This window comes from Pelecanus crispus, chromosome 3 (genome assembly GCF_030463565.1).
Source record: "Pelecanus crispus isolate bPelCri1 chromosome 3, bPelCri1.pri, whole genome shotgun sequence".
NCBI classification, from domain to species: Eukaryota; Metazoa; Chordata; class Aves; order Pelecaniformes; family Pelecanidae; genus Pelecanus; species Pelecanus crispus.
In genome coordinates, this window is record NC_134645.1 from 12815205 (window position 1) to 12954085 (window position 138881).

Consider the following 138881-nt stretch of genomic DNA (forward strand, 5'->3'; position numbering starts at 1 on the left):
GTGCTTACTCGCTGCTTCCACTCAGACAGGCTCTCTGCATGGCATCGACAGTATAGCGTAAGAACTCGTGGGCGTCTTCCTGCATGCCAAGCTGGAAATGTTCTCCTATTCCTACAAAAGAAGAAGTTAGTAGATCTCTCCTACAAGAAGGCAAGAAAACCTGTAGGGGCACCTGAAATGACTTACGTGTGAGGACACTGATGACACCGCTAGGCCGGATGGCACAGACTGAGGAACGCAGGACCTCGTTAACGTGCGCTTCCATTACGCACATCATGCAGAAGCCTTGCTGACGACCTGAAGCGGGAGGAGGGAGGGAAGCAAGCTCCTCGGGTTAGCAAAATATCCACAGCGATGGGAAACGTAATGGAGATCTTGAAGTTCTAAGAACAGTCTCCACTCCTCCTCTCCCAAGGTGCCAATGTCCCAACAAGCCCCGGACATTATTTTAGTGCCTAGAAAACTTTCTTCAGAGGGATGCTAAACTGACAAAAGTTTTCTGTGCAATAAGCAAAGAGAGCTTAACTTGTCGGAATAGGGACTGAGACCTGGGGCTAGAAAGAGGTGCCTTTCTGAAGATCAACACACCTAGACACGAGGGGCGGCTTCTAGGCTTGAGTGTTCAAAGAACACCACCTCGGGGGGTTGACAAAGAAGGGCTGCTTTTCTGGTAGATCAAATTCCAGATTCTGGGAATCCTTGCAAAGTGTCCCACAGATTTACAAGGAGTTGTTCATAAAAGTTCTCACATGACTGGCTGTGCTCACGAGAGAGCAGGTAGTTGGCCAGAGGGGGTGTGTACGTCAGGCACTGCAGGACGGAGTTGAGGAAGCACGTATTGCCCAGGTTGTAGAGTCCCGCTCCAGCTCTCTGTCTGTGCTGCCAGTCCAGGCAAATCTTCTCCGGAGGAAAGAGGACCCTTTGTGGCGGAGCCATTCCCTCGGCGACGACTGCAGGGCAATGACATTTGCAAAGAGATGACACGACATTGTTGCACAAAAGCATGTCTTGGGCAAGCACCTAGCACAGAAGGTAACCCTACTGATGTCAGGATCTTTCTACGGGCAATGTCGTCTTTCAGAGTCTCGTACATAGTGGCAGAGGAGTGACAAAACGCGTTTTCATGTGTCTAATGGAAAACAGCTGGGTAAGTCTGGCTGCTATCAGGAAACGCCCCAGAATTCACGCTAGGCTGTCAGCACATCAACATTCAGGGATGGAGCACCAGCCACGTCCGTTGCCTTTGGGGAGTCACAAAGTCCAAGCCTGCTGATGAAGCCGTTACTCACAGGAGTCGTTCCCCATTGCGGCCATCGCTCCTCTCAGGAACACAGGGGAAAGCTTCGGATGACAAAGGATCTCAGGACACGCTCCAGAAAGAGATCAGCGCCAATGCCGTCCCCTGATTGCAAAGAAATAATCGCAGCTCAACAAAATGATTAAAAAACCCAAACCCAAACCCAAACGCAGCCCGCAGAACAGCAGCCGCCATCGAAAGAGTTTCAGTGGTACGTGGAACTGCTGCGGAGCCTGCAGGCCGACGGCCCTGCTGTCCCTGTCACAGGACTCCAATTGACAGCAATTACCAAGGCCCTTTTGAAAGACTGCATTGCGTGTCACCTTCTCTGAAGAGCACCTGCGGCTTACCTGTGGCTAGCGTTAGCAGCAGAGCCCTCTGGCTCTCCAGCCCACACTTGCCCACCTTGTATGCAGGACCGACCGGCTTCCGGCCGCTACTTTAGCGGCTGCCTTTGCCATGCTCCGTTTCTGCCTGCCTTCCTACCGCATCAGTCAGGGTGGGAAAACTGCTTGTCATTCTTGGCTGAGCCCAGTGCCTCAGACTACACTGCCACCCCCCTACTTACCTATCCTAGGGTATGGTAGAGAAATAAGTATCAGCACAAAGGAACTCTACCCGTAGCGCATATCCGGCCAGCCTGTAAAGGTGTAATAGCTCAGCCTAGAGCTCGGAAGGTATAGACCAGCCGATACTTTTGTCCCGTATCTCTACGACCTGTCCTGAAAGCCAAAGTGTAATTACCTTTGCAAGAGGAGGGAAGCTGAGAAGAAGTGGGCGATTTATCCAGACGATAAATGGCTGGAAAAGAGTAGTCGCGCAAGTAGCAATGGAATGAGCCAAGTTATCCCGAAGGCCAGCTCGGCCCAACTAGCTTTCCCTGGCCCGCTTTTCAGGATGGCAAGCCCTGGCCAGGTGAGCTCATAATCACCGGGCGGGTGTCGCATCACTGCCCCTTTGTGACACGGGGCCGCACGGGGACGTGCCCCCTCGAGGCCGTGGAGCCACGCATCCAACACATCCCGGGCGCCTGCCGCAGCCAGCAGCCGCTGGGCTTCCCCACGCGCTGCCAGCGAAGGGCTGTTTGCCTGCCGGCAGAGCTCCTGCCTCTTCCTGGGGCCGCGCCAGCCAGATGAATCAAAATCTGCTCAGGGCTGCAAGCGTGCCTGTTCACAGCTTTGGCTGGCACGTTCGGGCGGCTGAGGGCTTCTTTTCCACTCTTCTCAGGTGCAGGGCTGTGTCCGTGAGACTCGAGTGGAGCAAAGCACCCGGTCTCTTACAGGTTCATTTCCAATGAACTTTATCTGCTCCCCCCAAGACACAGCCACGGGCTGACTCTGAACTAGCACTACCAAAGAAGTTACTTTTGCCCCTGCTCCACTCGGGGAGCCTTTTTTCTTTTTAGATTTCGCTTGAGGCATCTAGTTTCTCTGCTGCCTTGCTCGGGTTCCTGGTTTTCATCATGTCCCTCTCGGGACAGCTCAGTTTCTCCCCTCTCTTGCTTGCGGAGGCTCATTTTGCCCCTTCTCCACACAGGGTGCCTGGATTTACTCCGGCCCTGCTCAGGTGGCTCGTTACACCCCTGCCCAAATCTGGGGTGGCTAGCTTTGCTCATGCCCCGCTTGGGGCATTTAGTTTTGTCCCTGTCCTGCTCAGGGCATCTCATTTTGCCCCTGCCCCAGCCCCGCTCAGAGCAGACATTTTTGTCTGTGCCCAGCTGGGGGTCCCGGTTTGCCCCCGCCTTTCCCTGCTCCACAGTCCCTCTTGCCCTGGCCTCTCTCGTTGCCCTCCAGTCCGGCTTGGGCGTTTCTCCTGACTAGGCTGTGTCCCATCGGGGCAGGGCCCAAGGAGCTTGCACCGTGCTCCCCTCCCAGTCGCAACCCCATACCTGGCTTCTGTCTGTGGTGGCATCAGGGCTGTGGGGCTGGGGGCGATGGGTCGAACAGCCGCCTGGCCCTGGGGGCTCCTTGTCCTTCAGTTCATTCCCCGTTGAAAGGCAGCCCCTCCGCCAGCAGACAACTGCAGGCGGCTCTCTGCGCTTTCCGCAGGCACTGCTGACTGGGTCCTTGCAGGGCTATATGTGCAAAGTCACCTCACAGCCAAGCTCGCTTCAGGGTCAGGCCTCGGGAGCCAGCAGTGCCCGTTGCCTCCCAGGGAAGCAGAGGATCCTGCCAGCTGGATGTTGAGCAGGGTGTGCCTCTGCTGCCCGCTCCTCACTCACGCACACATCGCCTCCCGCTCCAGAGGCTTATTGCCTGGCGGCTCCTGTGGCGGCTCCCGCGTGGACTCGGGACCGGAGCTCGGGACGTGGCGGTGGCACCATGGCTGGTGGCAAAGCAGGAAAGCACAGTGGGAAGGCCAAGGCAAAGGCAGTGTCGCGCTCACAGAGAGCTGGGCTGCACTTCCCTGTGGGCAGGATCCACAGACACTTGAACACTCGCACCGCCAGCCTACGGGCAAGTGGGTGCCACCGCTGCCGTCTACAGCACTGCCATCCTTGAGGACCTCACCGCCCAAGTGCTGGAGCTGGCAGGCAACACGTCAGAGGATCTCAAAGTCAAGCGGATCGCTCCTCGTCACTTGCAGCTGGCAATCCGCAGCAATGAAGAGTTGGATTCCCTGATCAAAGCCACCATCGCCGGTGGAGGTGCCATCCCCCACATCCACAAGTCCCCCATTGGAATGAAGGGACAATAAAAAACAGCATGGAGAGGGGAAAAAAAAAGCAGCCCCCTCCCTGCCATCATCGTACTCTACCTAGCACAGAAGAAATCTTGGGGATATGTGGAATTTTTTTTTTTTTAAGGAATAGTTCAAAGGAAGAGCACACACAATTGACTGTAGAGAGGAGGAAACATCGGTAGGGGCTTTAGATTCAAAGTTTGGCACAAAGTTGTACCTCGTCGGGCGGCACCCCTTGGTGTGGTGGTTGAGGGGCTCAGCTGCTCCCCTGGGTTTTATACAAAAATGGAACCGACCTCCTCCCAGCGCTGCCATGCTACCTGCACTCTGGAAAGGGCAGGGGAGATACCCTATGAATATCTGGGGGCAGCAGGGCAGTGCAGGATGGGGAGGAAGAGCCCAAGCAGTAGTTGAAGCTCCACCATGTTTCAAGGGAGATGGACAGAAGGATGGCGATTAATTGATTGATTGCTGGCTGGCAGGCACGCGCATCTTGAGCTCTGAAGGTGTTTTGAAAGAGCTGCTCCACACCTAGGCTATATGGCGCCACATCAGTCTGCGTGGCCTGTTCCACCACCACGTTGCTCATTCTCCCACCCCCCCGCTCCTCCTCCTCCTCCTCCTCCTCCTGGGAAGTAGTTACTTTTTCATCCAGAACATTTTCAAGCGTCTCTCGATTCACTGCAGAACTGGAGGGAGCTGGATCGCTCACCTCAGAGCTTGTGGCGGTCAAACTCTCTTCAAATGCATCAGTCTCGTTAGCCGTGCCCTCGTTAAGAAGCAGCCCACTACCTGCCACCTCCTCCAGAGCTTGGTCCTCCGTGATGAGGCTGCCTGGCACCGTGGCACACAACGCTAACGCCTTCCCCTCCGAGTCATACGTGTACTCCGGGCACTGCTCATCTCTCACAGAGCTGTTCTGAGCCATCTCCACGCTCTGCAGCAGAGACTCCAGTTTCTTGTTTTCAACGCTTATGTCTAGGAAGTATTTCTGATTTTTTTTTTTGTCGTTCTCAGACAAGCTGTTCAATAGCCTGCTTCAGTTCTTCAATTTCCCTCCTTGCTTCCAAGAAGGCCAGCTCCACCTCCACACCATTACACTCTTCTACAATCCACTCTTCCTTCACGTGTCCCAGATGAGCTTTCAGCCCTTCTACTTCTGTTTCCCTGCAGCAAAATAAAAATATTGCGACACTGTTTCGTTACAGAGTCAACGTGAGGCTCCACCGCACTGGGATGGCTATGCTGCAGAGATGCTCCAAGAAGGAAGCACATTCCTCCGTGCACCATTTCCTGCCGCCTCCGGGACAGCTGGCGGAGACGTAAGCCGGCTGCCAAGACACGCCGGCTGACTGCTGACTGGAGTCACCGACCTCGCCACACAGCCAGCAGCCTCCGGGGCTGTGCTGTGATCCTGGACATTTTGAGGTGCAAGCGGGGGCCTCTAGGTTAGGGCCAGCCAGTACAGCGCTTAACGTCTCACCGACTGCCCGGCCCTGGAGGAGACGAGAAGCAGCTGCCTGCACGCATCCCCCGTGCTTGCCAGCAGCTCCTCACATACAGCCAGAGCCAACGCTGGCCTCAGACAGCAGGATGGCTCGGGGCTGCAGGCCCCTGGCTTGCTTTGCACCCACCCAGCCCAGCACGGAGCCAGAGGCTGCTGCCTTGACTTGCAAGCACGTGGGGAGAGGGGGCCCCTGCAAGACATCCAGCCCTCGCAGATGCAGAGGTCGGGCTATCCCGAGCTGGACCAAGGGCTCCCTGGGACTCTGCCTTGGGGCTCCTTACAAACACCCCTCTGGGCCTGCTTGGGTGGCGTCTGCTGGAGAGCCAGCTCTCAGAGAGCGGCTTTAGCAAGAGAGACGACACCTGCTGCTGTGTAATGCATGTTGTCGCTTCTTTGCTTAGCGTACCTACAAAGGGCTACTGTGAACAATTCAACACCTAAGCGACAAAAACACAAGCAGGCACCCTGGTTTGTGTAAGAGCTTTTCTTTCATTAGGGGAGAAGGATGACACTTGCAGTCATATTTCAGTGAGTGAGGTACAACAGGGGACTAAGGTCTTGCAGGTAGAAACTGGCTTATGTACAAAAGGTCTCAATGCTCAATCACACTGGGAAAATATTACCCTTTAAATATATTCTATTGGGAAAGTTCAAAACAGGGGAAAGAGGCAGCCATATTCATAACTAAACTGCACGGTACGTATTCACTGAGCACGCCGTGAAACCTGAAGTACCTGAGAACAACCTGATCCGCCTGATCGTCTTTCAAATTTCTTAATGAAACCTTGATGCGGTCAAGAAATGAGTCAAAATGTTCTGGATTCCCACCCCTAAATGCTCCTGAATACATCTTTCCAACTCTGATTTCTCAAGTGAAATAGACCTTTCTTTACCTTTCCTTACCTCTCCTCTCAGATTCCTTCAGCTTTGTTTCCAAATGCTGTACTGGAACTTCCTTCTGCTGCAGAGCAGTCAAATACGGCTTGGCATTTTCTGGCTTAGTGCTGCGATTCACCACAAGAAACGTATCTCCCCGATCGCCTGAAAAGGAAAAAAAAAAAAAACCAACAAAACAAACCCTCACTTAACATCACTCCTGCAGTTCTTCAGTCCTGGCAAAAAGAAAAACATCCCACAGACTGATACAAAGCTTGACGCCTTTGGGGCTCCTCAGTGTCTGCACAAGTGACTCCCTCTGGCAAATCAAAGTACTTGAGGAAACACCTCATTTGTGGCTATCGCACAAAATTTACTATTTATGGTACTTGTCTTCAGTGCCATTACATCAAATGAGACATTTCACTTCAAACCCCGAGCCACCCCCTCACCCAAAACACGTGGTGTGCCCACGAGCAGGCAGCCGGGCCGCTGGCAAGGGCGCCCAGCTGCAGGACGGCCAGGTGAGGTAGCGTACGGACCGAGTTCAGCTCCACACGTGAGTTAGGAAGCTGAGCACCCTGAAACCTAGATTCATCCTAGCTAGCTTTAGGTGTGCACCTGACATGCTTGGCTGTTGAGTTGCCCGAGAGAGACAGAGAGGGAGGCAGGGAAACAGCAGCAGCGTGGTGGCAATTTCTTCTCCGCAACATGTGTTGTGTGCGCTGGCAGGCATCTCTTTTCTTCCCTGTACAGGAAACTGCACAGGGAGGTGCCTAAGGCTGGGCAGGCTGAATTTTCACCCCAGTGTATAATAGTTGCTATACTACCCCACCCAGCTCTCTCCAAAGCAAAAGCACCCTTACACGAAAGAACCAGTGAATGCACAGGAGAACTGATGGCATGAAACCACAGGAAGGAGCCTGCCTCGGAGGGAAAAGCAGCTACAAAGGGCGTTGACTAAAAGCAACCTTGACTTTTACAGTGCTGAAACAACATGGATGAATGAATACCATATGAAACAATAGGGATGGAGCACCCCGTTGACTGTCGAGCCACCAACATGAGGAGTCACACTGACGCCGAGGAGCAAGATGACCTGCTTGGCAACCCAGACAGCTGATGCCACGTTACAGTGCAGAGGAGGTCAGTCAGTGCCACTGAACACCGGGATGCTGAAATACACACTCGCCTCATCACTGGGCCGCTGTTGCTTCCTTTGCAGGAGCCCGAGTTGCTGCTGCTGGCTGAAGAAGCCCCATAATGCTGGCGGATGTCAGCAGGAACTCCGCTGGGTTTTGCACAGTCTTGACTAGGGGTCCTTTTCACGGGAAGCCCGTGGGCTGGCTCTGCGCTTGCAGGATAAGGATCCATTATTCCGACCACAAGGGCCTCGGCTGGAGGGAACCAACATGGTTAAAGCACATTGGATTAGCCTCATCACGCAACACATTGTGTGCCTTATTTTACACACAAAGCTGTCTAAACACTAAACCAGATAGGTAGCTGTGAGTGGCCGGGAAGACAGACAGTCCTGAAGTCATCAGCCACTGCACGTTCTTCAGGGATCTTCAGGGATCTCCTTTTATTTTGTTTTTTGTTTGTTTCTCCTTTGTAAGGAAGGAGATAAGTACCTAAGTGCAGAAGATTTGTGCCCGAGACCCTGAACCGCAGGTGGCCTGTGCCGCCAGCCCGGAGCTCAGCAGATCATTACTTAGGACAGATGGGATTCAGGCTTTTGCCTTCTACTTGCCCATGCCTCCTTTCTAACTTGCTGACTCCTTTCTTGGATCCTGCGTTTGCGCTGTGACCTCTGGGTGCTTGCTGCAGCCTGAGAGCCTTGTGAACAAAAGGAGATACCTGTCTTGAGAGGCCACAGCCCAACCACTAATTGCCTACGTCTCTACTAAGCCACATCGACAATAACTGTTCAGAAGGGCGTGGATCATAACATTTCTGACACAGAACTAAAAGGTCCCTTTTCTAGGCCACTTTAATTTAACGGGAACTTGTGGATTGGGGTTCAAAATTAGGAATGCTAATCAGTTTTACCTAACTTGTTAAGCCTCTTTTGCTCAAAATATTTACGTTCGGATTATATTCCAATATTATCTCTCGGAAGTTGTAGAGCACTTCTTTCTCTTCAGTGCCATTTAGTTAGCTTATGTCCTAAAAATACTTCACTCCTGCTGACTAACTAAATTCACGGTGCAACATGAGATACAGAATCGCCCTGTGCGACGCTAGGGCGCCTTGGGCAGCGGTCCTCAGAAAAAGGACAAACAGAGGGTGCCTAAGCTTATCAGGGATGAACGGAAGAGGAAAAGGCATCTAATGAGACCCACTTGACGATCCAAGCGCCATCTTCAAACACAAACTTTCTTCCACAACTGAGTGGCTAAGACTGACTTCCCTTTCTGTTAAAACTACAAAACAAAAAACCAAACGAGGCAATAAAAGAGACGGAGACTGTACTTGGCTTCAATAAGGGCTAACAGCAGAGTGGTCAGAGACCTGATGAGGAACGCAGGAGACTGGGCTAGGATTCATCTCAAGAGCTCAAGAACACCACCTTGCTGCTCGCTCTCTGCCTCTACAGAGGCTAAACTAGCTGCCCAATGGCTCAGGCAACCTCCATTTTCAACAGAATCCGAGTCCAGCAGTTTGTAAGCGTGCCAGATCCTGAGACATCGCCTGTATGGATCCTTCCCCTGGCCTACAGGCCCATGCTGGCCGCTCCCGTGGTTAGGACCGGAGCTCAAGCGCTCTGGAAGGTGCGCACACACAGGCCACTGGAAAGCTTTGCTCAGCACTACCAGACGATGCCTAGTTGAATTCAGCGGCAGAAAGACAAACAGGGGAGAGGCTACGGTTCTGCGCGCAAAGGGAGCGGAGGACAAAACAAAAGAGATCGGGGGCAATTCCAGAAGCAGCGACAGGCCATCTGGCAGACAAGCACCGCTACCTCTAGATCGGGGTCCCGCAGACCAGCCCGCCACCCACACTGCTCCATGAGCGCTATGCCAACGGCTCTTCCGATCTCCTGCAAGGGGGAAGAACAGTCACGGGCAGCACAAAGAACAGAATTGACAAAACTACAGATCACAGCCTTCACGGCACAGTCCTGGGAAAAGAAAGAGTCTCTCTCTATCCCTAGGACAACAACTCATACAAAGACCAGAAGACGTACAGCAGGGCACAGCGAGCGAGCGAGCGAGCGGCACAGCAGACACACCGCGGGACAAAATGACTATCGCTCAACCGGCGCGCGGGAGGCGAAAGTTCAAGCCCCGCCCAAGGTACAACAAAAGTTGTCATCGTTTCAGAATTGTATACCACACGCACAAAATATTTCCGATGGCTGTAAGCTAGATTACCTAAGAGAAAACCTGCGAGCGCACAACTACAACTCACAGTTTTAATGCTTTTATGGCATCTAGAAAGCTCTGTCTACCTTCAGAGTATGAGAGTTCAAAGACACAGCACAAATTTAAGCTAACATTCATGGCGGCAGGCTCACGTGCCCCACCTTCCCAAGGTACTAGCTTTAGCAGGGAAGCAAAAATCTAGTTAAACTACTGTTATCTTCAAGTAAGAGAAATCTACACAAACTGCAGCTACACGGGGTTTGGTGTTTTGGGTTTTTTTTTTTTTTATTTTCCTCACAGTAGAAAGACACTATAGAGGAGAAGAGTGCTGGACGGAAAGGGCCCCTGGAGGTCTCTACGCCACCACTCTCTCCCAAGCACCAAGAGCCACCCCCCAGGACACATCCCAGGCCTGCACCACCCTCCTGGGGAACAAGTTCTCCCCAGTGCCCAACCAGAGCCCACCCAAGCTGCAAGTTCTGGCTTTTGCCCCTTCTTCTACGCTGTCTGCCGCAACTGAGAGGAGGCTGGCTCCACTGTCCTTGCAATGGCCCTTTAAGTAGCTGTAAACTACTGTCAGATCACTCCTCTGACTCCACGTGCCCAGCTACCTCAACCTCTTACCTTTGCCTATCCTCAGTGAAGGGCACTGATTTGAAAACTATTCAGGGTAACAGCGCCCAGAAATTAACAGCAGCCCTTCAAACTTGTTTGAGGGGAATGCAGCTTCAGGCCTTTTTTTTGAGAAAAGACACAAAAAGCTTACATCGGTTTGTTATTCTAAAACATGCAACACACAACTGAAGCGACAAATAAACTACCCATCGCCCTTCACCTTTGCTAAATTCTTTTCAAACAGACATACTTTAGCATACCTGTGAAGGAAGTAGTTTGGCAATCGCTCCACCACAACGACAACAAACTCTCAAACTCAAGCTAAGCTGCTCATTCGCAACAGGCTTCTCTCCACTGCTTTTGGAAGGCTCTCCCAAGGAAGTCTTGCTTTCAGTCCGGCAGTCCGGATCACTCTTTCCCTCTGGTACCGCACACCTCTCTCCAGCTGCCGCTTGGCATTCCTCAGGCGCAGTCTCTCGCACTTGTTCTGTTTTCCGCCTTTTAGTTGCAATATTTGTCTCTCCTTCTCATCTTCTCTTGAGAGGCAATGGGTTTTCTTGAGAGACATCGGCTTTTTTCTTCCCCTCACACCCAAGAAGGTTTCTCCAAATAGAGGTAACATCCAGCCAGTACTTTGGCTCCTCAGTGACAAAGGCTTTTAATCTCATGCAGCATTCTCCCTGGAAGAAAAAGCAGTTTCAGGCCAAGTAGTTCGGTCTCAGCACTCTGTTCTCCTACGTACGGACTGAGAACAGCTGTTAACAGAGACTGTGCTCAGATTGCATCAATGCGCAAATCCAGGAACCACAGCGCCAGCAGACACCACAGGCACAGCTGAGCTCTCAACACCCACACGCCCCACCAGCAAAGACCCAGGCAGCCCTCTGATTACAAGCTCTGCAGAACCAAGATTAAATCCTGCGAGGGCTGAATTCTGCAGAACAATTCAGCAGCTCTAGACAACCAGACCACCTCCGAGAGCCATTCCCAGGGACGGAGGACCCGCCTACCATGCCATCCTCCCCAGAAAGCAGGACTAAGAGATGTGGGACGCTTTCCAGGATTGAAAGACAGACGCAAACATTAATTCAGCTCACAATAAAAGCCACGAGTTTATTCTTTTAGAAGGGAAATCTCTCCTTGCTAGTCATCAACCTGCCTTCAATCCTGCAAAGTTTCCAACGCACGCCCAAACTTACGCCCATGGGTAGTCCACTTGACTTGGCTACGACAAGAGAGGCACGAGGAATAGACACGCCAGTTCCCTTAAAAACCTTGAAGCTGGTCAAGGTGGGGGGCGGAAGGGGGAAGGTATTTCTAGTTCTCATTTAGAATCATGGTGAAATTTGAGCCTCAAAGCCTGAAGGCTATTTGTGGTCTCCCAAATAAAATCCCACCGGCACACAGATATCAACCCATCTGACTTGAAATTCTTACTCCAGCACTGACAGAGAACGGGACCTCAGTAGCTGAGATTTACAAGAAATCTGTGCACTGAACGTGTGAAGTGACGCAAGATGGACGTCTGGATCCACTTTGCCTAGAAGAAAATGACTCATCGTTAAAATGCACACAACGGATCCAGAACTGGACTGCGGTTCCAGGATGGGGTGGGGCTTGGGTTTGGGTTTTTTTTTTGGAGGGTGGGGGGAAGGGGGTCGTGGGGCTGGCGTTACACATACACATCTATGTACAGTGCCAGCAGAACACAAGCGGGTAAGCTACCTTCAGCACAACAGAAAGAACTGAAAACATATCTGGGTGAAGGCTACTTCAGAACCGATTGCTGTCAATTACAACTATGGCTGACAGTAACTAAATAAATCAAACATTACCTTTATAAAGAGGACTTGAACTGGGGCTTCACGTTTCTGAGCACCCACCCTGTGAGCAAAGCGGAGGGGACGACCCGAGGGAAGGAGTCAGCGCCGTACCTTTCTCTCTAGAAACTGCAAGCGGGGGGTGTTTCTTAAGCAGCACAAACAGTTGCTCTCCAGACTGCACTTTCCTCAGCTCGCCCGGCTCCGCCTCCGTGCTGAAGAGGACCTCTCCCGAGGCGCAGCCCACCTCCGGGGAAAACCAGAAACCAAGCCAAACCGGGAAGGGGTTTTGCCTGAGCACTGGCAGCAGCCCAGCAGCCCCTCGCACCCGCTCGCCCCTTCGCAGGGAGGAGGGCGGCGCAGACCTCCGCTCAGCCCGGGTGGCGAGGGGACACAGCCTGACCCAGCGGCAGGTGTCCCTGCCCACGGCAGGGGCGGCACCAGACGCTCCTTAGAGGTCCCTTCCGACCAAGACTAAGACCAAGACCAGACCCCGGGGGCCCCACGCAGCTGGCGGCACGGCCCACGCCGCGGCCGCCCGGCTCTGGGGCGCGAAGCGAACGAGCCCGCGTCCCCCGCCGATCCGATCCGATCCGATCCGATCCGATCCGGACCGGACCGGACCGCCCCGACTGGGCACCGGCGCCGGTTCCCCCCTCACCTCCGTAGGTCCGAGCTGCGCCCGCACCCCCCGCACGAGGAAGGGATCCAGCCCGCCGTGCACAAGTACCGCCCGCCCCCCGCCGCCATCTTGGCCCGCCCCGCCGCCATCTTGGCCCGCCCCGCCGCCATCTTGGCCCGCCCCGCCGCCCTCAGGTGCTGCCGGCGTCGGGACCGGGGAATTCGTTAAAAGCGCCCACTCTGTGGCGCCGAAGCGGTGTCTGCATCCACACGGGTTGCGAGGAAAGACTGTACCCACCCACACCCCCCCCCCCCACGCCCCGTGAGTGATTCAGCACCCACGGCCCAGGGGGAAGCGCCAGGAGGGCAGCTGGGAGCCAGCACCTTCCCGCCCGCCCCACACACACAGAGGTGACCTTCTCTGCTGCAGGGCCGGTGGCCCCGCAGCCACCCCCGGCTCTGCAGCGCTGGGGCTGCTTAGTCTGAGGAAGGTGAAGGGCAAGGATGGTGACAGTCTGCAGGCAAGGAAGAGGCTGGCAGGAACGTGTTCTCCACCTCCCGTGGGGAAGGTGGAAGTCACGGCCGTGGAGCGCAGCCGTGGAGGTTCAGGTGGAAAAGCCTTCCAGAAAGCCCAAACCCCTCCTCCAGCATGAGCACAAGGAGCATCCTGGTGTGGGGCTGCCCAGAGCCCAGGCTTGCCGCTTGAGAAACAAAGACCGGGACCGGAAGCTGCGCCCGGGATCATAGCTACTCCTTTATCATGCCGATACGTTGTTCCTCCTCAGAGTTAGTATGTTAAACACTTTCCATTTTATATCTATGTAAATAAGAAGGTGGAAACACCTCCTCCCCTCACCCAAATGTCAGAACAGAGCATGGCACCAGGAAGCAAGACAAATGAGGGCCAGCTCGACCCCTAAACGGGATTTGCTGAGCACCAGAGAAGCTGTGATCGGCCGATGAGCGGCTGAAAATACAGCTGGTAGAGTAACACAGGAGGGCTGGCAGGGCAGAGAGGTTTGCTCTGGGGAGAGAGGGCTGTCCGCCTCCCTGCACCGTAACGGCTGACCCCCAAGGGGAACAGAACATGGCGTTGGACAAGATTTCCCGTCTTCGTGATGCAGAAAGACCTGAAAATAACATTAGTAACAATAATGGTAACAAAAAGCACATGCTTTGTAGCTTTGAAATTCAGGTCTCCTCTGCAGGCTGTGGTGGACCATGGAGAAGACTTGCGTCGGCCCAGATTTGGCCAGGAGGTGGCCTGGAGGAATGTCAAGCCTGCTCCTTTCCCATCACTGGAGGTCTCCTGGGTGCAGAGGAGCAGGTGGCACTGGGACCGGCACCCCGAGGCCACAGCGGCCTGCGGCAAGGGCAAGGCTGCCTTTGGAGGCAAAGCACCTTTCAGAGGCTAAGCACCTCTGGAAGTAAAGCACATTTGGAGGCAAAGCAGCCGCAGAGGCCGTGGCATTTGCTGGGTGGGGGGGGGCCCTGCCGGGATCAGGCAGACTGGTCCTGAGTCCTGGCTCGGCAGTGGAGACACTGTGACCAAGACAGTTCTTGTCCTGCATCCTCCCTTGCTTTGCTTCCTGCAGCCTGGCACATCCTTGACGCCCGTTAAGCGACTGCAGGCCCGAGCACGCCTCGGCCCTCAGCTCAGCTCGTGCTTTGAGGTGTTTCTGGAATAAGAAATGATCATAATAGTTGCAAGGGCTTTAAGGAGAAACAGGGGGGCACCCAAGTCAAATTAGGTTGTTAAGAGACTTTGAATAACCCCTTCTGCCAGTTAAACTGGTGTCACTGTTAAGCTCTGCTCACTGAGTGACCGGCTCTCTGTCCCCTGCTGCATGTCCCAAGGTGACAGGATGCAAACCAAGAGAGCAAAATTGCTACACCAACCCCAGTCCTCACAGTAGCCCATCTTCATCCATCGCCCAGCAGGCAGCTCAAAGAAGGGAGCCCGTTGTGCTGAGAGGGTCTGGCCCCACCCAAGACTCTATTGACATGGGCCCAGCTCCTTGGCCCATACGTGGTCAAGTATGCTGCGGGCGGGAAGCCAACGCCTTAGCGCAGCCGGCCTGCGCGTGCCTCCCAGCCAGCAATCAATCAATCAATCGCCATCCATCTGTCCTCCCTTGAAACATGGTGGAGCTTCACCTGCTGCTTGGGCTCTTCCTCCCCATCCTGCACTGCCCTGCTGCCCCCAGATATTCATAGGGTATCTCTCCTGCCCTTTCCAGAGTGCAGGTAGCATGGCAGCGCTGGGAGGAGGTCGGTTCCATATTTGTATAAAACCCAGGGGAGCAGCTGAGCCCCTCGACCACCACACCAAGGGGTGCTGCCCGACGAGGTACAACTTTGTGCCAAACTTTGAATCTAAAGCCCCTACCGATGTTTCCTCCTCTCTACAGTCAATTGTCTATGCTCTTCCTTTGAACTATTCCTTAAAAAAAAAAAAATTCCACATATCCCCAAGATTTCTTCTGTGCTAGGTAGCGTACGATGATGATGGCAGGGAGGGGGCTGCTTTTTTTTTCCCCTCTCCATGCCGTTTTTTATTGTCCCTTCATTCCAATGGGGGACTTGTGGATGTGGGGGATGGCACCTCCACCGGCGATGGTGGCTTTGATCAGGGAATCCAACTCTTCATTGCTGCGGATTGCCAGCTGCAAGTGACGAGGAGCGATCCGCTTGACTTTGAGATCCTCTGACGTGTTGCCTGCCAGCTCCAGCACTTGGGCGGTGAGGTCCTCAAGGATGGCAGCGCTGTAGACGGCAGCGGTGGCACCCACTTGCCCGTAGGCTGGCGGTGCGAGTGTTCAAGTGTCTGTGGATCCTGCCCACAGGGAAGTGCAGCCCAGCTCTCTGTGAGCGCGACACTGCCTTTGCCTTGGCCTTCCCACTGTGCTTTCCTGCTTTGCCACCAGCCATGGTGCCACCGCCACGTCCCGAGCTCCGGTCCCGAGTCCACGCGGGAGCCGCCACAGGAGCCGCCAGGCAATAAGCGTCTGGAGCGAGCACGAGGCTGCTGGCTGTGTGGCGAGGTCGGTGACTCCAGTTAGCAAGCAGCTAAACTGGTGTTTTTTGCAGTACTGCTGCCTACAGAAATTGTCCTCCTGCTCCCAGGCAGCGCGTCCCTCCCCTGTGCTGGTGTCTTTCTGGTGCCAGCACAGCTGCCCAGCGAACGTGACCAGGGAAATCAAGGAGAATCAGAGCTAGCGCTCTTTTGTGTGTGCTGGCTGAATTGGCGTGAAGCTCAATCAGTTTCCCTGGCTGGTCCACTGCGCAAATGTACAAGTGCTTTGCACTGGCTCAAGGGTAGCCGGAGATGTGCATGGGAACAAACGGCCAGAGAAAGGTGGGGTACTTCTTTAGGCAGCACTAACCTACAGCATCTGTGAAACTACAGTGTTAATTGAGTGACACGGAGACTCGTTCCCCCCTCGGGTATGACACGTGTGCTCCAGAAGGCGTGCTAGCGCTTTCCATTTGTTGTCCAGAGAGTCAGTTTGATTTAGAGGTAAACCCCATATTCCGCAGGCAGCTTCCAGCACATGGTTCGTGCCTGTCTCATGCAGTGCTCTTCTCAACCGTACAAGTGCGCTGCAGCATTTCATGGGTCTTGAGCGTATGCGGGGACCGTAAGCACAAATGTACATTGTTGGGAGTGTTGAAACGTGTTACGATGATAAGTATAGGCGTGGGTACACTTTGAATATTAATGTTGTTTTAAAGTCTTAATGTGTCGGAACCTGATAGTGATTCAAGCCCTTTGGAACATTACGTACAATAGTACTGTGCTTTAACTTAGTGTTTATTTAATTGCTTTGTTGTAAATTCCCTTTCCAGTCACAAGTTCAGTAAAGCCTGTTAGGAGCGTTAAACGCGTGTGAGAGTTTTATTGTGGCAAAGCTGTAAAAAATACCCCATCTCAGCTGAGCCACCCGCTCTGCCGCACCCACGCTGCATTTGCAGGTGCAAGTGACCTAATCTTCAACCCGATGCAATCTTCCAGAAGCTTGTAACGTCTCGTTTCTGCACTGCCGGGGGAGCGTCCGTCTTCCTGGCATGTAAGAGAAGTCCGGAAGGGCTTGCTTAACCCGGCCGAGAGTCGTGCAGTCTCGGTGTGCCCACGGAGATGCCACTGTGCCCACCAAACCACGCTTTCCCCGTGTCCAAACCTTGAGATCTGTGCATAGATCAGAGGAGGGCAACACCAGCCAACAGATGAAAGAGTGGGGTTTGTCTGGCTCCACCCGACCTTTCAACACCACCTCTGGCCATTTAAACCTCACTGGCCTCCTCTTTTCCCCTCCAGCAAAGCAAGTGCACTGTTTCCCTGTGCAACCTAGAGCAGAAGAGGTCTAGTGAAGCCAGACGATGCCCTGCACTGCTCTGCAGCTTCTGGGAAGAAGGGAGTTCTTAGCAAGCCACAAGGGAGGAGGATTAATTGGCCAGCGTGCGGGGAGCATTGGCAACGCTCAAGAGGGTGATAGGCACCGATGCTTACAGGGGCGACTCAGAGACCTTTGGCATCCCTGTGATGCCCGGGTTCTGAATTGCTTGTGTTTGCAACAGAGATTCAGGAGGGTTCGTTAAGCGTTACAATTAAGGAAGAGAACTGACAAGCTGACGTAACAGAGTCCCCAGGAGTCCACAAAGACGGCCGTGACAGCATCTTGCTCCTTGGAACACCTTACAGAAAATGCCTTATTCCTACTTGGGAGTCTGTCTGTTCAAGGCCAAGAGAGCAATATTTTATACACAGTGTTACCAACTGTAATACAGTTTTGGATTTCTCTTGAAATACTTGGACACAGACACATCCCTTCTGAAACAAGTCCAATCGGACACTTTTTAGTGGGGCCAGGGAGGAATTTGATGAAAATTAAGCACTTAGAATCATAGAATCGTTTAGGTTGGGAAAGACCTTTAAGATCATCCAGTCCAACCATTAACTTACACTACCAAGTCCACACTAAACCAATCAAGGGTAGACTAGACTAAACCATGTCCCAAAGTGCCACATCTACCCGTTTTTTGAACGCTTCCAGTGATGGTGACTCCACCACCTCTCTGGGCAGCCTGTTCCAATGCTTGACTACCCTCTCCGTGAATAAATTTCTCCTAATATCCAACCTAAACCTCCCCTGGCGCAGCTTGAGCCCATTTCCTCTCGTCCTATCGCTAACTACGTGGGAGAAGAGACCAACACCCACCTCACTACAACCTCCTTTCAGGTAGCTGTAGAGAGCGATAAGGTCTCCCCTCAGCCTCCTCTTCTCTAGGCTAAACAATCCCAGTTCCCTCAGCCGCTCCTCATAAGGCCTGTGCTCCAGACCCTTCACCAGCTTTGTTGCCCTTCTCTGAATGCGCTCCAGCACCTCAGTGTCTTTCCTGTATTGAGGGGCCCAAAACTGGACACAGTGTTCCAGGCGCGGCCTCACCAGCGCCGAGTACAGGGGGACAATCACCTCCCTGCTCCTGCTGGCCACACTATTCCTGATACAAGCCAGGATGCTCTTGGCCTTCTTGGGCACCTGGGCACACTGCTGGCTCATGTTCAGCCGGCTGTCGACCAACACCCCCAGGTCCTTTTCAGCCAGGCAGCTTTCCAGCCACTCTTCCCCGAGCCTGTAGCGTTGCATGGGGTTGTTGTAACCCAAGTGCAGGACCCGGCACTTGGCCTTGTTAAACCTCATACAGCTGGCCTCGGCCCATCGGTCCAGCCTGTCCAGGTCCCTCTGCAGGGCCATCCTACCCTCCAGCAGATCGACACTCCCACCCAACTTGGTGCCACCTGCAAACTTACTGAGGCTGCACTCAATCCCCTCATCCAGATCATCGATAAAGATATTAAACAAGGCTGGCCCCAAAACAGAGCCCTGGGGAACACCGCTCGTGACCGGCCGCCAACTGGACTTAACTCCATTCACCACTACTCTCTGGGCTCGGCCGCCCAGCCAGTTTTTTTACCCAGCCAAGACTACACCCGTCTAAGCCATGAGCTGCCAGCTTCCCAAGGAGAATATTATGGGAGACTGTGTCAAAGGCTTTGCTAAAGTCCAGGTAAATGACATCCACAGCCTTTCCATCATCTACCAGGCGGCTCACCAGATCATAAAAGGAGATCAGCTTGGTCAAGCAGGACCTGCCTTTCATGAACCCATGCTGACTGGGCCTGATCCCCTGGTTGACCGGCACTTGCCTGTTGAGTTCACTCAAGATGAACCTCTCCATAATCTTTCCCGGCACCGAGGTCAGGCGGACAGGCCTGTAGTTCCCCAGGTCCTCCTTCCGGCCCTTCTTGTAGGTGGGTGTCACGTTGGCAAGCCTCCAGTCCTCAGGGACCTCCCCTGTTAACCAGGACTGCTGACAGATGATGGAAAGTGGCTTGGTGAGCTCCTCTGCCAGCTCCCTCAGTACTCTCGGGTGGATCCCACCTGGCCCCATAGACTTGTGAGCGTCCAGGTGGCATAGCAGGTCGTTAACTGCTTCCTCCTGGACTATGAGGGCTCCATTCTGGTCCCCGTCCCTATCTTCTAGCTCAGGGGCCTGAGTACCCTGGGGATGACTGGTCTGGCTGTTAAACACAGAGGCAAAGGCGGCGTTAAGTACCTCAGCCCTTTCCTTGTCCTCGGTGACAATGTTCCCCCCCACATCCAGCAAAGGCTGGAGATCCTCCTTGGCTCTCCTTTTATTGCTGATGTACTTATAAAAGCATTTCTTATGATCTTTTACAACACTGGCCAGATTAACTTCTTGCTGGGCTTTTGCTTTTCTAACTTGAGCTGAAGCCTTTCACTAGTAAAGATGCTAGGCTGCAATCCTCAGAACAGCGTCAACCAAGTAAGGTGACACTTGGAACAACGGAGATTCCGGGAAAACCTCACTGCTATCCCCACGTCACAGGTCTCTCTCTTACTAAGTATGGTGGAGCATGAACCTGACGACTGGCAGACAAAATACCTTTGACCATCCTGGGAATGTCCACTACACAAATTTTGCGCTCCAGAAATAGGGTGCCATATGCACACACCAGATTATTGTTAGTAGCTAATTTGGACGAGACAAGCCCCTGCTTCAGAAAGCATACGTCAAGAAAGACATGTAGACTTTAGGCGGGCAGAGGGCCATTCAGTGTTGTGATGAGGTAGGAGCCTAAGTGCTACCTATTGAGAGCCTGATGGTGTGCATGTGAATACGCTCCACCTCTGTCTTTCCATGTGTACTGCTCATTTTAGACTTTTATATTTCATCCTGCTGCTTTGCCTCCGGTCCCTTGCGTTGCCCGGTTGTTCCAGAATGATGTTGTGACTCTCCCGTTAGCAACGATTTCTGACTGGGCAGTGAGCCCTTACACCTCACTGGTTCAGCTGCCCAAGTCAGAACGGTGCTTGTGCTTGTGCTAGTCAAGGGAGAGAGAGGCGAGATCCTCCAGACAGCGACTGAGAGTAGCGGGGTAACGAGGAAGCCGAAATTGGGTTGTCGTTCTGACTCATCCTCCAGAGGAGCCTCTTGCTCTCCGTTTAAGACAGGAAGAGCCTTAGCAAGTGGAAGCTAGGCGACGTATTCCCTTTGGTGTCTGTCAACAACTTTCAGTAATGCATAAAACACCCCTCCATTACAAAACCAGTCCCACACAGAAGACCAAAGCAACACTTAGGGGGTCAAAAAATGTGGGGGAGACAAGCGGAACAGGACCTGTGTTAGTTCACGCTCTGGCTCTGTCCCCCGTAAAGAAGTGGGAAGGGAGGATGAGAACCTTGCCCCATACAACAGAGTAGTCTGGAGAATAAAACTTCCTGCACACAAGCGCTTGGGTAACAAGGTATTGAATTGCTGTGATAAACCTCTGGTAAAGTTCAGGTGGAGCCGGGGCATGGGGACGGGAGCTAAATTTGTGTATTAAAGACATGGGAGGAGGAGTGAAGCAGCATACACCTTCACACCCAACTTTCCTATTGGCCGAGGGGACCGAACTTGTCCCTTGTGAAGCTCTGACGCAGTAGCGTTGTCTCACAAAGGGAGTTTGTTACCCGGTGTGCGATAAACCAATTGAGTCGAGCAGTCGAGAATCCAATCCACCGAGTCGAGATATCCAGTTTATTTCATTTCTGTGCAGAGATGGGTGCTAGGTGGCAATTCCACAAAGCTAGCACACCCTTACAGTAATAGTTTAACATATGTATACTTATGTTGCTACATATCACTCCTTTCTATTTGCTTATTGTACCATCGTGGGTTCTTAGTCTCTTCTCCTTGACTGAAAGACACAATGTTGCATAAGGGTCTTCACGTGGAGGCAAGAATATTTTGGCACAGAGGTGTGTTTTTTTCCATGCAAATGAGCGTAGTTCATTTAAAGTTCATATACTCTTTCAGTTTGCGTCCAATTCCATGCTCTGCTGCCCAGGTATTTCTTTGTGAGTGATAACTTTCTGCTTTATCTAACATTTTGTCCTTGGGTAAATATCATTCGCTACTAGCTGACCGCGACATTATGTTGCTTGAGACATCAGTTCCCCACTTTGAGACTACGAGGCTTTCTAAGAGCTTCCTAAGTCTCCCTATGTACCCGTGCTAACATAATGGACTGTCCTCTAGTTAATTGTAACAGCATTCTCTTTAAACAATTCACAGCAATACAAATAATGAGCAGTGTTCTTATTACAACAGTTAAGAGTGTGAAATGAGCTCTCTAACCATCCGGTTAATGAGTATCCCAGTCCGTTCAGGATTTTGTTTAACCAGCCTCCTTCTAACCCTGCTCTTAGTTCCCTGCTTGCTTTGGCTACTCCTTTGATATCATCTAGTTGATGGTCCAAATCTTTAGTTACTTTTGGAATGTGGACACCACACCTACCGTTTAAAAGATTCAGGTATCCACCACACTCCATGTTCGTGCAATAATAATAAATCCAGAGGCAAACGGTTCTGCAGTGTCATTTTAGAGGTGGCTTGTAACTGGAGGTTTAAATCTGACAGACCAGTCCGAGTTGCATTCGCTAATGCTTCCATCTGCAAGGTTAAATTCTGAATGGCTAATCTATTCTGAAACCTGAGGAGTCAATACAGGTCCAAATATCCACGCTACCTTGGTTCCAGTACTTGGGTGTTGCCAATTGTCCTCGACTGATCTTTTGATTCTCCCCCAAATTCCGCAGCTTAATGGAGATTTTCTCCATAAGGGACAAAGTTAGCAGTCCTACGGTCCAGTATTTATTCTCATCTGAAAGGGGGAGATGAGTTACCCACTCCCCATCACTGCTTATCCATACCGTATATCCTAAGGCCGGGACTGTCATCTGGGTACGATCTAGGCCGCTCCAAGGGTCATTATTAGTCAGATGCGACCAGGTATCATTTAATGGAGTTACATAATTCCTGCATATGCATCCTAACCTTAGGGCCATAGCAACCGGATACACTCGCTGCACTTGTGGTTCTGAGCTATTACAGTTAAAGATTCTAGTACAATTCCAGTTTGACTTTGTTTTTCCAGAGGCAGTTCTTGACCTATCGAGATTGGGATAAGTTAACTGCACTTGCAAGGGTTCATCAGGAATACCTTCATTTCCTTCCCAAACAAAACACCAATCTGTCGGTTGGTTATATTCCCGGCACTTCCCAAAGCTGGGGTATCTGACAGCCCCACGGCCTATTACTACACTGATCTCCTGACGGTCTATATATTACTTCTTTAGCCCACGGAGTTTCAGCTTTGCTGATATTACAGTTTTCCACCGTACCACCTTTCGGAGTCCATTTGAGGGCATTATTTTCCTTCCTTATTGTACCATGTGGTGGACCCGTTAAGTTCCCTTCTCCACATGTCTTCCCCTGTTTTAGTTAGGTTTGTCGTTAGTACCCCCCCCATGAAATGGGATTCTCTGCGGACTTAGGAGTAGGTAAACACGCAGTCACTGAAGTCCAGTTTTGAAGTTTACCAAAGTCTCGGACCAACTTCAGAATAAGATTTGTGTTACTGCAATTAATGTAGGAGTACATGATGAAAACTTTCACCACACACATTCTGCTTTCCACTTGGCAAAGGATCGAAGGCTCTACGTGAATATATATATATATTTTTTTTTTTTTTTTACAATCAAGTTCAAAATCCCTTTGGGACGCAAAAACAGTTTATGTGTTCTTGAAAATTCTTATCTTAGTTTCTCCTGTCTTCTCAGAGCTCCATTGTTCCGTCGGCGCTTTTTGGCTTTTTTAACCCAGGTACGATGAACCCAGGAGTCAATGCCTCTTTCTTTGATAGCCGTGTGGGTAATTAGCAAAACCAGGTAAAGTCCCTTCTATCGTTCCTTTAAAGGTTCATCCTTCCACGTTTGGATATGGACTTTGTCTCTGAGCATAAGGCAACAAGCTGGAGTGTCTAAGGGTATTGGCGCCCTTTCAGTTAAATACCCGTGAAGGGAAGACAAAGCCTGTTCCAAAGATAACAGGTAACGGGATAACAATTGGTTTCCCGTAATACGCGTTTGATCACCTTTCCCAGTTAAACTATTTATGGGATACTGTTTCCCATACAGAACCTCAAAAGGACTAACTCCTTCGCTAGCTCGGGGAGTGACTCGAATTCTTAGCAATGCTATTGGTAGCACATCTGTCCACGTCGTTTGAGTTTCCTGACAAAGTTTTGAAAACTGTCTTTTCAGAGTCTTATTCATTCATTGGACCTTGCCACTTGATTGTGGTCTCCAAGGAGCATGTAGGTCCCATGTCATTTGTAAAAACTTTGCACCTTCCTGAGCTATTTGAGCTGTAAAGTGTGGCCCATTTTCAGCGGACATTCCTTCAGGTACCCCAAATCTAGGAATTATCTCCTTTAACAATATCCTTACTACTTCTCTAGCCTTATTGGTACAACACGGGAAAGCTTCAGGCCATCCTGAAAGGGTGTCTGGTAACACCAACAGCTAGCTATACTGATTGCTTTTTGGCAGTTCAGAAAAAACAATTTGCCAGTATTCCCCAGGCATGTGGCCCTTCCTGACCTCTCCAGGAGGAGATCTTTTCTGTAGTTTGGGGTTATTCTTACAACAACATAGTTATCGGGCACTGCTTCACAACAAAGTTTGCAAAAGTTTGCATCTTCGGTCCTACAGCGTATCTTTTGATACTTGTGACCAGAGCATCCGCTCCCATATGGGATTCACTATGGGTCTTCTTCAGTATTTCTCCTACCACTGGGGTAGTAACCAATACTTGCCCATCTTTGGTTATCCACCATCCTTCCTTGACTTGGTACACTCTAAATACTTGGCAAGCTGATCCTCCTCCTTAGAATAGTTTGGAGGTTCCCACTGAACTTTTCTTGATGGGACCAATGCTTCAATTAGCGATGCCCTTTCCGCAACTCTTTTGGCTATTTCCTCTGCTTTTCCATTTCCTTTAATGATTCCCATTTGTCCTTTCTGATGAGCTTTGCCACACATGATTGCAACTTCTCTCGGTCCCAGAACAACTTGCAACAATTCTAAAATTTCCGGTCCATATTCAATAGGGGTTCCTTGAGAAGATAGCAACCCACGTTGTTTCCAAATAGCCCCATGCGTGTGGACCACTCCAAATGCGTATTTGGAGTCTGTATTTACTTACTTACTGTAAGTAGGTACTTACTGAAAGTAAGTACTGTACTTACAGTACTTATTTGCCTACTGTATTTATTTACTCTTCTATCTTTAGAGGTTTGGTTAAATCCAGCAAACCCAAAGCAGGAGCCCTCATCAATTCAGTTTTGATGGAGTCAAATCCTTTTCGGCACTCTGGTGTCCATTCTAAAATTTCTCCGGGTCCCTTCATAGATTCACATACCAGCCTGGCAATCAGACTAAAATTTGGTAACCGGAGTCTGCACCATCCAGCCATCCCCCAAAATCCTCGCAGCTCTTTCTTAGATTTGGGGGGGGCTACTAAAACACGACTGGAACCCGTACTGACCCCTGGGTGACAGCGCTAGTTACTGGTCTCTGACTAGACTGGCTGCCACTGAGCAGCGCCCTCGGGGCCCGGCCGCTCAGCCCGTTTCAGTCCCGCTCACTGTCGGCTCATCCAGCCCACTCCCGTTCCAGTGACCAGAACTCCGTATTTAAAAAGAGGTTGCAAGATGGGCATATGCAAGCACACTGCTTTCAAAATCCCAAGACATAAACCTCCCACACTGGCTCTGTCCACCTATTGCCCCAAAACCTACAGAGAAGGAAACACCCCGTAAATTACATATGCAAGGCCAACAGCTGTTTTTACTTCTGGCTTTGGCTGTTCTGCCTGTTGGTTCCAAATGAGTATTATTTTTGCAGGGCCATCCCAAAAGCTGAACATGGATTAAAGTTCTTCCTTGAGGCACCTGTGGGCAGGTGGGCCAGCCGGTGGAGCTGTCTGAGTGTCTAGAAGGTCTCTCTGAGCACTTCCTGGCCAGAGGCAGCACTGGGAGGAGGGACAGGGTGGGCCGCTGGTGCCCTTTGTGCAGCTTGATCCCTGCTGGGGGCAGTGCTTCCTGGATTCTCCTCCTCTCCTCTCCTCTCGCTGGCATTGCAGAAGTCAGATGCTGTGCTCCTCCTTCATCCAGGGTCGCAATGTGCCCCCGTCACCACCACAGCGCCCCGAGTGTTTGTCCAACGTGCATCTCTGGGGCGCTGAAACCCTCCTCCTCCTCCTCCTCCTCCTCCTCCTCCCTGCTGAGGGGTCACAGTCTGATGTCCGCAAACTGACTGTGGCGATCGCAGCCCCGCCGTGGCGATCTGCTCCGCTCTCTCTGCCTCAGCTGAGTTTGCTCCCGAGCAGCCCTGGCTGCGGGAGCCCACTTGGAGCTAGTGGTGGAGGGCCCTCCAGCTGCATCACCCCTTGGGGCTCGGTCACGACGGGGAGACCTTGCTCTCCTCCTCCTCCCCCTGCACCTTGCTGAGCAGCTGTAGTCCGTGATCTCCACAAACCGGCTGCGGAGATCATAGGCACGCCGCAGGGATCTGCTCTGTTCTCTCTGCATCGGCAGGGTTTGCTCCCAAGCAGCATTGCATGTGGGAGCCGACTGGGAGATGCCGCTGGAGCGCCCTGGAGCTGCGTTCACCCTGGGAGCGCAGTCACGACTTGCCAGGCTAGTTCTCCTCCTCCTTCTCCCTGCTGAGGGGTCATAGTCCGTGGTGTCCACAAACCAGCTGCGGAGATCTTTTCCCCACTGCGGGGATCTGCTCCGGACCCTCTCCCGGGCACCCTTCCTCTGGCGGCGGGAGGAAGGGCTGAATCCCTGCTCCTCTTTGGTGGTGTCGTCGTCTTCTTGCACGCTGTGCGGCACACGGTCAACTGGCTGACAGCAGACCGGGCACGCATCTTTCCTTCCAGACACCAGCCTTCTACAGCCGCAGAAGAAGCGATGCAAGCAGAAGCCCACGCAGGAGGCGATGTTGAGCCTGCCTGTCCAGATGGAGCACGGCCAGCCTGCAGATGCCTGCCGTGCACCTGCCGAGGTTAGCTGGCTCGTGCTGGCTGTTGCGGAGGAGCTGCTGTCCTCTGGAGAGTCCTCCATGCCCACCGCCATGCCCTGCAAAGAGAGCTGTGCCAAGGTCCTGCCCTTTCCTCCTGAAAGGACCAGAACAGTGAGGAAACCCCAGAAGCTCTGTGAGGGGACAGCTAAGGGCCGCCCAAAGGCTCTCCTGGAGGGCTGCAAAGGCAGAAGGGGCCAAAGGCGCACAAATGGGATGGATCTAGGTGGCATGCTTTGAGAGGGAGCAGCGTTGCGGCTGTGTGACCGGGAAAAGAGAGCAATGCCCAGATCCCACAAAGAAATCCACTGTCCATCTGGTGCCCTGACCCGCCTCCCCAGAATTACCTTAGTCCTGTGAGGCAGACCCTGTGGTCCCACAGAAGCCGCCTGCTTGCTCTTGGCCCCCCACAGACTGAGGAAGAAACGGGCATATGATGGTGCCGGTGAGGAAGAAGCCCTTTCTCCAATTTTCAACTCAGGGCATCTGGAGGGGAAAAAAAAAAAAAAGGATCTCTGTTTAGGGCTCTTCTTGCAGCCTCCTCTGGGGCTCAGTCATTTTCTTGGAGCGGTTTCTACGACAGAGAGAAGACGTAACCAAGACTACAAATAGGAAATTCGATTGGGGTCTTCCCACCACGTCTGCCCCTGCCAGAGCAAGTCCTCGAGGGTCTTTATACCCGCTACGGCTTCCATTTCATAGAGTCAGAGAATCAGAGAATATTTTGGGTTGGAAGGGACCTTAGAGATCATCTAGTTCCATCCCCGCTGCCATGGGGAGGGATATCTTCCACTAGACCAGGTCGCTCAAAGCCTCATCCAACCTGGCCTTGAACACTTCCAGGGACGGGCCATCCACAACTTCTCTGGACAAGCCCTTCCAGTGTCTCACCACCCTCACAGTAAGGAATTTCTTCCTAATTTCTAATCTAAATCTTCCCTCTTTCAGTTTAAAACCGTTACCCCTCGTCCTATCACTACACTCCCTGATAAAGAGTCCCTCCCCATCTTTGCTGTAGGGCCCCTTGCTTGAAGTACTCTTCTCAACATTAGCCAGCTTCAGATAGCAGACAAGTAGCCGTTTACCCCCGGGGCAGCAGCCTAAAGCCCAGCAAGGGAAGATAAGGACTGACGTGGGGTAGTTCACGTTGGACAGCACTGAATGATGCAGGTACTAACTGTCTCCTATGACAGAAAGAGAAACACTCCAGAGGATGAGAAGAAACAAGCAAAGCCAGGAAAAGGAAACATATTCTGAACAGTTTTTTTAATACTTGTTATGACCTGACGTAAAAGAGTAAATAGGCTTGCTGCCCGAGAACTCTGTCGATGCCACAACCATCCACAGCCATGTCGTTCATCTTGTACCACAGTCCGTTGCTGGCCTGCAAAGAAAGGCATCGATACCTGGAGGTGAACTGCATGGTTTCTCCACAAAAACACAGGCAGAAAACTACAGGACCAAGAGTACACCAAAACAAATCCAATCCAGCCCCTGAAGAGACCTTCTCCCCCAAAGCCGTGGCTGCCAGTAACACTGCCGTGAAAGTTTCTCTTCCCCAGCACACATATTTCCCCTGCTAGGAAGGAAGTTGCTCTTTACCTTTGTGTAGCAGAAATAGTGTCCTGCATGGCAGCTGTCACCGCTGTGTACCAGGACAGCATATAAGGCGTAGAGGAGCGGTTCTCCAGCTGTCCGAGACATGTATGGCCGAAGATCCAAGTATTCAGGATACTCCACAACCTACGGAGAGACCCAGAGGGCTCAGAAATGATCCTGAAATAGCCTTCCAAGACTGAAGGCTAGCGGTGTGTAAATACATCTTTTTGGCTCATGAACACTTGTTTTCCCTTAAAGCAACATCCATGGTTTGGGGGGCAGGAAACTGTTCGCGGTCCAAACAGCTCTGTCGGAGCAGAGCATGTGCTTGTCTTCCCGCGGGAACTCTCGTCTCCCCAGAAGGGAACACAAAAATCCCAACACGAACAACCGGTGAAAGAGCGTACTGCTTTGGAAATCTCCTGCTCCGGGAAGAGAAAGTTGCGCTCCAGTTGCGTACACACCTTGCTGATCTTCCTGCCAGTGAAATCTTGAAACCTTTTCAGACACACCGTCAGAACCTTGGGCGCGTGATGGACCGTAAAGCTCTTGGAGGCAGCAACCATCTTGTCACACCTTGTAACCAAGCACAGAGATGAGTGCTGAAATGCACCTCTCTTGCCCCAAGAAGGCCAGACAAGCTTTCCCTTCTCACACATCCTTATGCTATTTTAAGGCTATTCAGTACCAGAAGGCCGTATTAAACAAAAGCTGCATCTCATTATTGTGCATCTAACCTACGTGAAAAGATGACTTATGCCGCATGACATGCGGCACCTTCACGCAGCACCTAGTATTAGTATGTCGTTAGTAATCCTCTTACTTGCTACATTTAAAGCAGTTTTCGCCATCCAGCTGCTCGGGTCTCACAAAGTCCTCCAGAGCTGCGGTGACAGATGAGGCCGCCTGGAGGAGCGAGAAAGGATAGCCCTGAGCTCAGGGCATCACCCTCGCCCAGACACTTACTAGGAGTTGACAGGAAGACCCAGGTAGCTGAGGCTGAGGAGACCCACCCTGAAACCCGCAAGCAGTGTCCAGAAGGAGGCACAAAGAGGGTATTATGCTGAACACTTCCCTCAATTCCCAGGGATTCCCGGCGCTATCAGGAGCTACCTCTCTGTGGCACCGCACAGTTCAGCTACCAATGCTGTGCAGGGTCATCAATAATGAAGACACCACAACCCATCAGCCTGGGAGCCAGACGGGTGTTGAGGAGGGCAAAAGGAAGACGGATGAGAGTACGTCAAGGGTGCAGAGAGGATAATTTGTACTTGTCCAGCTTAAAGCCAGCACCTACATGCAGACCGCTGCCACGGCCTCCCCAGAAGGACACAGGCCATTCCATTCCACTGCCCACCCGCCACCAAGCTCTCTTATGTTTGCACTCTACGTTTTTAAGCCAAATGCCTCGATTCTGGAAAGCTACAGGGGTCTTGGGACGTTTGAAGCACAATTACAAACCCTCTTACTTTTATATCCAAAGGGACATCCAGGAAGGCCTCGTAGGAATCGGACACTGCTCTGCAGCTCAAGCACGTGACTGGAAGGCAAATCAAAATGCTCAGCGACAGGGGAAGTTGACTGACTCTGCCCGTTTCTGTCCTTCAGGCCTACTACGCCAGTCACACCATCAGCCGTTTATCACGGGCAGACGGGAGGGCACAGACAATTCCAGGGAGAGCAACAGTTGTGGGAAAGTACCTCTGGATCTCAGAAAGCCCCCAAATATTTGATGGACGATGGTAGTTGCTTGAGAAGAGACGTCCAAGCTAGAAAGAAATGGTAAGGCAGAGAGTTATCTCCTCCAAGAGTTTTGCTTTGTCTGAAAGCCCTGGGCGTAGGTTCTCCTCGATGGGAGTACCTCAAGGAGTGCAAAGGGCTCGGGAACACTGAAAAGGTAATCGGCTTGTGCTTACTCGCTGCTTCCACTCAGACAGGCTCTCTGCATGGCATCGACAGTATAGCGTAAGAACTCGTGGGCGTCTTCCTGCATGCCAAGCTGGAAATGTTCTCCTATTCCTACAAAAGAAGAAGTTAGTAGATCTCTCCTACAAGAAGGCAAGAAAACCTGTAGGGGCACCTGAAATGACTTACGTGTGAGGACACTGATGACACCGCTAGGCCGGATGGCACAGACTGAGGAACGCAGGACCTCGTTAACGTGCGCTTCCATTACGCACATCATGCAGAAGCCTTGCTGACGACCTGAAGCGGGAGGAGGGAGGGAAGCAAGCTCCTCGGGTTAGCAAAATATCCACAGCGATGGGAAACGTAATGGAGATCTTGAAGTTCTAAGAACAGTCTCCACTCCTCCTCTCCCAAGGTGCCAATGTCCCAACAAGCCCCGGACATTATTTTAGTGCCTAGAAAACTTTCTTCAGAGGGATGCTAAACTGACAAAAGTTTTCTGTGCAATAAGCAAAGAGAGCTTAACTTGTCGGAATAGGGACTGAGACCTGGGGCTAGAAAGAGGTGCCTTTCTGAAGATCAACACACCTAGACACGAGGGGCGGCTTCTAGGCTTGAGTGTTCAAAGAACACCACCTCGGGGGGTTGACAAAGAAGGGCTGCTTTTCTGGTAGATCAAATTCCAGATTCTGGGAATCCTTGCAAAGTGTCCCACAGATTTACAAGGAGTTGTTCATAAAAGTTCTCACATGACTGGCTGTGCTCACGAGAGAGCAGGTAGTTGGCCAGAGGGGGTGTGTACGTCAGGCACTGCAGGACGGAGTTGAGGAAGCACGTATTGCCCAGGTTGTAGAGTCCCGCTCCAGCTCTCTGTCTGTGCTGCCAGTCCAGGCAAATCTTCTCCGGAGGAAAGAGGACCCTTTGTGGCGGAGCCATTCCCTCGGCGACGACTGCAGGGCAATGACATTTGCAAAGAGATGACACGACATTGTTGCACAAAAGCATGTCTTGGGCAAGCACCTAGCACAGAAGGTAACCCTACTGATGTCAGGATCTTTCTACGGGCAATGTCGTCTTTCAGAGTCTCGTACATAGTGGCAGAGGAGTGACAAAACGCGTTTTCATGTGTCTAATGGAAAACAGCTGGGTAAGTCTGGCTGCTATCAGGAAACGCCCCAGAATTCACGCTAGGCTGTCAGCACATCAACATTCAGGGATGGAGCACCAGCCACGTCCGTTGCCTTTGGGGAGTCACAAAGTCCAAGCCTGCTGATGAAGCCGTTACTCACAGGAGTCGTTCCCCATTGCGGCCATCGCTCCTCTCAGGAACACAGGGGAAAGCTTCGGATGACAAAGGATCTCAGGACACGCTCCAGAAAGAGATCAGCGCCAATGCCGTCCCCTGATTGCAAAGAAATAATCGCAGCTCAACAAAATGATTAAAAAACCCAAACCCAAACCCAAACGCAGCCCGCAGAACAGCAGCCGCCATCGAAAGAGTTTCAGTGGTACGTGGAACTGCTGCGGAGCCTGCAGGCCGACGGCCCTGCTGTCCCTGTCACAGGACTCCAATTGACAGCAATTACCAAGGCCCTTTTGAAAGACTGCATTGCGTGTCACCTTCTCTGAAGAGCACCTGCGGCTTACCTGTGGCTAGCGTTAGCAGCAGAGCCCTCTGGCTCTCCAGCCCACACTTGCCCACCTTGTATGCAGGACCGACCGGCTTCCGGCCGCTACTTTAGCGGCTGCCTTTGCCATGCTCCGTTTCTGCCTGCCTTCCTACCGCATCAGTCAGGGTGGGAAAACTGCTTGTCATTCTTGGCTGAGCCCAGTGCCTCAGACTACACTGCCACCCCCCTACTTACCTATCCTAGGGTATGGTAGAGAAATAAGTATCAGCACAAAGGAACTCTACCCGTAGCGCATATCCGGCCAGCCTGTAAAGGTGTAATAGCTCAGCCTAGAGCTCGGAAGGTATAGACCAGCCGATACTTTTGTCCCGTATCTCTACGACCTGTCCTGAAAGCCAAAGTGTAATTACCTTTGCAAGAGGAGGGAAGCTGAGAAGAAGTGGGCGATTTATCCAGACGATAAATGGCTGGAAAAGAGTAGTCGCGCAAGTAGCAATGGAATGAGCCAAGTTATCCCGAAGGCCAGCTCGGCCCAACTAGCTTTCCCTGGCCCGCTTTTCAGGATGGCAAGCCCTGGCCAGGTGAGCTCATAATCACCGGGCGGGTGTCGCATCACTGCCCCTTTGTGACACGGGGCCGCACGGGGACGTGCCCCCTCGAGGCCGTGGAGCCACGCATCCAACACATCCCGGGCGCCTGCCGCAGCCAGCAGCCGCTGGGCTTCCCCACGCGCTGCCAGCGAAGGGCTGTTTGCCTGCCGGCAGAGCTCCTGCCTCTTCCTGGGGCCGCGCCAGCCAGATGAATCAAAATCTGCTCAGGGCTGCAAGCGTGCCTGTTCACAGCTTTGGCTGGCACGTTCGGGCGGCTGAGGGCTTCTTTTCCACTCTTCTCAGGTGCAGGGCTGTGTCCGTGAGACTCGAGTGGAGCAAAGCACCCGGTCTCTTACAGGTTCATTTCCAATGAACTTTATCTGCTCCCCCCAAGACACAGCCACGGGCTGACTCTGAACTAGCACTACCAAAGAAGTTACTTTTGCCCCTGCTCCACTCGGGGAGCCTTTTTTCTTTTTAGATTTCGCTTGAGGCATCTAGTTTCTCTGCTGCCTTGCTCGGGTTCCTGGTTTTCATCATGTCCCTCTCGGGACAGCTCAGTTTCTCCCCTCTCTTGCTTGCGGAGGCTCATTTTGCCCCTTCTCCACACAGGGTGCCTGGATTTACTCCGGCCCTGCTCAGGTGGCTCGTTACACCCCTGCCCAAATCTGGGGTGGCTCGCTTTGCTCATGCCCCGCTTGGGGCATTTAGTTTTGTCCCTGTCCTGCTCAGGGCATCTCATTTTGCCCCTGCCCCAGCCCCGCTCAGAGCAGACATTTTTGTCTGTGCCCAGCTGGGGGTCCCGGTTTGCCCCCGCCTTTCCCTGCTCCACAGTCCCTCTTGCCCTGGCCTCTCTCGTTGCCCTCCAGTCCGGCTTGGGCGTTTCTCCTGACTAGGCTGTGTCCCATCGGGGCAGGGCCCAAGGAGCTTGCACCGTGCTCCCCTCCCAGTCGCAACCCCATACCTGGCTTCTGTCTGTGGTGGCATCAGGGCTGTGGGGCTGGGGGCGATGGGTCGAACAGCCGCCTGGCCCTGGGGGCTCCTTGTCCTTCAGTTCATTCCCCGTTGAAAGGCAGCCCCTCCGCCAGCAGACAACTGCAGGCGGCTCTCTGCGCTTTCCGCAGGCACTGCTGACTGGGTCCTTGCAGGGCTATATGTGCAAAGTCACCTCACAGCCAAGCTCGCTTCAGGGTCAGGCCTCGGGAGCCAGCAGTGCCCGTTGCCTCCCAGGGAAGCAGAGGATCCTGCCAGCTGGATGTTGAGCAGGGTGTGCCTCTGCTGCCCGCTCCTCACTCACGCACACATCGCCTCCCGCTCCAGAGGCTTATTGCCTGGCGGCTCCTGTGGCGGCTCCCGCGTGGACTCGGGACCGGAGCTCGGGACGTGGCGGTGGCACCATGGCTGGTGGCAAAGCAGGAAAGCACAGTGGGAAGGCCAAGGCAAAGGCAGTGTCGCGCTCACAGAGAGCTGGGCTGCACTTCCCTGTGGGCAGGATCCACAGACACTTGAACACTCGCACCGCCAGCCTACGGGCAAGTGGGTGCCACCGCTGCCGTCTACAGCGCTGCCATCCTTGAGGACCTCACCGCCCAAGTGCTGGAGCTGGCAGGCAACACGTCAGAGGATCTCAAAGTCAAGCGGATCGCTCCTCGTCACTTGCAGCTGGCAATCCGCAGCAATGAAGAGTTGGATTCCCTGATCAAAGCCACCATCGCCGGTGGAGGTGCCATCCCCCACATCCACAAGTCCCCCATTGGAATGAAGGGACAATAAAAAACAGCATGGAGAGGGGAAAAAAAAAGCAGCCCCCTCCCTGCCATCATCGTACTCTACCTAGCACAGAAGAAATCTTGGGGATATGTGGAATTTTTTTTTTTTTAAGGAATAGTTCAAAGGAAGAGCACACACAATTGACTGTAGAGAGGAGGAAACATCGGTAGGGGCTTTAGATTCAAAGTTTGGCACAAAGTTGTACCTCGTCGGGCGGCACCCCTTGGTGTGGTGGTTGAGGGGCTCAGCTGCTCCCCTGGGTTTTATACAAAAATGGAACCGACCTCCTCCCAGCGCTGCCATGCTACCTGCACTCTGGAAAGGGCAGGGGAGATACCCTATGAATATCTGGGGGCAGCAGGGCAGTGCAGGATGGGGAGGAAGAGCCCAAGCAGTAGTTGAAGCTCCACCATGTTTCAAGGGAGATGGGCAGAAGGATGGCGATTAATTGATTGATTGCTGGCTGGCAGGCACGCGTATCTTGAGCTCTGAAGGTGTTTTGAAAGAGCTGCTCCACACCTAGGCTATATGGCGCCACATCAGTCTGCGTGGCCTGTTCCACCACCACGTTGCTCATTCTCCCACCTCCCCGCTCCTCCTCCTCCTCCTCCTCCTCCTCCTGGGAAGTAGTTACTTTTTCATCCAGAACATTTTCAAGCGTCTCTCGATTCACTGCAGAACTGGAGGGAGCTGGATCGCTCACCTCAGAGCTTGTGGCGGTCAAACTCTCTTCAAATGCATCAGTCTCGTTAGCCGTGCCCTCGTTAAGAAGCAGCCCACTACCTGCCACCTCCTCCAGAGCTTGGTCCTCCGTGATGAGGCTGCCTGGCACCGTGGCACACAACGCTAACGCCTTCCCCTCCGAGTCATACGTGTACTCCGGGCACTGCTCATCTCTCACAGAGCTGTTCTGAGCCATCTCCACGCTCTGCAGCAGAGACTCCAGTTTCTTGTTTTCAACGCTTATGTCTAGGAAGTATTTCTGATTTTTTTTTTTGTCGTTCTCAGACAAGCTGTTCAATAGCCTGCTTCAGTTCTTCAATTTCCCTCCTTGCTTCCAAGAAGGCCAGCTCCACCTCCACACCATTACACTCTTCTACAATCCACTCTTCCTTCACGTGTCCCAGATGAGCTTTCAGCCCTTCTACTTCTGTTTCCCTGCAGCAAAATAAAAATATTGCGACACTGTTTCGTTACAGAGTCAACGTGAGGCTCCACCGCACTGGGATGGCTATGCTGCAGAGATGCTCCAAGAAGGAAGCACATTCCTCCGTGCACCATTTCCTGCCGCCTCCGGGACAGCTGGCGGAGACGTAAGCCGGCTGCCAAGACACGCCGGCTGACTGCTGACTGGAGTCACCGACCTCGCCACACAGCCAGCAGCCTCCGGGGCTGTGCTGTGATCCTGGACATTTTGAGGTGCAAGCGGGGGCCTCTAGGTTAGGGCCAGCCAGTACAGTGCTTAACGTCTCACCGACTGCCCGGCCCTGGAGGAGACGAGAAGCAGCTGCCTGCACGCATCCCCCGTGCTTGCCAGCAGCTCCTCACATACAGCCAGAGCCAACGCTGGCCTCAGACAGCAGGATGGCTCGGGGCTGCAGGCCCCTGGCTTGCTTTGCACCCACCCAGCCCAGCACGGAGCCAGAGGCTGCTGCCTTGACTTGCAAGCACGTGGGGAGAGGGGGCCCCTGCAAGACATCCAGCCCTCGCAGATGCAGAGGTCGGGCTATCCCAAGCTGGACCAAGGGCTCCCTGGGACTCTGCCTTGGGGCTCCTTACAAACACCCCTCTGGGCCTGCTTGGGTGGCGTCTGCTGGAGAGCCAGCTCTCAGAGAGCGGCTTTAGCAAGAGAGACGACACCTGCTGCTGTGTAATGCATGTTGTCGCTTCTTTGCTTAGCGTACCTACAAAGGGCTACTGTGAACAATTCAACACCTAAGCGACAAAAACACAAGCAGGCACCCTGGTTTGTGTAAGAGCTTTTCTTTCATTAGGGGAGAAGGATGACACTTGCAGTCATATTTCAGTGAGTGAGGTACAACAGGGGACTAAGGTCTTGCAGGTAGAAACTGGCTTATGTACAAAAGGTCTCAATGCTCAATCACACTGGGAAAATATTACCCTTTAAAAATATTCTATTGGGAAAGTTCAAAACAGGGGAAAGAGGCAGCCATATTCATAACTAAACTGCACGGTACGTATTCACTGAGCACGCCGTGAAACCTGAAGTACCTGAGAACAACCTGATCCGCCTGATCGTCTTTCAAATTTCTTAATGAAACCTTGATGCGGTCAAGAAATGAGTCAAAATGTTCTGGATTCCCACCCCTAAATGCTCCTGAATACATCTTTCCAACTCTGATTTCTCAAGTGAAATAGACCTTTCTTTACCTTTCCTTACCTCTCCTCTCAGATTCCTTCAGCTTTGTTTCCAAATGCTGTACTGGAACTTCCTTCTGCTGCAGAGCAGTCAAATACGGCTTGGCATTTTCTGGCTTAGTGCTGCGATTCACCACAAGAAACGTATCTCCCCGATCGCCTGAAAAGGAAAAAAAAAAAAACCAACAAAACAAACCCTCACTTAACATCACTCCTGCAGTTCTTCAGTCCTGGCAAAAAGAAAAACATCCCACAGACTGATACAAAGCTTGACGCCTTTGGGGCTCCTCAGTGTCTGCACAAGTGACTCCCTCTGGCAAATCAAAGTACTTGAGGAAACGCCTCATTTGTGGCTATCGCACAAAATTTACTATTTATGGTACTTGTCTTCAGTGCCATTACATCAAATGAGACATTTCACTTCAAACCCCGAGCCACCCCCTCACCCAAAACACGTGGTGTGCCCACGAGCAGGCAGCCGGGCCGCTGGCAAGGGCGCCCAGCTGCAGGACGGCCAGGTGAGGTAGCGTACGGACCGAGTTCAGCTCCACACGTGAGTTAGGAAGCTGAGCACCCTGAAACCTAGATTCATCCTAGCTAGCTTTAGGTGTGCACCTGACATGCTTGGCTGTTGAATTGCCCGAGAGAGACAGAGAGGGAGGGAGGGAAACAGCAGCAGCGTGGTGGCAATTTCTTCTCCGCAACATGTGTTGTGTGCGCTGGCAGGCATCTCTTTTCTTCCCTGTACAGGAAACTGCACAGGGAGGTGCCTAAGGCTGGGCAGGCTGAATTTTCACCCCAGTGTATTATAGTTGCTATACCACCCCACCCAGCTCTCTCCAAAGCAAAAGCACCCTTACACGAAAGAACCAGTGAATGCACAGGAGAACTGATGGCATGAAACCACAGGAAGGAGCCTGCCTCGGAGGGAAATGCAGCTACAAAGGGCGTTGACTAAAAGCAACCTTGACTTTTACAGTGCTGAAACAACATGGATGAATGAATACCATATGAAACAATAGGGATGGAGCACCCCGTTGACTGTCGAGCCACCAACATGAGGAGTCACACTGACGCCGAGGAGCAAGATGACCTGCTTGGCAACCCAGACAGCTGATGCCACGTTACAGTGCAGAGGAGGTCAGTCAGTGCCACTGAACACTGGGATGCTGAAATACACACTCGCCTCATCACTGGGCCGCTGTTGCTTCCTTTGCAGGAGCCCGAGTTGCTGCTGCTGGCTGAAGAAGCCCCGTAATGCTGGCGGATGTCAGCAGGAACTCCGCTGGGTTTTGCACAGTCTTGACTAGGGGTCCTTTTCACGGGAAGCCCGTGGGCTGGCTCTGCACTTGCAGGATAAGGATCCATTATTCCGACCACAAGGGCCTCGGCTGGAGGGAACCAACATGGTTAAAGCACATTGGATTAGCCTCATCACGCAACACATTGTGTGCCTTATTTTACACACAAAGCTGTCTAAACACTAAACCAGATAGGTAGCTGTGAGTGGCCGGGAAGACAGACAGTCCTGAAGTCATCAGCCACTGCACGTTCTTCAGGGATCTTCAGGGATCTCCTTTTATTTTGTTTTTTGTTTGTTTCTCCTTTGTAAGGAAGGAGATAAGTACCTAAGTGCAGAAGATTTGTGCCCGAGACCCTGAACCGCAGGTGGCCTGTGCCGCCAGCCCGGAGCTCAGCAGATCATTACTTAGGACAGATGGGATTCAGGCTTTTGCCTTCTACTTGCCCATGCCTCCTTTCTAACTTGCTGACTCCTTTCTTGGATCCTGCGTTTGCGCTGTGACCTCTGGGTGCTTGCTGCAGCCTGAGAGCCTTGTGAACAAAAGGAGATACCTGTCTTGAGAGGCCACAGCCCAACCACTAATTGCCTACGTCTCTACTAAGCCACATCGACAATAACTGTTCAGAAGGGCGTGGATCATAACATTTCTGACACAGAACTAAAAGGTCCCTTTTCTAGGCCACTTTAATTTAACGGGAACTTGTGGATTGGGGTTCAAAATTAGGAATGCTAATCAGTTTTACCTAACTTGTTAAGCCTCTTTTGCTCAAAATATTTACGTTCGGATTATATTCCAATATTATCTCTCGGAAGTTGTAGAGCACTTCTTTCTCTTCAGTGCCATTTAGTTAGCTTATGTCCTAAAAATACTTCACTCCTGCTGACTAACTAAATTCACGGTGCAACATGAGATACAGAATCGCCCTGTGCGACGCTAGGGCGCCTTGGGCAGCGGTCCTCAGAAAAAGGACAAACAGAGGGTGCCTAAGCTTATCAGGGATGAACGGAAGAGGAAAAGGCATCTAATGAGACCGACTTGACGATCCAAGCGCCATCTTCAAACACAAACTTTCTTCCACAACTGAGTGGCTAAGACTGACTTCCCTTTCTGTTAAAACTACAAAACAAAAAACCAAACGAGGCAATAAAAGAGACGGAGACTGTACTTGGCTTCAATAAGGGCTAACAGCAGAGTGGTCAGAGACCTGATGAGGAACGCAGGAGACCGGGCTAGGATTCATCTCAAGAGCTCAAGAACACCACCTTGCTGCTCGCTCTCTGCCTCTACAGAGGCTAAACTAGCTGCCCAATGGCTCAGGCAACCTCCATTTTCAACAGAATCCGAGTCCAGCAGTTTGTAAGCGTGCCAGATCCTGAGACATCGCCTGTATGGATCCTTCCCCTGGCCTACAGGCCCATGCTGGCCGCTCCCGTGGTTAGGACCGGAGCTCAAGCGCTCTGGAAGGTGCGCACACACAGGCCACTGGAAAGCTTTGCTCAGCACTACCAGACGATGCCTAGTTGAATTCAGCAGCAGAAAGACAAACAGGGGAGAGGCTACGGTTCTGCGCGCAAAGGGAGCGGAGGACAAAACAAAAGAGATCGGGGGCAATTCCGGAAGCAGCGACAGGCCATCTGGCAGACAAGCACCGCTACCTCTAGATCGGGGTCCCGCAGACCAGCCCGCCACCCACACTGCTCCATGAGCGCTATGCCGACGGCTCTTCCGATCTCCTGCAAGGGGGAAGAACAGTCACGGGCAGCACAAAGAACAGAATTGACAAAACTACAGATCACAGCCTTCACGGCACAGTCCTGGGAAAAGAAAGAGTCTCTCTCTATCCCTAGGACAACAACTCATACAAAGACCAGAAGACGTACAGCAGGGCACAGCGAGCGAGCGAGCGAGCGGCACAGCAGACACACCGCGGGACAAAATGACTATCGCTCAACCGGCGCGCGGGAGGCGAAAGTTCAAGCCCCGCCCAAGGTACAACAAAAGTTGTCATCGTTTCAGAATTGTATACCACACGCACAAAATATTTCCGATGGCTGTAAGCTAGATTACCTAAGAGAAAACCTGCGAGCGCACAACTACAACTCACAGTTTTAATGCTTTTATGGCATCTAGAAAGCTCTGTCTACCTTCAGAGTATGAGAGTTCAAAGACACAGCACAAATTTAAGCTAACATTCATGGCGGCAGGCTCACGTGCCCCACCTTCCCAAGGTACTAGCTTTAGCAGGGAAGCAAAAATCTAGTTAAACTACTGTTATCTTCAAGTAAGAGAAATCTACACAAACTGCAGCTACACGGGGTTTGGTGTTTTGGGTTTTTTTTTTTTTTATTTTCCTCACAGTAGAAAGACACTATAGAGGAGAAGAGTGCTGGACGGAAAGGGCCCCTGGAGGTCTCTACGCCACCACTCTCTCCCAAGCACCAAGAGCCACCCCCCAGGACACATCCCAGGCCTGCACCACCCTCCTGGGGAACAAGTTCTCCCCAGTGCCCAACCAGAGCCCACCCAAGCTGCAAGTTCTGGCTTTTGCCCCTTCTTCTACGCTGTCTGCCGCAACTGAGAGGAGGCTGGCTCCACTGTCCTTGCAATGGCCCTTTAAGTAGCTGTAAACTACTGTCAGATCACTCCTCTGACTCCACGTGCCCAGCTACCTCAACCTCTTACCTTTGCCTATCCTCAGTGAAGGGCACTGATTTGAAAACTATTCAGGGTAACAGCGCCCAGAAATTAACAGCAGCCCTTCAAACTTGTTTGAGGGGAATGCAGCTTCAGGCCTTTTTTTTGAGAAAAGACACAAAAAGCTTACATCGGTTTGTTATTCTAAAACATGCAACACACAACTGAAGCGACAAATAAACTACCCATCGCCCTTCACCTTTGCTAAATTCTTTTCAAACAGACATACTTTAGCATACCTGTGAAGGAAGTAGTTTGGCAATCGCTCCACCACAACGACAACAAACTCTCAAACTCAAGCTAAGCTGCTCATTCGCAACAGGCTTCTCTCCACTGCTTTTGGAAGGCTCTCCCAAGGAAGTCTTGCTTTCAGTCCGGCAGTCCGGATCACTCTTTCCCTCTGGTACCGCACACCTCTCTCCAGCTGCCGCTTGGCATTCCTCAGGCGCAGTCTCTCGCACTTGTTCTGTTTTCCGCCTTTTAGTTGCAATATTTGTCTCTCCTTCTCATCTTCTCTTGAGAGGCAATGGGTTTTCTTGAGAGACATCGGCTTTTTTCTTCCCCTCACACCCAAGAAGGTTTCTCCAAATAGAGGTAACATCCAGCCAGTACTTTGGCTCCTCAGTGACAAAGGCTTTTAATCTCATGCAGCATTCTCCCTGGAAGAAAAAGCAGTTTCAGGCCAAGTAGTTTGGTCTCAGCACTCTGTTCTCCTACGTACGGACTGAGAACAGCTGTTAACAGAGACTGTGCTCAGATTGCATCAATGCGCAAATCCAGGAACCACAGCGCCAGCAGACACCACAGGCACAGCTGAGCTCTCAACACCCACACGCCCCACCAGCAAAGACCCAGGCAGCCCTCTGATTACAAGCTCTGCAGAACCAAGATTAAATCCTGCGAGGGCTGAATTCTGCAGAACAATTCAGCAGCTCTAGACAACCAGACCACCTCCGAGAGCCATTCCCAGGGACGGAGGACCCGCCTACCATGCCATCCTCCCCAGAAAGCAGGACTAAGAGATGTGGGACGCTTTCCAGGATTGAAAGACAGACGCAAACATTAATTCAGCTCACAATAAAAGCCACGAGTTTATTCTTTTAGAAGGGAAATCTCTCCTTGCTAGTCATCAACCTGCCTTCAATCCTGCAAAGTTTCCAACGCACGCCCAAACTTACGCCCATGGGTAGTCCACTTGACTTGGCTACGACAAGAGAGGCACGAGGAATAGACACGCCAGTTCCCTTAAAAACCTTGAAGCTGGTCAAGGTGGGGGGCGGAAGGGGGAAGGTATTTCTAGTTCTCATTTAGAATCATGGTGAAATTTGAGCCTCAAAGCCTGAAGGCTATTTGTGGTCTCCCAAATAAAATCCCACCGGCACACAGATATCAACCCATCTGACTTGAAATTCTTACTCCAGCACTGACAGAGAACGGGACCTCAGTAGCTGAGATTTACAAGAAATCTGTGCACTGAACGTGTGAAGTGACGCAAGATGGACGTCTGGATCCACTTTGCCTAGAAGAAAATGACTCATCGTTAAAATGCACACAACGGATCCAGAACTGGACTGCAGTTCCAGGATGGGGTGGGGCTTGGGTTTGGGTTTTTTTTTTTGGGGGGGGGGTGGGTGGGGGGAGGGGGGTCGTGGGGCTGGCGTTACACATACACATCTATGTACAGTGCCAGCAGAACACAAGCGGGTAAGCTACCTTCAGCACAACAGAAAGAACTGAAAACATATCTGGGTGAAGGCTACTTCAGAACCGATTGCTGTCAATTACAACTATGGCTGACAGTAACTAAATAAATCAAACATTACCTTTATAAAGAGGACTTGAACTGGGGCTTCACGTTTCTGAGCACCCACCCTGTGAGCAAAGCGGAGGGGACGACCCGAGGGAAGGAGTCAGCGCCGTACCTTTCTCTCTAGAAACTGCAAGCGGGGGGTGTTTCTTAAGCAGCACAAACAGTTGCTCTCCAGACTGCACTTTCCTCAGCTCGCCCGGCTCCGCCTCCGTGCTGAAGAGGACCTCTCCCGAGGCGCAGCCCACCTCCGGGGAAAACCAGAAACCAAGCCAAACCGGGAAGGGGTTTTGCCTGAGCACTGGCAGCAGCCCAGCAGCCCCTCGCACCCGCTCGCCCCTTTGCAGGGAGGAGGGCGGCGCAGACCTCCGCTCAGCCCGGGTGGCGAGGGGACACAGCCTGACCCAGCGGCAGGTGTCCCTGCCCACGGCAGGGGCGGCACCAGACGCTCCTTAGAGGTCCCTTCCGACCAAGACTAAGACCAAGACCAGACCCCGGGGGCCCCACGCAGCTGGCGGCACGGCCCACGCCGCGGCCGCCCGGCTCTGGGGCGCGAAGCGAACGAGCCCGCGTCCCCCGCCGATCCGATCCGATCCGATCCGATCCGATCCGGACCGGACCGGACCGGACCGCCCCGACTGGGCACCGGCGCCGGTTCCCCCCTCACCTCCGTAGGTCCGAGCTGCGCCCGCACCCCCCGCACGAGGAAGGGATCCAGCCCGCCGTGCACAAGTACCGCCCGCCCCCCGCCGCCATCTTGGCCCGCCCCGCCGCCATCTTGGCCCGCCCCGCCGCCATCTTGGCCCGCCCCGCCGCCCTCAGGTGCTGCCGGCGTCGGGACCGGGGAATTTGTTAAAAGCGCCCACTCTGTGGCGCCGAAGCGGTGTCTGCATCCACACGGGTTTCGAGGAAAGACTGTACCCACCCACACCCCCCCCCCCCCCCACGCCCCGTGAGTGATTCAGCACCCACGGCCCAGGGGGAAGCGCCAGGAGGGCAGCTGGGAGCCAGCACCTTCCCGCCCGCCCCACACACACAGAGGTGACCTTCTCTGCTGCAGGGCCGGTGGCCCCGCAGCCACCCCCGGCTCTGCAGCGCTGGGGCTGCTTAGTCTGAGGAAGGTGAAGGGCAAGGATGGTGACAGTCTGCAGGCAAGGAAGAGGCTGGCAGGAACGTGTTCTCCACCTCCCGTGGGGAAGGTGGAAGTCACGGCCGTGGAGCGCAGCCGTGGAGGTTCAGGTGGAAAAGCCTTCCAGAAAGCCCAAACCCCTCCTCCAGCATGAGCACAAGGAGCATCCTGGTGTGGGGCTGCCCAGAGCCCAGGCTTGCCGCTTGAGAAACAAAGACCGGGACCGGAAGCTGCGCCCGGGATCATAGCTACTCCTTTATCATGCCGATACGTTGTTCCTCCTCAGAGTTAGTATGTTAAACACTTTCCATTTTATATCTATGTAAATAAGAAGGTGGAAACACCTCCTCCCCTCACCCAAATGTCAGAACAGAGCATGGCACCAGGAAGCAAGACAAATGAGGGCCAGCTCGACCCCTAAACGGGATTTGCTGAGCACCAGAGAAGCTGTGATCGGCCGATGAGCGGCTGAAAATACAGCTGGTAGAGTAACACAGGAGGGCTGGCAGGGCAGAGAGGTTTGCTCTGGGGAGAGAGGGCTGTCCGCCTCCCTGCACCGTAACGGCTGACCCCCACGGGGAACAGAACATGGCGTTGGACAAGATTTCCCGTCTTCGTGATGCAGAAAGACCTGAAAATAACATTAGTAACAATAATGGTAACAAAAAGCACATGCTTTGTAGCTTTGAAATTCAGGTCTCCTCTGCAGGCTGTGGTGGACCATGGAGAAGACTTGCGTCGGCCCAGATTTGGCCAGGAGGTGGCCTGGAGGAATGTCAAGCCTGCTCCTTTCCCATCACTGGAGGTCTCCTGGGTGCAGAGGAGCAGGTGGCACTGGGACCGGCACCCCGAGGCCACAGCGGCCTGCGGCAAGGGCAAGGCTGCCTTTGGAGGCAAAGCACCTTTCAGAGGCTAAGCACCTCTGGAAGTAAAGCACATTTGGAGGCAAAGCAGCCGCAGAGGCCGTGGCATTTGCTGGGTGGGGGGGGGCCCTGCCGGGATCAGGCAGACTGGTCCTGAGTCCTGGCTCGGCAGTGGAGACACTGTGACCAAGACAGTTCTTGTCCTGCATCCTCCCTTGCTTTGCTTCCTGCAGCCTGGCACATCCTTGACGCCCGTTAAGCGACTGCGGGCCCGAGCACACCTCGGCCCTCAGCTCAGCTCGTGCTTTGAGGTGTTTCTGGAATAAGAAATGATCATAATAGTTGCAAGGGCTTTAAGGAGAAACAGGGGGGCACCCAAGTCAAATTAGGTTGTTAAGAGACTTTGAATAACCCCTTCTGCCAGTTAAACTGGTGTCACTGTTAAGCTCTGCTCACTGAGTGACCGGCTCTCTGTCCCCTGCTGCATGTCCCAAGGTGACAGGATGCAAACCAAGAGAGCAAAATTGCTACACCAACCCCAGTCCCCACAGTAGCCCATCTTCATCCATCGCCCAGCAGGCAGCTCAAAGAAGGGAGCCCGTTGTGCTGAGAGGGTCTGGCCCCACCCAAGACTCTATTGACATGGGCCCAGCTCCTCGGCCCATACGTGGTCAAGTATGCTGCGGGCGGGAAGCCAACGCCTTAGCGCAGCCGGCCTGCGCGTGCCTCCCAGCCAGCAATCAATCAATCAATCGCCATCCATCTGTCCTCCCTTGAAACATGGTGGAGCTTCACCTGCTGCTTGGGCTCTTCCTCCCCATCCTGCACTGCCCTGCTGCCCCCAGATATTCATAGGGTATCTCCCCTGCCCTTTCCAGAGTGCAGGTAGCATGGCAGCGCTGGGAGGAGGTCAGTTCCATATTTGTATAAAACCCAGGGGAGCAGCTGAGCCCCTCGACCACCACACCAAGGGGTGCTGCCCGACGAGGTACAACTTTGTGCCAAACTTTGAATCTAAAGCCCCTACCGATGTTTCCTCCTCTCTACAGTCAATTGTCTATGCTCTTCCTTTGAACTATTCCTTAAAAAAAAAAAAATTCCACATATCCCCAAGATTTCTTCTGTGCTAGGTAGCGTACGATGATGATGGCAGGGAGGGGGCTGCTTTTTTTTTTCCCCTCTCCATGCCGTTTTTTATTGTCCCTTCATTCCAATGGGGGACTTGTGGATGTGGGGGATGGCACCTCCACCGGCGATGGTGGCTTTGATCAGGGAATCCAACTCTTCATTGCTGCGGATTGCCAGCTGCAAGTGACGAGGAGCGATCCGCTTGACTTTGAGATCCTCTGACGTGTTGCCTGCCAGCTCCAGCACTTGGGCGGTGAGGTCCTCAAGGATGGCAGCGCTGTAGACGGCAGCGGTGGCACCCACTTGCCCGTAGGCTGGCGGTGCGAGTGTTCAAGTGTCTGTGGATCCTGCCCACAGGGAAGTGCAGCCCAGCTCTCTGTGAGCGCGACACTGCCTTTGCCTTGGCCTTCCCACTGTGCTTTCCTGCTTTGCCACCAGCCATGGTGCCACCGCCACGTCCCGAGCTCCGGTCCCGAGTCCACGCGGGAGCCGCCACAGGAGCCGCCAGGCAATAAGCGTCTGGAGCGAGCACGAGGCTGCTGGCTGTGTGGCGAGGTCGGTGACTCCAGTTAGCAAGCAGCTAAACTGGTGTTTTTTGCAGTACTGCTGCCTACAGAAATTGTCCTCCTGCTCCCAGGCAGCGCGTCCCTCCCCTGTGCTGGTGTCTTTCTGGTGCCAGCACAGCTGCCCAGCGAACGTGACCAGGGAAATCAAGGAGAATCAGAGCTAGCGCTCTTTTGTGTGTGCTGGCTGAATTGGCGTGAAGCTCAATCAGTTTCCCTGGCTGGTCCACTGCGCAAATGTACAAGTGCTTTGCACTGGCTCAAGGGTAGCCGGAGATGTGCATGGGAACAAACGGCCAGAGAAAGGTGGGGTACTTCTTTAGGCAGCACTAACCTTCAGCATCTGTGAAACTACAGTGTTAATTGAGTGACACGGAGACTCGTTCCCCCCTCGGGTATGACACGTGTGCTCCAGAAGGCGTGCTAGCGCTTTCCATTTGTTGTCCAGAGAGTCAGTTTGATTTAGAGGTAAACCCCATATTCCGCAGGCAGCTTCCAGCACATGGTTCGTGCCTGTCTCATGCAGTGCTCTTCTCAACCGTACAAGTGCGCTGCAGCATTTCATGGGTCTTGAGCGTATGCGGGGACCGTAAGCACAAATGTACATTGTTGGGAGTGTTGAAACGTGTTACGATGATAAGTATAGGCGTGGGTACACTTTGAATATTAATGTTGTTTTAAAGTCTTAATGTGTCGGAACCTGATAGTGACTCAAGCCCTTTGGAACATTACGTACAATAGTACTGTGCTTTAACTTAGTGTTTATTTAATTGCTTTGTTGTAAATTCCCTTTCCAGTCACAAGTTCAGTAAAGCCTGTTAGGAGCGTTAAACGCGTGTGAGAGTTTTATTGTGGCAAAGCTGTAAAAAATACCCCATCTCAGCTGAGCCACCCGCTCTGCCGCACCCACGCTGCATTTGCAGGTGCAAGTGACCTAATCTTCAACCCGATGCAATCTTCCAGAAGCTTGTAACGTCTCGTTTCTGCACTGCCGGGGGAGCGTCCGTCTTCCTGGCATGTAAGAGAAGTCCGGAAGGGCTTGCTTAACCCGGCCGAGAGTCGTGCAGTCTCGGTGTGCCCACGGAGATGCCACTGTGCCCACCAAACCACGCTTTCCCCGTGTCCAAACCTTGAGATCTGTGCATAGATCAGAGGAGGGCAACACCAGCCAACAGATGAAAGAGTGGGGTTTGTCTGGCTCCACCCGACCTTTCAACACCACCTCTGGCCATTTAAACCTCACTGGCCTCCTCTTTTCCCCTCCAGCAAAGCAAGTGCACTGTTTCCGTGTGCAACCTAGAGCAGAAGAGGTCTAGTGAAGCCAGACGATGCCCTGCACTGCTCTGCAGCTTCTGGGAAGAAGGGAGTTCTTAGCAAGCCACAAGGGAGGAGGATTAATTGGCCAGCGTGCGGGGAGCATTGGCAACGCTCAAGAGGGTGATAGGCACCGATGCTTACAGGGGCGACTCAGAGACCTTTGGCATCCCTGTGATGCCCGGGTTCTGAATTGCTTGTGTTTGCAACAGAGATTCAGGAGGGTTCGTTAAGCGTTACAATTAAGGAAGAGAACTGACAAGCTGACGTAACAGAGTCCCCAGGAGTCCACAAAGACGGCCGTGACAGCATCTTGCTCCTTGGAACACCTTACAGAAAATGCCTTATTCCTACTTGGGAGTCTGTCTGTTCAAGGCCAAGAGAGCAATATTTTATACGCAGTGTTACCAACTGTAATACAGTTTTGGATTTCTCTTGAAATACTTGGACACAGACACATCCCTTCTGAAACAAGTCCAATCGGACACTTTTTAGTGGGGCCAGGGAGGAATTTGATGAAAATTAAGCACTTAGAATCATAGAATCGTTTAGGTTGGGAAAGACCTTTAAGATCATCCAGTCCAACCATTAACTTACACTACCAAGTCCACACTAAACCAATCAAGGGTAGACTAGACTAAACCATGTCCCAAAGTGCCACATCTACCCGTTTTTTGAACGCTTCCAGTGATGGTGACTCCACCACCTCTCTGGGCAGCCTGTTCCAATGCTTGACTACCCTCTCCGTGAATAAATTTCTCCTAATATCCAACCTAAACCTCCCCTGGCGCAGCTTGAGCCCATTTCCTCTCGTCCTATCGCTAACTACGTGGGAGAAGAGACCAACACCCACCTCACTACAACCTCCTTTCAGGTAGCTGTAGAGAGCGATAAGGTCTCCCCTCAGCCTCCTCTTCTCTAGGCTAAACAATCCCAGTTCCCTCAGCCGCTCCTCATAAGGCCTGTGCTCCAGACCCTTCACCAGCTTTGTTGCCCTTCTCTGAATGCGCTCCAGCACCTCAGTGTCTTTCCTGTATTGAGGGGCCCAAAACTGGACACAGTGTTCCAGGCGCGGCCTCACCAGCGCCGAGTACAGGGGGACAATCACCTCCCTGCTCCTGCTGGCCACACTATTCCTGATACAAGCCAGGATGCTCTTGGCCTTCTTGGGCACCTGGGCACACTGCTGGCTCATGTTCAGCCGGCTGTCGACCAACACCCCCAGGTCCTTTTCAGCCAGGCAGCTTTCCAGCCACTCTTCCCCGAGCCTGTAGCGTTGCATGGGGTTGTTGTAACCCAAGTGCAGGACCCGGCACTTGGCCTTGTTAAACCTCATACAGCTGGCCTCGGCCCATCGGTCCAGCCTGTCCAGGTCCCTCTGCAGGGCCATCCTACCCTCCCGCAGATCGACACTCCCACCCAACTTGGTGCTACCTGCAAACTTACTGAGGCTGCACTCAATCCCCTCATCCAGATCATCGATAAAGATATTAAACAAGGCTGGCCCCAAAACAGAGCCCTGGGGAACACCGCTCGTGACCGGCCGCCAACTGGACTTAACTCCATTCACCACTACTCTCTGGGCTCGGCCGCCCAGCCAGTTTTTTTACCCAGCCAAGACTACACCCGTCCAAGCCATGAGCTGCCAGCTTCCCAAGGAGAATATTATGGGAGACTGTGTCAAAGGCTTTGCTAAAGTCCAGGTAAATGACATCCACAGCCTTTCCATCATCTACCAGGCGGCTCACCAGATCATAAAAGGAGATCAGCTTGGTCAAGCAGGACCTGCCTTTCATGAACCCATGCTGACTGGGCCTGATCCCCTGGTTGACCGGCACTTGCCTGTTGAGTTCACTCAAGATGAACCTCCATAATCTTTCCCGGCACCGAGGTCAGGCGGACAGGCCTGTAGTTCCCCAGGTCCTCCTTCCGGCCCTTCTTGTAGGTGGGTGTCACGTTGGCAAGCCTCCAGTCCTCAGGGACCTCCCCTGTTAACCAGGACTGCTGACAGATGATGGAAAGTGGCTTGGTGAGCTCCTCTGCCAGCTCCCTCAGTACTCTCGGGTGGATCCCACCTGGCCCCATAGACTTGTGAGCGTCCAGGTGGCGTAGCAGGTCGTTAACTGCTTCCTCCTGGACTATGAGGGCTCCATTCTGGTCCCCGTCCCTATCTTCTAGCTCAGGGGCCTGAGTACCCTGGGGATGACTGGTCTGGCTGTTAAACACAGAGGCAAAGGCGGCGTTAAGTACCTCAGCCCTTTCCTTGTCCTCGGTGACAATGTTCCCCCCCACATCCAGCAAAGGCTGGAGATCCTCCTTGGCTCTCCTTTTATTGCTGATGTACTTATAAAAGCATTTCTTATGATCTTTTACAACACTGGCCAGATTAACTTCTTGCTGGGCTTTTGCTTTTCTAACTTGAGCTGAAGCCTTTCACTAGTAAAGATGCTAGGCTGCAATCCTCAGAACAGCGTCAACCAAGTAAGGTGACACTTGGAACAACGGAGATTCCGGGAAAACCTCACTGCTATCCCCACGTCACAGGTCTCTCTCTTACTAAGTATGGTGGAGCATGAACCTGACGACTGGCAGACAAAATACCTTTGACCATCCTGGGAATGTCCACTACACAAATTTTGCGCTCCAGAAATAGGGTGCCATATGCACACACCAGATTATTGTTAGTAGCTAATTTGGACGAGACAAGCCCCTGCTTCAGAAAGCATACGTCAAGAAAGACATGTAGACTTTAGGCGGGCAGAGGGCCATTCAGTGTTGTGATGAGGTAGGAGCCTAAGTGCTACCTATTGAGAGCCTGATGGTGTGCATGTGAATACGCTCCACCTCTGTCTTTCCATGTGTACTGCTCATTTTAGACTTTTATATTTCATCCTGCTGCTTTGCCTCCGGTCCCTTGCGTTGCCCGGTTGTTCCAGAATGATGTTGTGACTCTCCCGTTAGCAACGATTTCTGACTGGGCAGTGAGCCCTTACACCTCACTGGTTCAGCTGCCCAAGTCAGAACGGTGCTTGTGCTTGTGCTAGTCAAGGGAGAGAGAGGCGAGATCCTCCAGACAGCGACTGAGAGTAGCGGGGTAACGAGGAAGCCGAAATTGGGTTGTCGTTCTGACTCATCCTCCAGAGGAGCCTCTTGCTCTCCGTTTAAGACAGGAAGAGCCTTAGCAAGTGGAAGCTAGGCGACGTATTCCCTTTGGTGTCTGTCAACAACTTTCAGTAATGCATAAAACACCCCTCCATTACAAAACCAGTCCCACACAGAAGACCAAAGCAACACTTAGGGGGTCAAAAAATGTGGGGGAGACAAGCGGAACAGGACCTGTGTTAGTTCACGCTCTGGCTCTGTCCCCCGTAAAGAAGTGGGAAGGGAGGATGAGAACCTTGCCCCATACAACAGAGTAGTCTGGAGAATAAAACTTCCTGCACACAAGCGCTTGGGTAACAAGGTATTGAATTGCTGTGATAAACCTCTGGTAAAGTTCAGGTGGAGCCGGGGCATGGGGACGGGAGCTAAATTTGTGTATTAAAGACATGGGAGGAGGAGTGAAGCAGCATACACCTTCACACCCAACTTTCCTATTGGCCGAGGGGACCGAACTTGTCCCTTGTGAAGCTCTGACGCAGTAGCGTTGTCTCACAAAGGGAGTTTGTTACCCGGTGTGCGATAAACCAATTGAGTCGAGCAGTCGAGAATCCAATCCACCGAGTCGAGATATCCAGTTTATTTCATTTCTGTGCAGAGATGGGTGCTAGGTGGCAATTCCACAAAGCTAGCACACCCTTACAGTAATAGTTTAACATATGTATACTTATGTTGCTACATATCACTCCTTTCTATTTGCTTATCGTACCATCGTGGGTTCTTAGTCTCTTCTCCTTGACTGAAAGACACAATGTTGCATAAGGGTCTTCACGTGGAGGCAAGAATATTTTGGCACAGAGGTGTGTTTTTTTCCATGCAAATGAGCGTAGTTCATTTAAAGTTCATATACTCTTTCAGTTTGCGTCCAATTCCATGCTCTGCTGCCCAGGTATTTCTTTGTGAGTGATAACTTTCTGCTTTATCTAACATTTTGTCCTTGGGTAAATATCATTCGCTACTAGCTGACCGCGACATTATGTTGCTTGAGACATCAGTTCCCCACTTTGAGACTACGAGGCTTTCTAAGAGCTTCCTAAGTCTCCCTATGTACCCGTGCTAACATAATGGACTGTCCTCTAGTTAATTGTAACAGCATTCTCTTTAAACAATTCACAGCAATACAAATAATGAGCAGTGTTCTTATTACAACAGTTAAGAGTGTGAAATGAGCTCTCTAACCATCCGGTTAATGAGTATCCCAGTCCGTTCAGGATTTTGTTTAACCAGCCTCCTTCTAACCCTGCTCTTAGTTCCCTGCTTGCTTTGGCTACTCCTTTGATATCATCTAGTTGATGGTCCAAATCTTTAGTTACATTTGGAATGTGGACACCACACCTACCGTTTAAAAGATTCAGGTATCCACCACACTCCATGTTCGTGCAATAATAATAAATCCAGAGGCAAACGGTTCTGCAGTGTCATTTTAGAGGTGGCTTGTAACTGGAGGTTTAAATCTGACAGACCAGTCCGAGTTGCATTCGCTAATGCTTCCATCTGCAAGGTTAAATTCTGAATGGCTAATCTATTCTGAAACCTGAGGAGTCAATACAGGTCCAAATATCCACGCTACCTTGGTTCCAGTACTTGGGTGTTGCCAATTGTCCTCGACTGATCTTTTGATTCTCCCCCAAATTCCTCAGCTTAATGGAGATTTTCTCCATAAGGGACAAAGTTAGCAGTCCTACGGTCCAGTATTTATTCTCATCTGAAAGGGGGAGATGAGTTACCCACTCCCCATCACTGCTTATCCATACCGTATATCCTAAGGCCGGGACTGTCATCTGGGTACGATCTAGGCCGCTCCAAGGGTCATTATTAGTCAGATGCGACCAGGTATCATTTAATGGAGTTACATAATTCCTGCATATGCATCCTAACCTTAGGGCCATAGCAACCGGATACACTCGCTGCACTTGTGGTTCTGAGCTATTACAGTTAAAGATTCTAGTACAATTCCAGTTTGACTTTGTTTTTCCAGAGGCAGTTCTTGACCTATCGAGATTGGGATAAGTTAACTGCACTTGCAAGGGTTCATCAGGAATACCTTCATTTCCTTCCCAAACAAAACACCAATCTGTCGGTTGGTTATATTCCCGGCACTTCCCAAAGCTGGGGTATCTGACAGCCCCACGGCCTATTACTACACTGATCTCCTGACGGTCTATATATTACTTCTTTAGCCCACGGAGTTTCAGCTTTGCTGATATTACAGTTTTCCACCGTACCACCTTTCGGAGTCCATTTGAGGGCATTATTTTCCTTCCTTATTGTACCATGTGGTGGACCCATTAAGTTCCCTTCTCCACATGTCTTCCCCTGTTTTAGTTAGGTTTGTCGTTAGTACCCCCCCCATGAAATGGGATTCTCTGCGGACTTAGGAGTAGGTAAACACGCAGTCACTGAAGTCCAGTTTTGAAGTTTACCAAAGTCTCGGACCAACTTCAGAATAAGATTTGTGTTACTGCAATTAATGTAGGAGTACATGATGAAAACTTTCACCACACACATTCTGCTTTCCACTTGGCAAAGGATCGAAGGCTCTACGTGAATATATATATATATTTTTTTTTTTTTTTACAATCAAGTTCAAAATCCCTTTGGGACGCAAAAACAGTTTATGTGTTCTTGAAAATTCTTATCTTAGTTTCTCCTGTCTTCTCAGAGCTCCATTGTTCCGTCGGCGCTTTTTGGCTTTTTTAACCCAGGTACGATGAACCCAGGAGTCAATGCCTCTTTCTTTGATAGCCGTGTGGGTAATTAGCAAAACCAGGTAAAGTCCCTTCTATCGTTCCTTTAAAGGTTCATCCTTCCACGTTTGGATATGGACTTTGTCTCTGAGCATAAGGCAACAAGCTGGAGTGTCTAAGGGTATTGGCGCCCTTTCAGTTAAATACCCGTGAAGGGAAGACAAAGCCTGTTCCAAAGATAACAGGTAACGGGATAACAATTGGTTTCCCGTAATACGCGTTTGATCACCTTTCCCAGTTAAACTATTTATGGGATACTGTTTCCCATACAGAACCTCAAAAGGACTAACTCCTTCGCTAGCTCGGGGAGTGACTCGAATTCTTAGCAATGCTATTGGTAGCACATCTGTCCACGTCGTTTGAGTTTCCTGACAAAGTTTTGAAAACTGTCTTTTCAGAGTCTTATTCATTCATTGGACCTTGCCACTTGATTGTGGTCTCCAAGGAGCATGTAGGTCCCATGTCATTTGTAAAAACTTTGCACCTTCCTGAGCTATTTGAGCTGTAAAGTGTGGCCCATTTTCAGCGGACATTCCTTCAGGTACCCCAAATCTAGGAATTATCTCCTTTAACAATATCCTTACTACTTCTCTAGCCTTATTGGTACAACACGGGAAAGCTTCAGGCCATCCTGAAAGGGTGTCTGGTAACACCAACAGCTAGCTATACTGATTGCTTTTTGGCAGTTCAGAAAAAACAATTTGCCAGTATTCCCCAGGCATGTGGCCCTTCCTGACCTCTCCAGGAGGAGATCTTTTCTGTAGTTTGGGGTTATTCTTACAACAACATAGTTATCGGGCACTGCTTCACAACAAAGTTTGCAAAAGTTTGCATCTTCGGTCCTACAGCGTATCTTTTGATACTTGTGACCAGAGCATCCGCTCCCATATGGGATTCACTATGGGTCTTCTTCAGTATTTCTCCTACCACTGGGGTAGTAACCAATACTTGCCCATCTTTGGTTATCCACCATCCTTCCTTGACTTGGTACACTCTAAATACTTGGCAAGCTGATCCTCCTCCTTAGAATAGTTTGGAGGTTCCCACTGAACTTTTCTTGATGGGACCAATGCTTCAATTAGCGATGCCCTTTCCGCAACTCTTTTGGCTATTTCCTCTGCTTTTCCATTTCCTTTAATGATTCCCATTTGTCCTTTCTGATGAGCTTTGCCACACATGATTGCAACTTCTCTCGGTCCCAGAACAACTTGCAACAATTCTAAAATTTCCGGTCCATATTCAATAGGGGTTCCTTGAGAAGATAGCAACCCACGTTGTTTCCAAATAGCCCCATGCGTGTGGACCACTCCAAATGCGTATTTGGAGTCTGTATTTACTTACTTACTGTAAGTAGGTACTTACTGAAAGTAAGTACTGTACTTACAGTACTTATTTGCCTACTGTATTTATTTACTCTTCTATCTTTAGAGGTTTGGTTAAATCCAGCAAACCCAAAGCAGGAGCCCTCATCAATTCAGTTTTGATGGAGTCAAATCCTTTTCGGCACTCTGGTGTCCATTCTAAAATTTCTCCGGGTCCCTTCATAGATTCACATACCAGCCTGGCAATCAGACTAAAATTTGGTAACCGGAGTCTGCACCATCCAGCCATCCCCCAAAATCCTCGCAGCTCTTTCTTAGATTTGGGGGGGGCTACTAAAACACGACTGGAACCCGTACTGACCCCTGGGTGACAGCGCTAGTTACTGGTCTCTGACTAGACTGGCTGCCACTGAGCAGCGCCCTCGGGGCCCGGCCGCTCAGCCCGTTTCAGTCCCGCTCACTGTCGGCTCATCCAGCCCACTCCCGTTCCAGTGACCAGAACTCCGTATTTAAAAAGAGGTTGCAAGATGGGCATATGCAAGCACACTGCTTTCAAAATCCCAAGACATAAACCTCCCACACTGGCTCTGTCCACCTATTGCCCCAAAACCTACAGAGAAGGAAACACCCCGTAAATTACATATGCAAGGCCAACAGCTGTTTTTACTTCTGGCTTTGGCTGTTCTGCCTGTTGGTTCCAAATGAGTATTATTTTTGCAGGGCCATCCCAAAAGCTGAACATGGATTAAAGTTCTTCCTTGAGGCACCTGTGGGCAGGTGGGCCAGCCGGTGGAGCTGTCTGAGTGTCTAGAAGGTCTCTCTGAGCACTTCCTGGCCAGAGGCAGCACTGGGAGGAGGGACAGGGTGGGCCGCTGGTGCCCTTTGTGCAGCTTGATCCCTGCTGGGGGCAGTGCTTCCTGGATTCTCCTCCTCTCCTCTCCTCTCGCTGGCATTGCAGAAGTCAGATGCTGTGCTCCTCCTTCATCCAGGGTCGCAATGTGCCCCCGTCACCACCACAGCGCCCCGAGTGTTTGTCCAACGTGCATCTCTGGGGCGCTGAAACCCTCCTCCTCCTCCTCCTCCTCCTCCTCCTCCCTGCTGAGGGGTCACAGTCTGATGTCCGCAAACTGACTGTGGCGATCGCAGCCCCGCCGTGGCGATCTGCTCCGCTCTCTCTGCCTCAGCTGAGTTTGCTCCCGAGCAGCCCTGGCTGCGGGAGCCCACTTGGAGCTAGTGGTGGAGGGCCCTCCAGCTGCATCACCCCTTGGGGCTCGGTCACGACGGGGAGACCTTGCTCTCCTCCTCCTCCCCCTGCACCTTGCTGAGCAGCTGTAGTCCGTGATCTCCACAAACCGGCTGCGGAGATCATAGGCACGCCGCAGGGATCTGCTCTGTTCTCTCTGCATCGGCAGGGTTTGCTCCCAAGCAGCATTGCATGTGGGAGCCGACTGGGAGATGCCGCTGGAGCGCCCTGGAGCTGCGTTCACCCTGGGAGCGCAGTCACGACTTGCCAGGCTAGTTCTCCTCCTCCTTCTCCCTGCTGAGGGGTCATAGTCCGTGGTGTCCACAAACCAGCTGCGGAGATCTTTTCCCCACTGCGGGGATCTGCTCCGGACCCTCTCCCGGGCACCCTTCCTCTGGCGGCGGGAGGAAGGGCTGAATCCCTGCTCCTCTTTGGTGGTGTCGTCGTCTTCTTGCACGCTGTGCGGCACACGGTCAACTGGCTGACAGCAGACCGGGCACGCATCTTTCCTTCCAGACACCAGCCTTCTACAGCCGCAGAAGAAGCGATGCAAGCAGAAGCCCACGCAGGAGGCGATGTTGAGCCTGCCTGTCCAGATGGAGCACGGCCAGCCTGCAGATGCCTGCCGTGCACCTGCCGAGGTTAGCTGGCTCGTGCTGGCTGTTGCGGAGGAGCTGCTGTCCTCTGGAGAGTCCTCCATGCCCACCGCCATGCCCTGCAAAGAGAGCTGTGCCAAGGTCCTGCCCTTTCCTCCTGAAAGGACCAGAACAGTGAGGAAACCCCAGAAGCTCTGTGAGGGGACAGCTAAGGGCCGCCCAAAGGCTCTCCTGGAGGGCTGCAAAGGCAGAAGGGGCCAAAGGCGCACAAATGGGATGGATCTAGGTGGCATGCTTTGAGAGGGAGCAGCGTTGCGGCTGTGTGACCGGGAAAAGAGAGCAATGCCCAGATCCCACAAAGAAATCCACTGTCCATCTGGTGCCCTGACCCGCCTCCCCAGAATTACCTTAGTCCTGTGAGGCAGACCCTGTGGTCCCACAGAAGCCGCCTGCTTGCTCTTGGCCCCCCACAGACTGAGGAAGAAACGGGCATATGATGGTGCCGGTGAGGAAGAAGCCCTTTCTCCAATTTTCAACTCAGGGCATCTGGAGGGGAAAAAAAAAAAAAAAGGATCTCTGTTTAGGGCTCTTCTTGCAGCCTCCTCTGGGGCTCAGTCATTTTCTTGGAGCGGTTTCTACGACAGAGAGAAGACGTAACCAAGACTACAAATAGGAAATTCGATTGGGGTCTTCCCACCACGTCTGCCCCTGCCAGAGCAAGTCCTCGAGGGTCTTTATACCCGCTACGGCTTCCATTTCATAGAGTCAGAGAATCAGAGAATATTTTGGGTTGGAAGGGACCTTAGAGATCATCTAGTTCCATCCCCGCTGCCATGGGGAGGGATATCTTCCACTAGACCAGGTCGCTCAAAGCCTCATCCAACCTGGCCTTGAACACTTCCAGGGACGGGCCATCCACAACTTCTCTGGACAAGCCCTTCCAGTGTCTCACCACCCTCACAGTAAGGAATTTCTTCCTAATTTCTAATCTAAATCTTCCCTCTTTCAGTTTAAAACCGTTACCCCTCGTCCTATCACTACACTCCCTGATAAAGAGTCCCTCCCCATCTTTGCTGTAGGGCCCCTTGCTTGAAGTACTCTTCTCAACATTAGCCAGCTTCAGATAGCAGACAAGTAGCCGTTTACCCCCGGGGCAGCAGCCTAAAGCCCAGCAAGGGAAGATAAGGACTGACGTGGGGTAGTTCACGTTGGACAGCACTGAATGATGCAGGTACTAACTGTCTCCTATGACAGAAAGAGAAACACTCCAGAGGATAAGAAACAAGCAAAGCCAGGAAAAGGAAACATATTCTGAACGGTTTTTTTAATACTTGTTATGACCTGACGTAAAAGAGTAAATAGGCTTGCTGCCCGAGAACTCTGTCGATGCCACAACCATCCACAGCCATGTCGTTCATCTTGTACCACAGTCCGTTGCTGGCCTGCAAAGAAAGGCATCGATACCTGGAGGTGAACTGCATGGTTTCTCCACAAAAACACAGGCAGAAAACTACAGGACCAAGAGTACACCAAAACAAATCCAATCCAGCCCCTGAAGAGACCTTCTCCCCCAAAGCCGTGGCTGCCAGTAACACTGCCGTGAAAGTTTCTCTTCCCCAGCACACATATTTCCCCTGCTAGGAAGGAAGTTGCTCTTTACCTTTGTGTAGCAGAAATAGTGTCCTGCATGGCAGCTGTCACCGCTGTGTACCAGGACAGCATATAAGGCATAGAGGAGCGGTTCTCCAGCTGTCCGAGACATGTATGGCCGAAGATCCAAGTATTCAGGATACTCCACAACCTACGGAGAGACCCAGAGGGCTCAGAAATGATCCTGAAATAGCCTTCCAAGACTGAAGGCTAGCGGTGTGTAAATACATCTTTTTGGCTCATGAACACTTGTTTTCCCTTAAAGCAACATCCATGGTTTGGGGGGCAGGAAACTGTTCGCGGTCCAAACAGCTCTGTCGGAGCAGAGCATGTGCTTGTCTTCCCGCGGGAACTCTCGTCTCCCCAGAAGGGAACACAAAAATCCCAACACGAACAACCGGTGAAAGAGCGTACTGCTTTGGAAATCTCCTGCTCCGGGAAGAGAAAGTTGCGCTCCAGTTGCGTACACACCTTGCTGATCTTCCTGCCAGTGAAATCTTGAAACCTTTTCAGACACACCGTCAGAACCTTGGGCGCGTGATGGACCGTAAAGCTCTTGGAGGCAGCAACCATCTTGTCACACCTTGTAACCAAGCACAGAGATGAGTGCTGAAATGCACCTCTCTTGCCCCAAGAAGGCCAGACAAGCTTTCCCTTCTCACACATCCTTATGCTATTTTAAGGCTATTCAGTACCAGAAGGCCGTATTAAACAAAAGCTGCATCTCATTATTGTGCATCTAACCTACGTGAAAAGATGACTTATGCCGCATGACATGCGGCACCTTCACGCAGCACCTAGTATTAGTATGTCGTTAGTAATCCTCTTACTTGCTACATTTAAAGCAGTTTTCGCCATCCAGCTGCTCGGGTCTCACAAAGTCCTCCAGAGCTGCGGTGACAGATGAGGCCGCCTGGAGGAGCGAGAAAGGATAGCCCTGAGCTCAGGGCATCACCCTCGCCCAGACACTTACTAGGAGTTGACAGGAAGACCCAGGTAGCTGAGGCTGAGGAGACCCACCCTGAAACCCGCAAGCAGTGTCCAGAAGGAGGCACAAAGAGGGTATTATGCTGAACACTTCCCTCAATTCCCAGGGATTCCCGGCGCTATCAGGAGCTACCTCTCTGTGGCACCGCACAGTTCAGCTACCAATGCTGTGCAGGGTCATCAATAATGAAGACACCACAACCCATCAGCCTGGGAGCCAGATGGGTGTTGAGGAGGGCAAAAGGAAGACGGATGAGAGTACGTCAAGGGTGCAGAGAGGATAATTTGTACTTGTCCAGCTTAAAGCCAGCACCTACATGCAGACCGCTGCCACGGCCTCCCCAGAAGGACACAGGCCATTCCATTCCACTGCCCACCCACCACCAAGCTCTCTTATGTTTGCACTCTACGTTTTTAAGCCAAATGCCTCGATTCTGGAAAGCTACAGGGGTCTTGGGACGTTTGAAGCACAATTACAAACCCTCTTACTTTTATATCCAAAGGGACATCCAGGAAGGCCTCGTAGGAATCGGACACTGCTCTGCAGCTCAAGCACGTGACTGGAAGGCAAATCAAAATGCTCAGCGACAGGGGAAGTTGACTGACTCTGCCCGTTTCTGTCCTTCAGGCCTACTACGCCAGTCACACCATCAGCCGTTTATCACGGGCAGACGGGAGGGCACAGACAATTCCAGGGAGAGCAACAGTTGTGGGAAAGTACCTCTGGATCTCAGAAAGCCCCCAAATATTTGATGGACGATGGTAGTTGCTTGAGAAGAGACGTCCAAGCTAGAAAGAAATGGTAAGGCAGAGAGTTATCTCCTCCAAGAGTTTTGCTTTGTCTGAAAGCCCTGGGCGTAGGTTCTCCTCGATGGGAGTACCTCAAGGAGTGCAAAGGGCTCGGGAACACTGAAAAGGTAATCGGCTTGTGCTTACTCGCTGCTTCCACTCAGACAGGCTCTCTGCATGGCATCGACAGTATAGCGTAAGAACTCGTGGGCGTCTTCCTGCATGCCAAGCTGGAAATGTTCTCCTATTCCTACAAAAGAAGAAGTTAGTAGATCTCTCCTACAAGAAGGCAAGAAAACCTGTAGGGGCACCTGAAATGACTTACGTGTGAGGACACTGATGACACCGCTAGGCCGGATGGCACAGACTGAGGAACGCAGGACCTCGTTAACGTGCGCTTCCATTACGCACATCATGCAGAAGCCTTGCTGACGACCTGAAGCGGGAGGAGGGAGGGAAGCAAGCTCCTCGGGTTAGCAAAATATCCACAGCGATGGGAAACGTAATGGAGATCTTGAAGTTCTAAGAACAGTCTCCACTCCTCCTCTCCCAAGGTGCCAATGTCCCAACAAGCCCCGGACATTATTTTAGTGCCTAGAAAACTTTCTTCAGAGGGATGCTAAACTGACAAAAGTTTTCTGTGCAATAAGCAAAGAGAGCTTAACTTGTCGGAATAGGGACTGAGACCTGGGGCTAGAAAGAGGTGCCTTTCTGAAGATCAACACACCTAGACACGAGGGGCGGCTTCTAGGCTTGAGTGTTCAAAGAACACCACCTCGGGGGGTTGACAAAGAAGGGCTGCTTTTCTGGTAGATCAAATTCCAGATTCTGGGAATCCTTGCAAAGTGTCCCACAGATTTACAAGGAGTTGTTCATAAAAGTTCTCACATGACTGGCTGTGCTCACGAGAGAGCAGGTAGTTGGCCAGAGGGGGTGTGTACGTCAGGCACTGCAGGACGGAGTTGAGGAAGCACGTATTGCCCAGGTTGTAGAGTCCCGCTCCAGCTCTCTGTCTGTGCTGCCAGTCCAGGCAAATCTTCTCCGGAGGAAAGAGGACCCTTTGTGGCGGAGCCATTCCCTCGGCGACGACTGCAGGGCAATGACATTTGCAAAGAGATGACACGACATTGTTGCACAAAAGCATGTCTTGGGCAAGCACCTAGCACAGAAGGTAACCCTACTGATGTCAGGATCTTTCTACGGGCAATGTCGTCTTTCAGAGTCTCGTACATAGTGGCAGAGGAGTGACAAAACGCGTTTTCATGTGTCTAATGGAAAACAGCTGGGTAAGTCTGGCTGCTATCAGGAAACGCCCCAGAATTCACGCTAGGCTGTCAGCACATCAACATTCAGGGATGGAGCACCAGCCACGTCCGTTGCCTTTGGGGAGTCACAAAGTCCAAGCCTGCTGATGAAGCCGTTACTCACAGGAGTCGTTCCCCATTGCGGCCATCGCTCCTCTCAGGAACACAGGGGAAAGCTTCGGATGACAAAGGATCTCAGGACACGCTCCAGAAAGAGATCAGCGCCAATGCCGTCCCCTGATTGCAAAGAAATAATCGCAGCTCAACAAAATGATTAAAAAACCCAAACCCAAACCCAAACGCAGCCCGCAGAACAGCAGCCGCCATCGAAAGAGTTTCAGTGGTACGTGGAACTGCTGCGGAGCCTGCAGGCCGACGGCCCTGCTGTCCCTGTCACAGGACTCCAATTGACAGCAATTACCAAGGCCCTTTTGAAAGACTGCATTGCGTGTCACCTTCTCTGAAGAGCACCTGCGGCTTACCTGTGGCTAGCGTTAGCAGCAGAGCCCTCTGGCTCTCCAGCCCACACTTGCCCACCTTGTATGCAGGACCGACCGGCTTCCGGCCGCTACTTTAGCGGCTGCCTTTGCCATGCTCCGTTTCTGCCTGCCTTCCTACCGCATCAGTCAGGGTGGGAAAACTGCTTGTCATTCTTGGCTGAGCCCAGTGCCTCAGACTACACTGCCACCCCCCTACTTACCTATCCTAGGGTATGGTAGAGAAATAAGTATCAGCACAAAGGAACTCTACCCGTAGCGCATATCCGGCCAGCCTGTAAAGGTGTAATAGCTCAGCCTAGAGCTCGGAAGGTATAGACCAGCCGATACTTTTGTCCCGTATCTCTACGACCTGTCCTGAAAGCCAAAGTGTAATTACCTTTGCAAGAGGAGGGAAGCTGAGAAGAAGTGGGCGATTTATCCAGACGATAAATGGCTGGAAAAGAGTAGTCGCGCAAGTAGCAATGGAATGAGCCAAGTTATCCCGAAGGCCAGCTCGGCCCAACTAGCTTTCCCTGGCCCGCTTTTCAGGATGGCAAGCCCTGGCCAGGTGAGCTCATAATCACCGGGCGGGTGTCGCATCACTGCCCCTTTGTGACACGGGGCCGCACGGGGACGTGCCCCCTCGAGGCCGTGGAGCCACGCATCCAACACATCCCGGGCGCCTGCCGCAGCCAGCAGCCGCTGGGCTTCCCCACGCGCTGCCAGCGAAGGGCTGTTTGCCTGCCGGCAGAGCTCCTGCCTCTTCCTGGGGCCGCGCCAGCCAGATGAATCAAAATCTGCTCAGGGCTGCAAGCGTGCCTGTTCACAGCTTTGGCTGGCACGTTCGGGCGGCTGAGGGCTTCTTTTCCACTCTTCTCAGGTGCAGGGCTGTGTCCGTGAGACTCGAGTGGAGCAAAGCACCCGGTCTCTTACAGGTTCATTTCCAATGAACTTTATCTGCTCCCCCCAAGACACAGCCACGGGCTGACTCTGAACTAGCACTACCAAAGAAGTTACTTTTGCCCCTGCTCCACTCGGGGAGCCTTTTTTCTTTTTAGATTTCGCTTGAGGCATCTAGTTTCTCTGCTGCCTTGCTCGGGTTCCTGGTTTTCATCATGTCCCTCTCGGGACAGCTCAGTTTCTCCCCTCTCTTGCTTGCGGAGGCTCATTTTGCCCCTTCTCCACACAGGGTGCCTGGATTTACTCCGGCCCTGCTCAGGTGGCTCGTTACACCCCTGCCCAAATCTGGGGTGGCTAGCTTTGCTCATGCCCCGCTTGGGGCATTTAGTTTTGTCCCTGTCCTGCTCAGGGCATCTCATTTTGCCCCTGCCCCAGCCCCGCTCAGAGCAGACATTTTTGTCTGTGCCCAGCTGGGGGTCCCGGTTTGCCCCCGCCTTTCCCTGCTCCACAGTCCCTCTTGCCCTGGCCTCTCTCGTTGCCCTCCAGTCCGGCTTGGGCGTTTCTCCTGACTAGGCTGTGTCCCATCGGGGCAGGGCCCAAGGAGCTTGCACCGTGCTCCCCTCCCAGTCGCAACCCCATACCTGGCTTCTGTCTGTGGTGGCATCAGGGCTGTGGGGCTGGGGGCGATGGGTCGAACAGCCGCCTGGCCCTGGGGGCTCCTTGTCCTTCAGTTCATTCCCCGTTGAAAGGCAGCCCCTCCGCCAGCAGACAACTGCAGGCGGCTCTCTGCGCTTTCCGCAGGCACTGCTGACTGGGTCCTTGCAGGGCTATATGTGCAAAGTCACCTCACAGCCAAGCTCGCTTCAGGGTCAGGCCTCGGGAGCCAGCAGTGCCCGTTGCCTCCCAGGGAAGCAGAGGATCCTGCCAGCTGGATGTTGAGCAGGGTGTGCCTCTGCTGCCCGCTCCTCACTCACGCACACATCGCCTCCCGCTCCAGAGGCTTATTGCCTGGCGGCTCCTGTGGCGGCTCCCGCGTGGACTCGGGACCGGAGCTCGGGACGTGGCGGTGGCACCATGGCTGGTGGCAAAGCAGGAAAGCACAGTGGGAAGGCCAAGGCAAAGGCAGTGTCGCGCTCACAGAGAGCTGGGCTGCACTTCCCTGTGGGCAGGATCCACAGACACTTGAACACTCGCACCGCCAGCCTACGGGCAAGTGGGTGCCACCGCTGCCGTCTACAGCGCTGCCATCCTTGAGGACCTCACCGCCCAAGTGCTGGAGCTGGCAGGCAACACGTCAGAGGATCTCAAAGTCAAGCGGATCGCTCCTCGTCACTTGCAGCTGGCAATCCGCAGCAATGAAGAGTTGGATTCCCTGATCAAAGCCACCATCGCCGGTGGAGGTGCCATCCCCCACATCCACAAGTCCCCCATTGGAATGAAGGGACAATAAAAAACAGCATGGAGAGGGGAAAAAAAAAGCAGCCCCCTCCCTGCCATCATCGTACTCTACCTAGCACAGAAGAAATCTTGGGGATATGTGGAATTTTTTTTTTTTTAAGGAATAGTTCAAAGGAAGAGCACACACAATTGACTGTAGAGAGGAGGAAACATCGGTAGGGGCTTTAGATTCAAAGTTTGGCACAAAGTTGTACCTCGTCGGGCGGCACCCCTTGGTGTGGTGGTTGAGGGGCTCAGCTGCTCCCCTGGGTTTTATACAAAAATGGAACCGACCTCCTCCCAGCGCTGCCATGCTACCTGCACTCTGGAAAGGGCAGGGGAGATACCCTATGAATATCTGGGGGCAGCAGGGCAGTGCAGGATGGGGAGGAAGAGCCCAAGCAGTAGTTGAAGCTCCACCATGTTTCAAGGGAGATGGGCAGAAGGATGGCGATTAATTGATTGATTGCTGGCTGGCAGGCACGCGTATCTTGAGCTCTGAAGGTGTTTTGAAAGAGCTGCTCCACACCTAGGCTATATGGCGCCACATCAGTCTGCGTGGCCTGTTCCACCACCACGTTGCTCATTCTCCCACCTCCCCGCTCCTCCTCCTCCTCCTCCTCCTCCTCCTGGGAAGTAGTTACTTTTTCATCCAGAACATTTTCAAGCGTCTCTCGATTCACTGCAGAACTGGAGGGAGCTGGATCGCTCACCTCAGAGCTTGTGGCGGTCAAACTCTCTTCAAATGCATCAGTCTCGTTAGCCGTGCCCTCGTTAAGAAGCAGCCCACTACCTGCCACCTCCTCCAGAGCTTGGTCCTCCGTGATGAGGCTGCCTGGCACCGTGGCACACAACGCTAACGCCTTCCCCTCCGAGTCATACGTGTACTCCGGGCACTGCTCATCTCTCACAGAGCTGTTCTGAGCCATCTCCACGCTCTGCAGCAGAGACTCCAGTTTCTTGTTTTCAACGCTTATGTCTAGGAAGTATTTCTGATTTTTTTTTTTGTCGTTCTCAGACAAGCTGTTCAATAGCCTGCTTCAGTTCTTCAATTTCCCTCCTTGCTTCCAAGAAGGCCAGCTCCACCTCCACACCATTACACTCTTCTACAATCCACTCTTCCTTCACGTGTCCCAGATAAGCTTTCAGCCCTTCTACTTCTGTTTCCCTGCAGCAAAATAAAAATATTGCGACACTGTTTCGTTACAGAGTCAACGTGAGGCTCCACCGCACTGGGATGGCTATGCTGCAGAGATGCTCCAAGAAGGAAGCACATTCCTCCGTGCACCATTTCCTGCCGCCTCCGGGAGAGCTGGCGGAGACGTAAGCCGGCTGCCAAGACACGCCGGCTGACTGCTGACTGGAGTCACCGACCTCGCCACACAGCCAGCAGCCTCCGGGGCTGTGCTGTGATCCTGGACATTTTGAGGTGCAAGCGGGGGCCTCTAGGTTAGGGCCAGCCAGTACAGTGCTTAACGTCTCACCGACTGCCCGGCCCTGGAGGAGACGAGAAGCAGCTGCCTGCACGCATCCCCCGTGCTTGCCAGCAGCTCCTCACATACAGCCAGAGCCAACGCTGGCCTCAGACAGCAGGATGGCTCGGGGCTGCAGGCCCCTGGCTTGCTTTGCACCCACCCAGCCCAGCACGGAGCCAGAGGCTGCTGCCTTGACTTGCAAGCACGTGGGGAGAGGGGGCCCCTGCAAGACATCCAGCCCTCGCAGATGCAGAGGTCGGGCTATCCCAAGCTGGACCAAGGGCTCCCTGGGACTCTGCCTTGGGGCTCCTTACAAACACCCCTCTGGGCCTGCTTGGGTGGCGTCTGCTGGAGAGCCAGCTCTCAGAGAGCGGCTTTAGCAAGAGAGACGACACCTGCTGCTGTGTAATGCATGTTGTCGCTTCTTTGCTTAGCGTACCTACAAAGGGCTACTGTGAACAATTCAACACCTAAGCGACAAAAACACAAGCAGGCACCCTGGTTTGTGTAAGAGCTTTTCTTTCATTAGGGGAGAAGGATGACACTTGCAGTCATATTTCAGTGAGTGAGGTACAACAGGGGACTAAGGTCTTGCAGGTAGAAACTGGCTTATGTACAAAAGGTCTCAATGCTCAATCACACTGGGAAAATATTACCCTTTAAAAATATTCTATTGGGAAAGTTCAAAACAGGGGAAAGAGGCAGCCATATTCATAACTAAACTGCACGGTACGTATTCACTGAGCACGCCGTGAAACCTGAAGTACCTGAGAACAACCTGATCCGCCTGATCGTCTTTCAAATTTCTTAATGAAACCTTGATGCGGTCAAGAAATGAGTCAAAATGTTCTGGATTCCCACCCCTAAATGCTCCTGAATACATCTTTCCAACTCTGATTTCTCAAGTGAAATAGACCTTTCTTTACCTTTCCTTACCTCTCCTCTCAGATTCCTTCAGCTTTGTTTCCAAATGCTGTACTGGAACTTCCTTCTGCTGCAGAGCAGTCAAATACGGCTTGGCATTTTCTGGCTTAGTGCTGCGATTCACCACAAGAAACGTATCTCCCCGATCGCCTGAAAAGGAAAAAAAAAAAAACCAACAAAACAAACCCTCACTTAACATCACTCCTGCAGTTCTTCAGTCCTGGCAAAAAGAAAAACATCCCACAGACTGATACAAAGCTTGACGCCTTTGGGGCTCCTCAGTGTCTGCACAAGTGACTCCCTCTGGCAAATCAAAGTACTTGAGGAAACGCCTCATTTGTGGCTATCGCACAAAATTTACTATTTATGGTACTTGTCTTCAGTGCCATTACATCAAATGAGACATTTCACTTCAAACCCCGAGCCACCCCCTCACCCAAAACACGTGGTGTGCCCACGAGCAGGCAGCCGGGCCGCTGGCAAGGGCGCCCAGCTGCAGGACGGCCAGGTGAGGTAGCGTACGGACCGAGTTCAGCTCCACACGTGAGTTAGGAAGCTGAGCACCCTGAAACCTAGATTCATCCTAGCTAGCTTTAGGTGTGCACCTGACATGCTTGGCTGTTGAATTGCCCGAGAGAGACAGAGAGGGAGGGAGGGAAACAGCAGCAGCGTGGTGGCAATTTCTTCTCTGCAACATGTGTTGTGTGCGCTGGCAGGCATCTCTTTTCTTCCCTGTACAGGAAACTGCACAGGGAGGTGCCTAAGGCTGGGCAGGCTGAATTTTCACCCCAGTGTATTATAGTTGCTATACCACCCCACCCAGCTCTCTCCAAAGCAAAAGCACCCTTACACGAAAGAACCAGTGAATGCACAGGAGAACTGATGGCATGAAACCACAGGAAGGAGCCTGCCTCGGAGGGAAATGCAGCTACAAAGGGCGTTGACTAAAAGCAACCTTGACTTTTACAGTGCTGAAACAACATGGATGAATGAATACCATATGAAACAATAGGGATGGAGCACCCCGTTGACTGTCGAGCCACCAACATGAGGAGTCACACTGACGCCGAGGAGCAAGATGACCTGCTTGGCAACCCAGACAGCTGATGCCACGTTACAGTGCAGAGGAGGTCAGTCAGTGCCACTGAACACCGGGATGCTGAAATACACACTCGCCTCATCACTGGGCCGCTGTTGCTTCCTTTGCAGGAGCCCGAGTTGCTGCTGCTGGCTGAAGAAGCCCCATAATGCTGGCGGATGTCAGCAGGAACTCCGCTGGGTTTTGCACAGTCTTGACTAGGGGTCCTTTTCACGGGAAGCCCGTGGGCTGGCTCTGCGCTTGCAGGATAAGGATCCATTATTCCGACCACAAGGGCCTCGGCTGGAGGGAACCAACATGGTTAAAGCACATTGGATTAGCCTCATCACGCAACACATTGTGTGCCTTATTTTACACACAAAGCTGTCTAAACACTAAACCAGATAGGTAGCTGTGAGTGGCCGGGAAGACAGACAGTCCTGAAGTCATCAGCCACTGCACGTTCTTCAGGGATCTTCAGGGATCTCCTTTTATTTTGTTTTTTGTTTGTTTCTCCTTTGTAAGGAAGGAGATAAGTACCTAAGTGCAGAAGATTTGTGCCCGAGACCCTGAACCGCAGGTGGCCTGTGCCGCCAGCCCGGAGCTCAGCAGATCATTACTTAGGACAGATGGGATTCAGGCTTTTGCCTTCTACTTGCCCATGCCTCCTTTCTAACTTGCTGACTCCTTTCTTGGATCCTGCGTTTGCGCTGTGACCTCTGGGTGCTTGCTGCAGCCTGAGAGCCTTGTGAACAAAAGGAGATACCTGTCTTGAGAGGCCACAGCCCAACCACTAATTGCCTACGTCTCTACTAAGCCACATCGACAATAACTGTTCAGAAGGGCGTGGATCATAACATTTCTGACACAGAACTAAAAGGTCCCTTTTCTAGGCCACTTTAATTTAACGGGAACTTGTGGATTGGGGTTCAAAATTAGGAATGCTAATCAGTTTTACCTAACTTGTTAAGCCTCTTTTGCTCAAAATATTTACGTTCGGATTATATTCCAATATTATCTCTCGGAAGTTGTAGAGCACTTCTTTCTCTTCAGTGCCATTTAGTTAGCTTATGTCCTAAAAATACTTCACTCCTGCTGACTAACTAAATTCACGGTGCAACATGAGATACAGAATCGCCCTGTGCGACGCTAGGGCGCCTTGGGCAGCGGTCCTCAGAAAAAGGACAAACAGAGGGTGCCTAAGCTTATCAGGGATGAACGGAAGAGGAAAAGGCATCTAATGAGACCCACTTGACGATCCAAGCGCCATCTTCAAACACAAACTTTCTTCCACAACTGAGTGGCTAAGACTGACTTCCCTTTCTGTTAAAACTACAAAACAAAAAACCAAACGAGGCAATAAAAGAGACGGAGACTGTACTTGGCTTCAATAAGGGCTAACAGCAGAGTGGTCAGAGACCTGATGAGGAACGCAGGAGACCGGGCTAGGATTCATCTCAAGAGCTCAAGAACACCACCTTGCTGCTCGCTCTCTGCCTCTACAGAGGCTAAACTAGCTGCCCAATGGCTCAGGCGACCTCCATTTTCAACAGAATCCGAGTCCAGCAGTTTGTAAGCGTGCCAGATCCTGAGACATCGCCTGTATGGATCCTTCCCCTGGCCTACAGGCCCATGCTGGCCGCTCCCGTGGTTAGGACCGGAGCTCAAGCGCTCTGGAAGGTGCGCACACACAGGCCACTGGAAAGCTTTGCTCAGCACTACCAGACGATGCCTAGTTGAATTCAGCAGCAGAAAGACAAACAGGGGAGAGGCTACGGTTCTGCGCGCAAAGGGAGCGGAGGACAAAACAAAAGAGATCGGGGGCAATTCCGGAAGCAGCGACAGGCCATCTGGCAGACAAGCACCGCTACCTCTAGATCGGGGTCCCGCAGACCAGCCCGCCACCCACACTGCTCCATGAGCGCTATGCCGACGGCTCTTCCGATCTCCTGCAAGGGGGAAGAACAGTCACGGGCAGCACAAAGAACAGAATTAACAAAACTACAGATCACAGCCTTCACGGCACAGTCCTGGGAAAAGAAAGAGTCTCTCTCTATCCCTAGGACAACAACTCATACAAAGACCAGAAGACGTACAGCAGGGCACAGCGAGCGAGCGAGCGAGCGGCACAGCAGACACACCGCGGGACAAAATGACTATCGCTCAACCGGCGCGCGGGAGGCGAAAGTTCAAGCCCCGCCCAAGGTACAACAAAAGTTGTCATCGTTTCAGAATTGTATACCACACGCACAAAATATTTCCGATGGCTGTAAGCTAGATTACCTAAGAGAAAACCTGCGAGCGCACAACTACAACTCACAGTTTTAATGCTTTTATGGCATCTAGAAAGCTCTGTCTACCTTCAGAGTATGAGAGTTCAAAGACACAGCACAAATTTAAGCTAACATTCATGGCGGCAGGCTCACGTGCCCCACCTTCCCAAGGTACTAGCTTTAGCAGGGAAGCAAAAATCTAGTTAAACTACTGTTATCTTCAAGTAAGAGAAATCTACACAAACTGCAGCTACACGGGGTTTGGTGTTTTGGGTTTTTTTTTTTTTTTATTTTCCTCACAGTAGAAAGACACTATAGAGGAGAAGAGTGCTGGACGGAAAGGGCCCCTGGAGGTCTCTACGCCACCACTCTCTCCCAAGCACCAAGAGCCACCCCCCAGGACACATCCCAGGCCTGCACCACCCTCCTGGGGAACAAGTTCTCCCCAGTGCCCAACCAGAGCCCACCCAAGCTGCAAGTTCTGGCTTTTGCCCCTTCTTCTACGCTGTCTGCCGCAACTGAGAGGAGGCTGGCTCCACTGTCCTTGCAATGGCCCTTTAAGTAGCTGTAAACTACTGTCAGATCACTCCTCTGACTCCACGTGCCCAGCTACCTCAACCTCTTACCTTTGCCTATCCTCAGTGAAGGGCACTGATTTGAAAACTATTCAGGGTAACAGCGCCCAGAAATTAACAGCAGCCCTTCAAACTTGTTTGAGGGGAATGCAGCTTCAGGCCTTTTTTTTGAGAAAAGACACAAAAAGCTTACATCGGTTTGTTATTCTAAAACATGCAACACACAACTGAAGCGACAAATAAACTACCCATCGCCCTTCACCTTTGCTAAATTCTTTTCAAACAGACATACTTTAGCATACCTGTGAAGGAAGTAGTTTGGCAATCGCTCCACCACAACGACAACAAACTCTCAAACTCAAGCTAAGCTGCTCATTCGCAACAGGCTTCTCTCCACTGCTTTTGGAAGGCTCTCCCAAGGAAGTCTTGCTTTCAGTCCGGCAGTCCGGATCACTCTTTCGCTCTGGTACCGCACACCTCTCTCCAGCTGCCGCTTGGCATTCCTCAGGCGCAGTCTCTCGCACTTGTTCTGTTTTCCGCCTTTTAGTTGCAATATTTGTCTCTCCTTCTCATCTTCTCTTGAGAGGCAATGGGTTTTCTTGAGAGACATCGGCTTTTTTCTTCCCCTCACACCCAAGAAGGTTTCTCCAAATAGAGGTAACATCCAGCCAGTACTTTGGCTCCTCAGTGACAAAGGCTTTTAATCTCATGCAGCATTCTCCCTGGAAGAAAAAGCAGTTTCAGGCCAAGTAGTTTGGTCTCAGCACTCTGTTCTCCTACGTACGGACTGAGAACAGCTGTTAACAGAGACTGTGCTCAGATTGCATCAATGCGCAAATCCAGGAACCACAGCGCCAGCAGACACCACAGGCACAGCTGAGCTCTCAACACCCACACGCCCCACCAGCAAAGACCCAGGCAGCCCTCTGATTACAAGCTCTGCAGAACCAAGATTAAATCCTGCGAGGGCTGAATTCTGCAGAACAATTCAGCAGCTCTAGACAACCAGACCACCTCCGAGAGCCATTCCCAGGGACGGAGGACCCGCCTACCATGCCATCCTCCCCAGAAAGCAGGACTAAGAGATGTGGGACGCTTTCCAGGATTGAAAGACAGACGCAAACATTAATTCAGCTCACAATAAAAGCCACGAGTTTATTCTTTTAGAAGGGAAATCTCTCCTTGCTAGTCATCAACCTGCCTTCAATCCTGCAAAGTTTCCAACGCACGCCCAAACTTACGCCCATGGGTAGTCCACTTGACTTGGCTACGACAAGAGAGGCACGAGGAATAGACACGCCAGTTCCCTTAAAAACCTTGAAGCTGGTCAAGGTGGGGGGCGGAAGGGGGAAGGTATTTCTAGTTCTCATTTAGAACCATGGTGAAATTTGAGCCTCAAAGCCTGAAGGCTATTTGTGGTCTCCCAAATAAAATCCCACCGGCACACAGATATCAACCCATCTGACTTGAAATTCTTACTCCAGCACTGACAGAGAACGGGACCTCAGTAGCTGAGATTTACAAGAAATCTGTGCACTGAACGTGTGAAGTGACGCAAGATGGACGTCTGGATCCACTTTGCCTAGAAGAAAATGACTCATCGTTAAAATGCACACAACGGATCCAGAACTGGACTGCGGTTCCAGGATGGGGTGGGGCTTGGGTTTGGGTTTTTTTTTTTTGGGGGGGGGTGGGTGGGGGGAGGGGGGTCGTGGGGCTGGCGTTACACATACACATCTATGTACAGTGCCAGCAGAACACAAGCGGGTAAGCTACCTTCAGCACAACAGAAAGAACTGAAAACATATCTGGGTGAAGGCTACTTCAGAATCGATTGCTGTCAATTACAACTATGGCTGACAGTAACTAAATAAATCAAACATTACCTTTATAAAGAGGACTTGAACTGGGGCTTCACGTTTCTGAGCACCCACCCTGTGAGCAAAGCGGAGGGGACGACCCGAGGGAAGGAGTCAGCGCCGTACCTTTCTCTCTAGAAACTGCAAGCGGGGGGTGTTTCTTAAGCAGCACAAACAGTTGCTCTCCAGACTGCACTTTCCTCAGCTCGCCCGGCTCCGCCTCCGTGCTGAAGAGGACCTCTCCCGAGGCGCAGCCCACCTCCGGGGAAAACCAGAAACCAAGCCAAACCGGGAAGGGGTTTTGCCTGAGCACTGGCAGCAGCCCAGCAGCCCCTCGCACCCGCTCGCCCCTTCGCAGGGAGGAGGGCGGCGCAGACCTCCGCTCAGCCCGGGTGGCGAGGGGACACAGCCTGACCCAGCGGCAGGTGTCCCTGCCCACGGCAGGGGCGGCACCAGACGCTCCTTAGAGGTCCCTTCCGACCAAGACTAAGACCAAGACCAGACCCCGGGGGCCCCACGCAGCTGGCGGCACGGCCCACGCCGCGGCCGCCCGGCTCTGGGGCGCGAAGCGAACGAGCCCGCGTCCCCCGCCGATCCGATCCGATCCGATCCGATCCGATCCGATCCGATCCGGACCGGACCGGACCGGACCGGACCGCCCCGACTGGGCACCGGCGCCGGTTCCCCCCTCACCTCCGTAGGTCCGAGCTGCGCCCGCACCCCCCGCACGAGGAAGGGATCCAGCCCGCCGTGCACAAGTACCGCCCGCCCCCCGCCGCCATCTTGGCCCGCCCCGCCGCCATCTTGGCCCGCCCCGCCGCCATCTTGGCCCGCCCCGCCGCCCTCAGGTGCTGCCGGCGTCGGGACCGGGGAATTTGTTAAAAGCGCCCACTCTGTGGCGCCGAAGCGGTGTCTGCATCCACACGGGTTGCGAGGAAAGACTGTACCCACCCACACCCCCCCCCCCCCCCCCACGCCCCGTGAGTGATTCAGCACCCACGGCCCAGGGGGAAGCGCCAGGAGGGCAGCTGGGAGCCAGCACCTTCCCGCCCGCCCCACACACGCAGAGGTGACCTTCTCTGCTGCAGGGCCGGTGGCCCCGCAGCCACCCCCGGCTCTGCAGCGCTGGGGCTGCTTAGTCTGAGGAAGGTGAAGGGCAAGGATGGTGACAGTCTGCAGGCGAGGAAGAGGCTGGCAGGAACGTGTTCTCCACCTCCCGTGGGGAAGGTGGAAGTCACGGCCGTGGAGCGCAGCCGTGGAGGTTCAGGTGGAAAAGCCTTCCAGAAAGCCCAAACCCCTCCTCCAGCATGAGCACAAGGAGCATCCTGGTGTGGGGCTGCCCAGAGCCCAGGCTTGCCGCTTGAGAAACAAAGACCGGGACCGGAAGCTGCGCCCGGGATCATAGCTACTCCTTTATCATGCCGATACGTTGTTCCTCCTCAGAGTTAGTATGTTAAACACTTTCCATTTTATATCTATGTAAATAAGAAGGTGGAAACACCTCCTCCCCTCACCCAAATGTCAGAACAGAGCATGGCACCAGGAAGCAAGACAAATGAGGGCCAGCTCGACCCCTAAACGGGATTTGCTGAGCACCAGAGAAGCTGTGATCGGCCGATGAGCGGCTGAAAATACAGCTGGTAGAGTAACACAGGAGGGCTGGCAGGGCAGAGAGGTTTGCTCTGGGGAGAGAGGGCTGTCCGCCTCCCTGCACCGTAACGGCTGACCCCCACGGGGAACAGAACATGGCGTTGGACAAGATTTCCCGTCTTCGTGATGCAGAAAGACCTGAAAATAACATTAGTAACAATAATGGTAACAAAAAGCACATGCTTTGTAGCTTTGAAATTCAGGTCTCCTCTGCAGGCTGTGGTGGACCATGGAGAAGACTTGCGTCGGCCCAGATTTGGCCAGGAGGTGGCCTGGAGGAATGTCAAGCCTGCTCCTTTCCCATCACTGGAGGTCTCCTGGGTGCAGAGGAGCAGGTGGCACTGGGACCGGCACCCCGAGGCCACAGCGGCCTGCGGCAAGGGCAAGGCTGCCTTTGGAGGCAAAGCACCTTTCAGAGGCTAAGCACCTCTGGAAGTAAAGCACATTTGGAGGCAAAGCAGCCGCAGAGGCCGTGGCATTTGCTGGGGGGGGGGGGGGGGCCCTGCCCGGGATCAGGCAGACTGGTCCTGAGTCCTGGCTCGGCAGTGGAGACACTGTGACCAAGACAGTTCTTGTCCTGCATCCTCCCTTGCTTTGCTTCCTGCAGCCTGGCACATCCTTGACGCCCGTTAAGCGACTGCGGGCCCGAGCACACCTCGGCCCTCAGCTCAGCTCGTGCTTTGAGGTGTTTCTGGAATAAGAAATGATCATAATAGTTGCAAGGGCTTTAAGGAGAAACAGGGGGGCACCCAAGTCAAATTAGGTTGTTAAGAGACTTTGAATAACCCCTTCTGCCAGTTAAACTGGTGTCACTGTTAAGCTCTGCTCACTGAGTGACCGGCTCTCTGTCCCCTGCTGCATGTCCCAAGGTGACAGGATGCAAACCAAGAGAGCAAAATTGCTACACCAACCCCAGTCCCCACAGTAGCCCATCTTCATCCATCGCCCAGCAGGCAGCTCAAAGAAGGGAGCCCGTTGTGCTGAGAGGGTCTCGCCCCACCCAAGACTCTATTGACATGGGCCCAGCTCCTCGGCCCATACGTGGTCAAGTATGCTGCGGGCGGGAAGCCAACGCCTTAGCGCAGCCGGCCTGCGCGTGCCTCCCAGCCAGCAATCAATCAATCAATCGCCATCCATCTGTCCTCCCTTGAAACATGGTGGAGCTTCACCTGCTGCTTGGGCTCTTCCTCCCCATCCTGCACTGCCCTGCTGCCCCCAGATATTCATAGGGTATCTCCCCTGCCCTTTCCAGAGTGCAGGTAGCATGGCAGCGCTGGGAGGAGGTCAGTTCCATATTTGTGTAAAACCCAGGGGAGCAGCTGAGCCCCTCGACCACCACACCAAGGGGTGCTGCCCAACGAGGTACAACTTTGTGCCAAACTTTGAATCTAAAGCCCCTACCGATGTTTCCTCCTCTCTACAGTCAATTGTCTATGCTCTTCCTTTGAACTATTCCTTAAAAAAAAAAAAATTCCACATATCCCCAAGATTTCTTCTGTGCTAGGTAGAGTACGATGATGATGGCAGGGAGGGGGCTGCTTTTTTTTTCCCCTCTCCATGCCGTTTTTTATTGTCCCTTCATTCCAATGGGGGACTTGTGGATGTGGGGGATGGCACCTCCACCGGCGATGGTGGCTTTGATCAGGGAATCCAACTCTTCATTGCTGCGGATTGCCAGCTGCAAGTGACGAGGAGCGATCCGCTTGACTTTGAGATCCTCTGACGTGTTGCCTGCCAGCTCCAGCACTTGGGCGGTGAGGTCCTCAAGGATGGCAGCGCTGTAGACGGCAGCGGTGGCACCCACTTGCCCGTAGGCTGGCGGTGCGAGTGTTCAAGTGTCTGTGGATCCTGCCCACAGGGAAGTGCAGCCCAGCTCTCTGTGAGCGCGACACTGCCTTTGCCTTGGCCTTCCCACTGTGCTTTCCTGCTTTGCCACCAGCCATGGTGCCACCGCCACCTCCCGAGCTCCGGTCCCGAGTCCACGCGGGAGCCGCCACAGGAGCCGCCAGACAATAAGCGTCTGGAGCGAGCACGAGGCTGCTGGCTGTGTGGCGAGGTCGGTGACTCCAGTTAGCAAGCAGCTAAACTGGTGTTTTTTGCAGTACTGCTGCCTACAGAAATTGTCCTCCTGCTCCCAGGCAGCGCGTCCCTCCCCTGTGCTGGTGTCTTTCTGGTGCCAGCACAGCTGCCCAGCGAACGTGACCAGGGAAATCAAGGAGAATCAGAGCTAGCGCTCTTTTGTGTGTGCTGGCTGAATTGGCGTGAAGCTCAATCAGTTTCCCTGGCTGGTCCACTGCGCAAATGTACAAGTGCTTTGCACTGGCTCAAGGGTAGCCGGAGATGTGCATGGGAACAAACGGCCAGAGAAAGGTGGGGTACTTCTTTAGGCAGCACTAACCTACAGCATCTGTGAAACTACAGTGTTAATTGAGTGACACGGAGACTCGTTCCCCCCTCGGGTATGACACGTGTGCTCCAGAAGGCGTGCTAGCGCTTTCCATTTGTTGTCCAGAGAGTCAGTTTGATTTAGAGGTAAACCCCATATTCCGCAGGCAGCTTCCAGCACATGGTTCGTGCCTGTCTCATGCAGTGCTCTTCTCAACCGTACAAGTGCGCTGCAGCATTTCATGGGTCTTGAGCGTATGCGGGGACCGTAAGCACAAATGTACATTGTTGGGAGTGTTGAAACGTGTTACGATGATAAGTATAGGCGTGGGTACACTTTGAATATTAATGTTGTTTTAAAGTCTTAATGTGTCGGAACCTGATAGTGACTCAAGCCCTTTGGAACATTACGTACAATAGTACTGTGCTTTAACTTAGTGTTTATTTAATTGCTTTGTCGTAAATTCCCTTTCCAGTCACAAGTTCAGTAAAGCCTGTTAGGAGCGTTAAATGCGTGTGAGAGTTTTATTGTGGCAAAGCTGTAAAAAATACCCCATCTCAGCTGAGCCACCCGCTCTGCCGCACCCACGCTGCATTTGCAGGTGCAAGTGACCTAATCTTCAACCCGATGCAATCTTCCAGAAGCTTGTAACGTCTCGTTTCTGCACTGCCGGGGGAGCGTCCGTCTTCCTGGCATGTAAGAGAAGTCTGGAAGGGCTTGCTTAACCCGGCCGAGAGTCGTGCAGTCTCGGTGTGCCCACGGAGATGCCACTGTGCCCACCAAACCACGCTTTCCCCGTGTCCAAACCTTGAGATCTGTGCATAGATCAGAGGAGGGCAACACCAGCCAACAGATGAAAGAGTGGGGTTTGTCTGGCTCCACCCGACCTTTCAACACCACCTCTGGCCATTTAAACCTCACTGGCCTCCTCTTTTCCCCTCCAGCAAAGCAAGTGTACTGTTTCCGTGTGCAACCTAGAGCAGAAGAGGTCTAGTGAAGCCAGACGATGCCCTGCACTGCTCTGCAGCTTCTGGGAAGAAGGGAGTTCTTAGCAAGCCACAAGGGAGGAGGATTAATTGGCCAGCGTGCGGGGAGCATTGGCAACGCTCAAGAGGGTGATAGGCACCGATGCTTACAGGGGCGACTCAGAGACCTTTGGCATCCCTGTGATGCCCGGGTTCTGAATTGCTTGTGTTTGCAACAGAGATTCAGGAGGGTTCGTTAAGCGTTACAATTAAGGAAGAGAACTGACAAGCTGACGTAACAGAGTCCCCAGGAGTCCACAAAGACGGCCGTGACAGCATCTTGCTCCTTGGAACACCTTACAGAAAATGCCTTATTCCTACTTGGGAGTCTGTCTGTTCAAGGCCAAGAGAGCAATATTTTATACGCAGTGTTACCAACTGTAATACAGTTTTGGATTTCTCTTGAAATACTTGGACACAGACACATCCCTTCTGAAACAAGTCCAATCGGACACTTTTTAGTGGGGCCAGGGAGGAATTTGATGAAAATTAAGCACTTAGAATCATAGAATCGTTTAGGTTGGGAAAGACCTTTAAGATCATCCAGTCCAACCATTAACTTACACTACCAAGTCCACACTAAACCAATCAAGGGTAGACTAGACTAAACCATGTCCCAAAGTGCCACATCTACCCGTTTTTTGAACGCTTCCAGTGATGGTGACTCCACCACCTCTCTGGGCAGCCTGTTCCAATGCTTGACTACCCTCTCCGTGAATAAATTTCTCCTAATATCCAACCTAAACCTCCCCTGGCGCAGCTTGAGCCCATTTCCTCTCGTCCTATCGCTAACTACGTGGGAGAAGAGACCAACACCCACCTCACTACAACCTCCTTTCAGGTAGCTGTAGAGAGCGATAAGGTCTCCCCTCAGCCTCCTCTTCTCTAGGCTAAACAATCCCAGTTCCCTCAGCCGCTCCTCATAAGGCCTGTGCTCCAGACCCTTCACCAGCTTTGTTGCCCTTCTCTGAATGCGCTCCAGCACCTCAGTGTCTTTCCTGTATTGAGGGGCCCAAAACTGGACACAGTGTTCCAGGCGCGGCCTCACCAGCGCCGAGTACAGGGGGACAATCACCTCCCTGCTCCTGCTGGCCACACTATTCCTGATACAAGCCAGGATGCTCTTGGCCTTCTTGGGCACCTGGGCACACTGCTGGCTCATGTTCAGCCGGCTGTCGACCAACACCCCCAGGTCCTTTTCAGCCAGGCAGCTTTCCAGCCACTCTTCCCCGAGCCTGTAGCGTTGCATGGGGTTGTTGTGACCCAAGTGCAGGACCCGGCACTTGGCCTTGTTAAACCTCATACAGCTGGCCTCGGCCCATCGGTCCAGCCTGTCCAGGTCCCTCTGCAGGGCCATCCTACCCTCCAGCAGATCGACACTCCCACCCAACTTGGTGCCACCTGCAAACTTACTGAGGCTGCACTCAATCCCCTCATCCAGATCATCGATAAAGATATTAAACAAGGCTGGCCCCAAAACAGAGCCCTGGGGAACACCGCTCGTGACCGGCCGCCAACTGGACTTAACTCCATTCACCACTACTCTCTGGGCTCGGCCGCCCAGCCAGTTTTTTTACCCAGCCAAGACTACACCCGTCCAAGCCATGAGCTGCCAGCTTCCCAAGGAGAATATTATGGGAGACTGTGTCAAAGGCTTTGCTAAAGTCCAGGTAAATGACATCCACAGCCTTTCCATCATCTACCAGGCGGCTCACCAGATCATAAAAGGAGATCAGCTTGGTCAAGCAGGACCTGCCTTTCATGAACCCATGCTGACTGGGCCTGATCCCCTGGTTGACCGGCACTTGCCTGTTGAGTTCACTCAAGATGAACCTCCATAATCTTTCCCGGCACCGAGGTCAGGCGGACAGGCCTGTAGTTCCCCAGGTCCTCCTTCCGGCCCTTCTTGTAGGTGGGTGTCACGTTGGCAAGCCTCCAGTCCTCAGGGACCTCCCCTGTTAACCAGGACTGCTGACAGATGATGGAAAGTGGCTTGGTGAGCTCCTCTGCCAGCTCCCTCAGTACTCTTGGGTGGATCCCACCTGGCCCCATAGACTTGTGAGCGTCCAGGTGGCGTAGCAGGTCGTTAACTGCTTCCTCCTGGACTATGAGGGCTCCATTCTGGTCCCCGTCCCTATCTTCTAGCTCAGGGGCCTGAGTACCCTGGGGATGACTGGTCTGGCTGTTAAACACAGAGGCAAAGGCGGCGTTAAGTACCTCAGCCCTTTCCTTGTCCTCGGTGACAATGTTCCCCCCCACATCCAGCAAAGGCTGGAGATCCTCCTTGGCTCTCCTTTTATTGCTGATGTACTTATAAAAGCATTTCTTATGATCTTTTACAACACTGGCCAGATTAACTTCTTGCTGGGCTTTTGCTTTTCTAACTTGAGCTGAAGCCTTTCACTAGTAAAGATGCTAGGCTGCAATCCTCAGAACAGCGTCAACCAAGTAAGGTGACACTTGGAACAACGGAGATTCCGGGAAAACCTCACTGCTATCCCCACGTCACAGGTCTCTCTCTTACTAAGTATGGTGGAGCATGAACCTGACGACTGGCAGACAAAATACCTTTGACCATCCTGGGAATGTCCACTACACAAATTTTGCGCTCCAGAAATAGGGTGCCATATGCACACACCAGATTATTGTTAGTAGCTAATTTGGACGAGACAAGCCCCTGCTTCAGAAAGCATACGTCAAGAAAGACATGTAGACTTTAGGCGGGCAGAGGGCCATTCAGTGTTGTGATGAGGTAGGAGCCTAAGTGCTACCTATTGAGAGCCTGATGGTGTGCATGTGAATACGCTCCACCTCTGTCTTTCCATGTGTACTGCTCATTTTAGACTTTTATATTTCATCCTGCTGCTTTGCCTCCGGTCCCTTGCGTTGCCCGGTTGTTCCAGAATGATGTTGTGACTCTCCCGTTAGCAACGATTTCTGACTGGGCAGTGAGCCCTTACACCTCACTGGTTCAGCTGCCCAAGTCAGAACGGTGCTTGTGCTTGTGCTAGTCAAGGGAGAGAGAGGCGAGATCCTCCAGACAGCGACTGAGAGTAGCGGGGTAACGAGGAAGCCGAAATTGGGTTGTCGTTCTGACTCATCCTCCAGAGGAGCCTCTTGCTCTCCGTTTAAGACAGGAAGAGCCTTAGCAAGTGGAAGCTAGGCGACGTATTCCCTTTGGTGTCTGTCAACAACTTTCAGTAATGCATAAAACACCCCTCCATTACAAAACCAGTCCCACACAGAAGACCAAAGCAACACTTAGGGGGTCAAAAAATGTGGGGGAGACAAGCGGAACAGGACCTGTGTTAGTTCACGCTCTGGCTCTGTCCCCCGTAAAGAAGTGGGAAGGGAGGATGAGAACCTTGCCCCATACAACAGAGTAGTCTGGAGAATAAAACTTCCTGCACACAAGCGCTTGGGTAACAAGGTATTGAATTGCTGTGATAAACCTCTGGTAAAGTTCAGGTGGAGCCGGGGCATGGGGACGGGAGCTAAATTTGTGTATTAAAGACATGGGAGGAGGAGTGAAGCAGCATACACCTTCACACCCAACTTTCCTATTGGCCGAGGGGACCGAACTTGTCCCTTGTGAAGCTCTGACGCAGTAGCGTTGTCTCACAAAGGGAGTTTGTTACCCGGTGTGCGATAAACCAATTGAGTCGAGCAGTCGAGAATCCAATCCACCGAGTCGAGATATCCAGTTTATTTCATTTCTGTGCAGAGATGGGTGCTAGGTGGCAATTCCACAAAGCTAGCACACCCTTACAGTAATAGTTTAACATATGTATACTTATGTTGCTACATATCACTCCTTTCTATTTGCTTATCGTACCATCGTGGGTTCTTAGTCTCTTCTCCTTGACTGAAAGACACAATGTTGCATAAGGGTCTTCACGTGGAGGCAAGAATATTTTGGCACAGAGGTGTGTTTTTTTCCATGCAAATGAGCGTAGTTCATTTAAAGTTCATATACTCTTTCAGTTTGCGTCCAATTCCATGCTCTGCTGCCCAGGTATTTCTTTGTGAGTGATAACTTTCTGCTTTATCTAACATTTTGTCCTTGGGTAAATATCATTCGCTACTAGCTGACCGCGACATTATGTTGCTTGAGACATCAGTTCCCCACTTTGAGACTACGAGGCTTTCTAAGAGCTTCCTAAGTCTCCCTATGTACCCGTGCTAACATAATGGACTGTCCTCTAGTTAATTGTAACAGCATTCTCTTTAAACAATTCACAGCAATACAAATAATGAGCAGTGTTCTTATTACAACAGTTAAGAGTGTGAAATGAGCTCTCTAACCATCCGGTTAATGAGTATCCCAGTCCGTTCAGGATTTTGTTTAACCAGCCTCCTTCTAACCCTGCTCTTAGTTCCCTGCTTGCTTTGGCTACTCCTTTGATATCATCTAGTTGATGGTCCAAATCTTTAGTTACATTTGGAATGTGGACACCACACCTACCGTTTAAAAGATTCAGGTATCCACCACACTCCATGTTCGTGCAATAATAATAAATCCAGAGGCAAACGGTTCTGCAGTGTCATTTTAGAGGTGGCTTGTAACTGGAGGTTTAAATCTGACAGACCAGTCCGAGTTGCATTCGCTAATGCTTCCATCTGCAAGGTTAAATTCTGAATGGCTAATCTATTCTGAAACCTGAGGAGTCAATACAGGTCCAAATATCCACGCTACCTTGGTTCCAGTACTTGGGTGTTGCCAATTGTCCTCGACTGATCTTTTGATTCTCCCCCAAATTCCTCAGCTTAATGGAGATTTTCTCCATAAGGGACAAAGTTAGCAGTCCTACGGTCCAGTATTTATTCTCATCTGAAAGGGGGAGATGAGTTACCCACTCCCCATCACTGCTTATCCATACCGTATATCCTAAGGCCGGGACTGTCATCTGGGTACGATCTAGGCCGCTCCAAGGGTCATTATTAGTCAGATGCGACCAGGTATCATTTAATGGAGTTACATAATTCCTGCATATGCATCCTAACCTTAGGGCCATAGCAACCGGATACACTCGCTGCACTTGTGGTTCTGAGCTATTACAGTTAAAGATTCTAGTACAATTCCAGTTTGACTTTGTTTTTCCAGAGGCAGTTCTTGACCTATCGAGATTGGGATAAGTTAACTGCACTTGCAAGGGTTCATCAGGAATACCTTCATTTCCTTCCCAAACAAAACACCAATCTGTCGGTTGGTTATATTCCCGGCACTTCCCAAAGCTGGGGTATCTGACAGCCCCACGGCCTATTACTACACTGATCTCCTGACGGTCTATATATTACTTCTTTAGCCCACGGAGTTTCAGCTTTGCTGATATTACAGTTTTCCACCGTACCACCTTTCGGAGTCCATTTGAGGGCATTATTTTCCTTCCTTATTGTACCATGTGGTGGACCCATTAAGTTCCCTTCTCCACATGTCTTCCCCTGTTTTAGTTAGGTTTGTCGTTAGTACCCCCCCCATGAAATGGGATTCTCTGCGGACTTAGGAGTAGGTAAACACGCAGTCACTGAAGTCCAGTTTTGAAGTTTACCAAAGTCTCGGACCAACTTCAGAATAAGATTTGTGTTACTGCAATTAATGTAGGAGTACATGATGAAAACTTTCACCACACACATTCTGCTTTCCACTTGGCAAAGGATCGAAGGCTCTACGTGAATATATATATATATTTTTTTTTTTTTTTACAATCAAGTTCAAAATCCCTTTGGGACGCAAAAACAGTTTATGTGTTCTTGAAAATTCTTATCTTAGTTTCTCCTGTCTTCTCAGAGCTCCATTGTTCCGTCGGCGCTTTTTGGCTTTTTTAACCCAGGTACGATGAACCCAGGAGTCAATGCCTCTTTCTTTGATAGCCGTGTGGGTAATTAGCAAAACCAGGTAAAGTCCCTTCTATCGTTCCTTTAAAGGTTCATCCTTCCACGTTTGGATATGGACTTTGTCTCTGAGCATAAGGCAACAAGCTGGAGTGTCTAAGGGTATTGGCGCCCTTTCAGTTAAATACCCGTGAAGGGAAGACAAAGCCTGTTCCAAAGATAACAGGTAACGGGATAACAATTGGTTTCCCGTAATACGCGTTTGATCACCTTTCCCAGTTAAACTATTTATGGGATACTGTTTCCCATACAGAACCTCAAAAGGACTAACTCCTTCGCTAGCTCGGGGAGTGACTCGAATTCTTAGCAATGCTATTGGTAGCACATCTGTCCACGTCGTTTGAGTTTCCTGACAAAGTTTTGAAAACTGTCTTTTCAGAGTCTTATTCATTCATTGGACCTTGCCACTTGATTGTGGTCTCCAAGGAGCATGTAGGTCCCATGTCATTTGTAAAAACTTTGCACCTTCCTGAGCTATTTGAGCTGTAAAGTGTGGCCCATTTTCAGCGGACATTCCTTCAGGTACCCCAAATCTAGGAATTATCTCCTTTAACAATATCCTTACTACTTCTCTAGCCTTATTGGTACAACACGGGAAAGCTTCAGGCCATCCTGAAAGGGTGTCTGGTAACACCAACAGCTAGCTATACTGATTGCTTTTTGGCAGTTCAGAAAAAACAATTTGCCAGTATTCCCCAGGCATGTGGCCCTTCCTGACCTCTCCAGGAGGAGATCTTTTCTGTAGTTTGGGGTTATTCTTACAACAACATAGTTATCGGGCACTGCTTCACAACAAAGTTTGCAAAAGTTTGCATCTTCGGTCCTACAGCGTATCTTTTGATACTTGTGACCAGAGCATCCGCTCCCATATGGGATTCACTATGGGTCTTCTTCAGTATTTCTCCTACCACTGGGGTAGTAACCAATACTTGCCCATCTTTGGTTATCCACCATCCTTCCTTGACTTGGTACACTCTAAATACTTGGCAAGCTGATCCTCCTCCTTAGAATAGTTTGGAGGTTCCCACTGAACTTTTCTTGATGGGACCAATGCTTCAATTAGCGATGCCCTTTCCGCAACTCTTTTGGCTATTTCCTCTGCTTTTCCATTTCCTTTAATGATTCCCATTTGTCCTTTCTGATGAGCTTTGCCACACATGATTGCAACTTCTCTCGGTCCCAGAACAACTTGCAACAATTCTAAAATTTCCGGTCCATATTCAATAGGGGTTCCTTGAGAAGATAGCAACCCACGTTGTTTCCAAATAGCCCCATGCGTGTGGACCACTCCAAATGCGTATTTGGAGTCTGTATTTACTTACTTACTGTAAGTAGGTACTTACTGAAAGTAAGTACTGTACTTACAGTACTTATTTGCCTACTGTATTTATTTACTCTTCTATCTTTAGAGGTTTGGTTAAATCCAGCAAACCCAAAGCAGGAGCCCTCATCAATTCAGTTTTGATGGAGTCAAATCCTTTTCGGCACTCTGGTGTCCATTCTAAAATTTCTCCGGGTCCCTTCATAGATTCACATACCAGCCTGGCAATCAGACTAAAATTTGGTAACCGGAGTCTGCACCATCCAGCCATCCCCCAAAATCCTCGCAGCTCTTTCTTAGATTTGGGGGGGGCTACTAAAACACGACTGGAACCCGTACTGACCCCTGGGTGACAGCGCTAGTTACTGGTCTCTGACTAGACTGGCTGCCACTGAGCAGCGCCCTCGGGGCCCGGCCACTCAGCCCGTTTCAGTCCCGCTCACTGTCGGCTCATCCAGCCCACTCCCGTTCCAGTGACCAGAACTCCGTATTTAAAAAGGGGTTGCAAGATGGGCATATGCAAGCACACTGCTTTCAAAATCCCAAGACATAAACCTCCCACACTGGCTCTGTCCACCTATTGCCCCAAAACCTACAGAGAAGGAAACACCCCGTAAATTACATATGCAAGGCCAACAGCTGTTTTTACTTCTGGCTTTGGCTGTTCTGCCTGTTGGTTCCAAATGAGTATTATTTTTGCAGGGCCATCCCAAAAGCTGAACATGGATTAAAGTTCTTCCTTGAGGCACCTGTGGGCAGGTGGGCCAGCCGGTGGAGCTGTCTGAGTGTCTAGAAGGTCTCTCTGAGCACTTCCTGGCCAGAGGCAGCACTGGGAGGAGGGACAGGGTGGGCCGCTGGTGCCCTTTGTGCAGCTTGATCCCTGCTGGGGGCACTGCTTCCTGGATTCTCCTCCTCTCCTCTCCTCTCGCTGGCATTGCAGAAGTCAGATGCTGTGCTCCTCCTTCATCCAGGGTCGCAATGTGCCCCCGTCACCACCACAGCGCCCCGAGTGTTTGTCCAACGTGCATCTCTGGGGCGCTGAAACCCTCCTCCTCCTCCTCCCTGCTGAGGGGTCACAGTCTGATGTCCGCAAACTGACTGTGGCGATCGCAGCCCCGCCGTGGCGATCTGCTCCGCTCTCTCTGCCTCAGCTGAGTTTGCTCCCGAGCAGCCCTGGCTGCGGGAGCCCACTTGGAGCTGGTGGTGGAGGGCCCTGCAGCTGCATCACCCCTTGGGGCTCGGTCACGACGGGGAGACCTTGCTCTCCTCCTCCTCCCCCTGCACCTTGCTGAGCAGCTGTAGTCCGTGATCTCCACAAACCGGCTGCGGAGATCATAGGCACGCCGCAGGGATCTGCTCTGTTCTCTCTGCATCGGCAGGGTTTGCTCCCAAGCAGCATTGCATGTGGGAGCCGACTGGGAGATGCCGCTGGAGCGCCCTGGAGCTGCGTTCACCCTGGGAGCGCAGTCACGACTTGCCAGGCTAGTTCTCCTCCTCCTTCTCCCTGCTGAGGGGTCATAGTCCGTGGTGTCCACAAACCAGCTGCGGAGATCTTTTCCCCACTGCGGGGATCTGCTCCGGACCCTCTCCCGGGCACCCTTCCTCTGGCGGCGGGAGGAAGGGCTGAATCCCTGCTCCTCTTTGGTGGTGTCGTCGTCTTCTTGCACGCTGTGTGGCACACGGTCAACTGGCTGACAGCAGACCGGGCACGCATCTTTCCTTCCAGACACCAGCCTTCTACAGCCGCAGAAGAAGCGATGCAAGCAGAAGCCCACGCAGGAGGCGATGTTGAGCCTGCCTGTCCAGATGGAGCACGGCCAGCCTGCAGATGCCTGCCGTGCACCTGCCGAGGTTAGCTGGCTCGTGCTGGCTGTTGCAGAGGAGCTGCTGTCCTCTGGAGAGTCCTCCATGCCCACCGCCATGCCCTGCAAAGAGAGCTGTGCCAAGGTCCTGCCCTTTCCTCCTGAAAGGACCAGAACAGTGAGGAAACCCCAGAAGCTCTGTGAGGGGACAGCTAAGGGCCGCCCAAAGGCTCTCCTGGAGGGCTGCAAAGGCAGAAGGGGCCAAAGGCGCACAAATGGGATGGATCTAGGTGGCATGCTTTGAGAGGGAGCAGCGTTGCGGCTGTGTGACCGGGAAAAGAGAGCAATGCCCAGATCCCACAAAGAAATCCACTGTCCATCTGGTGCCCTGACCCGCCTCCCCAGAATTACCTTAGTCCTGTGAGGCAGACCCTGTGGTCCCACAGAAGCCGCCTGCTTGCTCTTGGCCCCCCACAGACTGAGGAAGAAACGGGCATATGATGGTGCCGGTGAGGAAGAAGCCCTTTCTCCAATTTTCAACTCAGGGCATCTGGAGGGGAAAAAAAAAAAAAAGGATCTCTGTTTAGGGCTCTTCTTGCAGCCTCCTCTGGGGCTCAGTCATTTTCTTGGAGCGGTTTCTACGACAGAGAGAAGACGTAACCAAGACTACAAATAGGAAATTCGATTGGGGTCTTCCCACCACGTCTGCCCCTGCCAGAGCAAGTCCTCGAGGGTCTTTATACCCGCTACGGCTTCCATTTCATAGAGTCAGAGAATCAGAGAATATTTTGGGTTGGAAGGGACCTTAGAGATCATCTAGTTCCATCCCCGCTGCCATGGGGAGGGATATCTTCCACTAGACCAGGTCGCTCAAAGCCTCATCCAACCTGGCCTTGAACACTTCCAGGGACGGGCCATCCACAACTTCTCTGGACAAGCCCTTCCAGTGTCTCACCACCCTCACAGTAAGGAATTTCTTCCTAATTTCTAATCTAAATCTTCCCTCTTTCAGTTTAAAACCGTTACCCCTCGTCCTATCACTACACTCCCTGATAAAGAGTCCCTCCCCATCTTTGCTGTAGGGCCCCTTGCTTGAAGTACTCTTCTCAACATTAGCCAGCTTCAGATAGCAGACAAGTAGCCGTTTACCCCCGGGGCAGCAGCCTAAAGCCCAGCAAGGGAAGATAAGGACTGACGTGGGGTAGTTCACGTTGGACAGCACTGAATGATGCAGGTACTAACTGTCTCCTATGACAGAAAGAGAAACACTCCAGAGGATGAGAAGAAACAAGCAAAGCCAGGAAAAGGAAACATATTCTGAACAGTTTTTTTAATACTTGTTATGACCTGACGTAAAAGAGTAAATAGGCTTGCTGCCCGAGAACTCTGTCGATGCCACAACCATCCACAGCCATGTCGTTCATCTTGTACCACAGTCCGTTGCTGGCCTGCAAAGAAAGGCATCGATACCTGGAGGTGAACTGCATGGTTTCTCCACAAAAACACAGGCAGAAAACTACAGGACCAAGAGTACACCAAAACAAATCCAATCCAGCCCCTGAAGAGACCTTCTCCCCCAAAGCCGTGGCTGCCAGTAACACTGCCGTGAAAGTTTCTCTTCCCCAGCACACATATTTCCCCTGCTAGGAAGGAAGTTGCTCTTTACCTTTGTGTAGCAGAAATAGTGTCCTGCATGGCAGCTGTCACCGCTGTGTACCAGGACAGCATATAAGGCGTAGAGGAGCGGTTCTCCAGCTGTCCGAGACATGTATGGCCGAAGATCCAAGTATTCAGGATACTCCACAACCTACGGAGAGACCCAGAGGGCTCAGAAATGATCCTGAAATAGCCTTCCAAGACTGAAGGCTAGCGGTGTGTAAATACATCTTTTTGGCTCATGAACACTTGTTTTCCCTTAAAGCAACATCCATGGTTTGGGGGGCAGGAAACTGTTCGCGGTCCAAACAGCTCTGTCGGAGCAGAGCATGTGCTTGTCTTCCCGCGGGAACTCTCGTCTCCCCAGAAGGGAACACAAAAATCCCAACACGAACAACCGGTGAAAGAGCGTACTGCTTTGGAAATCTCCTGCTCCGGGAAGAGAAAGTTGCGCTCCAGTTGCGTACACACCTTGCTGATCTTCCTGCCAGTGAAATCTTGAAACCTTTTCAGACACACCGTCAGAACCTTGGGCGCGTGATGGACCGTAAAGCTCTTGGAGGCAGCAACCATCTTGTCACACCTTGTAACCAAGCACAGAGATGAGTGCTGAAATGCACCTCTCTTGCCCCAAGAAGGCCAGACAAGCTTTCCCTTCTCACACATCCTTATGCTATTTTAAGTCTATTCAGTACCAGAAGGCCGTATTAAACAAAAGCTGCATCTCATTATTGTGCATCTAACCTACGTGAAAAGATGACTTATGCCGCATGACATGCGGCACCTTCACGCAGCACCTAGTATTAGTATGTCGTTAGTAATCCTCTTACTTGCTACATTTAAAGCAGTTTTCGCCATCCAGCTGCTCGGGTCTCACAAAGTCCTCCAGAGCTGCGGTGACAGATGAGGCCGCCTGGATGAGCGAGAAAGGATAGCCCTGAGCTCAGGGCATCACCCTCGCCCAGACACTTACTAGGAGTTGACAGGAAGACCCAGGTAGCTGAGGCTGAGGAGACCCACCCTGAAACCCGCAAGCAGTGTCCAGAAGGAGGCACAAAGAGGGTATTATGCTGAACACTTCCCTCAATTCCCAGGGATTCCCGGCGCTATCAGGAGCTACCTCTCTGTGGCACCGCACAGTTCAGCTACCAATGCTGTGCAGGGTCATCAATAATGAAGACACCACAACCCATCAGCCTGGGAGCCAGACGGGTGTTGAGGAGGGCAAAAGGAAGACGGATGAGAGTACGTCAAGGGTGCAGAGAGGATAATTTGTACTTGTCCAGCTTAAAGCCAGCACCTACATGCAGACCGCTGCCACGGCCTCCCCAGAAGGACACAGGCCATTCCATTCCACTGCCCACCCGCCACCAAGCTCTCTTATGTTTGCACTCTACGTTTTTAAGCCAAATGCCTCGATTCTGGAAAGCTACAGGGGTCTTGGGACGTTTGAAGCACAATTACAAACCCTCTTACTTTTATATCCAAAGGGACATCCAGGAAGGCCTCATAGGAATCGGACACTGCTCTGCAGCTCAAGCACGTGACTGGAAGGCAAATCAAAATGCTCAGCGACAGGGGAAGTTGACTGACTCTGCCCGTTTCTGTCCTTCAGGCCTACTACGCCAGTCACACCATCAGCCGTTTATCACGGGCAGACGGGAGGGCACAGACAATTCCAGGGAGAGCAACAGTTGTGGGAAAGTACCTCTGGATCTCAGAAAGCCCCCAAATATTTGATGGACGATGGTAGTTGCTTGAGAAGAGACGTCCAAGCTAGAAAGAAATGGTAAGGCAGAGAGTTATCTCCTCCAAGAGTTTTGCTTTGTCTGAAAGCCCTGGGCGTAGGTTCTCCTCGATGGGAGTACCTCAAGGAGTGCAAAGGGCTCGGGAACACTGAAAAGGTAATCGGCTTGTGCTTACTCGCTGCTTCCACTCAGACAGGCTCTCTGCATGGCATCGACAGTATAGCGTAAGAACTCGTGGGCGTCTTCCTGCATGCCAAGCTGGAAATGTTCTCCTATTCCTACAAAAGAAGAAGTTAGTAGATCTCTCCTACAAGAAGGCAAGAAAACCTGTAGGGGCACCTGAAATGACTTACGTGTGAGGACACTGATGACACCGCTAGGCCGGATGGCACAGACTGAGGAACGCAGGACCTCGTTAACGTGCGCTTCCATTACGCACATCATGCAGAAGCCTTGCTGATGACCTGAAGCGGGAGGAGGGAGGGAAGCAAGCTCCTCGGGTTAGCAAAATATCCACAGCGATGGGAAACGTAATGGAGATCTTGAAGTTCTAAGAACAGTCTCCACTCCTCCTCTCCCAAGGTGCCAATGTCCCAACAAGCCCCGGACATTATTTTAGTGCCTAGAAAACTTTCTTCAGAGGGATGCTAAACTGACAAAAGTTTTCTGTGCAATAAGCAAAGAGAGCTTAACTTGTCGGAATAGGGACTGAGACCTGGGGCTAGAAAGAGGTGCCTTTCTGAAGATCAACACACCTAGACACGAGGGGCGGCTTCTAGGCTTGAGTGTTCAAAGAACACCACCTCGGGGGGTTGACAAAGAAGGGCTGCTTTTCTGGTAGATCAAATTCCAGATTCTGGGAATCCTTGCAAAGTGTCCCACAGATTTACAAGGAGTTGTTCATAAAAGTTCTCACATGACTGGCTGTGCTCACGAGAGAGCAGGTAGTTGGCCAGAGGGGGTGTGTACGTCAGGCACTGCAGGACGGAGTTGAGGAAGCACGTATTGCCCAGGTTGTAGAGTCCCGCTCCAGCTCTCTGTCTGTGCTGCCAGTCCAGGCAAATCTTCTCCGGAGGAAAGAGGACCCTTTGTGGCGGAGCCATTCCCTCGGCGACGACTGCAGGGCAATGACATTTGCAAAGAGATGACACGACATTGTTGCACAAAAGCATGTCTTGGGCAAGCACCTAGCACAGAAGGTAACCCTACTGATGTCAGGATCTTTCTACGGGCAATGTCGTCTTTCAGAGTCTCGTACATAGTGGCAGAGGAGTGACAAAACGCGTTTTCATGTGTCTAATGGAAAACAGCTGGGTAAGTCTGGCTGCTATCAGGAAACGCCCCAGAATTCACGCTAGGCTGTCAGCACATCAACATTCAGGGATGGAGCACCAGCCACGTCCGTTGCCTTTGGGGAGTCACAAAGTCCAAGCCTGCTGATGAAGCCGTTACTCACAGGAGTCGTTCCCCATTGCGGCCATCGCTCCTCTCAGGAACACAGGGGAAAGCTTCGGATGACAAAGGATCTCAGGACACGCTCCAGAAAGAGATCAGCGCCAATGCCGTCCCCTGATTGCAAAGAAATAATCGCAGCTCAACAAAATGATTAAAAAACCCAAACCCAAACCCAAACGCAGCCCGCAGAACAGCAGCCGCCATCGAAAGAGTTTCAGTGGTACGTGGAACTGCTGCGGAGCCTGCAGGCCGACGGCCCTGCTGTCCCTGTCACAGGACTCCAATTGACAGCAATTACCAAGGCCCTTTTGAAAGACTGCATTGCGTGTCACCTTCTCTGAAGAGCACCTGCGGCTCACCTGTGGCTAGCGTTAGCAGCAGAGCCCTCTGGCTCTCCAGCCCACACTTGCCCACCTTGTATGCAGGACCGACCGGCTTCCGGCCGCTACTTTAGCGGCTGCCTTTGCCATGCTCCGTTTCTGCCTGCCTTCCTACCGCATCAGTCAGGGTGGGAAAACTGCTTGTCATTCTTGGCTGAGCCCAGTGCCTCAGACTACACTGCCACCCCCCTACTTACCTATCCTAGGGTATGGTAGAGAAATAAGTATCAGCACAAAGGAACTCTACCCGCAGCGCATATCCGGCCAGCCTGTAAAGGTGTAATAGCTCAGCCTAGAGCTCGGAAGGTATAGACCAGCCGATACTTTTGTCCCGTATCTCTACGACCTGTCCTGAAAGCCAAAGTGTAATTACCTTTGCAAGAGGAGGGAAGCTGAGAAGAAGTGGGCGATTTATCCAGACGATAAATGGCTGGAAAAGAGTAGTCACGCAAGTAGCAATGGAATGAGCCAAGTTATCCCGAAGGCCAGCTCGGCCCAACTAGCTTTCCCTGGCCCGCTTTTCAGGATGGCAAGCCCTGGCCAGGTGAGCTCATAATCACCGGGCGGGTGTCGCATCACTGCCCCTTTGTGACACGGGGCCGCACGGGGACGTGCCCCCTCGAGGCCGTGGAGCCACGCATCCAACACATCCCGGGCGCCTGCCGCAGCCAGCAGCCGCTGGGCTTCCCCACGCGCTGCCAGCGAAGGGCTGTTTGCCTGCCGGCAGAGCTCCTGCCTCTTCCTGGGGCCGCGCCAGCCAGATGAATCAAAATCTGCTCAGGGCTGCAAGCGTGCCTGTTCACAGCTTTGGCTGGCACGTTCGGGCGGCTGAGGGCTTCTTTTCCACTCTTCTCAGGTGCAGGGCTGTGTCCGTGAGACTCGAGTGGAGCAAAGCACCCGGTCTCTTACAGGTTCATTTCCAATGAACTTTATCTGCTCCCCCCAAGACACAGCCACGGGCTGACTCTGAACTAGCACTACCAAAGAAGTTACTTTTGCCCCTGCTCCACTCGGGGAGCCTTTTTTCTTTTTAGATTTCGCTTGAGGCATCTAGTTTCTCTGCTGCCTTGCTCGGGTTCCTGGTTTTCATCATGTCCCTCTCGGGACAGCTCAGTTTCTCCCCTCTCTTGCTTGCGGAGGCTCATTTTGCCCCTTCTCCACACAGGGTGCCTGGATTTACTCCGGCCCTGCTCAGGTGGCTCGTTACACCCCTGCCCAAATCTGGGGTGGCTCGCTTTGCTCATGCCCCGCTTGGGGCATTTAGTTTTGTCCCTGTCCTGCTCAGGGCATCTCATTTTGCCCCTGCCCCAGCCCCGCTCAGAGCAGACATTTTTGTCTGTGCCCAGCTGGGGGTCCCGGTTTGCCCCCGCCTTTCCCTGCTCCACAGTCCCTCTTGCCCTGGCCTCTCTCGTTGCCCTCCAGTCCGGCTTGGGCGTTTCTCCTGACTAGGCTGTGTCCCATCGGGGCAGGGCCCAAGGAGCTTGCACCGTGCTCCCCTCCCAGTCGCAACCCCATACCTGGCTTCTGTCTGTGGTGGCATCAGGGCTGTGGGGCTGGGGGCGATGGGTCGAACAGCCGCCTGGCCCTGGGGGCTCCTTGTCCTTCAGTTCATTCCCCGTTGAAAGGCAGCCCCTCCGCCAGCAGACAACTGCAGGCGGCTCTCTGCGCTTTCCGCAGGCACTGCTGACTGGGTCCTTGCAGGGCTATATGTGCAAAGTCACCTCACAGCCAAGCTCGCTTCAGGGTCAGGCCTCGGGAGCCAGCAGTGCCCGTTGCCTCCCAGGGAAGCAGAGGATCCTGCCAGCTGGATGTTGAGCAGGGTGTGCCTCTGCTGCCCGCTCCTCACTCACGCACACATCGCCTCCCGCTCCAGAGGCTTATTGCCTGGCGGCTCCTGTGGCGGCTCCCGCGTGGACTCGGGACCGGAGCTCGGGACGTGGCGGTGGCACCATGGCTGGTGGCAAAGCAGGAAAGCACAGTGGGAAGGCCAAGGCAAAGGCAGTGTCGCGCTCACAGAGAGCTGGGCTGCACTTCCCTGTGGGCAGGATCCACAGACACTTGAACACTCGCACCGCCAGCCTACGGGCAAGTGGGTGCCACCGCTGCCGTCTACAGCGCTGCCATCCTTGAGGACCTCACCGCCCAAGTGCTGGAGCTGGCAGGCAACACGTCAGAGGATCTCAAAGTCAAGCGGATCGCTCCTCGTCACTTGCAGCTGGCAATCCGCAGCAATGAAGAGTTGGATTCCCTGATCAAAGCCACCATCGCCGGTGGAGGTGCCATCCCCCACATCCACAAGTCCCCCATTGGAATGAAGGGACAATAAAAAACAGCATGGAGAGGGGAAAAAAAAAGCAGCCCCCTCCCTGCCATCATCGTACTCTACCTAGCACAGAAGAAATCTTGGGGATATGTGGAATTTTTTTTTTTTTAAGGAATAGTTCAAAGGAAGAGCACACACAATTGACTGTAGAGAGGAGGAAACATCGGTAGGGGCTTTAGATTCAAAGTTTGGCACAAAGTTGTACCTCGTCGGGCGGCACCCCTTGGTGTGGTGGTTGAGGGGCTCAGCTGCTCCCCTGGGTTTTATACAAAAATGGAACCGACCTCCTCCCAGCGCTGCCATGCTACCTGCACTCTGGAAAGGGCAGGGGAGATACCCTATGAATATCTGGGGGCAGCAGGGCAGTGCAGGATGGGGAGGAAGAGCCCAAGCAGTAGTTGAAGCTCCACCATGTTTCAAGGGAGATGGACAGAAGGATGGCGATTAATTGATTGATTGCTGGCTGGCAGGCACGCGTATCTTGAGCTCTGAAGGTGTTTTGAAAGAGCTGCTCCACACCTAGGCTATATGGCGCCACATCAGTCTGCGTGGCCTGTTCCACCACCACGTTGCTCATTCTCCCACCTCCCCGCTCCTCCTCCTCCTCCTCCTCCTCCTCCTGGGAAGTAGTTACTTTTTCATCCAGAACATTTTCAAGCGTCTCTCGATTCACTGCAGAACTGGAGGGAGCTGGATCGCTCACCTCAGAGCTTGTGGCGGTCAAACTCTCTTCAAATGCATCAGTCTCGTTAGCCGTGCCCTCGTTAAGAAGCAGCCCACTACCTGCCACCTCCTCCAGAGCTTGGTCCTCCGTGATGAGGCTGCCTGGCACCGTGGCACACAACGCTAACGCCTTCCCCTCCGAGTCATACGTGTACTCCGGGCACTGCTCATCTCTCACAGAGCTGTTCTGAGCCATCTCCACGCTCTGCAGCAGAGACTCCAGTTTCTTGTTTTCAACGCTTATGTCTAGGAAGTATTTCTGATTTTTTTTTTTGTCGTTCTCAGACAAGCTGTTCAATAGCCTGCTTCAGTTCTTGAATTTCCCTTCTTGCTTCCAAGAAGGCCAGCTCCACCTCCACACCATTACACTCTTCTACAATCCACTCTTCCTTCACGTGTCCCAGATGAGCTTTCAGCCCTTCTACTTCTGTTTCCCTGCAGCAAAATAAAAATATTGCGACACTGTTTCGTTACAGAGTCAACGTGAGGCTCCACCGCACTGGGATGGCTATGCTGCAGAGATGCTCCAAGAAGGAAGCACATTCCTCCGTGCACCATTTCCTGCCGCCTCCGGGACAGCTGGCGGAGACGTAAGCCGGCTGCCAAGACACGCCGGCTGACTGCTGACTGGAGTCACCGACCTCGCCACACAGCCAGCAGCCTCCGGGGCTGTGCTGTGATCCTGGACATTTTGAGGTGCAAGCGGGGGCCTCTAGGTTAGGGCCAGCCAGTACAGTGCTTAACGTCTCACCGACTGCCCGGCCCTGGAGGAGACGAGAAGCAGCTGCCTGCACGCATCCCCCGTGCTTGCCAGCAGCTCCTCACATACAGCCAGAGCCAACGCTGGCCTCAGACAGCAGGATGGCTCGGGGCTGCAGGCCCCTGGCTTGCTTTGCACCCACCCAGCCCAGCACGGAGCCAGAGGCTGCTGCCTTGACTTGCAAGCACGTGGGGAGAGGGGGCCCCTGCAAGACATCCAGCCCTCGCAGACGCAGAGGTCGGGCTATCCCAAGCTGGACCAAGGGCTCCCTGGGACTCTGCCTTGGGGCTCCTTACAAACACCCCTCTGGGCCTGCTTGGGTGGCGTCTGCTGGAGAGCCAGCTCTCAGAGAGCGGCTTTAGCAAGAGAGACGACACCTGCTGCTGTGTAATGCATGTTGTCGCTTCTTTGCTTAGCGTACCTACAAAGGGCTACTGTGAACAATTCAACACCTAAGCGACAAAAACACAAGCAGGCACCCTGGTTTGTGTAAGAGCTTTTCTTTCATTAGGGGAGAAGGATGACACTTGCAGTCATATTTCAGTGAGTGAGGTACAACAGGGGACTAAGGTCTTGCAGGTAGAAACTGGCTTATGTACAAAAGGTCTCAATGCTGAATCACACTGGGAAAATATTACCCTTTAAAAATATTCTATTGGGAAAGTTCAAAACAGGGGAAAGAGGCAGCCATATTCATAACTAAACTGCACGGTACGTATTCACTGAGCACGCCGTGAAACCTGAAGTACCTGAGAACAACCTGATCCGCCTGATCGTCTTTCAAATTTCTTAATGAAACCTTGATGCGGTCAAGAAATGAGTCAAAATGTTCTGGATTCCCACCCCTAAATGCTCCTGAATACATCTTTCCAACTCTGATTTCTCAAGTGAAATAGACCTTTCTTTACCTTTCCTTACCTCTCCTCTCAGATTCCTTCAGCTTTGTTTCCAAATGCTGTACTGGAACTTCCTTCTGCTGCAGAGCAGTCAAATACGGCTTGGCATTTTCTGGCTTAATGCTGCGATTCACCACAAGAAATGTATCTCCCCAATTGCCTGAAAAGGAAAAAAAAAAAAAACCAACAAAACAAACCCTCACTTAACATCACTCCTGCAGTTCTTCAGTCCTGGCAAAAAGAAAAACATCCCACAGACTGATACAAAGCTTGACGCCTTTGGGGCTCCTCAGTGTCTGCACAAGTGACTCCCTCTGGCAAATCAAAGTACTTGAGGAAACGCCTCATTTGTGGCTATCGCACAAAATTTACTATTTATGGTACTTGTCTTCAGTGCCATTACATCAAATGAGACATTTCACTTCAAACCCCGAGCCACCCCCTCACCCAAAACACGTGGTGTGCCCACGAGCAGGCAGCCGGGCCGCTGGCAAGGGCGCCCAGCTGCAGGACGGCCAGGTGAGGTAGCGTACGGACCGAGTTCAGCTCCACACGTGAGTTAGGAAGCTGAGCACCCTGAAACCTAGATTCATCCTAGCTAGCTTTAGGTGTGCACCTGACATGCTTGGCTGTTGAATTGCCCGAGAGAGACAGAGAGGGAGGGAGGGAAACAGCAGCAGCGTGGTGGCAATTTCTTCTCTGCAACATGTGTTGTGTGCGCTGGCAGGCATCTCTTTTCTTCCCTGTACAGGAAACTGCACAGGGAGGTGCCTAAGGCTGGGCAGGCTGAATTTTCACCCCAGTGTATTATAGTTGCTATACCACCCCACCCAGCTCTCTCCAAAGCAAAAGCACCCTTACACGAAAGAACCAGTGAATGCACAGGAGAACTGATGGCATGAAACCACAGGAAGGAGCCTGCCTCGGAGGGAAATGCAGCTACAAAGGGCGTTGACTAAAAGCAACCTTGACTTTTACAGTGCTGAAACAACATGGATGAATGAATACCATATGAAACAATAGGGATGGAGCACCCCGTTGACTGTCGAGCCACCAACATGAGGAGTCACACTGACGCCGAGGAGCAAGATGACCTGCTTGGCAACCCAGACAGCTGATGCCACGTTACAGTGCAGAGGAGGTCAGTCAGTGCCACTGAACACCGGGATGCTGAAATACACACTCGCCTCATCACTGGGCCGCTGTTGCTTCCTTTGCAGGAGCCCGAGTTGCTGCTGCTGGCTGAAGAAGCCCCATAATGCTGGCGGATGTCAGCAGGAACTCCGCTGGGTTTTGCACAGTCTTGACTAGGGGTCCTTTTCACGGGAAGCCCGTGGGCTGGCTCTGCGCTTGCAGGATAAGGATCCATTATTCCGACCACAAGGGCCTCGGCTGGAGGGAACCAACATGGTTAAAGCACATTGGATTAGCCTCATCACGCAACACATTGTGTGCCTTATTTTACACACAAAGCTGTCTAAACACTAAACCAGATAGGTAGCTGTGAGTGGCCGGGAAGACAGACAGTCCTGAAGTCATCAGCCACTGCACGTTCTTCAGGGATCTTCAGGGATCTCCTTTTATTTTGTTTTTTGTTTGTTTCTCCTTTGTAAGGAAGGAGATAAGTACCTAAGTGCAGAAGATTTGTGCCCGAGACCCTGAACCGCAGGTGGCCTGTGCCGCCAGCCCGGAGCTCAGCAGATCATTACTTAGGACAGATGGGATTCAGGCTTTTGCCTTCTACTTGCCCATGCCTCCTTTCTAACTTGCTGACTCCTTTCTTGGATCCTGCGTTTGCGCTGTGACCTCTGGGTGCTTGCTGCAGCCTGAGAGCCTTGTGAACAAAAGGAGATACCTGTCTTGAGAGGCCACAGCCCAACCACTAATTGCCTACGTCTCTACTAAGCCACATCGACAATAACTGTTCAGAAGGGCGTGGATCATAACATTTCTGACACAGAACTAAAAGGTCCCTTTTCTAGGCCACTTTAATTTAACGGGAACTTGTGGATTGGGGTTCAAAATTAGGAATGCTAATCAGTTTTACCTAACTTGTTAAGCCTCTTTTGCTCAAAATATTTACGTTCGGATTATATTCCAATATTATCTCTCGGAAGTTGTAGAGCACTTCTTTCTCTTCAGTGCCATTTAGTTAGCTTATGTCCTAAAAATACTTCACTCCTGCTGACTAACTAAATTCACGGTGCAACATGAGATACAGAATCGCCCTGTGCGACGCTAGGGCGCCTTGGGCAGCGGTCCTCAGAAAAAGGACAAACAGAGGGTGCCTAAGCTTATCAGGGATGAACGGAAGAGGAAAAGGCATCTAATGAGACCCACTTGACGATCCAAGCGCCATCTTCAAACACAAACTTTCTTCCACAACTGAGTGGCTAAGACTGACTTCCCTTTCTGTTAAAACTACAAAACAAAAAACCAAACGAGGCAATAAAAGAGACGGAGACTGTACTTGGCTTCAATAAGGGCTAACAGCAGAGTGGTCAGAGACCTGATGAGGAACGCAGGAGACCGGGCTAGGATTCATCTCAAGAGCTCAAGAACACCACCTTGCTGCTCGCTCTCTGCCTCTACAGAGGCTAAACTAGCTGCCCAATGGCTCAGGCGACCTCCATTTTCAACAGAATCCGAGTCCAGCAGTTTGTAAGCGTGCCAGATCCTGAGACATCGCCTGTATGGATCCTTCCCCTGGCCTACAGGCCCATGCTGGCCGCTCCCGTGGTTAGGACCGGAGCTCAAGCGCTCTGGAAGGTGCGCACACACAGGCCACTGGAAAGCTTTGCTCAGCACTACCAGACGATGCCTAGTTGAATTCAGCGGCAGAAAGACAAACAGGGGAGAGGCTACGGTTCTGCGCGCAAAGGGAGCGGAGGACAAAACAAAAGAGATCGGGGGCAATTCCGGAAGCAGCGACAGGCCATCTGGCAGACAAGCACCGCTACCTCTAGATCGGGGTCCCGCAGACCAGCCCGCCACCCACACTGCTCCATGAGCGCTATGCCAACGGCTCTTCCGATCTCCTGCAAGGGGGAAGAACAGTCACGGGCAGCACAAAGAACAGAATTGACAAAACTACAGATCACAGCCTTCACGGCACAGTCCTGGGAAAAGAAAGAGTCTCTCTCTATCCCTAGGACAACAACTCATACAAAGACCAGAAGACGTACAGCAGGGCACAGCGAGCGAGCGAGCGAGCGGCACAGCAGACACACCGCGGGACAAAATGACTATCGCTCAACCGGCGCGCGGGAGGCGAAAGTTCAAGCCCCGCCCAAGGTACAACAAAAGGTGTCATCGTTTCAGAATTGTATACCACACGCACAAAATATTTCCGATGGCTGTAAGCTAGATTACCTAAGAGAAAACCTGCGAGCGCACAACTACAACTCACAGTTTTAATGCTTTTATGGCATCTAGAAAGCTCTGTCTACCTTCAGAGTATGAGAGTTCAAAGACACAGCACAAATTTAAGCTAACATTCATGGCGGCAGGCTCACGTGCCCCACCTTCCCAAGGTACTAGCTTTAGCAGGGAAGCAAAAATCTAGTTAAACTACTGTTATCTTCAAGTAAGAGAAATCTACACAAACTGCAGCTACACGGGGTTTGGTGTTTTGGGTTTTTTTTTTTTTATTTTCCTCACAGTAGAAAGACACTATAGAGGAGAAGAGTGCTGGACGGAAAGGGCCCCTGGAGGTCTCTACGCCACCACTCTCTCCCAAGCACCAAGAGCCACCCCCCAGGACACATCCCAGGCCTGCACCACCCTCCTGGGGAACAAGTTCTCCCCAGTGCCCAACCAGAGCCCACCCAAGCTGCAAGTTCTGGCTTTTGCCCCTTCTTCTACGCTGTCTGCCGCAACTGAGAGGAGGCTGGCTCCACTGTCCTTGCAATGGCCCTTTAAGTAGCTGTAAACTACTGTCAGATCACTCCTCTGACTCCACGTGCCCAGCTACCTCAACCTCTTACCTTTGCCTATCCTCAGTGAAGGGCACTGATTTGAAAACTATTCAGGGTAACAGCGCCCAGAAATTAACAGCAGCCCTTCAAACTTGTTTGAGGGGAATGCAGCTTCAGGCCTTTTTTTTGAGAAAAGACACAAAAAGCTTACATCGGTTTGTTATTCTAAAACATGCAACACACAACTGAAGCGACAAATAAACTACCCATCGCCCTTCACCTTTGCTAAATTCTTTTCAAACAGACATACTTTAGCATACCTGTGAAGGAAGTAGTTTGGCAATCGCTCCACCACAACGACAACAAACTCTCAAACTCAAGCTAAGCTGCTCATTCGCAACAGGCTTCTCTCCACTGCTTTTGGAAGGCTCTCCCAAGGAAGTCTTGCTTTCAGTCCGGCAGTCCGGATCACTCTTTCCCTCTGGTACCGCACACCTCTCTCCAGCTGCCGCTTGGCATTCCTCAGGCGCAGTCTCTCGCACTTGTTCTGTTTTCCGCCTTTTAGTTGCAATATTTGTCTCTCCTTCTCATCTTCTCTTGAGAGGCAATGGGTTTTCTTGAGAGACATCGGCTTTTTTCTTCCCCTCACACCCAAGAAGGTTTCTCCAAATAGAGGTAACATCCAGCCAGTACTTTGGCTCCTCAGTGACAAAGGCTTTTAATCTCATGCAGCATTCTCCCTGGAAGAAAAAGCAGTTTCAGGCCAAGTAGTTCGGTCTCAGCACTCTGTTCTCCTACGTACGGACTGAGAACAGCTGTTAACAGAGACTGTGCTCAGATTGCATCAATGCGCAAATCCAGGAACCACAGCGCCAGCAGACACCACAGGCACAGCTGAGCTCTCAACACCCACACGCCCCACCAGCAAAGACCCAGGCAGCCCTCTGATTACAAGCTCTGCAGAACCAAGATTAAATCCTGCGAGGGCTGAATTCTGCAGAACAATTCAGCAGCTCTAGACAACCAGACCACCTCCGAGAGCCATTCCCAGGGACGGAGGACCCGCCTACCATGCCATCCTCCCCAGAAAGCAGGACTAAGAGATGTGGGACGCTTTCCAGGATTGAAAGACAGACGCAAACATTAATTCAGCTCACAATAAAAGCCACGAGTTTATTCTTTTAGAAGGGAAATCTCTCCTTGCTAGTCATCAACCTGCCTTCAATCCTGCAAAGTTTCCAACGCACGCCCAAACTTACGCCCATGGGTAGTCCACTTGACTTGGCTACGACAAGAGAGGCACGAGGAATAGACACGCCAGTTCCCTTAAAAACCTTGAAGCTGGTCAAGGTGGGGGGCGGAAGGGGGAAGGTATTTCTAGTTCTCATTTAGAATCATGGTGAAATTTGAGCCTCAAAGCCTGAAGGCTATTTGTGGTCTCCCAAATAAAATCCCACCGGCACACAGATATCAACCCATCTGACTTGAAATTCTTACTCCAGCACTGACAGAGAACGGGACCTCAGTAGCTGAGATTTACAAGAAATCTGTGCACTGAACGTGTGAAGTGACGCAAGATGGACGTCTGGATCCACTTTGCCTAGAAGAAAATGACTCATCGTTAAAATGCACACAACGGATCCAGAACTGGACTGCGGTTCCAGGATGGGGTGGGGCTTGGGTTTGGGTTTTTTTTTTTGGGGGGGGGGGGGGTGGGTGGGGGGAGGGGGGTCGTGGGGCTGGCGTTACACATACACATCTATGTACAGTGCCAGCAGAACACAAGCGGGTAAGCTACCTTCAGCACAACAGAAAGAACTGAAAACATATCTGGGTGAAGGCTACTTCAGAACCGATTGCTGTCAATTACAACTATGGCTGACAGTAACTAAATAAATCAAACATTACCTTTATAAAGAGGACTTGAACTGGGGCTTCACGTTTCTGAGCACCCACCCTGTGAGCAAAGCGGAGGGGACGACCCGAGGGAAGGAGTCAGCGCCGTACCTTTCTCTCTAGAAACTGCAAGCGGGGGGTGTTTCTTAAGCAGCACAAACAGTTGCTCTCCAGACTGCACTTTCCTCAGCTCGCCCGGCTCCGCCTCCGTGCTGAAGAGGACCTCTCCCGAGGCGCAGCCCACCTCCGGGGAAAACCAGAAACCAAGCCAAACCGGGAAGGTGTTTTGCCTGACCACTGGCAGCAGCCCCTCGCACCCGCTCGCCCCTTCGCAGGGAGGAGGGCGGCGCAGACCTCCGCTCAGCCCGGGTGGCGAGGGGACACAGCCTGACCCAGCGGCAGGTGTCCCTGCCCACGGCAGGGGCGGCACCAGACGCTCCTTAGAGGTCCCTTCCGACCAAGACTAAGACCAAGACCAGACCCCGGGGGCCCCACGCAGCTGGCGGCACGGCCCACGCCGCGGCCGCCCGGCTCTGGGGCGCGAAGCGAACGAGCCCGCGTCCCCCGCCGATCCGATCCGATCCGATCCGATCCGGACCGGACCGGACCGCCCCGACTGGGCACCGGCGCCGGTTCCCCCCTCACCTCCGTAGGTCCGAGCTGCGCCCGCACCCCCCGCACGAGGAAGGGATCCAGCCCGCCGTGCACAAGTACCGCCCGCCCCCCGCCGCCATCTTGGCCCGCCCCGCCGCCATCTTGGCCCGCCCCGCCGCCCTCAGGTGCTGCCGGCGTCGGGACCGGGGAATTTGTTAAAAGCGCCCACTCTGTGGCGCCGAAGCGGTGTCTGCATCCACACGGGTTGCGAGGAAAGACTGTACCCACCCACACCCCCCCCCCCCCACGCCCCGTGAGTGATTCAGCACCCACGGCCCAGGGGGAAGCGCCAGGAGGGCAGCTGGGAGCCAGCACCTTCCCGCCCGCCCCACACACACAGAGGTGACCTTCTCTGCTGCAGGGCCGGTGGCCCCGCAGCCACCCCCGGCTCTGCAGCGCTGGGGCTGCTTAGTCTGAGGAAGGTGAAGGGCAAGGATGGTGACAGTCTGCAGGCAAGGAAGAGGCTGGCAGGAACGTGCTCTCCACCTCCCGTGGGGAAGGTGGAAGTCACGGCCGTGGAGCGCAGCCGTGGAGGTTCAGGTGGAAAAGCCTTCCAGAAAGCCCAAACCCCTCCTCCAGCATGAGCACAAGGAGCATCCTGGTGTGGGGCTGCCCAGAGCCCAGGCTTGCCGCTTGAGAAACAAAGACCGGGACCGGAAGCTGCGCCCGGGATCATAGCTACTCCTTTATCATGCCGATACGTTGTTCCTCCTCAGAGTTAGTATGTTAAACACTTTCCATTTTATATCTATGTAAATAAGAAGGTGGAAACACCTCCTCCCCTCACCCAAATGTCAGAACAGAGCATGGCACCAGGAAGCAAGACAAATGAGGGCCAGCTCGACCCCTAAACGGGATTTGCTGAGCACCAGAGAAGCTGTGATCGGCCGATGAGCGGCTGAAAATACAGCTGGTAGAGTAACACAGGAGGGCTGGCAGGGCAGAGAGGTTTGCTCTGGGGAGAGAGGGCTGTCCGCCTCCCTGCACCGTAACGGCTGACCCCCACGGGGAACAGAACATGGCGTTGGACAAGATTTCCCATCTTCGTGATGCAGAAAGACCTGAAAATAACATTAGTAACAATAATGGTAACAAAAAGCACATGCTTTGTAGCTTTGAAATTCAGGTCTCCTCTGCAGGCTGTGGTGGACCATGGAGAAGACTTGCGTCGGCCCAGATTTGGCCAGGAGGTGGCCTGGAGGAATGTCAAGCCTGCTCCTTTCCCATCACTGGAGGTCTCCTGGGTGCAGAGGAGCAGGTGGCACTGGGACCGGCACCCCGAGGCCACAGCGGCCTGCGGCAAGGGCAAGGCTGCCTTTGGAGGCAAAGCACCTTTCAGAGGCTAAGCACCTCTGGAAGTAAAGCACATTTGGAGGCAAAGCAGCCGCAGAGGCCGTGGCATTTGCTGGGGGGGGGGGGGCCCTGCCGGGATCAGGCAGACTGGTCCTGAGTCCTGGCTCGGCAGTGGAGACACTGTGACCAAGACAGTTCTTGTCCTGCATCCTCCCTTGCTTTGCTTCCTGCAGCCTGGCACATCCTTGACGCCCGTTAAGCGACTGCGGGCCCGAGCACACCTCGGCCCTCAGCTCAGCTCGTGCTTTGAGGTGTTTCTGGAATAAGAAATGATCATAATAGTTGCAAGGGCTTTAAGGAGAAACAGGGGGGCACCCAAGTCAAATTAGGTTGTTAAGAGACTTTGAATAACCCCTTCTGCCAGTTAAACTGGTGTCACTGTTAAGCTCTGCTCACTGAGTGACCGGCTCTCTGTCCCCTGCTGCATGTCCCAAGGTGACAGGATGCAAACCAAGAGAGCAAAATTGCTACACCAACCCCAGTCCCCACAGTAGCCCATCTTCATCCATCGCCCAGCAGGCAGCTCAAAGAAGGGAGCCCGTTGTGCTGAGAGGGTCTCACCCCACCCAAGACTCTATTGACATGGGCCCAGCTCCTCGGCCCATACGTGGTCAAGTATGCTGCGGGCGGGAAGCCAACGCCTTAGCGCAGCCGGCCTGCGCGTGCCTCCCAGCCAGCAATCAATCAATCAATCGCCATCCATCTGTCCTCCCTTGAAACATGGTGGAGCTTCACCTGCTGCTTGGGCTCTTCCTCCCCATCCTGCACTGCCCTGCTGCCCCCAGATATTCATAGGGTATCTCCCCTGCCCTTTCCAGAGTGCAGGTAGCATGGCAGCGCTGGGAGGAGGTCAGTTCCATATTTGTATAAAACCCAGGGGAGCAGCTGAGCCCCTCGACCACCACACCAAGGGGTGCTGCCCAACGAGGTACAACTTTGTGCCAAACTTTGAATCTAAAGCCCCTACCGATGTTTCCTCCTCTCTACAGTCAATTGTCTATGCTCTTCCTTTGAACTATTCCTTAAAAAAAAAAAAATTCCACATATCCCCAAGATTTCTTCTGTGCTAGGTAGCGTACGATGATGATGGCAGGGAGGGGGCTGCTTTTTTTTTCCCCTCTCCATGCCGTTTTTTATTGTCCCTTCATTCCAATGGGGGACTTGTGGATGTGGGGGATGGCACCTCCACCGGCGATGGTGGCTTTGATCAGGGAATCCAACTCTTCATTGCTGCGGATTGCCAGCTGCAAGTGACGAGGAGCGATCCGCTTGACTTTGAGATCCTCTGACGTGTTGCCTGCCAGCTCCAGCACTTGGGCGGTGAGGTCCTCAAGGATGGCAGCGCTGTAGACGGCAGCGGTGGCACCCACTTGCCCGTAGGCTGGCGGTGCGAGTGTTCAAGTGTCTGTGGATCCTGCCCACAGGGAAGTGCAGCCCAGCTCTCTGTGAGCGCGACACTGCCTTTGCCTTGGCCTTCCCACTGTGCTTTCCTGCTTTGCCACCAGCCATGGTGCCACCGCCACGTCCCGAGCTCCGGTCCCGAGTCCACGCGGGAGCCGCCACAGGAGCCGCCAGGCAATAAGCGTCTGGAGCGAGCACGAGGCTGCTGGCTGTGTGGCGAGGTCGGTGACTCCAGTTAGCAAGCAGCTAAACTGGTGTTTTTTGCAGTACTGCTGCCTACAGAAATTGTCCTCCTGCTCCCAGGCAGCGCGTCCCTCCCCTGTGCTGGTGTCTTTCTGGTGCCAGCACAGCTGCCCAGCGAACGTGACCAGGGAAATCAAGGAGAATCAGAGCTAGCGCTCTTTTGTGTGTGCTGGCTGAATTGGCGTGAAGCTCAATCAGTTTCCCTGGCTGGTCCACTGCGCAAATGTACAAGTGCTTTGCACTGGCTCAAGGGTAGCCGGAGATGTGCATGGGAACAAACGGCCAGAGAAAGGTGGGGTACTTCTTTAGGCAGCACTAACCTTCAGCATCTGTGAAACTACAGTGTTAATTGAGTGACACGGAGACTCGTTCCCCCCTCGGGTATGACACGTGTGCTCCAGAAGGCGTGCTAGCGCTTTCCATTTGTTGTCCAGAGAGTCAGTTTGATTTAGAGGTAAACCCCATATTCCGCAGGCAGCTTCCAGCACATGGTTCGTGCCTGTCTCATGCAGTGCTCTTCTCAACCGTACAAGTGCGCTGCAGCATTTCATGGGTCTTGAGCGTATGCGGGGACCGTAAGCACAAATGTACATTGTTGGGAGTGTTGAAACGTGTTACGATGATAAGTATAGGCGTGGGTACACTTTGAATATTAATGTTGTTTTAAAGTCTTAATGTGTCGGAACCTGATAGTGACTCAAGCCCTTTGGAACATTACGTACAATAGTACTGTGCTTTAACTTAGTGTTTATTTAATTGCTTTGTTGTAAATTCCCTTTCCAGTCACAAGTTCAGTAAAGCCTGTTAGGAGCGTTAAATGCGTGTGAGAGTTTTATTGTGGCAAAGCTGTAAAAAATACCCCATCTCAGCTGAGCCACCCGCTCTGCTGCACCCACGCTGCATTTGCAGGTGCAAGTGACCTAATCTTCAACCCGATGCAATCTTCCAGAAGCTTGTAACGTCTCGTTTCTGCACTGCCGGGGGAGCGTCCGTCTTCCTGGCATGTAAGAGAAGTCTGGAAGGGCTTGCTTAACCCGGCCGAGAGTCGTGCAGTCTCGGTGTGCCCACGGAGATGCCACTGTGCCCACCAAACCACGCTTTCCCCGTGTCCAAACCTTGAGATCTGTGCATAGATCAGAGGAGGGCAACACCAGCCAACAGATGAAAGAGTGGGGTTTGTCTGGCTCCACCCGACCTTTCAACACCACCTCTGGCCATTTAAACCTCACTGGCCTCCTCTTTTCCCCTCCAGCAAAGCAAGTGTACTGTTTCCGTGTGCAACCTAGAGCAGAAGAGGTCTAGTGAAGCCAGACGATGCCCTGCACTGCTCTGCAGCTTCTGGGAAGAAGGGAGTTCTTAGCAAGCCACAAGGGAGGAGGATTAATTGGCCAGCGTGCGGGGAGCATTGGCAACGCTCAAGAGGGTGATAGGCACCGATGCTTACAGGGGCGACTCAGAGACCTTTGGCATCCCTGTGATGCCCGGGTTCTGAATTGCTTGTGTTTGCAACAGAGATTCAGGAGGGTTCGTTAAGCGTTACAATTAAGGAAGAGAACTGACAAGCTGACGTAACAGAGTCCCCAGGAGTCCACAAAGACGGCCGTGACAGCATCTTGCTCCTTGGAACACCTTACAGAAAATGCCTTATTCCTACTTGGGAGTCTGTCTGTTCAAGGCCAAGAGAGCAATATTTTATACGCAGTGTTACCAACTGTAATACAGTTTTGGATTTCTCTTGAAATACTTGGACACAGACACATCCCTTCTGAAACAAGTCCAATCGGACACTTTTTAGTGGGGCCAGGGAGGAATTTGATGAAAATTAAGCACTTAGAATCATAGAATCGTTTAGGTTGGGAAAGACCTTTAAGATCATCCAGTCCAACCATTAACTTACACTACCAAGTCCACACTAAACCAATCAAGGGTAGACTAGACTAAACCATGTCCCAAAGTGCCACATCTACCCGTTTTTTGAATGCTTCCAGTGATGGTGACTCCACCACCTCTCTGGGCAGCCTGTTCCAATGCTTGACTACCCTCTCCGTGAATAAATTTCTCCTAATATCCAACCTAAACCTCCCCTGGCGCAGCTTGAGCCCATTTCCTCTCGTCCTATCGCTAACTACGTGGGAGAAGAGACCAACACCCACCTCACTACAACCTCCTTTCAGGTAGCTGTAGAGAGCGATAAGGTCTCCCCTCAGCCTCCTCTTCTCTAGGCTAAACAATCCCAGTTCCCTCAGCCGCTCCTCATAAGGCCTGTGCTCCAGACCCTTCACCAGCTTTGTTGCCCTTCTCTGAATGCGCTCCAGCACCTCAGTGTCTTTCCTGTATTGAGGGGCCCAAAACTGGACACAGTGTTCCAGGCGCGGCCTCACCAGCGCCGAGTACAGGGGGACAATCACCTCCCTGCTCCTGCTGGCCACACTATTCCTGATACAAGCCAGGATGCTCTTGGCCTTCTTGGGCACCTGGGCACACTGCTGGCTCATGTTCAGCCGGCTGTCGACCAACACCCCCAGGTCCTTTTCAGCCAGGCAGCTTTCCAGCCACTCTTCCCCGAGCCTGTAGCGTTGCATGGGGTTGTTGTGACCCAAGTGCAGGACCCGGCACTTGGCCTTGTTAAACCTCATACAGCTGGCCTCGGCCCATCGGTCCAGCCTGTCCAGGTCCCTCTGCAGGGCCATCCTACCCTCCAGCAGATCGACACTCCCACCCAACTTGGTGCCACCTGCAAACTTACTGAGGCTGCACTCAATCCCCTCATCCAGATCATCGATAAAGATATTAAACAAGGCTGGCCCCAAAACAGAGCCCTGGGGAACACCGCTCGTGACCGGCCGCCAACTGGACTTAACTCCATTCACCACTACTCTCTGGGCTCGGCCGCCCAGCCAGTTTTTTTACCCAGCCAAGACTACACCCGTCCAAGCCATGAGCTGCCAGCTTCCCAAGGAGAATATTATGGGAGACTGTGTCAAAGGCTTTGCTAAAGTCCAGGTAAATGACATCCACAGCCTTTCCATCATCTACCAGGCGGCTCACCAGATCATAAAAGGAGATCAGCTTGGTCAAGCAGGACCTGCCTTTCATGAACCCATGCTGACTGGGCCTGATCCCCTGGTTGACCGGCACTTGCCTGTTGAGTTCACTCAAGATGAACCTCTCCATAATCTTTCCCGGCACCGAGGTCAGGCGGACAGGCCTGTAGTTCTCCAGGTCCTCCTTCCGGCCCTTCTTGTAGGTGGGTGTCACGTTGGCAAGCCTCCAGTCCTCAGGGACCTCCCCTGTTAACCAGGACTGCTGACAGATGATGGAAAGTGGCTTGGTGAGCTCCTCTGCCAGCTCCCTCAGTACTCTTGGGTGGATCCCACCTGGCCCCATAGACTTGTGAGCGTCCAGGTGGCATAGCAGGTCGTTAACTGCTTCCTCCTGGACTATGAGGGCTCCATTCTGGTCCCCGTCCCTATCTTCTAGCTCAGGGGCCTGAGTACCCTGGGGATGACTGGTCTGGCTGTTAAACACAGAGGCAAAGGCGGCGTTAAGTACCTCAGCCCTTTCCTTGTCCTCGGTGACAATGTTCCCCCCCACATCCAGCAAAGGCTGGAGATCCTCCTTGGCTCTCCTTTTATTGCTGATGTACTTATAAAAGCATTTCTTATGATCTTTTACAACACTGGCCAGATTAACTTCTTGCTGGGCTTTTGCTTTTCTAACTTGAGCTGAAGCCTTTCACTAGTAAAGATGCTAGGCTGCAATCCTCAGAACAGCGTCAACCAAGTAAGGTGACACTTGGAACAACGGAGATTCCGGGAAAACCTCACTGCTATCCCCACGTCACAGGTCTCTCTCTTACTAAGTATGGTGGAGCATGAACCTGACGACTGGCAGACAAAATACCTTTGACCATCCTGGGAATGTCCACTACACAAATTTTGCGCTCCAGAAATAGGGTGCCATATGCACACACCAGATTATTGTTAGTAGCTAATTTGGACGAGACAAGCCCCTGCTTCAGAAAGCATACGTCAAGAAAGACATGTAGACTTTAGGCGGGCAGAGGGCCATTCAGTGTTGTGATGAGGTAGGAGCCTAAGTGCTACCTATTGAGAGCCTGATGGTGTGCATGTGAATACGCTCCACCTCTGTCTTTCCATGTGTACTGCTCATTTTAGACTTTTATATTTCATCCTGCTGCTTTGCCTCCGGTCCCTTGCGTTGCCCGGTTGTTCCAGAATGATGTTGTGACTCTCCCGTTAGCAACGATTTCTGACTGGGCAGTGAGCCCTTACACCTCACTGGTTCAGCTGCCCAAGTCAGAACGGTGCTTGTGCTTGTGCTAGTCAAGGGAGAGAGAGGCGAGATCCTCCAGACAGCGACTGAGAGTAGCGGGGTAACGAGGAAGCCGAAATTGGGTTGTCGTTCTGACTCATCCTCCAGAGGAGCCTCTTGCTCTCCGTTTAAGACAGGAAGAGCCTTAGCAAGTGGAAGCTAGGCGACGTATTCCCTTTGGTGTCTGTCAACAACTTTCAGTAATGCATAAAACACCCCTCCATTACAAAACCAGTCCCACACAGAAGACCAAAGCAACACTTAGGGGGTCAAAAAATGTGGGGGAGACAAGCGGAACAGGACCTGTGTTAGTTCACGCTCTGGCTCTGTCCCCCGTAAAGAAGTGGGAAGGGAGGATGAGAACCTTGCCCCATACAACAGAGTAGTCTGGAGAATAAAACTTCCTGCACACAAGCGCTTGGGTAACAAGGTATTGAATTGCTGTGATAAACCTCTGGTAAAGTTCAGGTGGAGCCGGGGCATGGGGACGGGAGCTAAATTTGTGTATTAAAGACATGGGAGGAGGAGTGAAGCAGCATACACCTTCACACCCAACTTTCCTATTGGCCGAGGGGACCGAACTTGTCCCTTGTGAAGCTCTGACGCAGTAGCGTTGTCTCACAAAGGGAGTTTGTTACCCGGTGTGCGATAAACCAATTGAGTCGAGCAGTCGAGAATCCAATCCACCGAGTCGAGATATCCAGTTTATTTCATTTCTGTGCAGAGATGGGTGCTAGGTGGCAATTCCACAAAGCTAGCACACCCTTACAGTAATAGTTTAACATATGTATACTTATGTTGCTACATATCACTCCTTTCTATTTGCTTATCGTACCATCGTGGGTTCTTAGTCTCTTCTCCTTGACTGAAAGACACAATGTTGCATAAGGGTCTTCACGTGGAGGCAAGAATATTTTGGCACAGAGGTGTGTTTTTTTCCATGCAAATGAGCGTAGTTCATTTAAAGTTCATATACTCTTTCAGTTTGCGTCCAATTCCATGCTCTGCTGCCCAGGTATTTCTTTGTGAGTGATAACTTTCTGCTTTATCTAACATTTTGTCCTTGGGTAAATATCATTCGCTACTAGCTGACCGCGACATTATGTTGCTTGAGACATCAGTTCCCCACTTTGAGACTACGAGGCTTTCTAAGAGCTTCCTAAGTCTCCCTATGTACCCGTGCTAACATAATGGACTGTCCTCTAGTTAATTGTAACAGCATTCTCTTTAAACAATTCACAGCAATACAAATAATGAGCAGTGTTCTTATTACAACAGTTAAGAGTGTGAAATGAGCTCTCTAACCATCCGGTTAATGAGTATCCCAGTCCGTTCAGGATTTTGTTTAACCAGCCTCCTTCTAACCCTGCTCTTAGTTCCCTGCTTGCTTTGGCTACTCCTTTGATATCATCTAGTTGATGGTCCAAATCTTTAGTTACATTTGGAATGTGGACACCACACCTACCGTTTAAAAGATTCAGGTATCCACCACACTCCATGTTCGTGCAATAATAATAAATCCAGAGGCAAACGGTTCTGCAGTGTCATTTTAGAGGTGGCTTGTAACTGGAGGTTTAAATCTGACAGACCAGTCCGAGTTGCATTCGCTAATGCTTCCATCTGCAAGGTTAAATTCTGAATGGCTAATCTATTCTGAAACCTGAGGAGTCAATACAGGTCCAAATATCCACGCTACCTTGGTTCCAGTACTTGGGTGTTGCCAATTGTCCTCGACTGATCTTTTGATTCTCCCCCAAATTCCTCAGCTTAATGGAGATTTTCTCCATAAGGGACAAAGTTAGCAGTCCTACGGTCCAGTATTTATTCTCATCTGAAAGGGGGAGATGAGTTACCCACTCCCCATCACTGCTTATCCATACCGTATATCCTAAGGCCGGGACTGTCATCTGGGTACGATCTAGGCCGCTCCAAGGGTCATTATTAGTCAGATGCGACCAGGTATCATTTAATGGAGTTACATAATTCCTGCATATGCATCCTAACCTTAGGGCCATAGCAACCGGATACACTCGCTGCACTTGTGGTTCTGAGCTATTACAGTTAAAGATTCTAGTACAATTCCAGTTTGACTTTGTTTTTCCAGAGGCAGTTCTTGACCTATCGAGATTGGGATAAGTTAACTGCACTTGCAAGGGTTCATCAGGAATACCTTCATTTCCTTCCCAAACAAAACACCAATCTGTCGGTTGGTTATATTCCCGGCACTTCCCAAAGCTGGGGTATCTGACAGCCCCACGGCCTATTACTACACTGATCTCCTGACGGTCTATATATTACTTCTTTAGCCCACGGAGTTTCAGCTTTGCTGATATTACAGTTTTCCACCGTACCACCTTTCGGAGTCCATTTGAGGGCATTATTTTCCTTCCTTATTGTACCATGTGGTGGACCCATTAAGTTCCCTTCTCCACATGTCTTCCCCTGTTTTAGTTAGGTTTGTCGTTAGTACCCCCCCCATGAAATGGGATTCTCTGCGGACTTAGGAGTAGGTAAACACGCAGTCACTGAAGTCCAGTTTTGAAGTTTACCAAAGTCTCGGACCAACTTCAGAATAAGATTTGTGTTACTGCAATTAATGTAGGAGTACATGATGAAAACTTTCACCACACACATTCTGCTTTCCACTTGGCAAAGGATCGAAGGCTCTACGTGAATATATATATATATTTTTTTTTTTTTTTACAATCAAGTTCAAAATCCCTTTGGGACGCAAAAACAGTTTATGTGTTCTTGAAAATTCTTATCTTAGTTTCTCCTGTCTTCTCAGAGCTCCATTGTTCCGTCGGCGCTTTTTGGCTTTTTTAACCCAGGTACGATGAACCCAGGAGTCAATGCCTCTTTCTTTGATAGCCGTGTGGGTAATTAGCAAAACCAGGTAAAGTCCCTTCTATCGTTCCTTTAAAGGTTCATCCTTCCACGTTTGGATATGGACTTTGTCTCTGAGCATAAGGCAACAAGCTGGAGTGTCTAAGGGTATTGGCGCCCTTTCAGTTAAATACCCGTGAAGGGAAGACAAAGCCTGTTCCAAAGATAACAGGTAACGGGATAACAATTGGTTTCCCGTAATACGCGTTTGATCACCTTTCCCAGTTAAACTATTTATGGGATACTGTTTCCCATACAGAACCTCAAAAGGACTAACTCCTTCGCTAGCTCGGGGAGTGACTCGAATTCTTAGCAATGCTATTGGTAGCACATCTGTCCACGTCGTTTGAGTTTCCTGACAAAGTTTTGAAAACTGTCTTTTCAGAGTCTTATTCATTCATTGGACCTTGCCACTTGATTGTGGTCTCCAAGGAGCATGTAGGTCCCATGTCATTTGTAAAAACTTTGCACCTTCCTGAGCTATTTGAGCTGTAAAGTGTGGCCCATTTTCAGCGGACATTCCTTCAGGTACCCCAAATCTAGGAATTATCTCCTTTAACAATATCCTTACTACTTCTCTAGCCTTATTGGTACAACACGGGAAAGCTTCAGGCCATCCTGAAAGGGTGTCTGGTAACACCAACAGCTAGCTATACTGATTGCTTTTTGGCAGTTCAGAAAAAACAATTTGCCAGTATTCCCCAGGCATGTGGCCCTTCCTGACCTCTCCAGGAGGAGATCTTTTCTGTAGTTTGGGGTTATTCTTACAACAACATAGTTATCGGGCACTGCTTCACAACAAAGTTTGCAAAAGTTTGCATCTTCGGTCCTACAGCGTATCTTTTGATACTTGTGACCAGAGCATCCGCTCCCATATGGGATTCACTATGGGTCTTCTTCAGTATTTCTCCTACCACTGGGGTAGTAACCAATACTTGCCCATCTTTGGTTATCCACCATCCTTCCTTGACTTGGTACACTCTAAATACTTGGCAAGCTGATCCTCCTCCTTAGAATAGTTTGGAGGTTCCCACTGAACTTTTCTTGATGGGACCAATGCTTCAATTAGCGATGCCCTTTCCGCAACTCTTTTGGCTATTTCCTCTGCTTTTCCATTTCCTTTAATGATTCCCATTTGTCCTTTCTGATGAGCTTTGCCACACATGATTGCAACTTCTCTCGGTCCCAGAACAACTTGCAACAATTCTAAAATTTCCGGTCCATATTCAATAGGGGTTCCTTGAGAAGATAGCAACCCACGTTGTTTCCAAATAGCCCCATGCGTGTGGACCACTCCAAATGCGTATTTGGAGTCTGTATTTACTTACTTACTGTAAGTAGGTACTTACTGAAAGTAAGTACTGTACTTACAGTACTTATTTGCCTACTGTATTTATTTACTCTTCTATCTTTAGAGGTTTGGTTAAATCCAGCAAACCCAAAGCAGGAGCCCTCATCAATTCAGTTTTGATGGAGTCAAATCCTTTTCGGCACTCTGGTGTCCATTCTAAAATTTCTCCGGGTCCCTTCATAGATTCACATACCAGCCTGGCAATCAGACTAAAATTTGGTAACCGGAGTCTGCACCATCCAGCCATCCCCCAAAATCCTCGCAGCTCTTTCTTAGATTTGGGGGGGGCTACTAAAACACGACTGGAACCCGTACTGACCCCTGGGTGACAGCGCTAGTTACTGGTCTCTGACTAGACTGGCTGCCACTGAGCAGCGCCCTCGGGGCCCGGCCGCTCAGCCCGTTTCAGTCCCGCTCACTGTCGGCTCATCCAGCCCACTCCCGTTCCAGTGACCAGAACTCCGTATTTAAAAAGGGGTTGCAAGATGGGCATATGCAAGCACACTGCTTTCAAAATCCCAAGACATAAACCTCCCACACTGGCTCTGTCCACCTATTGCCCCAAAACCTACAGAGAAGGAAACACCCCGTAAATTACATATGCAAGGCCAACAGCTGTTTTTACTTCTGGCTTTGGCTGTTCTGCCTGTTGGTTCCAAATGAGTATTATTTTTGCAGGGCCATCCCAAAAGCTGAACATGGATTAAAGTTCTTCCTTGAGGCACCTGTGGGCAGGTGGGCCAGCCGGTGGAGCTGTCTGAGTGTCTAGAAGGTCTCTCTGAGCACTTCCTGGCCAGAGGCAGCACTGGGAGGAGGGACAGGGTGGGCCGCTGGTGCCCTTTGTGCAGCTTGATCCCTGCTGGGGGCACTGCTTCCTGGATTCTCCTCCTCTCCTCTCCTCTCGCTGGCATTGCAGAAGTCAGATGCTGTGCTCCTCCTTCATCCAGGGTCGCAATGTGCCCCCGTCACCACCACAGCGCCCCGAGTGTTTGTCCAACGTGCATCTCTGGGGCGCTGAAACCCTCCTCCTCCTCCTCCCTGCTGAGGGGTCACAGTCTGATGTCCGCAAACTGACTGTGGCGATCGCAGCCCCGCCGTGGCGATCTGCTCCGCTCTCTCTGCCTCAGCTGAGTTTGCTCCCGAGCAGCCCTGGCTGCGGGAGCCCACTTGGAGCTGGTGGTGGAGGGCCCTGCAGCTGCATCACCCCTTGGGGCTCGGTCACGACGGGGAGACCTTGCTCTCCTCCTCCTCCCCCTGCACCTTGCTGAGCAGCTGTAGTCCGTGATCTCCACAAACCGGCTGCGGAGATCATAGGCACGCCGCAGGGATCTGCTCTGTTCTCTCTGCATCGGCAGGGTTTGCTCCCAAGCAGCATTGCATGTGGGAGCCGACTGGGAGATGCCGCTGGAGCGCCCTGGAGCTGCGTTCACCCTGGGAGCGCAGTCACGACTTGCCAGGCTAGTTCTCCTCCTCCTTCTCCCTGCTGAGGGGTCATAGTCCGTGGTGTCCACAAACCAGCTGCGGAGATCTTTTCCCCACTGCGGGGATCTGCTCCGGACCCTCTCCCGGGCACCCTTCCTCTGGCGGCGGGAGGAAGGGCTGAATCCCTGCTCCTCTTTGGTGGTGTCGTCGTCTTCTTGCACGCTGTGCGGCACACGGTCAACTGGCTGACAGCAGACCGGGCACGCATCTTTCCTTCCAGACACCAGCCTTCTACAGCCGCAGAAGAAGCGATGCAAGCAGAAGCCCACGCAGGAGGCGATGTTGAGCCTGCCTGTCCAGATGGAGCACGGCCAGCCTGCAGATGCCTGCCGTGCACCTGCCGAGGTTAGCTGGCTCGTGCTGGCTGTTGCAGAGGAGCTGCTGTCCTCTGGAGAGTCCTCCATGCCCACCGCCATGCCCTGCAAAGAGAGCTGTGCCAAGGTCCTGCCCTTTCCTCCTGAAAGGACCAGAACAGTGAGGAAACCCCAGAAGCTCTGTGAGGGGACAGCTAAGGGCCGCCCAAAGGCTCTCCTGGAGGGCTGCAAAGGCAGAAGGGGCCAAAGGCGCACAAATGGGATGGATCTAGGTGGCATGCTTTGAGAGGGAGCAGCGTTGCGGCTGTGTGACCGGGAAAAGAGAGCAATGCCCAGATCCCACAAAGAAATCCACTGTCCATCTGGTGCCCTGACCCGCCTCCCCAGAATTACCTTAGTCCTGTGAGGCAGACCCTGTGGTCCCACAGAAGCCGCCTGCTTGCTCTTGGCCCCCCACAGACTGAGGAAGAAACGGGCATATGATGGTGCCGGTGAGGAAGAAGCCCTTTCTCCAATTTTCAACTCAGGGCATCTGGAGGGGAAAAAAAAAAAAAAGGATCTCTGTTTAGGGCTCTTCTTGCAGCCTCCTCTGGGGCTCAGTCATTTTCTTGGAGCGGTTTCTACGACAGAGAGAAGACGTAACCAAGACTACAAATAGGAAATTCGATTGGGGTCTTCCCACCACGTCTGCCCCTGCCAGAGCAAGTCCTCGAGGGTCTTTATACCCGCTACGGCTTCCATTTCATAGAGTCAGAGAATCAGAGAATATTTTGGGTTGGAAGGGACCTTAGAGATCATCTAGTTCCATCCCCGCTGCCATGGGGAGGGATATCTTCCACTAGACCAGGTCGCTCAAAGCCTCATCCAACCTGGCCTTGAACACTTCCAGGGACGGGCCATCCACAACTTCTCTGGACAAGCCCTTCCAGTGTCTCACCACCCTCACAGTAAGGAATTTCTTCCTAATTTCTAATCTAAATCTTCCCTCTTTCAGTTTAAAACCGTTACCCCTCGTCCTATCACTACACTCCCTGATAAAGAGTCCCTCCCCATCTTTGCTGTAGGGCCCCTTGCTTGAAGTACTCTTCTCAACATTAGCCAGCTTCAGATAGCAGACAAGTAGCCGTTTACCCCCGGGGCAGCAGCCTAAAGCCCAGCAAGGGAAGATAAGGACTGACGTGGGGTAGTTCACGTTGGACAGCACTGAATGATGCAGGTACTAACTGTCTCCTATGACAGAAAGAGAAACACTCCAGAGGATGAGAAGAAACAAGCAAAGCCAGGAAAAGGAAACATATTCTGAACAGTTTTTTTAATACTTGTTATGACCTGACGTAAAAGAGTAAATAGGCTTGCTGCCCGAGAACTCTGTCGATGCCACAACCATCCACAGCCATGTCGTTCATCTTGTACCACAGTCCGTTGCTGGCCTGCAAAGAAAGGCATCGATACCTGGAGGTGAACTGCATGGTTTCTCCACAAAAACACAGGCAGAAAACTACAGGACCAAGAGTACACCAAAACAAATCCAATCCAGCCCCTGAAGAGACCTTCTCCCCCAAAGCCGTGGCTGCCAGTAACACTGCCGTGAAAGTTTCTCTTCCCCAGCACACATATTTCCCCTGCTAGGAAGGAAGTTGCTCTTTACCTTTGTGTAGCAGAAATAGTGTCCTGCATGGCAGCTGTCACCGCTGTGTACCAGGACAGCATATAAGGCGTAGAGGAGCGGTTCTCCAGCTGTCCGAGACATGTATGGCCGAAGATCCAAGTATTCAGGATACTCCACAACCTACGGAGAGACCCAGAGGGCTCAGAAATGATCCTGAAATAGCCTTCCAAGACTGAAGGCTAGCGGTGTGTAAATACATCTTTTTGGCTCATGAACACTTGTTTTCCCTTAAAGCAACATCCATGGTTTGGGAGGCAGGAAACTGTTCGCGGTCCAAACAGCTCTGTCGGAGCAGAGCATGTGCTTGTCTTCCCGCGGGAACTCTCGTCTCCCCAGAAGGGAACACAAAAATCCCAACACGAACAACCGGTGAAAGAGCGTACTGCTTTGGAAATCTCCTGCTCCGGGAAGAGAAAGTTGCGCTCCAGTTGCGTACACACCTTGCTGATCTTCCTGCCAGTGAAATCTTGAAACCTTTTCAGACACACCGTCAGAACCTTGGGCGCGTGATGGACCGTAAAGCTCTTGGAGGCAGCAACCATCTTGTCACACCTTGTAACCAAGCACAGAGATGAGTGCTGAAATGCACCTCTCTTGCCCCAAGAAGGCCAGACAAGCTTTCCCTTCTCACACATCCTTATGCTATTTTAAGGCTATTCAGTACCAGAAGGCCGTATTAAACAAAAGCTGCATCTCATTATTGTGCATCTAACCTACGTGAAAAGATGACTTATGCCGCATGACATGCGGCACCTTCACGCAGCACCTAGTATTAGTATGTCGTTAGTAATCCTCTTACTTGCTACATTTAAAGCAGTTTTCGCCATCCAGCTGCTCGGGTCTCACAAAGTCCTCCAGAGCTGCGGTGACAGATGAGGCCGCCTGGAGGAGCGAGAAAGGATAGCCCTGAGCTCAGGGCATCACCCTCGCCCAGACACTTACTAGGAGTTGACAGGAAGACCCAGGTAGCTGAGGCTGAGGAGACCCACCCTGAAACCCGCAAGCAGTGTCCAGAAGGAGGCACAAAGAGGGTATTATGCTGAACACTTCCCTCAATTCCCAGGGATTCCCGGCGCTATCAGGAGCTACCTCTCTGTGGCACCGCACAGTTCAGCTACCAATGCTGTGCAGGGTCATCAATAATGAAGACACCACAACCCATCAGCCTGGGAGCCAGACGGGTGTTGAGGAGGGCAAAAGGAAGACGGATGAGAGTACGTCAAGGGTGCAGAGAGGATAATTTGTACTTGTCCAGCTTAAAGCCAGCACCTACATGCAGACCGCTGCCACGGCCTCCCCAGAAGGACACAGGCCATTCCATTCCACTGCCCACCCGCCACCAAGCTCTCTTATGTTTGCACTCTACGTTTTTAAGCCAAATGCCTCGATTCTGGAAAGCTACAGGGGTCTTGGGACGTTTGAAGCACAATTACAAACCCTCTTACTTTTATATCCAAAGGGACATCCAGGAAGGCCTCGTAGGAATCGGACACTGCTCTGCAGCTCAAGCACGTGACTGGAAGGCAAATCAAAATGCTCAGCGACAGGGGAAGTTGACTGACTCTGCCCGTTTCTGTCCTTCAGGCCTACTACGCCAGTCACACCATCAGCCGTTTATCACGGGCAGACGGGAGGGCACAGACAATTCCAGGGAGAGCAACAGTTGTGGGAAAGTACCTCTGGATCTCAGAAAGCCCCCAAATATTTGATGGACGATGGTAGTTGCTTGAGAAGAGACGTCCAAGCTAGAAAGAAATGGTAAGGCAGAGAGTTATCTCCTCCAAGAGTTTTGCTTTGTCTGAAAGCCCTGGGCGTAGGTTCTCCTCGATGGGAGTACCTCAAGGAGTGCAAAGGGCTCGGGAACACTGAAAAGGTAATCGGCTTGTGCTTACTCGCTGCTTCCACTCAGACAGGCTCTCTGCATGGCATCGACAGTATAGCGTAAGAACTCGTGGGCGTCTTCCTGCATGCCAAGCTGGAAATGTTCTCCTATTCCTACAAAAGAAGAAGTTAGTAGATCTCTCCTACAAGAAGGCAAGAAAACCTGTAGGGGCACCTGAAATGACTTACGTGTGAGGACACTGATGACACCGCTAGGCCGGATGGCACAGACTGAGGAACGCAGGACCTCGTTAACGTGCGCTTCCATTACGCACATCATGCAGAAGCCTTGCTGACGACCTGAAGCGGGAGGAGGGAGGGAAGCAAGCTCCTCGGGTTAGCAAAATATCCACAGCGATGGGAAACGTAATGGAGATCTTGAAGTTCTAAGAACAGTCTCCACTCCTCCTCTCCCAAGGTGCCAATGTCCCAACAAGCCCCGGACATTATTTTAGTGCCTAGAAAACTTTCTTCAGAGGGATGCTAAACTGACAAAAGTTTTCTGTGCAATAAGCAAAGAGAGCTTAACTTGTCGGAATAGGGACTGAGACCTGGGGCTAGAAAGAGGTGCCTTTCTGAAGATCAACACACCTAGACACGAGGGGCGGCTTCTAGGCTTGAGTGTTCAAAGAACACCACCTCGGGGGGTTGACAAAGAAGGGCTGCTTTTCTGGTAGATCAAATTCCAGATTCTGGGAATCCTTGCAAAGTGTCCCACAGATTTACAAGGAGTTGTTCATAAAAGTTCTCACATGACTGGCTGTGCTCACGAGAGAGCAGGTAGTTGGCCAGAGGGGGTGTGTACGTCAGGCACTGCAGGACGGAGTTGAGGAAGCACGTATTGCCCAGGTTGTAGAGTCCCGCTCCAGCTCTCTGTCTGTGCTGCCAGTCCAGGCAAATCTTCTCCGGAGGAAAGAGGACCCTTTGTGGCGGAGCCATTCCCTCGGCGACGACTGCAGGGCAATGACATTTGCAAAGAGATGACACGACATTGTTGCACAAAAGCATGTCTTGGGCAAGCACCTAGCACAGAAGGTAACCCTACTGATGTCAGGATCTTTCTACGGGCAATGTCGTCTTTCAGAGTCTCGTACATAGTGGCAGAGGAGTGACAAAACGCGTTTTCATGTGTCTAATGGAAAACAGCTGGGTAAGTCTGGCTGCTATCAGGAAACGCCCCAGAATTCACGCTAGGCTGTCAGCACATCAACATTCAGGGATGGAGCACCAGCCACGTCCGTTGCCTTTGGGGAGTCACAAAGTCCAAGCCTGCTGATGAAGCCGTTACTCACAGGAGTCGTTCCCCATTGCGGCCATCGCTCCTCTCAGGAACACAGGGGAAAGCTTCGGATGACAAAGGATCTCAGGACACGCTCCAGAAAGAGATCAGCGCCAATGCCGTCCCCTGATTGCAAAGAAATAATCGCAGCTCAACAAAATGATTAAAAAACCCAAACCCAAACCCAAACGCAGCCCGCAGAACAGCAGCCGCCATCGAAAGAGTTTCAGTGGTACGTGGAACTGCTGCGGAGCCTGCAGGCCGACGGCCCTGCTGTCCCTGTCACAGGACTCCAATTGACAGCAATTACCAAGGCCCTTTTGAAAGACTGCATTGCGTGTCACCTTCTCTGAAGAGCACCTGCGGCTTACCTGTGGCTAGCGTTAGCAGCAGAGCCCTCTGGCTCTCCAGCCCACACTTGCCCACCTTGTATGCAGGACCGACCGGCTTCCGGCCGCTACTTTAGCGGCTGCCTTTGCCATGCTCCGTTTCTGCCTGCCTTCCTACCGCATCAGTCAGGGTGGGAAAACTGCTTGTCATTCTTGGCTGAGCCCAGTGCCTCAGACTACACTGCCACCCCCCTACTTACCTATCCTAGGGTATGGTAGAGAAATAAGTATCAGCACAAAGGAACTCTACCCGTAGCGCATATCCGGCCAGCCTGTAAAGGTGTAATAGCTCAGCCTAGAGCTCGGAAGGTATAGACCAGCCGATACTTTTGTCCCGTATCTCTACGACCTGTCCTGAAAGCCAAAGTGTAATTACCTTTGCAAGAGGAGGGAAGCTGAGAAGAAGTGGGCGATTTATCCAGACGATAAATGGCTGGAAAAGAGTAGTCGCGCAAGTAGCAATGGAATGAGCCAAGTTATCCCGAAGGCCAGCTCGGCCCAACTAGCTTTCCCTGGCCCGCTTTTCAGGATGGCAAGCCCTGGCCAGGTGAGCTCATAATCACCGGGCGGGTGTCGCATCACTGCCCCTTTGTGACACGGGGCCGCACGGGGACGTGCCCCCTCGAGGCCGTGGAGCCACGCATCCAACACATCCCGGGCGCCTGCCGCAGCCAGCAGCCGCTGGGCTTCCCCACGCGCTGCCAGCGAAGGGCTGTTTGCCTGCCGGCAGAGCTCCTGCCTCTTCCTGGGGCCGCGCCAGCCAGATGAATCAAAATCTGCTCAGGGCTGCAAGCGTGCCTGTTCACAGCTTTGGCTGGCACGTTCGGGCGGCTGAGGGCTTCTTTTCCACTCTTCTCAGGTGCAGGGCTGTGTCCGTGAGACTCGAGTGGAGCAAAGCACCCGGTCTCTTACAGGTTCATTTCCAATGAACTTTATCTGCTCCCCCCAAGACACAGCCACGGGCTGACTCTGAACTAGCACTACCAAAGAAGTTACTTTTGCCCCTGCTCCACTCGGGGAGCCTTTTTTCTTTTTAGATTTCGCTTGAGGCATCTAGTTTCTCTGCTGCCTTGCTCGGGTTCCTGGTTTTCATCATGTCCCTCTCGGGACAGCTCAGTTTCTCCCCTCTCTTGCTTGCGGAGGCTCATTTTGCCCCTTCTCCACACAGGGTGCCTGGATTTACTCCGGCCCTGCTCAGGTGGCTCGTTACACCCCTGCCCAAATCTGGGGTGGCTCGCTTTGCTCATGCCCCGCTTGGGGCATTTAGTTTTGTCCCTGTCCTGCTCAGGGCATCTCATTTTGCCCCTGCCCCAGCCCCGCTCAGAGCAGACATTTTTGTCTGTGCCCAGCTGGGGGTCCCGGTTTGCCCCCGCCTTTCCCTGCTCCACAGTCCCTCTTGCCCTGGCCTCTCTCGTTGCCCTCCAGTCCGGCTTGGGCGTTTCTCCTGACTAGGCTGTGTCCCATCGGGGCAGGGCCCAAGGAGCTTGCACCGTGCTCCCCTCCCAGTCGCAACCCCATACCTGGCTTCTGTCTGTGGTGGCATCAGGGCTGTGGGGCTGGGGGCGATGGGTCGAACAGCCGCCTGGCCCTGGGGGCTCCTTGTCCTTCAGTTCATTCCCCGTTGAAAGGCAGCCCCTCCGCCAGCAGACAACTGCAGGCGGCTCTCTGCGCTTTCCGCAGGCACTGCTGACTGGGTCCTTGCAGGGCTATATGTGCAAAGTCACCTCACAGCCAAGCTCGCTTCAGGGTCAGGCCTCGGGAGCCAGCAGTGCCCGTTGCCTCCCAGGGAAGCAGAGGATCCTGCCAGCTGGATGTTGAGCAGGGTGTGCCTCTGCTGCCCGCTCCTCACTCACGCACACATCGCCTCCCGCTCCAGAGGCTTATTGCCTGGCGGCTCCTGTGGCGGCTCCCGCGTGGACTCGGGACCGGAGCTCGGGACGTGGCGGTGGCACCATGGCTGGTGGCAAAGCAGGAAAGCACAGTGGGAAGGCCAAGGCAAAGGCAGTGTCGCGCTCACAGAGAGCTGGGCTGCACTTCCCTGTGGGCAGGATCCACAGACACTTGAACACTCGCACCGCCAGCCTACGGGCAAGTGGGTGCCACCGCTGCCGTCTACAGCGCTGCCATCCTTGAGGACCTCACCGCCCAAGTGCTGGAGCTGGCAGGCAACACGTCAGAGGATCTCAAAGTCAAGCGGATCGCTCCTCGTCACTTGCAGCTGGCAATCCGCAGCAATGAAGAGTTGGATTCCCTGATCAAAGCCACCATCGCCGGTGGAGGTGCCATCCCCCACATCCACAAGTCCCCCATTGGAATGAAGGGACAATAAAAAACAGCATGGAGAGGGGAAAAAAAAAGCAGCCCCCTCCCTGCCATCATCGTACTCTACCTAGCACAGAAGAAATCTTGGGGATATGTGGAATTTTTTTTTTTTTAAGGAATAGTTCAAAGGAAGAGCACACACAATTGACTGTAGAGAGGAGGAAACATCGGTAGGGGCTTTAGATTCAAAGTTTGGCACAAAGTTGTACCTCGTCGGGCGGCACCCCTTGGTGTGGTGGTTGAGGGGCTCAGCTGCTCCCCTGGGTTTTATACAAAAATGGAACCGACCTCCTCCCAGCGCTGCCATGCTACCTGCACTCTGGAAAGGGCAGGGGAGATACCCTATGAATATCTGGGGGCAGCAGGGCAGTGCAGGATGGGGAGGAAGAGCCCAAGCAGTAGTTGAAGCTCCACCATGTTTCAAGGGAGATGGACAGAAGGATGGCGATTAATTGATTGATTGCTGGCTGGCAGGCACGCGTATCTTGAGCTCTGAAGGTGTTTTGAAAGAGCTGCTCCACACCTAGGCTATATGGCGCCACATCAGTCTGCGTGGCCTGTTCCACCACCACGTTGCTCATTCTCCCACCTCCCCGCTCCTCCTCCTCCTCCTCCTCCTCCTCCTGGGAAGTAGTTACTTTTTCATCCAGAACATTTTCAAGCGTCTCTCGATTCACTGCAGAACTGGAGGGAGCTGGATCGCTCACCTCAGAGCTTGTGGCGGTCAAACTCTCTTCAAATGCATCAGTCTCGTTAGCCGTGCCCTCGTTAAGAAGCAGCCCACTACCTGCCACCTCCTCCAGAGCTTGGTCCTCCGTGATGAGGCTGCCTGGCACCGTGGCACACAACGCTAACGCCTTCCCCTCCGAGTCATACGTGTACTCCGGGCACTGCTCATCTCTCACAGAGCTGTTCTGAGCCATCTCCACGCTCTGCAGCAGAGACTCCAGTTTCTTGTTTTCAACGCTTATGTCTAGGAAGTATTTCTGATTTTTTTTTTTGTCGTTCTCAGACAAGCTGTTCAATAGCCTGCTTCAGTTCTTGAATTTCCCTCCTTGCTTCCAAGAAGGCCAGCTCCACCTCCACACCATTACACTCTTCTACAATCCACTCTTCCTTCACGTGTCCCAGATGAGCTTTCAGCCCTTCTACTTCTGTTTCCCTGCAGCAAAATAAAAATATTGCGACACTGTTTCGTTACAGAGTCAACGTGAGGCTCCACCGCACTGGGATGGCTATGCTGCAGAGATGCTCCAAGAAGGAAGCACATTCCTCCGTGCACCATTTCCTGCCGCCTCCGGGACAGCTGGCGGAGACGTAAGCCGGCTGCCAAGACACGCCGGCTGACTGCTGACTGGAGTCACCGACCTCGCCACACAGCCAGCAGCCTCCGGGGCTGTGCTGTGATCCTGGACATTTTGAGGTGCAAGCGGGGGCCTCTAGGTTAGGGCCAGCCAGTACAGTGCTTAACGTCTCACCGACTGCCCGGCCCTGGAGGAGACGAGAAGCAGCTGCCTGCACGCATCCCCCGTGCTTGCCAGCAGCTCCTCACATACAGCCAGAGCCAACGCTGGCCTCAGACAGCAGGATGGCTCGGGGCTGCAGGCCCCTGGCTTGCTTTGCACCCACCCGGCCCAGCACGGAGCCAGAGGCTGCTGCCTTGACTTGCAAGCACGTGGGGAGAGGGGGCCCCTGCAAGACATCCAGCCCTCGCAGATGCAGAGGTCGGGCTATCCCAAGCTGGACCAAGGGCTCCCTGGGACTCTGCCTTGGGGCTCCTTACAAACACCCCTCTGGGCCTGCTTGGGTGGCGTCTGCTGGAGAGCCAGCTCTCAGAGAGCGGCTTTAGCAAGAGAGACGACACCTGCTGCTGTGTAATGCATGTTGTCGCTTCTTTGCTTAGCGTACCTACAAAGGGCTACTGTGAACAATTCAACACCTAAGCGACAAAAACACAAGCAGGCACCCTGGTTTGTGTAAGAGCTTTTCTTTCATTAGGGGAGAAGGATGACACTTGCAGTCATATTTCAGTGAGTGAGGTACAACAGGGGACTAAGGTCTTGCAGGTAGAAACTGGCTTATGTACAAAAGGTCTCAATGCTCAATCACACTGGGAAAATATTACCCTTTAAAAATATTCTATTGGGAAAGTTCAAAACAGGGGAAAGAGGCAGCCATATTCATAACTAAACTGCACGGTACGTATTCACTGAGCACGCCGTGAAACCTGAAGTACCTGAGAACAACCTGATCCGCCTGATCGTCTTTCAAATTTCTTAATGAAACCTTGATGCGGTCAAGAAATGAGTCAAAATGTTCTGGATTCCCACCCCTAAATGCTCCTGAATACATCTTTCCAACTCTGATTTCTCAAGTGAAATAGACCTTTCTTTACCTTTCCTTACCTCTCCTCTCAGATTCCTTCAGCTTTGTTTCCAAATGCTGTACTGGAACTTCCTTCTGCTGCAGAGCAGTCAAATACGGCTTGGCATTTTCTGGCTTAATGCTGCGATTCACCACAAGAAACGTATCTCCCCGATCGCCTGAAAAGGAAAAAAAAAAAAAAACCAACAAAACAAACCCTCACTTAACATCACTCCTGCAGTTCTTCAGTCCTGGCAAAAAGAAAAACATCCCACAGACTGATACAAAGCTTGACGCCTTTGGGGCTCCTCAGTGTCTGCACAAGTGACTCCCTCTGGCAAATCAAAGTACTTGAGGAAACGCCTCATTTGTGGCTATCGCACAAAATTTACTATTTATGGTACTTGTCTTCAGTGCCATTACATCAAATGAGACATTTCACTTCAAACCCCGAGCCACCCCCTCACCCAAAACACGTGGTGTGCCCACGAGCAGGCAGCCGGGCCGCTGGCAAGGGCGCCCAGCTGCAGGACGGCCAGGTGAGGTAGCGTACGGACCGAGTTCAGCTCCACACGTGAGTTAGGAAGCTGAGCACCCTGAAACCTAGATTCATCCTAGCTAGCTTTAGGTGTGCACCTGACATGCTTGGCTGTTGAATTGCCCGAGAGAGACAGAGAGGGAGGGAGGGAAACAGCAGCAGCGTGGTGGCAATTTCTTCTCTGCAACGTGTTGTGTGCGCTGGCAGGCATCTCTTTTCTTCCCTGTACAGGAAACTGCACAGGGAGGTGCCTAAGGCTGGGCAGGCTGAATTTTCACCCCAGTGTATAATAGTTGCTATACTACCCCACCCAGCTCTCTCCAAAGCAAAAGCACCCTTACGCAAAAGAACCAGTGAATGCACAGGAGAACTGATGGCATGAAACCACAGGAAGGAGCCTGCCTCGGAGGGAAAAGCAGCTACAAAGGGCGTTGACTAAAAGCAACCTTGACTTTTACAGTGCTGAAACAACATGGATGAATGAATACCATATGAAACAATAGGGATGGAGCACCCCGTTGACTGTCGAGCCACCAACATGAGAAGTCACACTGACGCCGAGGAGCAAGATGACCTGCTTGGCAACCCAGACAGCTGATGCCACGTTACAGTGCAGAGGAGGTCAGTCAGTGCCACTGAACACTGGGATGCTGAAATACACACTCGCCTCATCACTGGGCCGCTGTTGCTTCCTTTGCAGGAGCCCGAGTTGCTGCTGCTGGCTGAAGAAGCCCCGTAATGCTGGCGGATGTCAGCAGGAACTCCGCTGGGTTTTGCACAGTCTTGACTAGGGGTCCTTTTCACGGGAAGCCCGTGGGCTGGCTCTGCGCTTGCAGGATAAGGATCCATTATTCCGACCACAAGGGCCTCGGCTGGAGGGAACCAACATGGTTAAAGCACATTGGATTAGCCTCATCACGCAACACATTGTGTGCCTTATTTTACACACAAAGCTGTCTAAACACTAAACCAGATAGGTAGCTGTGAGTGGCCGGGAAGACAGACAGTCCTGAAGTCATCAGCCACTGCACGTTCTTCAGGGATCTTCAGGGATCTCCTTTTATTTTGTTTTTTGTTTGTTTCTCCTTTGTAAGGAAGGAGATAAGTACCTAAGTGCAGAAGATTTGTGCCCGAGACCCTGAACCGCAGGTGGCCTGTGCCGCCAGCCCGGAGCTCAGCAGATCATTACTTAGGACAGATGGGATTCAGGCTTTTGCCTTCTACTTGCCCATGCCTCCTTTCTAACTTGCTGACTCCTTTCTTGGATCCTGCGTTTGCGCTGTGACCTCTGGGTGCTTGCTGCAGCCTGAGAGCCTTGTGAACAAAAGGAGATACCTGTCTTGAGAGGCCACAGCCCAACCACTAATTGCCTACGTCTCTACTAAGCCACATCGACAATAACTGTTCAGAAGGGCGTGGATCATAACATTTCTGACACAGAACTAAAAGGTCCCTTTTCTAGGCCACTTTAATTTAACGGGAACTTGTGGATTGGGGTTCAAAATTAGGAATGCTAATCAGTTTTACCTAACTTGTTAAGCCTCTTTTGCTCAAAATATTTACGTTCGGATTATATTCCAATATTATCTCTCGGAAGTTGTAGAGCACTTCTTTCTCTTCAGTGCCATTTAGTTAGCTTATGTCCTAAAAATACTTCACTCCTGCTGACTAACTAAATTCACGGTGCAACATGAGATACAGAATCGCCCTGTGCGACGCTAGGGCGCCTTGGGCAGCGGTCCTCAGAAAAAGGACAAACAGAGGGTGCCTAAGCTTATCAGGGATGAACGGAAGAGGAAAAGGCATCTAATGAGACCCACTTGACGATCCAAGCGCCATCTTCAAACACAAACTTTCTTCCACAACTGAGTGGCTAAGACTGACTTCCCTTTCTGTTAAAACTACAAAACAAAAAACCAAACGAGGCAATAAAAGAGACGGAGACTGTACTTGGCTTCAATAAGGGCTAACAGCAGAGTGGTCAGAGACCTGATGAGGAACGCAGGAGACCGGGCTAGGATTCATCTCAAGAGCTCAAGAACACCACCTTGCTGCTCGCTCTCTGCCTCTACAGAGGCTAAACTAGCTGCCCAATGGCTCAGGCGACCTCCATTTTCAACAGAATCTGAGTCCAGCAGTTTGTAAGCGTGCCAGATCCTGAGACATCGCCTGTATGGATCCTTCCCCTGGCCTACAGGCCCATGCTGGCCGCTCCCGTGGTTAGGACCGGAGCTCAAGCGCTCTGGAAGGTGCGCACACACAGGCCACTGGAAAGCTTTGCTCAGCACTACCAGACGATGCCTAGTTGAATTCAGCAGCAGAAAGACAAACAGGGGAGAGGCTACAGTTCTGCGCGCAAAGGGAGCGGAGGACAAAACAAAAGAGATCGGGGGCAATTCCGGAAGCAGCGACAGGCCATCTGGCAGACAAGCACCGCTACCTCTAGATCGGGGTCCCGCAGACCAGCCCGCCACCCACACTGCTCCATGAGCGCTATGCCGACGGCTCTTCCGATCTCCTGCAAGGGGGAAGAACAGTCACGGGCAGCACAAAGAACAGAATTAACAAAACTACAGATCACAGCCTTCACGGCACAGTCCTGGGAAAAGAAAGAGTCTCTCTCTATCCCTAGGACAACAACTCATACAAAGACCAGAAGACGTACAGCAGGGCACAGCGAGCGAGCGAGCGAGCGGCACAGCAGACACACCGCGGGACAAAATGACTATCGCTCAACCGGCGCGCGGGAGGCGAAAGTTCAAGCCCCGCCCAAGGTACAACAAAAGTTGTCATCGTTTCAGAATTGTATACCACACGCACAAAATATTTCCGATGGCTGTAAGCTAGATTACCTAAGAGAAAACCTGCGAGCGCACAACTACAACTCACAGTTTTAATGCTTTTATGGCATCTAGAAAGCTCTGTCTACCTTCAGAGTATGAGAGTTCAAAGACACAGCACAAATTTAAGCTAACATTCATGGCGGCAGGCTCACGTGCCCCACCTTCCCAAGGTACTAGCTTTAGCAGGGAAGCAAAAATCTAGTTAAACTACTGTTATCTTCAAGTAAGAGAAATCTACACAAACTGCAGCTACACGGGGTTTGGTGTTTTGGGTTTTTTTTTTTTTTATTTTCCTCACAGTAGAAAGACACTATAGAGGAGAAGAGTGCTGGACGGAAAGGGCCCCTGGAGGTCTCTACGCCACCACTCTCTCCCAAGCACCAAGAGCCACCCCCCAGGACACATCCCAGGCCTGCACCACCCTCCTGGGGAACAAGTTCTCCCCAGTGCCCAACCAGAGCCCACCCAAGCTGCAAGTTCTGGCTTTTGCCCCTTCTTCTACGCTGTCTGCCGCAACTGAGAGGAGGCTGGCTCCACTGTCCTTGCAATGGCCCTTTAAGTAGCTGTAAACTACTGTCAGATCACTCCTCTGACTCCACGTGCCCAGCTACCTCAACCTCTTACCTTTGCCTATCCTCAGTGAAGGGCACTGATTTGAAAACTATTCAGGGTAACAGCGCCCAGAAATTAACAGCAGCCCTTCAAACTTGTTTGAGGGGAATGCAGCTTCAGGCCTTTTTTTTGAGAAAAGACACAAAAAGCTTACATCGGTTTGTTATTCTAAAACATGCAACACACAACTGAAGCGACAAATAAACTACCCATCGCCCTTCACCTTTGCTAAATTCTTTTCAAACAGACATACTTTAGCATACCTGTGAAGGAAGTAGTTTGGCAATCGCTCCACCACAACGACAACAAACTCTCAAACTCAAGCTAAGCTGCTCATTCGCAACAGGCTTCTCTCCACTGCTTTTGGAAGGCTCTCCCAAGGAAGTCTTGCTTTCAGTCCGGCAGTCCGGATCACTCTTTCCCTCTGGTACCGCACACCTCTCTCCAGCTGCCGCTTGGCATTCCTCAGGCGCAGTCTCTCGCACTTGTTCTGTTTTCTGCCTTTTAGTTGCAATATTTGTCTCTCCTTCTCATCTTCTCTTGAGAGGCAATGGGTTTTCTTGAGAGACATCGGCTTTTTTCTTCCCCTCACACCCAAGAAGGTTTCTCCAAATAGAGGTAACATCCAGCCAGTACTTTGGCTCCTCAGTGACAAAGGCTTTTAATCTCATGCAGCATTCTCCCTGGAAGAAAAAGCAGTTTCAGGCCAAGTAGTTCGGTCTCAGCACTCTGTTCTCCTACGTACGGACTGAGAACAGCTGTTAACAGAGACTGTGCTCAGATTGCATCAATGCGCAAATCCAGGAACCACAGCGCCAGCAGACACCACAGGCACAGCTGAGCTCTCAACACCCACACGCCCCACCAGCAAAGACCCAGGCAGCCCTCTGATTACAAGCTCTGCAGAACCAAGATTAAATCCTGCGAGGGCTGAATTCTGCAGAACAATTCAGCAGCTCTAGACAACCAGACCACCTCCGAGAGCCATTCCCAGGGACGGAGGACCCGCCTACCATGCCATCCTCCCCAGAAAGCAGGACTAAGAGATGTGGGACGCTTTCCAGGATTGAAAGACAGACGCGAACATTAATTCAGCTCACAATAAAAGCCACGAGTTTATTCTTTTAGAAGGGAAATCTCTCCTTGCTAGTCATCAACCTGCCTTCAATCCTGCAAAGTTTCCAACGCACGCCCAAACTTACGCCCATGGGTAGTCCACTTGACTTGGCTACGACAAGAGAGGCACGAGGAATAGACACGCCAGTTCCCTTAAAAACCTTGAAGCTGGTCAAGGTGGGGGGCGGAAGGGGGAAGGTATTTCTAGTTCTCATTTAGAATCATGGTGAAATTTGAGCCTCAAAGCCTGAAGGCTATTTGTGGTCTCCCAAATAAAATCCCACCGGCACACAGATATCAACCCATCTGACTTGAAATTCTTACTCCAGCACTGACAGAGAACGGGACCTCAGTAGCTGAGATTTACAAGAAATCTGTGCACTGAACGTGTGAAGTGACGCAAGATGGACGTCTGGATCCACTTTGCCTAGAAGAAAATGACTCATCGTTAAAATGCACACAACAGATCCAGAACTGGACTGCGGTTCCAGGATGGGGTGGGGCTTGGGTTTGGGGTTTTTTTTTTGGGGGGGGGGGGGGGGGTGGGTGGGGGGAGGGGGGTCGTGGGGCTGGCGTTACACATACACATCTATGTACAGTGCCAGCAGAACACAAGCGGGTAAGCTACCTTCAGCACAACAGAAAGAACTGAAAACATATCTGGGTGAAGGCTACTTCAGAACCGATTGCTGTCAATTACAACTATGGCTGACAGTAACTAAATAAATCAAACATTACCTTTATAAAGAGGACTTGAACTGGGGCTTCACGTTTCTGAGCACCCACCCTGTGAGCAAAGCGGAGGGGACGACCCGAGGGAAGGAGTCAGCGCCGTACCTTTCTCTCTAGAAACTGCAAGCGGGGGGTGTTTCTTAAGCAGCACAAACAGTTGCTCTCCAGACTGCACTTTCCTCAGCTCGCCCGGCTCCGCCTCCGTGCTGAAGAGGACCTCTCCTGAGGCGCAGCCCACCTCCGGGGAAAACCAGAAACCAAGCCAAACCGGGAACGGGTTTTGCCTGAGCACTGGCAGCAGCCCAGCAGCCCCTCGCACCCGCTCGCCCCTTCGCAGGGAGGAGGGCGGCGCAGACCTCCGCTCAGCCCGGGTGGCGAGGGGACACAGCCTGACCCAGCGGCAGGTGTCCCTGCCCACGGCAGGGGCGGCACCAGACGCTCCTTAGAGGTCCCTTCCGACCAAGACTAAGACCAAGACCAGACCCCGGGGGCCCCACGCAGCTGGCGGCACGGCCCACGCCGCGGCCGCCCGGCTCTGGGGCGCGAAGCGAACGAGCCCGCGTCCCCCGCCGATCCGATCCGATCCGATCCGATCCGATCCGATCCGATCCGATCCGGACCGGACCGGACCGGACCGCCCCGACTGGGCACCGGCGCCGGTTCCCCCCTCACCTCCGTAGGTCCGAGCTGCGCCCGCACCCCCCGCACGAGGAAGGGATCCAGCCCGCCGTGCACAAGTACCGCCCGCCCCCCGCCGCCATCTTGGCCCGCCCCGCCGCCATCTTGGCCCGCCCCGCCGCCATCTTGGCCCGCCCCGCCGCCCTCAGGTGCTGCCGGCGTCGGGACCGGGGAATTTGTTAAAAGCGCCCACTCTGTGGCGCCGAAGCGGTGTCTGCATCCACACGGGTTTCGAGGAAAGACTGTACCCACCCACACCCCCCCCCCCCCACGCCCCGTGAGTGATTCAGCACCCACGGCCCAGGGGGAAGCGCCAGGAGGGCAGCTGGGAGCCAGCACCTTCCCGCCCGCCCCACACACACAGAGGTGACCTTCTCTGCTGCAGGGCCGGTGGCCCCGCAGCCACCCCCGGCTCTGCAGCGCTGGGGCTGCTTAGTCTGAGGAAGGTGAAGGGCAAGGATGGTGACAGTCTGCAGGCAAGGAAGAGGCTGGCAGGAACGTGTTCTCCACCTCCCGTGGGGAAGGTGGAAGTCACGGCCGTGGAGCGCAGCCGTGGAGGTTCAGGTGGAAAAGCCTTCCAGAAAGCCCAAACCCCTCCTCCAGCATGAGTACAAGGAGCATCCTGGTGTGGGGCTGCCCAGAGCCCAGGCTTGCCGCTTGAGAAACAAAGACCGGGACCGGAAGCTGCGCCCGGGATCATAGCTACTCCTTTATCATGCCGATACGTTGTTCCTCCTCAGAGTTAGTATGTTAAACACTTTCCATTTTATATCTATGTAAATAAGAAGGTGGAAACACCTCCTCCCCTCACCCAAATGTCAGAACAGAGCATGGCACCAGGAAGCAAGACAAATGAGGGCCAGCTCGACCCCTAAACGGGATTTGCTGAGCACCAGAGAAGCTGTGATCGGCCGATGAGCGGCTGAAAATACAGCTGGTAGAGTAACACAGGAGGGCTGGCAGGGCAGAGAGGTTTGCTCTGGGGAGAGAGGGCTGTCCGCCTCCCTGCACCGTAACGGCTGACCCCCACGGGGAACAGAACATGGCGTTGGACAAGATTTCCCGTCTTCGTGATGCAGAAAGACCTGAAAATAACATTAGTAACAATAATGGTAACAAAAAGCACATGCTTTGTAGCTTTGAAATTCAGGTCTCCTCTGCAGGCTGTGGTGGACCATGGAGAAGACTTGCGTCGGCCCAGATTTGGCCAGGAGGTGGCCTGGAGGAATGTCAAGCCTGCTCCTTTCCCATCACTGGAGGTCTCCTGGGTGCAGAGGAGCAGGTGGCACTGGGACCGGCACCCCGAGGCCACAGCGGCCTGCGGCAAGGGCAAGGCTGCCTTTGGAGGCAAAGCACCTTTCAGAGGCTAAGCACCTCTGGAAGTAAAGCACATTTGGAGGCAAAGCAGCCGCAGAGGCCGTGGCATTTGCTGGGGGGTGGGGGGGGCCCTGCCCGGGATCAGGCAGACTGGTCCTGAGTCCTGGCTCGGCAGTGGAGACACTGTGACCAAGACAGTTCTTGTCCTGCATCCTCCCTTGCTTTGCTTCCTGCAGCCTGGCACATCCTTGACGCCCGTTAAGCGACTGCGGGCCCGAGCACGCCTCGGCCCTCAGCTCAGCTCGTGCTTTGAGGTGTTTCTGGAATAAGAAATGATCATAATAGTTGCAAGGGCTTTAAGGAGAAACAGGGGGGCACCCAAGTCAAATTAGGTTGTTAAGAGACTTTGAATAACCCCTTCTGCCAGTTAAACTGGTGTCACTGTTAAGCTCTGCTCACTGAGTGACCGGCTCTCTGTCCCCTGCTGCATGTCCCAAGGTGACAGGATGCAAACCAAGAGAGCAAAATTGCTACACCAACCCCAGTCCCCACAGTAGCCCATCTTCATCCATCGCCCAGCAGGCAGCTCAAAGAAGGGAGCCCGTTGTGCTGAGAGGGTCTCGCCCCACCCAAGACTCTATTGACATGGGCCCAGCTCCTCGGCCCATACGTGGTCAAGTATGCTGCGGGCGGGAAGCCAACGCCTTAGCGCAGCCGGCCTGCGCGTGCCTCCCAGCCAGCAATCAATCAATCAATCGCCATCCATCTGTCCTCCCTTGAAACATGGTGGAGCTTCACCTGCTGCTTGGGCTCTTCCTCCCCATCCTGCACTGCCCTGCTGCCCCCAGATATTCATAGGGTATCTCCCCTGCCCTTTCCAGAGTGCAGGTAGCATGGCAGCGCTGGGAGGAGGTCAGTTCCATATTTGTATAAAACCCAGGGGAGCAGCTGAGCCCCTCGACCACCACACCAAGGGGTGCTGCCCAACGAGGTACAACTTTGTGCCAAACTTTGAATCTAAAGCCCCTACCGATGTTTCCTCCTCTCTACAGTCAATTGTCTATGCTCTTCCTTTGAACTATTCCTTAAAAAAAAAAAAATTCCACATATCCCCAAGATTTCTTCTGTGCTAGGTAGCGTACGATGATGATGGCAGGGAGGGGGCTGCTTTTTTTTTCCCCTCTCCATGCCGTTTTTTATTGTCCCTTCATTCCAATGGGGGACTTGTGGATGTGGGGGATGGCACCTCCACCGGCGATGGTGGCTTTGATCAGGGAATCCAACTCTTCATTGCTGCGGATTGCCAGCTGCAAGTGACGAGGAGCGATCCGCTTGACTTTGAGATCCTCTGACGTGTTGCCTGCCAGCTCCAGCACTTGGGCGGTGAGGTCCTCAAGGATGGCAGCGCTGTAGACGGCAGCGGTGGCACCCACTTGCCCGTAGGCTGGCGGTGCGAGTGTTCAAGTGTCTGTGGATCCTGCCCACAGGGAAGTGCAGCCCAGCTCTCTGTGAGCGCGACACTGCCTTTGCCTTGGCCTTCCCACTGTGCTTTCCTGCTTTGCCACCAGCCATGGTGCCACTGCCACCTCCCGAGCTCCGGTCCCGAGTCCACGCGGGAGCCGCCACAGGAGCCGCCAGACAATAAGCGTCTGGAGCGAGCACAAGGCTGCTGGCTGTGTGGCGAGGTCGGTGACTCCAGTTAGCAAGCAGCTAAACTGGTGTTTTTTGCAGTACTGCTGCCTACAGAAATTGTCCTCCTGCTCCCAGGCAGCGCGTCCCTCCCCTGTGCTGGTGTCTTTCTGGTGCCAGCACAGCTGCCCAGCGAACGTGACCAGGGAAATCAAGGAGAATCAGAGCTAGCGCTCTTTTGTGTGTGCTGGCTGAATTGGCGTGAAGCTCAATCAGTTTCCCTGGCTGGTCCACTGCGCAAATGTACAAGTGCTTTGCACTGGCTCAAGGGTAGCCGGAGATGTGCATGGGAACAAACGGCCAGAGAAAGGTGGGGTACTTCTTTAGGCAGCACTAACCTTCAGCATCTGTGAAACTACAGTGTTAATTGAGTGACACGGAGACTCGTTCCCCCCTCGGGTATGACACGTGTGCTCCAGAAGGCGTGCTAGCGCTTTCCATTTGTTGTCCAGAGAGTCAGTTTGATTTAGAGGTAAACCCCATATTCCGCAGGCAGCTTCCAGCACATGGTTCGTGCCTGTCTCATGCAGTGCTCTTCTCAACCGTACAAGTGCGCTGCAGCATTTCATGGGTCTTGAGCGTATGCGGGGACCGTAAGCACAAATGTACATTGTTGGGAGTGTTGAAACGTGTTACGATGATAAGTATAGGCGTGGGTACACTTTGAATATTAATGTTGTTTTAAAGTCTTAATGTGTCGGAACCTGATAGTGACTCAAGCCCTTTGGAACATTACGTACAATAGTACTGTGCTTTAACTTAGTGTTTATTTAATTGCTTTGTTGTAAATTCCCTTTCCAGTCACAAGTTCAGTAAAGCCTGTTAGGAGCGTTAAACGCGTGTGAGAGTTTTATTGTGGCAAAGCTGTAAAAAATACCCCATCTCAGCTGAGCCACCCGCTCTGCCGCACCCACGCTGCATTTGCAGGTGCAAGTGACCTAATCTTCAACCCGATGCAATCTTCCAGAAGCTTGTAACGTCTCGTTTCTGCACTGCCGGGGGAGCGTCCGTCTTCCTGGCATGTAAGAGAAGTCCGGAAGGGCTTGCTTAACCCGGCCGAGAGTCGTGCAGTCTCGGTGTGCCCACGGAGATGCCACTGTGCCCACCAAACCACGCTTTCCCCGTGTCCAAACCTTGAGATCTGTGCATAGATCAGAGGAGGGCAACACCAGCCAACAGATGAAAGAGTGGGGTTTGTCTGGCTCCACCCGACCTTTCAACACCACCTCTGGCCATTTAAACCTCACTGGCCTCCTCTTTTCCCCTCCAGCAAAGCAAGTGTACTGTTTCCGTGTGCAACCTAGAGCAGAAGAGGTCTAGTGAAGCCAGACGATGCCCTGCACTGCTCTGCAGCTTCTGGGAAGAAGGGAGTTCTTAGCAAGCCACAAGGGAGGAGGATTAATTGGCCAGCGTGCGGGGAGCATTGGCAACGCTCAAGAGGGTGATAGGCACCGATGCTTACAGGGGCGACTCAGAGACCTTTGGCATCCCTGTGATGCCCGGGTTCTGAATTGCTTGTGTTTGCAACAGAGATTCAGGAGGGTTCGTTAAGCGTTACAATTAAGGAAGAGAACTGACAAGCTGACGTAACAGAGTCCCCAGGAGTCCACAAAGACGGCCGTGACAGCATCTTGCTCCTTGGAACACCTTACAGAAAATGCCTTATTCCTACTTGGGAGTCTGTCTGTTCAAGGCCAAGAGAGCAATATTTTATACGCAGTGTTACCAACTGTAATACAGTTTTGGATTTCTCTTGAAATACTTGGACACAGACACATCCCTTCTGAAACAAGTCCAATCGGACACTTTTTAGTGGGGCCAGGGAGGAATTTGATGAAAATTAAGCACTTAGAATCATAGAATCGTTTAGGTTGGGAAAGACCTTTAAGATCATCCAGTCCAACCATTAACTTACACTACCAAGTCCACACTAAACCAATCAAGGGTACACTAGACTAAACCATGTCCCGAAGTGCCACATCTACCCGTTTTTTGAACGCTTCCAGTGATGGTGACTCCACCACCTCTCTGGGCAGCCTGTTCCAATGCTTGACTACCCTCTCCGTGAATAAATTTCTCCTAATATCCAACCTAAACCTCCCCTGGCGCAGCTTGAGCCCATTTCCTCTCGTCCTATCGCTAACTACGTGGGAGAAGAGACCAACACCCACCTCACTACAACCTCCTTTCAGGTAGCTGTAGAGAGCGATAAGGTCTCCCCTCAGCCTCCTCTTCTCTAGGCTAAACAATCCCAGTTCCCTCAGCCGCTCCTCATAAGGCCTGTGCTCCAGACCCTTCACCAGCTTTGTTGCCCTTCTCTGAATGCGCTCCAGCACCTCAGTGTCTTTCCTGTATTGAGGGGCCCAAAACTGGACACAGTGTTCCAGGCGCGGCCTCACCAGCGCCGAGTACAGGGGGACAATCACCTCCCTGCTCCTGCTGGCCACACTATTCCTGATACAAGCCAGGATGCTCTTGGCCTTCTTGGGCACCTGGGCACACTGCTGGCTCATGTTCAGCCGGCTGTCGACCAACACCCCCAGGTCCTTTTCAGCCAGGCAGCTTTCCAGCCACTCTTCCCCGAGCCTGTAGCGTTGCATGGGGTTGTTGTGACCCAAGTGCAGGACCCGGCACTTGGCCTTGTTAAACCTCATACAGCTGGCCTCGGCCCATCGGTCCAGCCTGTCCAGGTCCCTCTGCAGGGCCATCCTACCCTCCAGCAGATCGACACTCCCACCCAACTTGGTGCCACCTGCAAACTTACTGAGGCTGCACTCAATCCCCTCATCCAGATCATCGATAAAGATATTAAACAAGGCTGGCCCCAAAACAGAGCCCTGGGGAACACCGCTCGTGACCGGCCGCCAACTGGACTTAACTCCATTCACCACTACTCTCTGGGCTCGGCCGCCCAGCCAGTTTTTTTACCCAGCCAAGACTACACCCGTCCAAGCCATGAGCTGCCAGCTTCCCAAGGAGAATATTATGGGAGACTGTGTCAAAGGCTTTGCTAAAGTCCAGGTAAATGACATCCACAGCCTTTCCATCATCTACCAGGCGGCTCACCAGATCATAAAAGGAGATCAGCTTGGTCAAGCAGGACCTGCCTTTCATGAACCCATGCTGACTGGGCCTGATCCCCTGGTTGACCGGCACTTGCCTGTTGAGTTCACTCAAGATGAACCTCTCCATAATCTTTCCCGGCACCGAGGTCAGGCGGACAGGCCTGTAGTTCCCCAGGTCCTCCTTCCGGCCCTTCTTGTAGGTGGGTGTCACGTTGGCAAGCCTCCAGTCCTCAGGGACCTCCCCTGTTAACCAGGACTGCTGACAGATGATGGAAAGTGGCTTGGTGAGCTCCTCTGCCAGCTCCCTCAGTACTCTCGGGTGGATCCCACCTGGCCCCATAGACTTGTGAGCGTCCAGGTGGCGTAGCAGGTCGTTAACTGCTTCCTCCTGGACTATGAGGGCTCCATTCTGGTCCCCGTCCCTATCTTCTAGCTCAGGGGCCTGAGTACCCTGGGGATGACTGGTCTGGCTGTTAAACACAGAGGCAAAGGCGGCGTTAAGTACCTCAGCCCTTTCCTTGTCCTCGGTGACAATGTTCCCCCCCACATCCAGCAAAGGCTGGAGATCCTCCTTGGCTCTCCTTTTATTGCTGATGTACTTATAAAAGCATTTCTTATGATCTTTTACAACACTGGCCAGATTAACTTCTTGCTGGGCTTTTGCTTTTCTAACTTGAGCTGAAGCCTTTCACTAGTAAAGATGCTAGGCTGCAATCCTCAGAACAGCGTCAACCAAGTAAGGTGACACTTGGAACAACGGAGATTCCGGGAAAACCTCAC

At 52.3% G+C, this 138881-nt stretch overlaps 6 protein-coding genes and 14 pseudogenes across 6 annotated transcripts in view; 5 read left to right on the forward strand and 15 right to left on the reverse strand.

Annotated features, from left to right (window-relative positions):
* LOC142593175 (ubiquitin carboxyl-terminal hydrolase 17-like protein 6) overlaps positions 1–1305 on the reverse strand; it is a 5704-nt gene extending 4399 nt beyond the window's left edge. Inside the window, exons 1-4 of the mRNA XM_075706838.1 lie at positions 1290–1305; positions 750–950; positions 187–297; positions 9–111 (exon numbers count right to left, since the gene is read on the reverse strand). Of these exons, the coding sequence (XP_075562953.1) occupies positions 9–111; positions 187–297; positions 750–950; positions 1290–1305 (431 nt within the window). The remainder of the gene's footprint in view (positions 1–8; positions 112–186; positions 298–749; positions 951–1289) is intronic.
* A 2313-nt stretch (positions 1306–3618) lies between these two features.
* On the forward strand, positions 3619–3994 carry LOC142593351 (histone H2A.V-like). Its single transcript, XM_075708510.1, has 2 exons — positions 3619–3705; positions 3800–3994. The coding sequence occupies exons 1-2, from the start codon at positions 3619–3621 to the stop codon at positions 3992–3994; spliced, it is 282 nt and encodes a 93-aa protein (XP_075564625.1).
* Positions 3995–4295: 301 nt separating this feature from the next.
* Positions 4296–7776, reverse strand: LOC142593176 (syntabulin-like; annotated as a pseudogene).
* Positions 7777–15341: 7565 nt separating this feature from the next.
* Positions 15342–15717, reverse strand: LOC142593231 (histone H2A.V pseudogene; annotated as a pseudogene).
* A 9673-nt stretch (positions 15718–25390) lies between these two features.
* On the reverse strand, positions 25391–31094 carry LOC142593177 (ubiquitin carboxyl-terminal hydrolase 17-like protein 6). The gene is made up of 13 exons (XM_075706845.1): positions 31079–31094; positions 30539–30739; positions 29976–30086; positions 29798–29900; positions 29583–29650; positions 29351–29421; positions 28705–28787; positions 28346–28457; positions 27885–28025; positions 27566–27666; positions 26630–26768; positions 25701–26341; positions 25391–25478 (listed from the first exon to the last, which is right to left on the reverse strand). Exons 1-13 carry the CDS (start codon positions 31092–31094, stop codon positions 25391–25393), a joined length of 1875 nt encoding a protein of 624 aa, XP_075562960.1.
* A 2313-nt stretch (positions 31095–33407) lies between these two features.
* LOC142593303 (histone H2A.V pseudogene) lies at positions 33408–33783 on the forward strand (annotated as a pseudogene).
* Positions 33784–34084: 301 nt separating this feature from the next.
* LOC142593178 (syntabulin-like) lies at positions 34085–37567 on the reverse strand (annotated as a pseudogene).
* A 7583-nt stretch (positions 37568–45150) lies between these two features.
* LOC142593302 (histone H2A.V pseudogene) lies at positions 45151–45526 on the reverse strand (annotated as a pseudogene).
* A 9670-nt stretch (positions 45527–55196) lies between these two features.
* LOC142593179 (ubiquitin carboxyl-terminal hydrolase 17-like protein 6) lies at positions 55197–60898 on the reverse strand. The gene is made up of 13 exons (XM_075706846.1): positions 60883–60898; positions 60343–60543; positions 59780–59890; positions 59602–59704; positions 59387–59454; positions 59155–59225; positions 58509–58591; positions 58150–58261; positions 57689–57829; positions 57370–57470; positions 56436–56574; positions 55507–56147; positions 55197–55284 (listed from the first exon to the last, which is right to left on the reverse strand). The coding sequence occupies exons 1-13, from the start codon at positions 60896–60898 to the stop codon at positions 55197–55199; spliced, it is 1875 nt and encodes a 624-aa protein (XP_075562961.1).
* Positions 60899–63211: 2313 nt separating this feature from the next.
* On the forward strand, positions 63212–63587 carry LOC142593301 (histone H2A.V pseudogene; annotated as a pseudogene).
* A 301-nt stretch (positions 63588–63888) lies between these two features.
* On the reverse strand, positions 63889–67371 carry LOC142593180 (syntabulin-like; annotated as a pseudogene).
* Positions 67372–74975: 7604 nt separating this feature from the next.
* LOC142593313 (histone H2A.V pseudogene) lies at positions 74976–75351 on the reverse strand (annotated as a pseudogene).
* A 9754-nt stretch (positions 75352–85105) lies between these two features.
* LOC142593181 (ubiquitin carboxyl-terminal hydrolase 42-like) lies at positions 85106–90710 on the reverse strand. Its single transcript, XM_075706848.1, has 12 exons — positions 90695–90710; positions 90155–90355; positions 89592–89702; positions 89414–89516; positions 89199–89266; positions 88967–89037; positions 88321–88403; positions 87962–88073; positions 87501–87641; positions 87182–87282; positions 86246–86384; positions 85106–86077 (listed from the first exon to the last, which is right to left on the reverse strand). The coding sequence occupies exons 1-12, from the start codon at positions 90708–90710 to the stop codon at positions 85106–85108; spliced, it is 2118 nt and encodes a 705-aa protein (XP_075562963.1).
* Positions 90711–93023: 2313 nt separating this feature from the next.
* On the forward strand, positions 93024–93399 carry LOC142593300 (histone H2A.V pseudogene; annotated as a pseudogene).
* Positions 93400–93700: 301 nt separating this feature from the next.
* Positions 93701–97184, reverse strand: LOC142593182 (syntabulin-like; annotated as a pseudogene).
* Positions 97185–104728: 7544 nt separating this feature from the next.
* Positions 104729–105104, reverse strand: LOC142593310 (histone H2A.V pseudogene; annotated as a pseudogene).
* A 9672-nt stretch (positions 105105–114776) lies between these two features.
* LOC142593183 (ubiquitin carboxyl-terminal hydrolase 42-like) lies at positions 114777–120465 on the reverse strand. Its single transcript, XM_075706849.1, has 13 exons — positions 120450–120465; positions 119910–120110; positions 119347–119457; positions 119169–119271; positions 118954–119021; positions 118722–118792; positions 118076–118158; positions 117717–117828; positions 117256–117396; positions 116937–117037; positions 116001–116139; positions 115072–115832; positions 114777–114849 (listed from the first exon to the last, which is right to left on the reverse strand). Exons 1-13 carry the CDS (start codon positions 120463–120465, stop codon positions 114777–114779), a joined length of 1980 nt encoding a protein of 659 aa, XP_075562964.1.
* Positions 120466–122778: 2313 nt separating this feature from the next.
* Positions 122779–123154, forward strand: LOC142593312 (histone H2A.V pseudogene; annotated as a pseudogene).
* Positions 123155–123455: 301 nt separating this feature from the next.
* LOC142593184 (syntabulin-like) lies at positions 123456–126938 on the reverse strand (annotated as a pseudogene).
* A 7605-nt stretch (positions 126939–134543) lies between these two features.
* Positions 134544–134919, reverse strand: LOC142593316 (histone H2A.V pseudogene; annotated as a pseudogene).
* Positions 134920–138881: the final 3962 nt, after the last annotated feature.

Coding starts and splice junctions, on each gene's coding strand:
- LOC142593179 (XM_075706846.1), bottom strand. Junction 59,226..59,386: donor GGGCTTTCTGAGATCCAGAG/GTACTTTCCCAC, acceptor TTTGCCTTCCAG/TCACGTGCTTGAGCTGCAGA. Junction 57,471..57,688: donor ACTATTTCTGCTACACAAAG/GTAAAGAGCAAC, acceptor CTTTCTTTGCAG/GCCAGCAACGGACTGTGGTA.
- LOC142593183 (XM_075706849.1), bottom strand. Junction 117,397..117,716: donor CTGGCAGGAAGATCAGCAAG/GTGTGTACGCAA, acceptor GTCTCTCCGTAG/GTTGTGGAGTATCCTGAATA. Junction 116,140..116,936: donor TATTTACTCTTTTACGTCAG/GTCATAACAAGT, acceptor TTTCCCCTCCAG/ATGCCCTGAGTTGAAAATTG.
- LOC142593351 (XM_075708510.1), top strand. CDS start 3,619: ATGGCTGGTGGCAAAGCAGGAAAGCACAGTGGGAAGGCCAAGGCAAAG. Junction 3,706..3,799: donor GAGCTGGGCTGCACTTCCCT/GTGGGCAGGATC, acceptor GCCATCCTTGAG/GACCTCACCGCCCAAGTGCT.
- LOC142593181 (XM_075706848.1), bottom strand. Junction 87,642..87,961: donor CTGGCAGGAAGATCAGCAAG/GTGTGTACGCAA, acceptor GTCTCTCCGTAG/GTTGTGGAGTATCCTGAATA. Junction 86,078..86,245: donor GTCTGCCTCACAGGACTAAG/GTAATTCTGGGG, acceptor CTGCCTTTGCAG/CCCTCCAGGAGAGCCTTTGG.
- LOC142593177 (XM_075706845.1), bottom strand. Junction 29,651..29,797: donor TGTCTGAGTGGAAGCAGCGA/GTAAGCACAAGC, acceptor ATTTCTTTCTAG/CTTGGACGTCTCTTCTCAAG. Junction 28,458..28,704: donor AACTGCTTTAAATGTAGCAA/GTAAGAGGATTA, acceptor CTTGGTTACAAG/GTGTGACAAGATGGTTGCTG.